Here is a 131,971-nt window from a genome sequence, read left to right as displayed (position 1 = left end):
TGTGTGTGTGTGTGTGTGTGTGTACAGATTCCTTGGAATTTTCTACATAACCACTAATGTCGTCGGTAAATAGGGACAACATTTCCTCCTTTCCAATCTGTAGGCCATGCCTTTTCTTTTTCTTGCCTTACTGAACTGGCTAAAACTTCCTGCTACTTCACTAGGTAGTGAGAATAGACACTCCAGGACATCATAGGGAAAAGCAATTAGGATGGCACCAGTATTTATGACGTTAACTGTAGGTTTTTGTAGATATTCTTTAACAAGTTGAGGAGTACTCCCTTATTCCTAGCTTACTAAGGCTTTTAATCATGAATGGATGTTATCAAATGCCTTTTCTGCAACAATTGATATGTTCATATGATTTTTCTCCTTTAGCCTGTTGATATGATCGATTACATTTTGCTTTTGAACATTGAACCAGCCATGTATTCCTGAAATAAAACCCTCTACATTATGATATATGAATCTTTTTATATATTGCTGGAATCAGTTTATGATTCTGTATTTTTGCAACTAAGTTCATGAGATAGATTGACCCATAGTTTTCTTTTGGCTTACCATCATTATCTGGTTTTGGTGTCAGGGTAAGACTAGCTTCAGAGAATGAATTGGAAAGTAGTCTCTCATATTTTAAACTGGAAGAGACTGTACAGAATTGGTGTTAATTGGTCCTGAAAGGTTTGGCAGAATCTCCAGTCAAACTATGTGAGTCTAGAGATTTCTTTTTTGAGAGCTTCAAAATTATGAATTCAATTTCCTTAATGGCCTTAGGACCTTTCAAATAACCTATTTCATATTGAGCGAGTTATAGTAGTTGGGTGTTTTTTGGGAAACCAGTTCATATAACATGTTGAATTTATATGTATAGAATTGTAGTAGTATTTCCTTGTTATCTTTTTGATGTCTGCAGGGTCTATTGTGATATTCCCTGTTTCATTCCTGGTATTTCTAATTTGTATCTTCTTTTATACTTTGTCAATCTTGATAGAGGTTAATTTTCTTTTACAGATTTTCTCTGTTGTTTTCCTATTTTCAATTTTATTGCTGTCTGCTTTTATATTTATTATTTCTTTACTCTGCTTGCTTTAAGTCTGTTTTGCACTCATTTTCTGAATCTCTTGAGGTGAGACTTTCTCTTTGACCCATGCATTCTTCAGAAATGTGTTGTTTAATTCCAAGTGTTTGGATATTTTCCTATTACCTTTCTGTTATTTATTTCTAGTTTGATTCCATTGTGTTTGGATGACATACTCAGTATGATTTGTTTAAGTGAGGATTGTTTTATGGCTCAGGAAATTATCTATCTTGGTATATGTCCATGAGCACTTGATAAGCATGTGTATTTTGCTGTTATTGGGTCAGGTATTCAATAGATATAGACAAGATCCTGCTGGTTGTTGGCATTGAGCTCTTTTATATCCTTGCTGATTTTTTGGCTAGTTGTTCCATCAGTTGCTGAGAAAGTGGTGTTGAAGTCTCCAACTATTATTGTGGATTTGTTTATTTCTTCTAGTTCTTTCAGTTTTCGTTTCACATTTTGTTTGCAGCTCTCTTGTAGGGTGCATACCTATTTTGAATTGCCATGCCATCTTGGTGGACTGACATTTTTTTCACAATGTGGCCATCTCTATCTTTGATAATTTTCTTTGCTCTTAGATCTTATATATATAAAATTAATATAATATCAGCCACTCATGTTTTCCTTTAATTAATGTTTGTGTGCTAGATCTTCTTAAATCCTTTTCATTGCCTATATCATTATATTTGAAATGAGCTTATTGTAGACATCATATAATTAGGCCATGGTTTTAAATTCATTCTGCCAATTTTAACTTTTAAGTGGCATATTTAGGCTGTTAATATTTTACGTAACTATTGATATGTTACAACTTCAGTGTGCTATTTTATTTATTTTCTCTGTGTACTCTTTGTTTTCCATCTGTAGTTTCTTTTTCCTGCCATCCTGTGAGTTACTTGAAGATTTTTGAAAATTGTTTTGAAAATTCTATTTTATTTATAGTGTTTCCCCCCAACTTTATTGAGATTCAATTGACATATAACATTGTGTAAGTTTAAGGTGTACAATTGTTTGATTTGATACAATTACATATTGCAAAATTGATTACCATTTCTATTTTTTTTAACTTACATATTTTTTTCCATTTTGGTAAAATAAGCATAACATAAAATTTACCATTTTTAAACATTTCTAAGTGTATAATTCAGGAGCATTAAGTGCATTCACAATATTGTGTAAACATCATAGCTATCCATTTCTGGAATCTTTCACCTCAAACAGAAATGCTGTACCACTTAAAGAATAATTCCCCACTTCCCCCTTATCTATGGTACTTTTAAATTTTACCTGTTGTATAGTTTTTTTTTGGTTGCTCTAGGTATTACATTATGTATATATATATCATAGTCTACTACAGTAGTATCATTGTTTTACCAGTGCACATTAAATATAGAAACTTTAACTTCCTTTATGTCTCTCTCCTCCCTGTTTATAGTATAATTGTCTTAAATATTTACACACATTTAGAAAAATATAGTGTTATAATTTTTGCTTCAACTATCATTTTAGAAATTTATAAAACTCAAGAAGAAAAAGAGTCTGTTGTATATACCAATATTTTTGCTTATTGTGTTCTTTCTTTCTTCCTGATGTTCCAAGTTTCCTTTTTTTAATCATTTTCTTTCTGTTTAGAAAATATGCTTGGGGTACCTGTGTGGCTCAGCTGGTTAAGCGTTTCACTCTTGATCTCAGCTCAAGTCTTGATCTCAGGGTTTATGAGTTCAAGCCCCATAGAGTCAACTTAAAAAAAAAAAAAAGCTGGGTGTGGAGTCCACTTAAAAAAAATGCTTTTTGGTGTGACAAATTCCCTTGGTTTTCCCTTCATCTGAGAATTTCTTGATTTCCTTTTTATCATTGAAGAATATTTCACTGGACATAGGATTCTTGGTTGACGATTCTTTTAATACTTGAAAAATATTGTGTTACTTCCTTTTGGTCTACACAGGATATTAGGTGATTCATATTGGTGTTCCCCTATAAGTACTGTCATTTCTCACTGGCTGCTTTCAAAATACTTTCTTTGTGATTAGTTTTCAGAAATTTAATTGTTGCATATTTTGGAGTGGGTTTCTTTAGGCTTGTCTTTTTTGCGATTTAATTTCTTGAATTTGCAGGTGTATGTCTTTTGCCAAGTTAGGGAAGTTTTCAGCTATTATTTCTTTCAATATTTTTTCAGTTCTTCTGTCATTCTCTTCCAGTGACTATAGTGATGTGATTGTTACTTTTTTTTTTTTTTTGATATCCTAGAGTCTCTGAGATTCCATTCATTTTATTTCAGAAAATTTTCTCCAGTTGTTCAGCTTGAGTAAGTTCCACTGTCTATTCCTCAAGTTCAATGATTCTATCATCTGTTATCTTCACTCTATTATTGAGCCCTTAGGGTAAGTTTTTAATTTTACTTATGTATTTTTCAGTTCTATAATTTACATTTGTTTTTTTTGATAATTTCTATTTCTTTCCTGAAGTATTTATTTCCAATTTGTTTCAAGAGTATTTGTAAATGATTGATGAAATGATTTATGATTGCTGCTTTAACACAATTATCAGACAATTCCAACATTTGATTCATCTCATTATTGGAATCTCTTGATTATCTTTTCTCATGCATGTTGTGATTTTCTTGGTTCTTGGATTAGTAATTTTTTGGCATCTTGAACATTTATATATTAGATTATGAAGCTTTGGGTCCTATTTAATCAATCAATCCATCAATCAATCATTTATTTATTTTTAAAGCAGGAAGTCTCCTGTTGAGATTTAGCACATGGGCTGCTGGGTATGTATGTTTAACTTCTCTCTGGGCTCTGCCAACACCACCTGGCAAAAGTGGAGCACTGACTCACCCTGCCTTGTGCAAATGGGTGTGGTGGAAGTCCAGCTCCCCCCTTACTCCACTTACAACTTCACAGTGAAAGTGGGATGCCAACTCCCTCTGTCTTGTTGCATCTGAGTGAGGGTATAAACTCAGTTCCTCTCTCAATCTGCTGATACCACCTGCTGGGGGAACTGGAGCACCACCTGCTTTTACCAGGCAGAAGATAGAAGGTCAGCTCCCTACTCCAGCCCTGCCAAAACCATTCTGCAGGGGAATTGGAATGCTGCCTCTCATGTCCATGGATTAGGGAAGGTTGAATGGAAAATTAACTCCTTGCTCAACTCTGCTGAAACCATGCTGTGATTAGAGGGTGCAGTTTTTCTGTAGTTGGCTGGAGTAGAACAGAATTGCCAATAAGCTTTCCATTGTTGGGTCATTCTTTTTTCCATCCTTTGGGTAGGAAAAGCAGACTTTTCTTTGAGCTTTTATTATCTATGCCTGTTTGTACTGGTGGGTTGGAGGATTTTGCATCGCCCTGAGATATGAGAAGAAATAAGGAAACCTGGAAATTTACCATCATGTCACTCAAGTATCCAGATTCCTATGTAGCCCAACTTCTTTCCTTCTTCCAAAGTATTACTATGCTTGTTTTTTTGTATTATGTCTAGGGCTTTTTAGGGACAATCTAAAAGAATGGGATTACTTCATCTTAGTTGAACTGGAAGTCTCCTTAAAAGGCCATTTTTAAACATTAGTTTAGTTTACTACCTGGAATCTCCCCAGGTTGTCAAAAGTCATGAATCTTGTATTTTAGCAATTTACAACCTAGACTCTGCACTGAACAGATGCACAGAAAGATCCATAAACAGATGACTCAAATGCATACCTAGTAAGAGGAAGTAAGAGCACCCTAAGTTTTTATAGGGCTTAATGGTTTACAGAGCACTTTGCATATATAATGTATATACACAATGCTCTTACATATTTACTAATTAAATATACACATTTGTTATATAAAGTGTATTCATATTACTTTATAAATATATATGTATATATTACTCTCAACAATGTTGCAAGGTAGGTGGATCAGATATTGTTATTTAAAAAAAATAAAGTCTGGGGCACCTGGGTGGCTCAGTGGGTTAAAGCCTCTGCCTTCAGCTCAGGTCATGATCCCAGGGTCCTGGGATCTAGCCCCACATGGGGCTCACTGCTCGGCAGGGAGCCTGCTTCCTCCTCTCTCTCTGCCTGCCTCTCTGCCTACTTGAGATCTCTGTCTGTCAAATAAATAAATAAAATCTTTAAAAAAAAATAAAGTCTGTTTGGTTAAGGTTCTTGCCTAAGGTTGAAAAGCTGGTAAGTAGAAGTGTTATAATTTTTGTGAATCTTAGCCCTGAGCTCCTGATACCAAACCACACTACCTAGGGTAAATAACCTTCTGTTCTAGTAGAAAGCCTATGCTTAACAAGTAATCACAAAGCATAATTTTGCCTTTTTGAGGGTTAGTGGCTTGTGAGTTAGAGAGTCAGATTCAAATTCAAATTCTAGCTCCACCATGCCTTATTTGTGTAATCTTGGAGAAATTACTTAACCCCTCAATACCTCAGCTTCTTCATCTATAAAATGGGAACAACTATTTACTTCAAAACGTTGCTTTGGATAATCACACATTTAAAGCAAAACACCTGGTATATTGTAAGGACTCAATAAATACAAGTAGCTATTATTATAATTAGGGATAAATAATGCAAAACAAAACAAAACAAAACCCCAAACCAAAACAACACTGCATTTCCATGAGGAAATAATGATTCAGACTCAAAGCTTTCAAAAGCAGAGAGGGTGCATCTGTTCATTCCTGTTTGGTTGTGTCACACCTCACATGTTGCTTAATAAACATTGGCATCTCTATCATTTTAAAACTGGAAGGACCTAAAAGATCATCTATTTCAAGCTTCTCATTTTATAGACAAGGAAACTTGGGTTGGGAAGGGTTGAAAGAATTACTTCAGTATTACCACCCTTCTTGCTGCACCTAGTAAAGCATACAAAAGAGTGAGCAGGAAATAAACTATAGGAAGACACCCCAGATTCCAGAAAGGAAAAGATTTGGGTCCATAAAACCTGGGGAGGTGGGGAACAGGTCCAAAAGGTATAAATACTTCCCTACAGGTTGGGTATTATATATGACGGCAATGTCTGCGTATCAGCCTCATAGAAATCTCTAAGGGGGTAGCTTGATGGCCACTTAAATGCAGATTGCACTCTGCATTTAGGTGCAGTCTGCCCCAAACCACACAGGAGACATAAATGAAGGGGAAAACATTCACGACAATATTTCTTGCTTGTAGTTGTACTTTTCCTCATTTGTTAAACCAGTCTTAGTAACAATTTCCAGAAAAGTATGGATATTTTGTTTTGTTTGAAAATGATGAAAACTGACTTTTTTAAGTGATGAGAAGGAATATATTTTGTAATCTAGTATTTCATTACACATTTTTTCAGTTCACTCTTATTTTATATTAGCTGTGAGCTAGAACAGTCATAAATTAATAAGCTCTTTTCCACAAGGTTTTTTTTAATAAAGTCTTTTTTAGTCTTATCAAGAGTATATTTTGCATAAAAGTACATTTTTAAGGCCGTTTTTAAGAATTGACTATCAAATCTGAAAGAAATTTTGAGTTTTTCTATCTTCCCTCTGTGTAGTTTCAGATTTCTAAGAATAAATGAAAGCAAAAAGTATAAATATGCAATATGTTGAATAAGGGTGAGTGCTAAGTTCTAGTAATGTGCAACAGCTATTAAGCATTTCAAAGGATGTCCAAAGCAGTTCTAGGGGTGCCTGGTTGGCTCAGTCAGAAAAGCATGTGCTGGGCGCCTGGGTGGCTCAGTGGGTTAAGCCTCTGCCTTCGGCTCGGGTCATGATCTCAGGGTCCTGGGATCGAGTCCCGCATCGGGCTCTCTGCTCGGCAGGGAGCCTGCTTCCCTCTCTCTCTCTGCCTGCCTCTCTGTCTACTTGTGATCTCTGTCTGTCAAATAAATAAATAAAAAAAAAAATCTTTAAAAAAAAAAAAGAAAAGAAAAGCATGTGCTTCCTGATTTTGGGGTTGTGAGTTCGAGCCCCACACTGGGTGTAGAGATTACTTAAAAAAAAAAAACAACAAACCAGTTCTAAAGACTTTTTATTGTTGTTGTTAGAGAACAAAAACAGTTTATAAAATGTACATAAAAAGAGCTATCTTTTATGAAAATGCACATATGGGTATATGTGTATACACAGGAAAAACTCTGGAAATTCACCCCAAATGTTAAAATCCATTTTTTCTGGCTTCTGGGATTTCATGAGATTTTTACTTCTTTATGTACTGTTCCTTTTTTCTTTTTTTTTTTTTTAAGATTTTATTTATTTATTTGTCAGAGAGAGAGCACAAGCAGGCAGAGTAGCAGGCAGAGGCAGAGAGAGAAGCAGGCTCCCTGCTAGACAAGGAGCCCGATGTGGGACTCCATCCCAGGACCCTGGGATCATGACTTGAGCTGAAGGCAGAGGCTTAACTGACTGAGCCACCCAGGCATCCCTTTTTTCTAATTGTCTTATGATGAATGTGCATTTTAGTCAGAAGACAAAGGGTTTCCTCTTTCCTTTCTTCCAATTAATATTGGTTAAATGTTACAAAGAATCGAACTTAAAGTTAAGGGAAGGACCAGAGCAAAGTCCAGAATGATTACAAATTGAGAGGTTCTCCAGATTGAACAGAATATGGGGGAGTCCATTTGATACTGGAGTGTAGTTCTGTGTTTGTGTGTGAATTTTTTGTTATATAGTGAAAATACAATAATTTGTGGTTGTTCTGAAAACTGATTTTTCCTCCCTTTTGCTTCTAGAGACCCTCCTCTGGGAAATCAAGGTAGGAGCTTAGAGCAATCATGCACTAGATAGGCAGGGCCAATACAAACTAAAGAGGGAACATAAAGATCTCTGCCCTAACAAGCACTAGTTTTCTCTACTCTGTTAAATTGAAAACCTCTTCTCTCTCTCTTTTTAAGATTTTAAGTAATCTCTAAACTCAACATGGGGCTCAAACTCATAACCTTGAGATCAAGAGTCCCCCATTCTAACTACTGAGCCAGTCAGGTGTTCTGAAGTCTCTTCTATTATTATGCTCTTTCCTTTAACAATTACCTACAGCAGTTTTTCTATGCTGGTTAAATCCCCTGAGAGAAAAAGAACAGTCACCCTAGATCTAGGAGCTAACAATCTAATTGAGTAAACAAACTAGAAAAGTTAACCAAGAGAGCACTATGCACTTCGGAATTAAATGACTTAATGCAGAGAAGTCCTATAGCAGGTCAAGGAATGGCTGGTAACTGAACTGTTATTAACTTCTCAGTGATTGTTTAGCATAGTAGCCACTAGTCACATGTGGTTAATGAGTACTTGAAATGTGGTCTGTACAATTGAGGATTTTAATTTTTAATTTTATTTAATTTAAAAGGCTACATAGAGTTGGTGACTTACCATATTGAAGAATGCAGGCCAAGATCTAGAAGGTATCAAAAAAGTAGGACTTGTCTTGTTACTTGAAGAAAGGGGAGGATTTGAATGGCTTTGGACAAAGAAAGGCATTCTAGGAGAGGAAAAAGCACATATGAACTCTGCTCACTTCACCCTGAAAATGTGAGTGTCTGGAGTTTGGATGGGGGATTATGATGGGTTGCTACACTGGGGAGACCATGTAGCTGAGAGTTATGATTTGAAGCTGTTTGTAATGGGGAGTAATTCGTTTTTTCTTAACTGAGGTATAATTGGTATATAACATTACGTTAGTGTCAGACGTACATGATTTGATATTTGCATGATTATTTCTGATCAGTGGATAATAATAGCTCTTACCATGTGTCAGGCATTATGTTGAGTGCTTTAGATGGATTATCTCATTTAATTATAACAATATTTTGAAGGGAATGAAGATTTATTTGGTGCCATGGTAGGAGTAAGAGAAGCAATTATAATCCTGGAAATATCTCAAGGTACTGATGATGAGGATGTAGAAGTTAAAAAGCCTCATTAGGACATGAGGAAGTCAGACTCAATAGAACTTGATGTCTGACTTCATGTGGAGGATGAATGAAAAAGGGACAATACAATCTGCATCCCTAGGGATACTGCTGAGGACAAAATCCTGGGGAACACCAATGATTCTGGGGTGAATGAAGGCAGTTGAATTAGCAAAGGGATCTTAGGAAGGATGTAGATGGGTGGCAATGGAAACAAGTTAGTAGAATTGAGGAATTTGATAAAGGCTTTTTGAGAGTCCTTTAGGTAAGTTAAAGATGAGTATGGAGGAGCATCCAGCTTTAGTTGATGGAGCATGTGATTTTTGATCTTAGGGTTGTGAGTTTGAGCCCCAAGTTGGGTGTAGAGATTACTCAAAAATAAAATCTCAAAAAAGATAAGGATGGAGAAGTGGCAGCTGTAGCTGGGAGTTAAGGTAGTGCTGACAAAAATAAAGGAGTCAAAGGGAGGAAAGTCAATTTTGAAAGGAAATGGGAACTTTTTTTTTGACATGGTCACTAGAGGTAATGATAATGTCTTACTAGTAGGACAGAATGGGAAACTAGAGCTTATGAGGCAGATCAAGGCTGGAGACGGGTGATTGTAAAGTGCTGTCCCAGGACAGCAGGTAAAGGGAAAAGAGAGGTTGAGGATAAAACCTGGAGCAAATGCCCACTCACATAGAGGGCTTAATAAGAAGAGCCAGCAAGGGAGAAGGGGTGGGCTGAACTATACTAGGGCAATGTCAAGGAAGAATTGTACAGATGAAAATGAGTCAGAATTTTCTCCTGTGCAGTGAAGTCAAGGTAAAAAAACAAAACAAAACAAAAAAAAAAACAAAAAAAAAAAAACAAGACTGAGAAAAGAATGAGTTTATCAAGGAGATCAGGTAGGAAAAAATATAAAAAATTTGGGCAGTCTGGCAGTAAAGGGACTGAGAGAAAAGGGGAAACAGCTTGAGAAGGGATAAATAAAGATCTCCCACCCAGGTGGTCTGGAGGGAGGTGACATGAAGCCAGCAAGCCAAGGGTTGGCAACTTAGAAGGGGGAAGAGACTCTTGTTCCTTTAGGTACTTGACAACAGTTCATGGAAATGGATGGTAGGGACAGAAATACTTTAAGAGTGGTGGAGGATGCTGAAACTGGATTTTTTTAATCTTCTCAGTGAAAAAGCAATTAGGGCCATCTGCCGAGGAAGAGGAGAAAGGAGATTTATCACATCAACGGCTAGGGCAGCCCTTGACAATCACGTGAATGAAAGGATTGGGGACTAGACCAACGCGATTCCACTTTAGGCAGCCATCTCTGATTTACTTCTGGGAACAGACAATACTAGCAACAGCCACCACCCTTTATCATGTGACTATTCCCTGCTTACTATGAATGTTAACATATATTATCTCACTTAATTTCCAAAGAATCCAATGAAGTATTATTATTCGCAATTATTTCCAAATTATAAACTTGGAATATATTTCCAAATTATAAAAAAGGAAATTGAGACTCAAAAAGATTTAGCCTTAAAAAAAAAAAAAAAAAAGGCTACTATGTCGCCAAGCACCACTCTCAGGGACGGAATGAGATAGGCAAAGATTTATGGAGATTTACAGAAAAGTAAACGAATAAATGAACCAGATCACTTCAGTTTTTAGTAAATGGTGTGAAAATAAGAAAACTGGTGATATGGTTATTATAGTAAATATGACACGACACTGGAGGAGTGCGGGAAGATAGAGGTTCTGTTAGTGTGGTCAGGGGAGGGCCCTCTGAGGGGACTAGTGAGCTCAGAACTTCAGGATGAGAAAGGTGGATGGGTTTTCCAGGCCCACGTAAGGCTAAGTGCAGAGGCCCTGAGGCAATTATTGATGTGGCCTTTGCAGGAAAGCTAACAGCGCAATTGAAGCTTAGTGAGCAAGGGGATATGGGCCAAGGTTGGAGGCGCCACGGCAGTCCGGAAAGGCAGTCCGGGAAGAGTTTACGCAAAGGAGGTAACTTAATTCGGATCAATGGAATAAGGCTCCCAAGAGCAGGAGGCATGCTGTGCCGCTCTCCCACGCGGGTTTCCATTGCGTGAAGCTGCCCGCACATGGCGCAGAGAGGAGCTACCGGTCGAGAGAGGTTCCAAGCCCCGGAGCCAAGGGGCTTGAGGCCCACGGCCGATGGGGAGTGTGACCTCCCCGCGGCGCCAGCGTCCCGGGGACACGGACCTTCGCACCGGGCCCGTCCCCGCCCGGACCCCGCGCCGCTGGGAGCAGCCCTCTTCCCGCACCCTCCAGGATCTCCCCCGCCTGGAATTCTCGTCAGCGACCCCCTCCCGCTGCACTATCCGCCCCGCCGGGCTTGGTTTTTCGTCTGGGGAGGCGAGTCCGTCTTTCAAAACTTCGGAATGACACTAGTCTCAGGAGTAATGGGGCGATTACATCAGTTATGACCAGGGCGAACTCCTATAGAGAACACACCTTTTAATCTCTGCCTTGTTTTCCCTCACGGCTTTCCAGAAATAACTTGCTTCCCAGTATGCACTCTAAATCACCCCCTCCAACAGCGAGACGGTTGGTTTGGCCCCTAGACTCCGATTGGCTGAAGGTTTACGCCTCGGTCAGGGATTGGAGAACGTTGGTTCCTTACGTATTCCCCGCGCCCATTGGTTCTTTTCCCCCGTTTCTGGGCGGAGTGGTTAGGGACGGTTTCCACCCTCTTGTTTACGGAGAGCGTAGTTGTAGCGCTCTCCGAGCGCCGGGGCTGTCTCTAAAGTTCCCTATTTAGCTCCTCGGACCAATTGGGTTCTTGCTCCACCCTCGCCCTCTCCCTTGCACGCTTCCCGCGTGGTACTGCCCACACCTTTAGAGCGGAGGCGCGCTCGCACGGCGGTCGCGTTCCTCCGCCCGCTCTCGCCAGGCTGCTCCCCCTCGAGGGCGCGCTTGGTACGGCCCGCGCCGCCTCTTTCCCCTGCTGGGGTGGCTGCCCCCCCCCCTCGGGTCGGCGGCGCTTGGTGCCGCCCGGGAGAACCAGGTCATCGGTCGGTTCCCGTGAAAACAAAAACAATCGGCGGCGCCGCCGCGGGCAGCCGAACGTGGCGAGTGAGGACCAGGGGCGCGGGACCGGGTGGGGAGAGCGAGCGGGAGCGGCGGCCAGTGTCCGGGGGACAGGGGGGCATGGGGCAGGCGGGCACGGGCTGCGCGGGGCTCCCCCGGCGCCGCGGCTAGCGCGCCCGCTGTCTCGACCGCCTCAGCCACCCGCGCCGCCCGCCTGGGGGACGAGGAGCAGGACGCGGCCTCGGCCGGGCCCGGGCCGAACGGCTGCGGACACCCGGGCACCAGGCAGCCGAGCGCCGCCGCCGCCGCCGCCTCCGGGATGGATCAGTGCGTGACGGTGGAGCGCGAGCTGGAGAAGGTGCTGCACAAGTTCTCGGGCTACGGGCAGCTGTGCGAGCGCGGCCTGGAGGAGCTCATCGACTATACGGGCGGCCTCAAGCACGAGATCCTGCAGAGCCACGGTAGGGCGGCCCGGGTGGGCGCGCGGGGCAGGGCCCGGCCCCTCGGGCCACGGCGAGCAGCAGGAGTGTCCCCGCGTCTCCGCCGAGGTGCGGAAACCCCCTCCTCCGCCCCAGCCCCCTGTGACTTTTCCCCCTCCCGATTAGCCCCGAACCTGTACCTACTTCGTTGTCGATTAAGAGTGAGCGCGATCCACCCGGAAACCGAGCCCGGAACCACGGGTTCCAGCCGGGTTAAACGTGCGTGGGGGCCGGTCGGTGGCACCTGCAAACTGCCGCCGCCCCGGGGTGGGCGCCCCTCGTCCCCGCCCGGCCCGGTGCTTTCTGGTCCCTGCGGGCTGAAGGTGCGCTGATTGCGTTGGACCGGAGGATCTGGGCGATAAGAGGGTCAGTGCAGGAAGCCCCTTTCTTTCTCCTGCCCCAGATCCTTGGCCCGGGGACTGACTTTCCAAGTCTTTCTTTCTTTTTTCTTCTTTCCGTTCTTTTTTTAAATTAGAAAGTCGAGTGTTATTCTTAGCTGTGGGTTAACAGAACAGCCGCTGCTGCAACTTCACAATTTGACTTCTGTGTGGAAGCAGCTCTTCCTCAACTCCGCAGCCGCACAGACATGATTCCTAGGAAACCAGCTGAATCGAAATGTTCAGCTCTTCTGGTGTAGCCTGAGGAAGAACAGGCAACTTTCCTGAAGCAAATTGTGGCACACGTAATTAGTTACTTGCCTTACCTGGCCAAGTTTTTACTTGTTTTCCTTTCAGGAGACAGATTTTTTTTTATACGAGGTGCATTACCTAGATTATTTCATGATTGCCCGAGGACCTGGGGGCAGATGCTCTGCTGAGGTTATCTTGTGGAAGCTGGTTGGGAAGGGGTTTTGGTTTTGTTTTTTTAGTAACATTTGAAGGTCTGGTATCCTCAGATTAACGTATTCATAGTGGTGGTTCCTCCTGATCAAGAAAGAAAAGACTTTATTTAATGGATTTGTTCAAGTTGGGGAAGACTTATCAAGCTCCTAGGCTGAACAGCAGTTTATGGAAAGGAAAGTTTGGTAGCTGGGGTGAAATGCGGTTACTTGGGCAGGTGAGGTGAAGGCAGGGCCTCATTGGAGCTTCTCCCCTCTTCTCTTTCTCCTCCTACATCTTTCTTTCCAGATGCCTTTCAGTGGGGAATAAGTGCTAGCTGGGAATAAGGGAGTCTTTTTTTTTTTTTTTAGTTTTTTTTTTTTTTTTCTTAATTTATTGACAGATCACAAGTAGGCAGAGAGGCAGGCAGAGAGAGAGAGAGAGAGAGAGAGAGAGGAAGGAGGAAGCAGGCTCCCTGCTGAGCAGAGAGCCGGATGCGGGACTCCATCCCAGGACCCTGGAATCATGACCCCAGCCGAAGGCAGAGGCTTTAACCCACTGAGCCACCCAGGCGTCCCGGAATAAGGGAGTCTTAAAACATACTATTCTGAACATGGCAGTCACTTTTGAGCTCTGGGGAAGAAGCAAGCCTGCAACCGTAGTGGGAATAGGAGTTAGAATATTAATATGGAAAAATAAGCAGACCTGGATGGCTGCCTGTGAAGGGGAAGCGGAGGTAGAGTTGGATGGGAATCCTGGGAACGCTCTGGTGAATTTGGTTTGGGGGCATGCAAGATAAAGCTGAAGGGCTATGTGTACTGGTGGCTAAAGATGCAGTTTGAATTTGGGGGAAAAGTAAGGTCTCAGATGGTTTCCTAGTATAATTTCTACTCAGGAGAGTGAAGGAGATCCCATAGGCTGTAGGGAGGGAACAATGTAGGGTCTAACCACACCTTGAACCTCCTCTTGGAGAGTGGAGGGCCATGGAGGAACCAGCCGAAACAGAAAAGGCAGGAGCTTAGGAAAAGAGAAGTTGGTTAGCTGGTTGGGAGTCAGTGACCCTCTGCTTACAGCTTCATGGAGTTAAAATAAACTCAGTTAGTGGGAATTAAGAAAAATATGCAAACTGAAGTGTAAGGAGGCACAAGGCTGTTTAAGTACAGGGGTAGGAGGTGTGTGTATGTGTGTGGGGAATGTGTGTGTGTGGGTGGGTGGGTGTGTGTCTCTGTCCCTCTGTCTCTTCCTGCCTGTCCACCCACCTTTCCGTTCCAGGAAATCTATATCTTGTTCAAGGCTGAAAGGAAAAGAATGAGTAAAGGGTCTAGACTTGAAGAGGTGGAAGGAGCATATCCTTTTTAGGGACCAGGTCAGAGATTGAGGGGTTGGATAGGCAGAATATGAGAGAAGATGGAAAGTAAAATACCTTCTTATAAGAGAGTAGGGGGTATTAGTTGATGGAGGAAAGTGTGATTGCAAGCCTCATTTTAGGGAATTTGGGGCTCATCTCCGATGGATAAAATAATTGCCAGAAATTGCTGAAGCATGAGTTTGCTTTAGACAAATTGTTTTTGCTCTGTATTAGGGAACTTTGCAAGGAATGTATGGTGTGAGGGTATTAGCCACAGATAATGTCATGCTATTCAAATGATCTGACTTGGTGAATTGCATATGTTTCTTTTTCAGCCTCCTATTTTTTACCTTCTGGTCTACCAGATTGCAGTTCGATATTGGTATTTCTTTGATTTTCTTTAATTCTTAAATAATAGGATTAAGTGACTAAAGGCAGTTATGAAACGTGAAAGAAAAATAAATACCAGAAGTGCCAGGTCTAGTTTCCCAAGTAAATTCTTTTCTCTTACGGGGTTCTTATGTGTGGAGACAAACATCATGGTTTGTTATCTAGGTTATGGTAATTTTCAAAGCAGATAATTTCTAATGTTCTTTGCCAGCAATGTGGTGGGTATTACATTTGTATTTTAAATATACCCTTCCTAAAGTTGTGTCTCCTGAAATCTGAGTTTGGAGCTCCATTTTCAAGTTTGTGCTTGTTTGGGCAGTTGATCTTGTGGGCTCCTATGACTTGAGAGAGGGGCTCCAATTGGGACCATCTGTCAGGGCTTTGGATCTCATTCTCTGGGGTTATTTGTGGTAATAGTCTTGTAAGAATGTGATGTGAATAAAGTAGAATCTTGGGCATCATACTGACGGTGAGTAACTGCCTGATTCAGAAGTATCTTTTTAGCTAGGGTCAGGAGATCAGTTTTGGGGGATGATTTACATTTTCTTATGTTTAAATATCTCTTTTCTATTTTTTTTTTTAGATTTTACTTATTTAGCAGAGGGGCGGGGAGTACACAAGCAGGGGTAGTGGGAGAGGGAGAAGCAGGCTTCCCGCTGAGCCCGATGCGGGGCTCAATCCTAGGACCCTGGGATCATGACCTGAGCTGAAGGCAGTTGCTTAACGACTGAGCAACCCAGGCGCCCGAAATATCTTTTTTCTAAAGCGAGTGAAGGACTATACTAAATGAGGACAGTTAGAATAGTTTGTGGTGGAAACATCATACGTAAATGAAGATTAATTGGTAAACCTGTTGACAACCCATTTCCACTCTAACTACTTTTATTCCAGATTGTGAAAGTGCTCAAAGGGGGCTCGCCTGGCAACTGGCCTGGAAGTAGTCCTGTAGTGAGCCCTAACATTTCTTTCATCTGCTCTGAATTGCCTCTATGTAGCCTGAAATTCTTTCATATAAACTTTCCCTAATTATTTCATTAAAAATGCATTTTTCTTAATTCAAATACCTTTGGGAGAATGCAGGCTTTGACTAAGTCATAGCCAGGCATGGAGTTTTGGTGATAAAGGGGCAGCATAGCAGAGCAAAGGGGCAGTAAAGAATCACAGAAAATACTAAACAGAAGTTCTGTGGGAGCCTGATTCATTCCTTTTCTGGAGACTGACTTAAAGGCTTTCTTCAGATCCGAGGTCTTTAAGGCCTAAGGTTTGCCTGGGAAACCTTAGGGTGGTAGATTGGATGATGGGAGAGTGATCTGGAGCCTGATCTGAGGTAAAAGGGATTGGAGATGACTGTCCACAGTTAATGAAAGGTCTGTGCTCAGGTGTTTGGGCTGGGAAAGGGATACCATTTTTAAGCTTAATTTGCCAGAAATTCAAGGATTGTACCAAGCTCTGAGTTTTACCTTTAGTTACTCTGATTAAATTTCAGGTTCACTTAATTTTCTCAACTCTTAGGAAGGAGGAGAGCACTGTTGTCACTTAGTTGTACCAGCTTTTCAGTGAGTTTCCATGTGCACATGAAGTTTGGTCTGATTTAAGATTCTATATGCTTGATGCTGTTTGGTGATCATTGCTGGTGTGCCCTTGATCAATTTGGGTAAGGCGCTAGTGTTTCTCAGATTTCACTCATGCATGTGTGCTCTTATTTTTTCAGATGGATTCATGATTTCACTTAAGTAGATTTATCCTTATGATAGGCACTGATATCTGTGAAATCGTAAGTTTGGTGTATTAGGTATAATAAACTTTTATAATTAAAAGCAAATTCATAACTATTAAAATATTATTTCACATACAGCTAAAATCACTATTCACATCAGTGTTGTGGGAACCACACCTTGGGTAACCCTCACTTAACAGGCAGATAGTATGGATAAATGTTCCTGATTTGACTTGTGATTGTTTATATGCTTTTTAGCATTTTTTTTTCCTATTGGCAAATATATTTTGTTTCCCATTAGCACCTCTGTGGTGGGAGGGAGAACAGAAAAGAAGTATATATCACGTATTGCTGATATTCTAATTTCACATTTGGTAAATGGAGATTAGACTGAAACAATAGGGTAGCATTTATGACATGTTTGATGAGTCCTGGGAAAATTACAATTTTTGTAGGAGTCAAGGGTATGCAGTATTTTTTAAAAGTGATTTCTCTGAAATCTTGCCATTTGCAACGATGTGGATGGAACTAGAGGATATTAGGTGGAGTGAGAGAAGTCAATCAGAGCAAGACAGTTATCATGTGATTTCGTGATACAAGGAATTTGAGAGGCAGGGTGGGGACTTGGGGGTAGGGAAGGAAAAAATGAAACAAGATGGGATCGGGAGGGAGACAAACCATAATATACTCTTAATCTTACAAAGCAAACTGAGGATTGTAGGCGAAGGGGAGTAGGGAGAGGGTAGTTGGGTTATGGACATGGGGAGGGTATGTGATGTGATAAGTGCTGTGAAATGTGTAAGCCTAACGATTCACAGACCTGTACCCCTGGGGCAAATAATACATTATATGTTAATAAAAATAATTAAAAAAAAAGAAAAAAAATGTGATTTCTAGGCTAAGGGCCCCTGGGTGGCTCAGTTAGTTAAGTATCCAACTCTTGATCTCAGCTCAGGTCTTGATCTCAGGGTGGTGAGTTCAAGGCCCATGCTGGGTATGGAACCTCCTTTTAAAAAATTTATTTTTAGGCTATTATAGGGAGTAGTACTGTATTTTTTTTTTAAGACTTTATTTATTTGAGAGAGAGAGAGTGAGAGAGTGTGCATGCAGGGGGAGGGGCAGGCAGAGGGAGAGGGAGAAGCAGTGCAGGGCTCCCTGATGCGGGGCTTGATCCTAGGACCCTGGGATCATGACCTGAGCCAAAGGCAGTTGCTTAACTGACTGAACCACTCGTTCCCCTGTATTGTAGTTTCTGAAAATGATTCTCAGTGACTTTTTAAAAATGAATTTTGTAAATTTAAATTTTGTTTCGAGTAGATAATTCATTCAGATGGTATAAATTAAAATGACAGAAAAAGGATACCCAGTAAGAAGTCTCCCTTTTACTCTTTCTTATTTATGGGCCACCTAGTTGTTCTCTTCACAAAGATGCTAGCTTCCAGGAAAATTTTTAAGAAAAATCAGGTAAGTAATAATTTCTCACTATTCATTTTTACTTTGAGGCATTGGACATGTAGTTCTACTTAATTCGATTTAGGTTTAGTATTATTGCAATTTACAAGTTGGTAAAGACAGCTTAATTTGTAGGAGTGGTCAACACATGAATTAGCTTCCAAAACTCCGTTTTTTGTGTGTGTTTGTGGTCTGACTGCCAGTCGTAAAACTCATTTAAACCATAATCCTCCATCTTTCTTTGGTGAATCAAGGAGAATTTAGTTACTCGTTGCACAACTGCTTCCAGTTTTTAAAATTTGAAGGTAACAAATGACAAGGTAAATAGGCAATTAAGCATGGAAGAGAAAGCAAATTGTGACCACGTTTTAAATTAATTTCTGTGGTATGGTTTTTATCAGTAGACAGAAAACAGAGATTCACAGTCATATGGTACGTATAACTCTTCATTATAGAATTTGAGTTGTATATATTATATATACTTAGTGAAAAGTATGCTTATTTATATATATGAGTCCTTGTTCTTTTCACAGCCTACCAGGCTTGAATGTCTATTTATCCTTTAATGAATATTAAAGGATCAGGGTTTGGTAGACCAGTGGTTTGCTTATTCGACCTTATTGTTCGGTGTAGTTGGAGTAGGCTTCAATATCTGGTGTCTCAGTTGCCAATGCAACTTTCTGCTAAATATTAACAAAACACTATTGAGAGAGAAAAGAAGGACTTATTTATTTATTTTACTTTTTACTATTATTATAATGTTAGCCACTGGATAGTACATCATTAGTTTTAGAAAGAAGAAAGACTTTAAATGTTGAATTGAATAAAATTTGGTATCTACATTTAACATCTAGTCTGGAAAGTAGCAGATAAGTAGTAGGTCAGAAAAGTTCGGGTGGGTAACAGTAGTCATTGTTGAAATACTCCAAGAGAAGAATAGACAAGTTAGCAAGCTACTTGGGCTGTTTTAGATGGTGAGAATAATAGGTTAGTGTGTGCCTTTCCAGTTAGGTTTAGAAGCTGATTTAACTTTGTCAGCCATTCCTTTCTAGGCTCTTTTAGGAGGCAATTTTTTGTTATTTGGCATCTTATTCATTCAGACGTATATCACTCGGGATTCTTTTGATTGCAGGTGGCAGAATAGTTTTAATTAAAATGGACTTCATTGATTCACTACTAAAAAGGCTGAGGTAAGGCCAGCCGGCTCCAGAAGCAGAGAGGATGTTATAAGGACTGATCTTTTTCTCTTCCTCACTCAACTGTGCTTTCTGTGGTTGGTTCATTCTTGGAGGAGCTTTTTCCACATGGAACTAAGATGGCCAGGGGAGTTCATTATCATTCTTATATTGCTAGTAATCCCAAAGACAGGAACATGCCTTTTTTTCTGCCTTTTCAAACATAAAATTACCAGGGAGTATTCTGTGCTGTCTTGGTTTGGGGTCATAATCCTCTCCCTGAATCAGTAACTGAGGTCAGGGCATGGAGTCCATTGGCTACCTTGGGGCTACATGCTTTGGCCATGTCAGGAGATGTACGGCCATGTGATCATAGAGAGGAGAGAGTTCGAGAAAGGAAAACTTGTACCCAGACGAAAGTGATAGATGTCTATTATAATTGAGCAGCTACAAGTTACACCAAAACAATGTTCTTTGAGGTGTTTTCTTTCTTTCTTTTTTTTTTTTTTAAAGATTCTATTTATTTATTTGACAGAGAGAGGGAGATCACAAGTAGGCAGAAAGGCAGGCAGAGAGAGAGGAGGAAGCAGGCTCCCTGCTGAGCAGAGAGACTGATGCGGGGCTCCATCCCAGGACCCTGGGATCATGACCTGAGCTGAAGGCAGAGGCTTTAACCCACTAAGCCACCCAGTGCCCCTTTGAGATGTTTTCTTGACCATCCCAACCTTTATTTCTCAGTTCTTGCCTAGCCTCCTAACTATAACATTCATACGATTCAAATAATGAGTTGTGAGTGCAACTTGATTTGGAGACTAAAAAAATACAGTTTGGTTCATGTTACCTTTGGGAAGTTACTTGAAGTTGCTTGTGTGCTTGGCATAGTAAAATCATTTTACTAAGGTTATTTTATCTTTTACATAGTTTCTAACTCTGGATAATAATATTGGTGAGGGAGAAACTTGCCAACACTTCTATGATATGATACTAGGGTATTTAAAGAAATTTCCCTCCTTTCCAGTCTAAGTCTCTTAGTTGTTAGGATAGTGAAAATCATGTTTTGGTAAACTATTCACTTGGGATGTTAAAACTGACTTGTTTTATTTGGGGTCCTGCTTCTTCAGCTATAAAATCTTTGAAAGTGACCCAAAATGTGATATAGGGGAGAATTATAGAGGGCTCTGGTCCTGAGCTACATACTGGAGTCCCGTTGTGCTCCAGGTAATCCCTAGAAGTTGATAGGTATCAGGGACATGATGCTCTCTAAACTGGGCATTGTTTTGAAAACTTCAAGAGTTTGTAGAATGGCAGAAATGCCTGGTCTTTTAAATTAGATGCTAGTTTAATCCCTCAGAGAACAGACACCAGAATCTGCAGCTGGACTTGAGACTTTTAGAAATAACACTGTCACCTTATTTGGGTTTGGTGATTTTTATGACTCAGCTCAGAATGGTTCTTAAAGAACATTGTTCTGGAAGTCCATAAAGCTATACTGCCAAGTCTTTAACACTTAAGATTGAGCCTGAATACTTTCTTCTCATTTTGTGTTATAGCATCTGGTTGTGTATTATCTTTGATGAATTTGCTATATCTGTGGGATCCATCTAGATTTAATATCTTATTATCGATTACATGAAGGTATTTAGGAGGAGGTAAGGAATGTCTTAAAAGAAACGTACATGACTTCAGCCCTTCAGGAACATGGAGACTAGTTAGGGAGATAAGAAGGTCAGTCTCCCACTTGGAGAGCAGATCACAAAACTTTGTCCTTGAGCTCAGGAGATCTGAGTTTGAGTCCTTGCTCTGCCACTTTACTTGTTCTATAATCTTGTTTAACCTCTTTCCTCTTCAATAAACTTGGAACTTATATCACAGAATTATGGGAATGAAATCAGTAAGTAGTAGATGGAAACTGGCTTTAAAATCTGAAAACAAGGTATATTTGTTATTTTTAATATCTGTGTCTTTTTTGTTTTTATTGTTTTTAAAAGTCTGTGCCTTTAAGCAGCAGTTAAGCACTATGGAAACACTTTTGACTGTTAGGTATCTTTTATACTGCTGTATGTTAGTTACCATTCTGTGCCCTGTGGTCTGCCTAATACCATAAGGAATATTCCAAAGACATAAATATAGTCTTCAAGAAACTTTAGTTGGATAATGAGACCAGACTTTTATATTTGGGAGGGGGAAAAAGCCATTACCATGGCACAGTATAAATAGCAGTGCTTCTGGTTGGTAAAAATACTAACAGTTCAGGGAAATAGGAAAGAAGAATCCCTTCCTTAGAAAGAACTGCTGAGGGTGTGTGTGTGTGTGTGTGTGTGTGTGTGTGTGTGTGATTTCAATTGAACTTCAGAGCACTTGGTCAATAGTTATTAATTGCCAATTAAATGTAGAACTAGGCAGAATCTTGTGGGAGTTAACAAAGGCAAGCAATCGTTCTCACGCTCTAATAACTTTCTGTCCAGTTAGGGAGATGCTATTGGTGTGTTTTTAAGCAGCGGTGCCTGGTAGTGGAAGGCCCTATAGATAGGGCCAATGCTGACTGAGTGGTACAGGCAAGAAGGGGTAGGATTTGAGACCGAGCCCTCTAACCTGTTATGTTTCAGTAACAGAGATTGAATGTGGGCAGTAGGAAGATAAGATGGGGTGCCAGCAGTGGTGGTTGGCAAGAACAAAGGTGCAGAGGAGTGAGAATACAGGAGGCATTCTGGGAAGAGGGAAGACCAGACCAGAGAGAAGTAGGATGGAAGAATTAAAATTAAATTGGAATCAGGGTTTATAGAGTCACAGGGAAAATAGTAGACTGGGAAGATGTGGAATGACTTGGGTGGGGAGTACATTTTGAACAGGGACTGGACAGGGACATTATCTTGAGACCAGTTAGCAGCATTTAGGTTGATTAGAGTTGGGAGTGTGGTTTGTCTAGAGGCAAGATGACTAGTTAAGTGTCAACTTAGACCTGATGAAAGAGGGACCTGTCTTTGGGTAGTGGTGGTAGAAATGTACAGGGACCCATGCATGGGATCTCCTGAGGGAAGGAGTTAACAGGACGTGGTGTGTGGATGTAGTCTGGCAGGATGGGAGAGAAGCATCAGAAAAATCAAAGCTTAATCTAAGGTTTGAGCATGAGTGACAGGTAGACAATTACAGAACGAGGAAGAAAATAAGTTTATGAGAGGAGAAGGTAGAAATCTGAGTTTGATTTGTAAGTCTGAAATTTACATTTAAAGACTAAAAGAAACCTTAACTGATTCAGCCATTCATTTCAGAGATACAGAAGGAGATAGCTCGAGATTAATTCTCTATATTTTGAATTTGAAGGGAATGAATAGGCTCTCTAAAGTGGGACTGTCTCGCAGACATTCGAAAGCTGGTGCTATGTGTCCTCTTCTTCTTCTGTCATCTCTCTCAGTTCTTGTCTCATCGTGTATTTTTGAAGCCTTCCCTTTCTTCCCTGTGCCAGTCATTTTGGTCTAGCTCTCTGCTCTAGGAGCACTATTAGTCTGTACCATGTAATTTAGCTTTTAAATAGAAACTTTCTTTCTTTTTTCCCCTTATGGTTGGTTTTGCAGCACCCTAGGCTGTGATTTGGTGCAGTGGATCGGAACACACCTGTCTGAATCTGCGTTCTGTTCTGGAAGGTCACGGGTTACCCCCAAAATATTGTGCTTTGTAGATTTAACACCTATTAATATACTGAAAAGAGTTTGTTTTGTTTTCAGTGATTTACTACTGCCCCTAGAAAAAAACGAGTACATTGTATTTGTGCCTTTTGCTTCCTCCTCTAAGTGAATCTCTGTTGAGCAGCTGCTGTGTCCTAGGTGCTGAAGTAGCTCCTAAGAAGCCCCAAACTCCAACAGGCCACAATTTAATTTGCCACTCTCAGTATGAGACAGTCCTTTTATTATTATTTTTTAATACGAACCTTACCTTTTCAAGTTTCAAGTTTTTCTATTTTAATGTTTTGCAGTCTTTTCCGTGTTCACCTTGCCAGTAACTTCTTTAGAATCAGTCTTAGACCCTTTTATTCTTTGTCTTCTTTTATTCCCATCCTGAATTTCTTAATCTAACATACTTGATCTGTACCCTGAACACTGCCGACAGAGGCATTCAGCGCTCAGTAACCTGACTCTAAATCATGGTTCTCCTTTCCTTTTGACTTTAGTCTTTTTGCCCCTGTTTTGTCTTTGTCTAGTCTCATTTTATTTATTTTAAAATAATAAAATTTGGGGCGCCTGGGTGGCTCAGTGGGTTAAGGCCTCTGCCTTCGGCTCAGGTCATGATCTCAGGGTCCTGGGATCAAGCCCCACATCTGGCTGTCTGCTCAGCAGGGAGCCTGCTTCCTCCTCTCTCTGCCTACTTTTAAAATATTAAAAAAAATAAAATAATAAAATTTATAAAAATGTAAGAGTGGGATAAGGGAGCCAGGGTGGCTCAGTCGGTTATGTGTCCGACTCTTGATTTCAGCTCAGGTCCTGATCTCAGCATGGTGAAATTAAGCCCTGTGCCTGGTTAAGGTGGGGGCTGGGGAGCCTGCTTAAGATTCTCTCTCTCCCTCTAGCTCTCCCCCTCTTAGAAAGAGTGGGATAATGTAGAATTCTTTTTCCCCTTACAGCCTTCCTTTGACTTTTTCTATTTTAACTTTTGTTTTGTTTTGTTTTGTTTTTAAGGAATTAATCTAGAATGAATTCTGGATATAGCTGTAGGAGGCCTTGGTTTTCATTTAGGTATAGTTAGGATTATGTTTACTAAATGGATTTTTTTGCTTTCACTTCAAAACTTGCATGCCATTTTGTTTTCTACTTAATTCCAAATTTAAGATCTCTGTCCATTTTATGAAGTGGAGTTAACTTTTAATAATGCAAAAGAACTCAAGTGCAATATGTGTAATATTTGTAAGCTTGGATATTTAAAATTTTTTCTGCCTCCATGATATTAATAAGATTGTTAAGTCAGGTCTTAGTGATTTCTAGGGAATGCTACTCTTTGCTTCTACCAGAATATTCTAGGTCTAGGTGGTGATGTTTTCAGCCAGTTTGGACATCTGAATAATAATTATCATGGTAATCACCTTCCTGTGTTGTGCCTCCCGTTTTTTTATAGGGTTTTCTTAATTATAGGGGTCTCATCTCTCATGTGGTTGACTCTTAGGCAGCGTGTACTCATGGTGTAATTGACATGTTTAAACTGCCTCTTACAGGCCAGGTTAGAACTTTTGATTATCTGTCCATAAGCAGATGTATCAAGCTACACCATTATAGTGCTGCCTACCAACCAGCTGTTTAGTTTGAGCAGTATTATCTTTCTTTAATAGTGCGTACAATTATTTGAGGGTTTTCTTCCCTTCTGATAGCCTAAAAATAAGTGGCAAATGAAATTGCAAATGCGAACACTGAGTAAGGATGAGAACATCGTTTTCAGTCTTAATATCTTTGTCTCGATTATGTTAGATGAGCCAAAATGGTGAGTAGATCTTGTCACATAATTGGACATATGGTTGTCTTAAGCCATGTGATTATGAAGGAAAATAATTGAACGAATGTACAAAATGATACAGCTGTATTGAAAAGTTATTTATAAAACCAAGGTATGATTAGGAATTTTGTAATTTTTTCCCTGTGTGGGAATTGGGCACTCCTTATATTGTGTAAGTTTGTTCCATCTTCTACATTCTGACTTGGGGTATAATTTTATAGAAACACATTATGTACTAAAGTTGAAATGTATTTCATTTTTTTTTTTTACACATCTTGGCATAGTTTTGTTTTACAAACACAGAAAATGCTCAAAACACAAGCCTGTTAATTTTCTTCCCCCAGTCTTTACCTATATATTTAAGGTTTTTGAGGGAAGGAAATGGTCATTATTTGGGAAAGGGAAGTAACTCATAACTGGGGGGACTCTATTCTATGAGTGTGTTTTATTTGGACATTGGTGTGTGTGTGTGTGCGTGTGTGTGTGTGTGTGCGTGTGTGTATTATTTTTTGGTATTTGAAAAATTTAGGCCATAATGCTTTGTGTAGTACACATGGAGATATCCTGGAAGGGCGTAGAAGATCAGTGAGCTGCTGAGTGTGAAACTGCTGGCAGTCAGAGGGTATTGGTTCAGGGTGTTGGTAGTGCCAGAGTTTCCAGTGCTGGGCTTGAAAATGAGAATATGTAATTTACTAGGGACCCTTGGGTGGCTCAGTCAGTAGAGCACGTGACTCTCGATCTGGGGGTCGTGAGGTCAAGCCCCACATTGGGCGTGGAGCCTAAACACTGAAGATTAAATAGTCCTATTGCCTGTCTTCAAGTAATTTCATGAGGGTGATAAGACAAATATTTGTAATCAAGTGTGAAACTCTGATAGAGAAGTCCAGGATGCTATGGAAATAAACGATTTATTGTTTCTTTGAAACTAATGGACATAGATCCTGAAATGGCTAGGCAGCGAAGCTCAAGGGCAGAGCTTGAAGTGTTAGCTGGTCTCTCTAAAAAATGGTTTAGGAGTTAACTCAGATGAAAAAAGCCAATCTGAAAATGCTACATGCTATAGGATTCTGACTATACAGCATTCTGAGGAAGGCAGAACTATGGAGACAAAAGGATCGGTGGTTGTGGGGGGTGAGGTGGAGGAGAAAGATGGATAGAGAGAGCACAGAGGATTTTTAGGGCTGTGACAAGACTCTGTAAGATACTATAGTGATATATGCTGTTACCCATTTGTCAGAATCCATGATGTAGCACCAAGGGTGAACTCTCAGGTAACTACGGACTTTGGGTGATAAATGATGTGTCAGTGTAGGCTCATCCTTGGTTTAAAAAAAAAAAAAAAGTACCATTCTGGGGGGTGATATTGATAATGGGAGAGGCTGTGCTTGTTGTGAGGGGGTAGTAGGTATATGGGGAATCTCTGCATCTCCCTCAATTTTGTTGTAACCTAAAACTACTCTTAAAAAAAAAAAAAAAAAAAAACAAACCCACAATCTTTGGGGCACCTGGGTGTCTCAGTCGGTTAAGCATCTGCCTTTGTCCAGGTCATGATCCTAGAATCCTGGCATTGAACCCTGCAGTGGACTCCCTGCGCAGCGGGAGTCTGCTTCTCCCTCTGCCTCTTCCCCTGACTTGTGTTCTCACTCACGCTCTCTCGCTCTTAAATAAATAAATCAATAAATAATTAAAAAAAAAAACCAACTTGAAAAGTACATGTGGTCACTGTACGGATGAGTACTGCCTCAGAACTATTCCTTTCATGGTCATGTATGATAGGTCATGAGTCTAGGGAGGTTTATTGCATTGAAAGACACAGCTGGGGGTTCCTGGGTGGCTCAGACTCTTAGTTTCAACTCAGGTAATGATCTCAGTCATGATCTCAGGGTTGTGAGATCCAGCCCTATGTTGGGTTCCATGCTGGGCATGGAGCCTGTTTGGGATGCTCCACCACCACCCCACTCTCTTTTGCTCTCTCTCTTCCTCTTAAGGAAAAAAAAAAAAAAAGACACCGTTGGCACAGGACTTCGTCCTGGGTAAAAAGTGACCACCACTGTGGCCAACTAGGATTCTAACATTTACCTCACATCTAGTTTAGTTATGGCAGAGAAGGCTGTTAGTAATTCCCCAGCTTTATTTCTAGGAACTGAATCCATTTAGATTTCTTTCACAGAAAGGTTCTTCTAGAAGCAGGTTTTGTTTTCAGACAGAGAAATCAGAAGAACATTAGAACTCTCCCTTTAGGACTTAGAGGTTTGGTCTCACTCAGTTTGATTGTTATAGTGATTTCTAAACCTGTTTTTACCTTTGGCCGCTTTCCACTAAATCCATTTGAAAATGCATTAGTGGGATCTTTCTCTTTGAACAGGGCTTTCCCAGGGTTCTCTTTCAGATTATTCCATTATACTTTTCTTATACTTCCAAATACATTGTAGAAATTATTTTTCCTTGGGGCATACTGAGAACTCTCAGTGTTAATTAATTGACCTTCCACTACTAGAATCTGTCCTTTATAAACTTGACGACCAAAAAGTGTAGGGTCTTGAAGAATTGACAGCACCACCAAATTTCAGACATTTAAGTTGCTGAGATTTGAAAATACCATGAATTTCAAGGTTGGATTGTAGAAGTTCAGTTAGTAAATTCCAGATGACCTCTGTCCTCCAGCTTGGCCTCTGCTTTTTTGTTCTTTAACCTTGTGTTTACTTTGTTGTCTACTGACTGTAGAAACAAACATGCTAGGATGGATAGGACTTATGGCTTGCATTTTTAAGATTTTTAAAATTGAGAAATTGCTCACATACCATAGAAGTCACCCTTTTAAAGGCTGCGATTCACTAGCTTTTAATATATTCAGAAATGTGCAGCCATAACCATTATCTAATCCCAGAACATTTTCATCACTCCCAAAGAAACAGTCACTCTCAATTCTACCCTTTGCTAGCCTCTGGCCCCTGTGAATCTACTACTGTCTTTGGATTTAGAGATTTCATGTAAGTGAATCATATACTTACGGCCTTTTGTATCTGGCTTATTCTAATCAACACAGTCTTTTCAAGGTTCATCTGTGTTTAGCATGTATCAGTGCTTCGTTCCTTTTTATGGCTGAATAAATATTCCATTATGTGGCTATGCCACATTTATCCAGTCACCATTTGGACATTGGGATTGTTTCCACTTTTTGGCTAGTATGAATAATGCTGCTGTGAACATTCCTATACAAGTTTGTGTCTGGACATATGTTTTCATTTCTCTCAGGTATGTACCTAGCAGTAGAATTCCTGTATCATATGGTTATTATGTTATTATATGTTATTATTAACTTTCTGAGGAACTATCAGATTGTTTTCTTTAGTCACTGCACCATATGACATCCCACCAGCAATGTGTGAGGGTTCTAAATTCTCCGCATCCTCTCCTACTCTTTTTGTTGTCCATCGTTTTCATTATAGCTATCCCAGTGGGTGTGAAGTAGTTTCTCTTTGTAGTTTTGATTTTCATTTTTCTTTTGACTAATAATGTTGAACATCTTCTCCTGTGTTTATTGGTTATTTGTCTTTCCTCTTTGGGGAAAAAAATGTTCAAATTCTTTGTCCATTTTTATTTTTTAAGAATTTATTTGTGCAAATGCACAAGTGAGCAGGCGGAAAAGCACAGAGAGATGGGCAAGCAGATTTCCATGCTGAGTGCAGAGCCCCACATGGGGCTTGATCCCAGGACCCTGAGATCATGACCTGAGCCGAAATCAAAGAGTCAGACAATTAACTGACTGAGTCACCCAGTTGCCCCTGCTCATTTTTAAATGGGGTTGTCTTGTTAGATTGTAACAGTTCTCTGTCATTCTAGGAGTTATTTATTTATCTATCTCTCTACCTATTTATTTATTTTTGTTACTTGTGCTTTTGGTATCATACCTAAGAAACCATTGTCCAATACAAGGTTGAGAATACACCCACGTTCTTCTAAGAATTTGATAGTTTTGGCTCTTACCTTTAGGTGTTCATTCTGTTTTGAGTTAATTTTTTTATATGGTATGATTCTTTTGCATGCGGATATATGCTTATTCCAGCACCATTTGTTAAATATGGCATTCTTTTTAACTGTTCTTTCCTTGCTTTAGTTACTGTCAATCCACATACTTATATTAATAGTGTATGAAACTGTGCAAGGCAGGGCGCCTGGATGGCTCAGTCCTTAAGCATCTGCCTTCGGCTCAGGTCATGATTGCAGGATCCTGAGATTGAGCCCCACATCAGGCTCCCTGCTCAGCTGGAAGCCTGCTTCTCCCTCTCGTACTCCTCCTGCTTGTGTTCCCTCTCTTGTTGTGTCTCTCTGTCAAATAAATAAGTAAAATCTTAAAAAAAAAAAAAAAAAGAAAGAAAGAAAGAAAAAACTGTGCAAGGCATGTGATAAGACTGGAATATTTAGTTTAGAATAAGAACCTGTCTTTCCTCAGGACTTACATATCTAATTGATACTGGTGATGGAATTATACATGATATTGTTGAGTGGGATTCAATTAAGTGCTAGAGGAAAGGTGGAGAGAACAGAATTCATTAGGTATTGAGAAGACTGAGTAAATCTATGATCAGAGAGGTTCATAGAGGAGATGAAGGTATTGAGGTTAGGTAAGGTTTAGATACAGAAATGACCAGAGTAGAGCTACTGAAGCAGTTAGATTCATTTGGCTCAAAGTATGTATGGAATACCTTTTATAGAGATTTTGAACTTTTTCCTGAATAACCAAGTCTTCTCTTAGCCTAAATTATGTTATTAGAAGTTGGAAGCACCTGAAACATACTTTGTGCAATTGTATCTAGAGAAGAGGACAGTTCTTATTTTGGTTACATCATATTGCATTGGGTATCTTATGGTATTTTGTATCTATCTTCTGTTTGCTTATCTTTTTACATCTCCCAGTGGTTGTCACTGAACTAGACTTATATTCCCTCTTCACAGTCCCTACAACTTCCTGTTTTTTTTTTCCCTTCAAACTGTAGAGAAACTGTTCTGTCATGATCACTCATAACTTCCACATTTTAAATCCAGTGGTCTGTTCTCAGTCTATATCTTACTTGACATAGCAGAGCACTTAACACAGTTGGTTACTCCCATCTTTTATCACTTTTTTTTTGTTTGTTTGTACTGACTCTTTTGATGTCTTCATTTAGTCTCATGGCTTTATTATTTTTTTAAATATTTGTTTGTTTTAGAGAGAGTGCAAGACAGTGCAGGGAGGGGGACAAAGGAAGAGGGAGAGAGAATCTCAAGCAGACTCATCACTGAGCTCAAAGCCCAACATGGGTCTTGATCCCAGGACCTATAAGATCATGACCTGAGCCAAAACAAAGACTTGGACGCTCAACTGACTGAGCCACCCAGCCACCTCATGGCTTGAAGCATCACCTACATGCCACTGACTCACAAATTTATATATCCAGCCCTGTGTTTGCTCTTGAACTCCAGGTTTATAAATCTAACACACTCTACATGTGCGCTCAAGTGACTACTTACATATCAAGTTTAACAAGCCCCAAACTGAACTCCTTATCTCTTCTTTCCTCTCATACCTGCTCAGCTTTTAATCTTTATCATTCTAATTTAAGACAATTCCATCTTTCTACTTGACTTAAACTAAAAAAACAAGTTTGGAATCATCTGGGAGTCCTTCTCTTCCTTCATACTCAGTCTGGAAATCCTGTTGGCTTTGCCCTCAGAATATATCCAGAATCTAGACACTTCTCACCACCTCCGCATCTTACACCCTGGGCTGAGCCACTGCCCTCTTACCTGGATTGCTGCCACAGCTTCCTAACTTCTCTTCCTGCTTCTGTTCTTGTATTCCTGTCTTGAGTCAGAAAGACCATACTAAAATGTGTCAGTTTATGTTACCTGCTCTGCTCAAAACCTTGCAGTGGTACCCTTTCATGCAGAATAAAAGCTAAAGTCTTTACAGTGCCAGAAAGGCCCTGCAAGATCAGGACCCCCATTATCTCTTACATTTTTTCTCCTCCTGTTTTTCTTTGCCAGACATCTGCTTTAGCCACACTGGCTTTTTGGCTATTCTTTAAATAATCTTGGTATATTCCTGTAAGGGCTTTTATCCTCTCAGCCTGGGAGGAGAAATACTTTTTCTTTTAATCTTGTGAGTTCTTGACTGAGACCCCTGTAATAAAAGGCAGATTAACAAGAGAAAAACAGTTTATTAACATGTATACTTTATGTATACATGGGAGGTTCTCAGAGAAAAGTGAGTAACTCAAAGAAATGATTTAGAGTTCAAGCTTAAGTACCATCTTTAGCTAAAGATGAAAGAAAGGTGGGGAAGCCAGTTTATCAGGAAATGCACAGTAAACAAAAGTAAGGTTTGTTATGCAGATAAAAGTCTGAACCTTCTTCACTGATAAGTTCCTTATGATTTAGAGCCATTCTTCTCTACGTGGGTAGAGAGGGAGACTTATGAATGGAATTTCCCTCATAATTGTAAATTTCCCTTACAAAAGGGTGACTTCTGCTCTGTTTTTAGAACTTTTCCTGTATCTGCTGTTTCTCATAATAATATGCAAAAAATAATCCTTATGGCAAAGAAGCATATTTTGGAGTGGCCAATTCTGCCACCTTTCATCCCCACAGTAGCCTCATGGCTGCTTCCCTCATTTATTTCAAGTCTCTGCACAGATATCACTTTCTCAGTGAGGTCTATCCTGTCCACTGTGTTTAAGATTGTAATTGTTCAGCTCACATACACTCCCCATCTCTTTTACAGTGCTCCCCCCCAATAGAATATACCCTCTTTTGTTCTACTATATATAATTGACTTATTTTGTGTTGTTCACCGGAAGGTATCTTGCTCAATAAGTATTTGTTGGATGATTGGACATCCTAGGGCTGCTGTCATTTGGGTGGTTCTTACTCAGATTCTTCAGCCCCATCCCAGACCTCTTGAATTAGATACAAGGGATGGAGGTCTAACTCCTTTGTTTTAACTTAGACCTGCAGGTGATTCTGATGTAAATTTGAGTTTAAGAACCACTGCTGTAGTTCAGAAGCCAGACCTGTTGCTCGCAGGTGGGGATATGTAGATATATGGGGTAATTAACAAATGTTCACTCTTCTCCCACCTTCTTCGCCTCTCCTTTTCCTGAGGAGGTAGCGCTGGGAAAGATGATATAAACTGTAGTAACTTTCAGTTGATTTATTGTGTGTATCAAGGTCCCCAAGACCACCTTTATGTTCCATTGATCACTAGGAGGATGCATAGGAATCAGCATGTAGTCACACTCATGGCTAAGATTTACTACAACAAAAAGGACACAAAGCAAAATCGGCCAAGGGGAAAGGCTCATGGGGCAAAGTGCAGAGGAAGCAGGAGAACATTTCCAAGAGTTTTCTCTCAGCGGAGTGTCAGTCGCACAAGCAGGGCACATTTAATTCCTCCAGCATCAAATTGTAACAAGTGTGAAGTGTTGTCTACCAGGGAAGCTCATTAGAGGCATAGTGCTCAGGGTGTTCACTGGGGACTGATCATAGAGGCACCGTCCGCGTAGCACATACTAAAATTCCAGAGTCTCAAAAGGAAAGCAGGAATTCAGCATGAGCCTCATTGTACAGTTTAGGAATAGTGAGCCACTCTTACCAGTTAGGGTGGTGGGGAACCCTGATAAGAATGGCTCACTGTGCCATATAGATGGGGATACGTTAACTCTTTTTCTGCTGTATCCACTCTTTCAACAGGGTATCCACGGAAGTTTGTTGGGTTTTCTTTTCTACTTCTTTATACAGAATATAAAGCATTTAGACTAAATCTCTCTTTCAGGAAATTGAATAACAATGAAAATGTGTTGAGAATGACTTGAACAGCTTAAGTGGTTGGGATAACTGAGTTTATTCAGTAAGACATATTTTCTGAAAAATGCCTTGGCAGTATCATTCACAGTCTGTGCTATTTTGGTAATTACAAAAGTGGCTTATTTCATAGTAAAGTTTTCTTATTTATTCCAAAAAATAAATTAAGATAACTTTCTTAGCATTCACTTGAAAAATGTTATCTATGAATGTGACCATCTGCTTCAAAGCAGATATTTGTTTTTCTTCACTTTTCTTCCAACTTTCATGTTCTAAACGGCCTGTTTGAATTTTGCCATCTTTGGGTTTGCTTTCGTCAGTAACCAGTCTGTCTCTTTATTTCTTTCTTTATTTTTTTATAGGCCAAGATGCTGAATTATCAGGGACACTTTCACTTGTTTTGACACAATGCTGTAAGAGAATAAAGGACACTGTTCAAAAACTGGCCTCAGACCACAAAGACATCCACAGCAGTGTTTCTCGTGTTGGAAAAGCCATTGATAAGGTATGGTGTTGAAGGAAGTGTCTGGGATTTTTTTTAACATCATCTGTCTTCTCCTAGCACTGCTTTGATAGTAATTCTTTTATGCTAGTCCTTTCATCCTGGCTTTAACTTTTTCAGATTTGGTTCTATTATATTACTCTTAAAGTTTTCTTTTGCTATTAAAAAAAACAAAAATAAAAACATTTGTTTATATGACTACAGTTCCTTGTATCAAGGTGAGTAAATTTCCAAAGAAATTTTAACTCCTCTGAGAGAGTATGTTTACAGAAGTAACTTCCTACTTCCTGAATAGTTCATTGGCAGTGACTGTCTCTCTTGTGGGGTTATTAGGATAACACCCTTGCATCATCCTAACTATTGTCTTCCTGTGTACATGCTAGTTGCTTTTCTCCATTGTTGCTTTCTGTGTGAATGAGTGGGTTGGTTGCTAGCTGCAGGGCCAGTCCACTTCTGTTGGGCGATTGTTCTGGTGACATCTCTTGAATCTGTGACTTAGTGGTTTACTTATAAGTGGTTATTTTTAGCGCTGGGCCAGTTTTGCCCCTGGAGTTCATAGTGGGGCTTAAGAGACAGGGCCGAAGGTTACTGTGTGATACCTCTGACTACATCAGCCATTAGAGAATTTGTAATTATTTATGGATTTATTTTTTTATGGATTTTTTTGACACATTGTAAACTTGTGGGAAGGTAGGAAGAACTTTTGGGAGAGCTCTTTGTAAAAGCAAAACCAGTCCTAAGATTTGCTTCTTAGTCTGAATGTAGGAGAACTAGTAGCTATGATGTAAACAGAAACTCATGGAATCCAGGGGGTGACTTTGTCTAACTCATGGGTAAGCTTACCTTTTAGAAATTACCCTGTAGAGCAGTAGTCTTGAAGGGCTAGACTCGAGGCAGTCTAAGGCAGAACTATCTGCTTCTAAGGAGGTTTTGTTAACTGGTCAGGTACAGTGTAGCCAGACTGTGTGTGGCAGGGGCTCTAAGGATTGTTTGGGTAAGCTGTGGTTTACAGAAGTGTTTGTGACCTTTCAGAGAGCTTTCACCATTCCCATAATGCTGAGGGTTTCAACTTGGCAAAAGAGGCCTGAGAAGTAGTCCTCGCAGCAGCAACACCATCTTTGGATTAGTGATGGCATTTGCTAGCAAAGGTTGGAAAAGCATTGCGTATTCTCTGAAAGAACTTTGATGTTGTGCTGCCTGTTTGGTGACCCCAAGAGAGGGCACACAGCTTTGGAAGTGGCTTTGGCATCAGACCTTCTGGGGGCTATGGCATTGGAAGCCTTCAGTTGGTATGTACTAGCTTAAGGGCTCACTGGAATGGTGGTGGGGCACTTTAGAGAGGGTCTTAAGTCACTGTGGCTGAGGGACCTTCAGCTGTTCTAGGTGGTGTCTAGGAAGCTTCAGGTTTTTTTTTTTTTTTAAAGGTTTTATTTATTTATTCAGGCAGGCAAAGAGAGAGGAGGAAGCAGGCTCCCTGCTGAGCAGAGAGCCCGATGTGGGGCTCGATCCCAGGACCCTGGGATCATGACCTGAGCCGAAGGCAGAGGCTTCAAACCACTGAGCCACTCAGGCGCCCCGAAGCTTCAGGTTTTGATGGCTGACAGTGACCAAGGCAATCTGGTGATTCTGATGGTTGAAACCCTCGGAGGTAACAGAAGGCATCTGCTTGACCATCAGGCTGCTTGTAGTTAATGACAGAGGGTGGGGACAGCAAGACCAGAAGATGCCATGATAGTGGGAAGAGCTGAAGTTTTCATGGCAGCTAATCAGAGAAAGTATTGGAGGAGAGATCCCAGATTCCAGAGAGGTGAGGATGGCAGCAGCCATATCTCAAGTGTGTGGACTGCTGGCCACTAGGATCCAGAGCATGGGCGCCAGCAATTCACCAAATTTGTGTTCTGTCACTGATAGGTAACCGTGTGTCCCCATTTCCTAAATTGTGCCTGTTGTCCTGTTAGATTATTAGAACCTTCTTTTTACTCTTATCCACCTAACTAATGGTGACTTGTAAAGCATGTCTTCCTGATCTAGCAAGTCTTTACAAATATTCATAACTGTTGTCAGGTATTTTGGCTAATCTTTGAGACAAAGCATTTAAGTGTATTTGGTGCTAGAAACAGAAGAATCCCTTTGAGAATGGATACCAAGGGAATGCATAGTGAGTAATCTACATTCTGGCTTTTTTGGTGGGGGTATGTTTGAGGTGAATGTTCCTAATTATGTATTTTAATTTACTCATTTCTCTTTTGAGGACATTTTTGTCATGTTAAGTAATAAGGGCTTTTTTAAGTAAAAAGTTTTTTGTGTGTGGTTTTATGTTGCTGTGAAAGTAGTTTAGGTTCTAGGTGACCTGGATTCCAGATTCTTCTGATCCATCCTATGAAACTACATCGTTAAGTTGATACTGGTAAGTGTTTGTTGAATTATGGTTCTGGGACACAGAAGAAAGCCTGGATCTTTTAACTCCGTTCTCTACCATCTTGTGCGTGTTCTCCCTTCCTACCTCCCTCTTTTCTGGGGTAGGAGCATCTCTTTACCCTGAGCTGTAACAGGAAGCTGTTACCCCACTAGAACTACCTAGACACTGTGCTTCTCACATACTTGAGGAATTCTGTGTAGGCTGTTGTCATATAAGACTCCACAGACTTGTAGTCTGGACCTGGAAAATTTGTACAAGCTTCCAGGGCCACCTGTTGTGACAAGGCTGGGTGGACTCCTGTGGGCTGATGTGAGCTGACAGGATGAAGCTGAAGCCATTGTGGCCCAGGCCTTTAAGTCCCACAAACAGACTTGAGTAATAAACTGGAATGCTGTCCAGCAGCCTGTGAGCAGCACCCTGTTGTGGATCTATGTTCCCACCCTGCCAAGAGAAGGGCAAAGACGCTGGTGATTCCTTTATGAGAGGCTGATTTTGAGTGAGGAACCGTAGTGAATTTTTGACACGCTTAATGGTTTTTTTTGTCCTTTAATGTTTTAATGCTTGTTTTAAAGTTCTTTAGTCATCACTTAATGTAAGCAGAAAAGAGGTTTGTGGTGTTAGCCAAGGCACTTTCTGGCTTTTAATTTTGTGAACATAAAAAATTATTGAAGATTTCTGCCTTAATGTGTTGACTGTTTTCAGAGGCCCATAGTATGATCACTATTTAAAATAAATAATATCAGATACTGGGTTCTGTGGCAGATTATTTTTAGTAAAAACAATGTGTTGGCCTATTTTTAATTTCCTCTCCCATGTTAAGAACATCTAGAATTCTCTCCTGCTTAGGGCTTTTACTTCAGTGTTTAAGTCTTTTGAGTTTTCTTGAGTTTACTTCTTCCTAAGTAAGAAAAGTTAATAAAATCATTACTGCTTTAAATACGTATGTGTGTATGTTGAAATAAATAGGGCTAAGATTTTAAACTGTCTAAATTCAGACATTGTTATGGGATAGTTGAAAGCAAAATACATAGCCCATGTTCTTTAGAAGAGTATAGTCTAGTTTGGTCATGTAAGAATGCTACTTGGACACATAAAAGAGCTGGGAAAATTCTGAGGCAGCATAAGATAAATTCGCATGGGATTCACTCTATTTATTTGTGAAATAAAGGGAAGATCATTGTGCTCTTTAAGCGTTGTGGAGTTGGTATCTTAAATTTGACTTCGGGGGCACTGGGGTGGCTCAGTTGGTTAAGTGTCCGACTCTTGCTTTTAGTTCAGGTTGTGATCTTTGGGGTCGTGCTCATTGTGGAATCTGCTTCTCTCTTTCTCTCTTCCTCTCTCTCCCCCTCTGCCCTTTCCCCCGCCCACACACATGCTCTCTCTAAATAAATAAATAAACAAAGTCTTCAAAAAAATTTGACTTGGAACAGGCAAGATTTCAGACAGCAGAGTGACATGTGCTTTTCTGTAGTACTGAGAAAGAGGCTGAACAACTGAGAGATGCTGGCCTCCTGTGAAAGACCCTTGGGGACTGGCTCTTTTGGATTGGCTGCCTTATCAAGAATAGGGTTGATGGAAGGCCTAAGGATTTGATTAAAGGAGGTTAGGGAAAAAGGGAGTGAATGATATAAGCAGCTGAGAATTTGCATGACCTTATTAAATAGGATGAAATTAGACTAAGGAGAAGTCAGAGGAAGGAAGATAATAGCTGGCACTTACTGAGTGTTGACCATGCTCTGACTGTTGAGCTGGGTGCTGTACATATATTTATATTACATGCTGTAGGTACATTATTCCCATTTTAAGACTTAGATATTAAGTAACATACCTCAGGTGAACAGCTTGGAAGTGGTGAATCAGTATTTGGAAAAAGATCTCACTCATGAGTGCTACACTTGGAAATCAGGCCACTGCAGGTCTGGTAGTGCTTTAAGGGGGGAAATAAGTGTTAAAAATAGTTTTTAAAAAACGTCAGCCTAAACTGATCTTCTGCCAGTAGATGGAGCATCTACATGGGTGAGTTAAAATGCTGACTGTTAAAAAATGGAGTAATGCCATAAAAAGCAAAATATAGAATATTTAAGATAGTTCTGGGTGAGCCATCTGGAACTGCCTTTTATGTAGGTATGACTGGGGTATAAGAAGAGAAGAAAATACAAATGGGAGAAAAGGTGTTGGATTTGGCCTTAAATAGTAGCTGAGATACAGAGTTGGTGAGATCAGGTATATACTAGCTCTAAACTTCTGTTATTATGTAATGGATAAATCTTTATATAGTAGAGGATGTTACTGTTAATGAAGGGAAAAGGAAATTGAAATGACTAGAAATAAAAAATACACTCTGATTTAAAAAAAGAGCTAAGTTGAGTTCTGAAATATAGACAGAGAAATTGATAATATTGAATTTTTAAAATTACTGAAAAGGAATGGTTAACAAAGTTATAAAAAAGACAACAATGATTAAAAAGCCAGGAACATATTCCCTAAGACTAAAATAAAACATGTTCAAACTAACTCTTCCCTGTGAACTACTAGCGAGTAATCCAAGAAAATGCAGTAGACTAGGTGTCTAAATTTTTGCAAGGCATTTAGTAAATGTCTCCTATCTTTGAGGTCAAGATGGAAGGTGTTGTTTTAAAATTATGTGATTTGGACTAAGAACAGCTACATTCTCTATACTTACTGGGTTTGGCCACAGTTGCATGGTCTGGGGATGGATCTGACCTACCCAGGCTTGGCCACAGTTGTTTGTTCCAGGGTGAGTACCTCAAAGTCCTCTCTTAGGATCTTTCTCTTCAGAGCTCTTATGGGAAGAAGGGCTGGGAATATGTACGCCTAGAAGTGATTAGTAGCCCCTGAAAGAATGTGGTCTGTTGTGGGAAACAAAATTCTTCAGAGAGAAGTAGAGGCAAGAGGTGGGGAGGGAACATCTTTCGAGGTTCAGCTACCTTCATACCTATCCCTGGTTACCTGAGCCTTTCCTCAAATCCAGGGTTTGGGCAAAGGAAATTACTGTTTGTATGAGCCAAGAGTCCTGACTCATACAAGCAGCTAGATGCTCTCTGGGTCTCTTCACTTTTATCGGGCTCCAGTTTCTGTGAAACAATATTGGTTTTGTCTTTTTCAGTCTAAAGATCATTCTCAAAAGAAAAGATGAGTTAAGTTCTGTTTTCTTTGCCATCTGTTACACAACATGATTAGCTCTAAGCTCTGGGCCTATGCTGTTCTTACTCTGCTCTGAGCAGAAAGAAACGACATTCTTTAGTTGATAATGATAATTGTTTGCATTATAGTCTAGTTCACAGAAGAAAGCTTAGACGTTTGCAATTAGGTCTCATCTTAGGATCAGAGAATCCCACTGGGCCTGGAGGTGGTATGGGCCCACTTTTGCCTGAGACTAGCAGGTGAAATAGCTTACTTGATCTAACATCCAAGTCACGTTTGGTTTGAGAGGGAAAAGGGACTTTATACCCATTAAGTTGTGCCACCTAATACAGTGTGTAATTGTATTCAGGTGATTTTTAAATGAATGAATTTGTTTTTAATGCCCCGTTAATGTTTTTTGTTTAATGTTTTCTAAAATGAAGACTCTTTTCAATGTAGAATCAGAAGATTTGATGGCAAGGCCTGGTTCTCCAGTTCAGCTACTGTTATACTGAAAGCTTACTGTGGCTAAGTCCCAGTAGATATTTTGGTGTACAATGTTTAGTTAGTCTTTAGCAACACTTGTTAAGATAGGCATCATTATCCACAGATACAGATGTGAAAACTTTGATCAAAGAACTAGAAAGCAGATGGAGGAACTGAGTAAATACTTAAGATTTTATGACTTTGAAGAAACTTCCTCAACTGGAGTTCCTTGAGAGAATTAACAACTGGTGAGTGCTCTTGGGCATCCCATGTGTGTATAAATGTCTCTCCTGTGCATCTAGAGTAGGAAGAGGTATGTGCCATCTTTGGGAAAATTAGTAAAGTAGTTCCTCAAATTTCTGCCATCTGTTCAGATAAGGAGGCAGTTGGGACAGCAGATTGACCAGAGCAGAAAGGTATGTGAAATAATATGTAAAATAATTGTGAGGGGTAAGGATGCACATGTGAAAGGTAGTTAGATTACAGCCTGCCTGTCTTTTAACTTTGAAAATCGTCATAAGAGTATGAATATCATACAGAAGACAGAATGGAACATTTTAGAAGGTAGCATCTCCATCTATCTACAAATGCTGATTATCACACACTACTGAATTTATTTTCCAGCCGTAGTTTGCAAGGCACCACTGGCTGGTATATGCCCAAATATGGATTATTTCATTTGAGACCATGTGCCTCATAATCGGCTCTACTAGGTTTGCTAAATTTTTCCCTGAAGGGCTTATAGTAAATTACTGTCCTACCAAACATGTATTAAACAACAGTTCTCTTTTCTCAGTTCTCGCCTACACTTGGTATTATCAGACTTAAAATATTTTGGAATATTTCACAGCCATCTGATTAATTTAGCTAGTTGTGTAAATTTGCCTTTCCATCATCATCTTTGGGGTTGAGCATCTTTCCAAGTATTTTACTCTCAGAATTTCTCCCTTTAGTGAATTTCTTGCTCATTTTTTGTCCATTTTTTTTTTTTTTCAGTTAGGTTGTTTGTCTTTATTACTGTTTGGGAGTAGTTCTGATTATTTTATCCTAATATTGGGAGGAATTTTTTAAAAAACATACTCTTTTGGATGTATGTTAAGTATATATGTATGTATATAAAGTAGGTATCTTTTCCCAGACTGAGTGGAACCAGAATCCAGGTTTCTTAATTCCCTGTTAAGTATCCTTTGTGGTCTATCTCTGTCCCTCACTGCTAAACCAGACTAACTGGATGCTTAGCAGGTGCAACAATAGCACATTTTTGGGTTCATACACAAATTTTCCTTCAAAAGTAGGTGGGGAGTTTTTTTTTTTAAAGAATTGGTACTTAAGAATTAAAAGAAATACTGAATTTTATCATGTATTGTTACCACTGTCTGCTCAAGAATTATAATTTCAGGGGTGCCTCGTCAGTTGATTTCGTCAGTTAAGTGTCCGACTCTTGATCTCAGCTCTGGTCTTGATCTTAGGGTTGTGGGTTTGGGCACCATGCTGGGCATGGAGCCTACTAAAAAAAAAAAAAATTACAATTTCATAAATTATTCCAGAAATGTATTCATTTTGGATGGTGAACTGTCAAAGCCAATCCTCAAACTAACCAGTTTGTCAGTATGTTCATGATGTAGCCAAGGAGATAGGATGATCTGTTTAGATTCCATAGTTTCATGATGTTTTATTAAAGTTATTTACTCCTTCTCTGTCTCACCTTCCAGATTTTATTTATTTGTTTATATATATGTATATTTTTAAAAGGTTGTATTTATTTGTTTGAGAGAGCAGGTGTGTGGGTAGGGGAGATGGGAGAGGCAGAGAATCTCAAGTAGATTCCACACGGAGCAGACAGATGAGGGGCTTGATCTCATGACTCTGAGATCACGACCTGAGCCAAAACCAAGAGTCAGACGCTTAACCAGCTAAACGCCCCCCCCAGGCACCCTTCAGCTTCCAGATTTTTAAACTTAAAATAATCAAAAATATAAATGGCATTGAAAGTACTTACATGAGATAGTGTATGAATTAATGTATTCTCGAATTTCTTTCTAAGCTATAACATCCTTGTCAGGCAGACACACCCTTGAATGGGTGCTCTTTTGCTCTTGATTCTTGCTTGAATCCTGCTTTCACATTTAAGAACATCTTTTCAAGTTTTTTCTTTAAAAATGTTAAAGGAAAAAAGTACAGTAAAACAGAAGGACTAATAATAGGTATTTCTTTTTATTAGCCACTTCTTGGCTTGTTTGCAATACTGCTTATTTCCTGCAGCCATGCAAACGAGTTTGGTCACCTAGCAACAGAAGCTGGAACCGATCCTAGCACTGATGCAACAGTAAGAACATACAGTTTTAACAAAAGGAGTTCTAGCACTATGCTGCATTTCCTCAGCCTCTTTATACAATTTTAACTTTTAATTTTTACTACATGTGAGCAGAAAATAAGCTGTGAAAGTAGTTTATTTTTCTACCCTGGTAGTTTAAACTGGAAATCCAGAATGGTAGAAGGGAACTCAGAAAATTTCATCTAATGCATTGCTTATTCCTGTTTAGTTATATTTTCCAAGACTATCGAATAAGCTATAGAATTTTAACAAAGTAAAGATATCCTGAGCTTAAGGTGGTTGAGTTTTTTCCTTGCCCATGTAGCAGTGGCTTAGGATGTACCTTTTGGAAATTAAGGTACGTGAGGAACATAGTAAGACTGTTTAAATTTTTTAAAATATTACATTTTAACATTTTCAGATAGTCAAAATTAATTTTTTTAATGTATAGTAAGGGAAGAGTTGAAGGAATTCTTTCCTTGAGCAGTTACTATCTGATGGTAGCTATTAAAATTTGGACTTACTCTATACTGCCAAATAAAATAAGTCTCTTTTATCATGGTCTGTCCTTTGAGATGACAACTTCCAAAGTTGTTTCATTTCTTTCCTGCAGAACAGACAACTTATAAATTTGTTGGGAGTTGATGGGATTAGAGAATAATTATTGAACGAGTAAGTGGAAATCTGAAAGCTATGTTTGGATTGAATGAGGTCAATAGAGCAGTGAGGAATCTTTCTTACGTAGTCTGAATGATTCTTGCTTGTTGGGTACACTTAGACATTTAGAGAAATAAGGAAGATTCTGGAGTTTGTTATAAATTGTGTCATCTTCAGATACCCATTCATTTATTCATTTGAGTGGTCATTTGTCTGGGGCAGAAAATATGGTACAGTGTCTATGCCATTGTCACCCTTATGGCCTCTGCTCTAGTCTGGAAGACGAATGGAGTAGCACCATTTCCATTTCCAGTGTTCTAGTGGGCATGGACGGCATAAAGATATAATAATCTGTTCAGAAGCCTTGGTGAACTGTTATAAAGTCATCTCTCAACAGGCAGAATCTGATAATCTGATTTGAAATTAGCCTTATGCAAGCAGTTGTGGCTTTTTCTTCAGGCTAGAGACAGCCTGTTTAGTATGTGTGTAGAAGCTATTGCTTTAGCATCTAGGTACTTTGTGTTATTAATATTCTTTAGCTTAAGTACTAGACCACTAGACCAAGAAAGAGGTCTATAAAAAGCAAGTAAATAAAAATTTAAGACTCTGACAGTAATTTTGCTTGTTCATTTTTGGTTTTTGTCTGAGTAATTCTGAGTCTTACTATATGTGTTTTGTTTTAGACTGTTGGCTTGCCATCCAAAATAAGGGTAGATAGCTCTGTAAAGAAGAATGTGCTCAATTTTGGAGAGGAGAACTCTCCTGCATTATGGTAATTGTAAATGGTGGGTGCTTAGCAGTTTCTGCCTGTTTTTGTATGTGCTATAAAATAATCTTATGTTTCTTGGTTTGAGTTAAGCAGTGATTACCTAGGATTGTAATATCAGTTAAATCTAAACAGTCTAGTCTCATTAAATTTACATGCTTAAAAAATACAAGAAGTTTATTGGGGGTAATGCCTATGTAAGATTTAGGGAGTGAAAGTAAAATTTGTTAGGGAAGGCTTTTATTTTTTATTTTATTTTACTTTATTTTATTTAAATTGTATTAGTTAACATTTGTGCACTATTGATTTCTGGAGTAGAAATCAGTGATTTATCACTTACATATGACACCTGGTGCTCATCACAAGTGACCTCTTTAATACCCATCACCTATCTAGCCCATCACTCACCTTCCTCCATCAACCCTCACTTTGTTCTCTGTCACTAAGAGTCACTAATGACTTGTTTCCCTCTCTCCTTTTTTCTTTTCCCCCTTCCCATATGTTCATCTGTTTTCTTAAAGTCCACATATGAATGAGATCATATGGTATTTATCTTTTTCTGACTGACTGGCTTCACTCTAGCTCCATCCATGTTGTTGCAAATGGCAAGATTTCATTCTTTTTGGTGGCTTAGTAGTAGTCTATTATGTATATATACCACATATTTATCCATTCATCAGTCACACTTGGGCCCTCTTCATAGTTTGGCTATTGTTGATAATGCTGCTCTAAACATCAGGGTGCATGTAACCCCTTTGAATCTGTGTTTTTGTATCCTTTGGGTAAATACCTACTAGTGCAGTTACTGGATTGTAGGGCAGTTCTATTTTTAACTTTTTGAAAAACCTCCAGTGGTTTTCTAGAGTGGCTCCATCAGTTTGTATTCCCGCCAGCAGTGTAAGAGGGTTCCTCTTTCTATGCATCCTCGCCAACACCTTTGTTTCTTGTGGTGTTAATTTTAGCCATTCTGACAGGTGTGATGCGGTATCTGATTGGGGAAAGCTTTTAGACCGCAAGGTAGACTTGTGCTTTCTTCACCCCTGATGTTCAGAATTTGCTTTTGGTATCATTTCCTTCCTGTTTGAAGAATTTAGAACGGTTCTGTGAGAGCATGTCTTCTCGCAACAAATTCAGCTTGCTTTCATCTGAGAATGTTTTTATTTCATCTTCATTTGTACAGAATATTTTTACTTGACATAAAATTCTGGGACCATTCTTTTAGCACTTGAAAAATGTCGAGTAATTTCTTTCTAGTCTCCATGGTGTCTGTGGAGAATTCTATAAGCAATGCATCACTTTTCTCTAGCCACTTGCAAGATTTTTTTTCTTTGTCTTTAGTTTTCAGCAGTTTGCTTGTGAGGTGTCTGGGTGTGGATTTCTTTGAGTTTATCCTTTTACGAGTTTGCTGAGCTTCTTGAATCTGTAGGCTTATGTCTTTTGCTAAGTTCAGGAAATATTCTTTATTTTTTCTCCATTACTCTCTCTTTTCCTTCTGGTACTGGGATGACATGCATGTTAGATGTCTTGTCCTGTGGGTCTATGAGGCTCTGTTCATTTTTTTCAGTCTATTTTATTAATGTTTCGATTAGATAATTTCTGTTGATACTGACTTTTTCACCTCCTTCCTGATACTGAGTCCATTCAACAAGTTTTTTCTTTTGATTACTGTGTCTTCTGTCTTTGCTCAGACTTTCTGTCTTTTGTTTGAAAGTGTTTGCTCTTCCTTTATAAAGCAGTTTTTAAAACTTTAAAGTGTTTAATGGGGGCGCCTGGTGGCTCAGTCAGTTGGGCATCTGCCTTTGGCTCTGGTCATGATCCCAGAGTCCTGGCATTGAGCTCCATGTCAGGCTGCCTGCTCGACGGGGAGTCTGTTTCTCCCTCTCCCACTCCTCCTGCTCATGCTCTTTCTCTCTCACAGTTAAATAAATAAAATCTTAAAAAAATATAATGATTTCAAGTATCTTTGTCATCTTGGCAGTGATGTCTGTTGAACCATCTATTCACATATGAGATTTTCTTGGTTCTTTGACAGATGATTTTGGATTGTATCTTGGACATTTTTAATACAATTTACCCTGGAACAACACCCTGCACAGTTGAAAATCCACATAAAACTTTTGACTCCCCCAAAACTTAACTACTGATAACTTACTGTTGGGTGGAAGCCTTACTGATAACATAAACAGTTGATAAACAGATATTTTGTATATTTGTTATGTACTGTATTCTTAGAATAAAGTAAGCTAGAGAAGAGAAGATGTTGTTATTAAAATCATAAGAGAAAATACATATACAGTGCTATAGTGTGTTCATCAGAAAAATATTCCTGTGGCAGTGGATCTGTGTTCAAACCCAAATTGTTCAAGGGTCACCTGTATTATGTTAGAAGACTCAGGGTCTTGTTTAAATACTATGGAGAATGTTGATATTTTTCTTTTAGCAGACAATTAACCTGGTTGAGTTCAGGCTACAAGTTCTGATCAGTCTTCTGTGAGTTGTGGTTTCAGTGTCCAAGCTATTCAGAAATGTCTTGTTTGTGTGCCAACCAGTGGCCATTCTGGCACCTGGAATCTAGTTCTGTCCCCTAATTCAGTTTTTAGGGTCTGGTGTGTTGCTTAGGGTCAGCCCATGCATGTGCAACTGAAGAGTGAGCCCAGGAGTTCATAAACAACTTTAAGGGGTCACTTTTCTGAATTCTTCCCTCTCTATGATCTCACTGGGACTTTAGGGTTCTCCGGGGCCACTTTTTTTGTCATTTGGCTAGAAAACTGGGGCTTTGTTTACCCTCCTTTTCTGTACATTTACTGTGACTATACCTGTATGTGGGGCTAGGTGGTGGAAGGACAGAAAGCAAAGATGCAGTAGAGGTTTTTTCCCCTTCTTGGGACCACAGCTCCTCTAATTGGAGAGGAAGAACTCCCTGTGCCTGAGTTTTAGGTTGCCTGCTGTAGTAGACTGGTTATTCAAACATTTATCTAGGTACTTTGAAGGGACTTTGCAGGTGTAATTAAGGTTGTTACTAAGCAGTCGATCTTAAAATAGGGACATTATCTAGGTGAGCCTGGAATAATTTACAGGAGCCCTTAAAAACAGTAGAGGTTGATAGAGAAGAAAGCAGATTCAGAGTGTGAGGGATGTCACCTCTGTTGTTGGCTTTTGAAGATAGATGGGGCCATGAGCAAGGGAATGTGAGTGGCTTCTAGAAGCTGAGAACAAACTCCTACAGCCAGTTAGGAAACAAGGACCCTGGTCTTAAAACTGCATGGAACTGCATTCTGCAACAACCTGAACGAGCCTGGAGGCAGATTCATGTTGTAGTCTCCAGATAAGAGCCTAGGTCACTGACACCTTGATTTCAGCTTTTTGGGACTTGGAGCAGAGAAACGGTGTGAGCATGTTGGTCTTTTGATCTGTCAAGCTGTAAGATAAAATTGTGTTGATTTAAGTTGCAGTAAAAAACTTATGTACCATCAGACTGCTTTGAGCTAGAGGTGTAAGAAAATGGAGGGAAAAACCATGTGATTTCCCTTCCTCTCTGGGTGACAGAAGAAATCCATTCCTGTTTCTCATGCTAGAACTAGAGGGCTTCCCTTGGAACTCTCAGTCCATATTCTGGGTGCCTCGTTCTGTGTTTTGGCTGTATTGCATCCAGGCTGAGAGGTATTAGAGGGAGGAAGGTAGTAAACTCACCACTAGTCCTGTGACCCCCCCCTTCCCAATTCACTTAATACTGTAGATGGCCCCTAATTTGGGATGATTGACCTTAAAATTTTCTTTTACTTTATGATGGTGTGAAAGCGATATGCGTTCGGTAGAAACTGAACTTGAAATTTTAAATTTTGATCTTTTTCAGGGCTGGCAATACTGTGTCCGTTACTCTTGGGAATGCTGGGCAGCAGCACTGAGCTGCACCTCCCAGTCAGCCATGTGGTCCTAAGGGTAGACAACCAGTACACTTAGAACCATTTTATATTCGTATTCCATTCTGGTTTTCACTTTCATTACAGTATTGAATAGATTACATGAGATAGTCAATACTTTGTTGTAAAAAGGGTTTTGTGTTAGGTGATTTTACCCACTGTAGGCTAATGTAAGCATTCTGAGCATGTTTAAGATAGGCTAGGCTAAGCTGGGGTGTTCAGTAGGTTAGCTATATTAAATGCATTTTCAGTTTACGTTATTTTCAGTTTACATTATATTTATCAGGATTTAACCCCATCGTAAGTGGAGGAAGATCTATAATCACTTTTTAAGTGTCCTCAAATAGCTGCTGCCTTCATTCTGTCCTGATTTTATAACTGCATTCAGTGGGACAGATAAGGTGAAATGTGCTCACATACTCTACCCAAATTGGAACTCTTTACATAGGTGTTTTTTAAAAAATCTTCTAGTTTATCATAAAAGAAATATTTACTCCTTGTGTGGAAAGTGGTAATCTCCAGTGATAATCTCTGTTAATACTTTAATGTATATTCTTTTGGATTTTCTCCTAACCATTTGCAAGTATTCCCTTTTTAAAAAAAACAAAAATGGGGTCATAATTTTGTAAAACTTACTTTTTTTCACTGAAGATGTCATGGCCATTTTTTCCATATTAGTAGATATATAGTAGTGAACCTCACTTTTTCCTTATGAATACTAATATTAGAATAGTAGCAACTACCATTTCATTTAACCAATAAAGGAGTATATTTATTTGCTAGGGCTGCTATAACAAAATGCCACAGACTGGGTGGCTTAAACAGACCTTTATTTCTCCACAGCTGTGGAGATCAGAAGTTCAAGATCAAGGTGTTGGCAGGGTTGGTTTCTTCTGAAGTCTGTCTTCTTGGCTGGTAGATAGCCATCTTCTGGTATCTTCACATGGGGTCTTAGTCTGTTTGAGCTGCCAAAACAAAATACCATAGGTTGTTTAAACAATAGAAACTTATTTTTTGCACAGTTCTGGAGGTTGGGAAGTCCAAGATCAAGGTGCTGGCCAATTCATTTCCTATTGAGGGCAGACAACCTCCTTCCTGGCTTATAGATGACTGCCTTCTCACTGTGTCCTCACAGGGTAGAGAGACAGAGAACACTCTGGTGTTTTTCTCTTGTCTTGTAAGAGCACAGGCACTACTGGATTAGGGCCGCACCTTTATGACTTCATTTAACCTTTATCTCCTCCTCACAGACCATCTCCAAATATGACCACATTGGTGGTTAGGGCTTCAGTGTAGGAATTTGAAGTGTGTGTATGGGGGGGCGGTGGATTACATATAGATATTCAGTCCATAACACATGGGTCTTTTTTCTGTACTTATTGTGTCCTAATTTTTTCTTTTTATAAGGATACCAGTCCTGTTGGATTAGGGCCCACCATAATGACCTCATCTTAATTTAATGAGGTACTGGGAATTAGGACTTCAACATGGGAATTTTAAGATGCAGCCCATAATAGGAAGGTATTGTTATTTTCTCCACTTAAGATAAGGCAGGTAAGTCTCAAAGACCTTGACTGATTTGGCCAAGATCACAGAGCTAGTTAGAGAACCCAGGATTCAAACCCAGGTAGATTGGCCTCAGAGCCTGCTCTCTTAATTACCTGGCCATTCTCCCACCCCCAACCTCTACCTTGGCACGGCAGTTGTTGGGCTGTGCCTTGATTATTTAATCTATGTTGGACATAGGGGTTTTCTCTCTTTTCCAGTTAGACAATGCTGCATTGAATATGTTTTTATAGGTAGCACTGTACACCTGAAAATATTACTGTATTGTGTAGAAACCAGTTTATTCACAGAAATCATTCAATGTATGTATTTTCCCAAAATACCCTCTGAAAATGTACTCCTTTACTCTTCTAACAATGATCAATCAACGAGAGTGACAAGTTTTAGAAAAGAGCAGTGGAAAAACAACTTCTTTCATAGGCTGCAGATGATTTGAATTGGGTCCTTACTGGGGCTATTTGAGTGGAACGAAGGGCACTCTTTCTGTTAGGTGGGGTGAAAATCATATGAAGTGATATATCCTAGTCAACTCATGAATCATTTTCTTTTTTTTTTTTTCCCAGAATTTTGATTCTGACATTAGCAGTGTGGGAATAGATGGCTGCTGGCAGGCAGACAGTCAGAGGCTTCTCAATGAGGTGATGGTGGAGCACTTCTTTCGACAAGGAATGCTGGATGTAGCTGAAGAGCTCTGCCAGGTAACTGTGTGCCGGCGTGTAAGGAGATGAAACAGAAATGACGGGGCTCCTTGGAGTCTTTGAATCTTCTTCTGGCTGTAGATAGATTTTTAATATTTTAAGTATCCTGACCTCATTTTACTAGGAGGTCTTTTTTTTTTTTTAATTGGTGAAAACGACAGTCCTAAAACTTCTTATTTGAATTGTTTTTTCCTTATTCCTGCCCTATCACATTGATCCCAGCTCATCAACCAAGGGGTCAAAAGTAATACTACTCTCTCTATTTCCTCTTTTAAATAGGGAGAGTAGGATAGCAGAGAAGAAAAGAATCTGGCCCAACTTGTAGCATTTTGGGTATCAAATGAGTTTTAAGCTAAAACTTACTTCAGGTGAGCAGCTTTTGTCTTTTATTGCTAGTAGACATGAGCTTAGGGATCTCAGAATAGTTTACCAGGATCACGTAGTCATAATGGGGGCAGCTGCCGTGTATTGAGTCCACAAGCCAACCCCTGCCTTTATTCCTCACCACAATCCTGTGAGGTAGAAGTTGCTAGTAATTGCTTCCATTCTGTAGATAAGGAAGCTGAGGTCTGGAGAAGTGGCTTTGCCCAAGACCATACGGGTTCCTTAGTGAAGGAACTAGGATTCAGTCCAAAATTGACATCCTCAGACTCTGTTTTAAGCCACCATGAACTATTGTGTTTTCCATTTAGAAGAATGAAGGACTATAAAGATAAAATAGTTTAAACCCAGTCTGTAAACCAAACCTTTAAGCCTTTTCTATTTTATTTTGTTTTTTTAAAATATTTTATTTTTATGTAATCTCTATATAGCCAGTGTGGGTCTCAAACTCACAACCCCAAGATCAAGAGTTGAATGCTCTACCAACTGAGCCAGCCAGACACACCTTCTATTTTAAACAATTCAGAAAAACAGTAACTCAGGTCTTTCTCTGTACCTTACAGGAATTTTGTATGTTTCCTTGTAAATTTCCTGAAGGGAGTTATGTCACTTAGGATTAAGTTTATTTATAAGTAACAAAGACCCAAAATAAATTTTAAAAAATTTAAATTTAAATTAAATTTAAAATTAAATTAAAAAAAAAAAGTTTGTTTCTCTTGCAAAGAAATAGGTGGTGGTGAGCCATTCACAGAATATATAGTAGCTATGCTGCAGGAGGCTTTCAGGGCCCTAGCTTCCTTGTAGCTCTGCTGTTCCTTAGGTGTCCATTGTCCTTATGATCTAGGACAGCAGCCAGAAATCTAGCTGCACCTTTTGGTATTCCAGAAAGGGGCTAAGAGTACGTGTTTATGTTTCACTGGCCAGAATTTACTCTCACAAAGTCATACCTAGCTTTATTCTGTATGGTTACGTACTTGACTTTGTATGGAGTACATAGGGATTCTACTGCTATTGGAAAGAATGATGGTAGGGCTCAGTCATTAGTCTGTACCATAGAAATACATGTTAAAAAATTATTTTTAATGGCTCAACCCATATTTTGTAATTTAGAATATGTTTTTACCATATCTCTCTACCTTATTAATGCTAACAAAAGTTCATTCTATTTTTTTCAGGAATCTGGTCTTTCTGTAGACCCAAGTCAGAAAGAACCATTTGTGGAGTTAAATCGAATATTAGAAGCATTAAAAGTCAGAGTTCTGAGACCTGCTCTGGAGTAAGTTCTGTGTTTTCTTTTGAGTATTTGGGGAGAACTCTCTATAAGAAAACCTAATTAGAAAACACATTTGAGATTTTGAGATACACACATACATGCGTACGTACATACGTACATACATCTATACTGCTCACTTTCAGAGACTTCAGAGAAAAGCAAGGGAGAACTATTTTCTTCCTTTTAACTAAGTAAGAATGGAGGATGTACAAATAGGAGAAAATGGTTTGAGCTTTCTTTGCTTATCAGTTGATCTGAGTTTCCAAGAGAGGAAAGAGTTTTCCTATATCCAAGCTTATTCTACTACTTTAGACTAGCATAATAACAGGAAGTACTATCGTTCGGGTGGTCTGAGTTTGATATTTGAACTTCCGTACTTTGTGGGGTCTATGCTAGCATTTTAAAAAAACAACTTAATTGGTTATTGGAACTAAATGATATGCATGAAGACTGCAAATATTGTTATGAAGGAGTTTTGTGCTAGTTGTCCCTGTAAAATGTAATGGTGCATTATGAACTTGCTATTGTTATGAATTATCTTGAATTACTGAGTAAACTGTGGTACCCTAGAGCAGGATTGGCAGAGTTTTTTGTAAAGGGCCAGAGTAAATATTTTGGGTTTTGTGAGCCACATAGGATCTCTGCCGCATATTCTTCTTTTATCTATTTTGTGGCCCTTTAAAAATGTAAAAAAAAAAAAACAAAACAACAACAAAACCCAAAAAACCCATGTTGGCCATCTGGTGTATAAAATGGGCAGCAAGCCATATTTGGATCTTGGCCATAATTTGCCGACCCCTGTCCTAGAATTTTTTAATGTGAGGATTACCAGGTTTTAAAGAAGAAAGAAAGAAAAGCTCCTAAAATAAAGGAAAGAAACTGGGTGATAGGAACAGTGATACTGGTGTGAGGTTCTAGCGATAGAATTCTGTTATTTTAAAATTAGAAGTATTTGAGATCATTGTTTTCAGGAAAAAAAATAGTTGGGAAGATTCTTGTTGGTTTTTATAAAATGCACCAATTTTTTCTTCTATTAACCGATTTAATTCTTCGTAGCTTAATTTCTTTCTGATCATTTATCAGTTCTTAAAAAGTTTTCAAAGTTCTGAAACTAGCTCAGATGAACATGTAGAGATAGATTCCTGTGTAAGTTTATAAATGATAAATTCCTGTATAAATTATAAAGATGAGACAAGTAAGTACTGTAGCTTTAAAAGATGTCAAATATGTGGATGGAACTAGAGGGTACTATGCTAAACGAAATAAGTTAATCAGAGAAAGATAGTTACCATATGATCTCTCTGATAAGAGGAATTTGAGAGGCAAGGTGGGGAGTTGTGGGGGAAGGGAGGGAAAAAAATGAAACAAGATGGGACCGGAGAGGGAGACAAACCGTAAGAGACTCTTAATCTCAGGAAACAAACAGGGTTGCTGGGGGGAGGGGGGTAGGGATAGGGTGGCTGGGTTATGGACATTGGGGAGGGTATGTGCTGTGGTGAGTGCTGTGAAGTGTGTAAACCTGGTGATTCACAGACCTGTACCCCTGGGGCTAATAATACATTATATATTAATTAAAAAAAAAAACAAACCTCAAATAGTACCATTGTGTATGGCGCACATTACCTTTACAGTTTTTTAATTTAATTTAATTTAATTTTATTTTATTTTATTAGCAGATGTTAGATTTTGACATACTTGGGGATTAAATTCTGCCAAGTACCACTGATAACTCTTAAACAGAATATGGCAACCACTCTTCTATCTATTTTCATATTTCACCTATACGATTAAACATCTATAGAGAAGAGTAAGGGATCCTAAACAGAGAAATGTATGGGTTTCCCAGTAGTTTGTAGTGATTTGGAAATATATTTGAGCTGTTCAAGGTAATAGTCATTTATCCACAATTTCTCAGGCTCATCAAACTTTTATTGAGTACTTATTGTTTGCCAGAGACTGTGCTGAGCATTTAGACCACCTCAGCTCTCAAAGTACTTGAGGCTTTTTCCTTTTGGAATGAAGAAAATTTATAACACCTTTTCACTTTGTGCTTTTTCTGTAAGATCTGTTTCTTACTGATAACTATATCTTATATATCAATTGTTTGTATGAATGTTTTCTGTTATTTGGAGCCTCAAGCAGTGCCTCTCAGGCAAAAGGAGGGCTCATTCTGTCTGCTTGGTATTAACAGTGGAAACTCCTGCAAAGTAAAAATTTTTTTCAAAACTTCATTCTTTCGGGAATATTGGCATATTAAATAGTGTCAGCATGGGGAATGTAGTGACAGTTATAGTCAGCTCTTCTTGAGTGCTTATTATGTACTTAGCATTGTTCTCAGCATTTTACATGTATTGACTTATTAAATCCTCATTATAACCCTATGAAATAAGTACTCATTTTACAGAGGAGGGATCGAGGCCTGGAAGTGCTTTGTGGAAGAAAAGGATATGAAATCAAAAGGTTACATGAAAATGCTTCACATAATGTCCCCTGAATGTTCTTCTCCAAGAGACTTTAGCACATTCCAGGGGTCATCAGCAATCCTAAAGAAACTCATTTAACTTGGCCAAACTCTTGATTCCCATGTGTATTTGACCAAAGAATCCTTATTCTTGTCCCCATCCCCCCCAAAACACTAAAACCCACAAAATTGGAGTTCTACAGAACCAGCGTTTTGAAATGATAGCTTAATAGAAATGTCTCTTACAGCAACTCAGACTTTTCCAGTTCTTGCCCATTACTGGTAGATACAAAGCAGGTATTTCCTCAGTATCCTTAATGTGCAAGGTATAGAGAATTCACTTCACTCAGCTTGTAGCAAAAGTTGAAAAATATGGGACATCAGTTTGGAGAATTCTGGGTCAGATACAAGGCAGAGAGTTTCTTTCAGTTGTTTGGCACCTTCTGCTGGCACATGCTGGGAGGCAGGTCCTGGAACCCTCAGGAGGGGCTGTAGCAGTTCCATAAGGCAGGCTAGGCCGTTAAGGAGGCAGGGGCCAACTATAGAAATTAGTATAGATAGAGGCCATGGAGGAACTTCGGAGAGCATTAACTATCATTTACAAGTGGTAGACAGTGGAAAGAAGGCGGAAAAGAATGGTGTTAAGGCAGAGAGAAGTGGCAGAACAGCTAATTATATACACAGATCTAGTTAGGACACAACCTACTCTTTTGTTCCTGCCCCTTATATTTCTGAGTTTGTGTACAGATTTTTCTTCTCATCCAGATTGCATTATCTATTTTTTCAGTTCTTCTTGGCACCTAGCATGGTACATACTTAGATAGCTTATTCCATACTTCAGTAAATGGTGGAATAGTTTGAAGAAGAACTTGGAACAGACATGACCCCGTCCTTCATGGGTAGATAGAACTGTAAAGCCAAAAGTAACTAGTTCAATGAGGGAATAATGGTAAATTAATACAAAGAGATGGAGAAATATTAGAAGAGTAGAAACTGTCCTTGTAGACATGTGCCAGTTACTGACATTTTGAAAGTGCTCTCTATCTTCAGGAGAAGCCAGTTGGTTGCCTTCCTAAAGGTGTTTCAAAGAGCAGTATTATCTTGGTGGATTTGCCATAGCCCAGGATCTGGCTTGCAGACTTGGAAACGTGGTTTTTCAACACTGAGAAGGAGGCCCAGGGGCCTCCTAGCACTCCTGTTTGGAAAGCCTTGGTAGAATGCTCTGAGGGAATAGAAGATGACTGAATGGTTATGAGAAAGAGAGAGAGTGACGTTAAAATAATTTTTCAGAGGAGATAGAGATAATCTTGTTAGTTTAGGCCACAGAAGGATTTTAGATTAGACAGGCCATGAACAGTATCAGGCAGGCTATTGAAAAATGAGAGGACTCCCATCTCCAAGCCTAGTGATTGGTGTGGGGCGGGGGGGCTAGAAATAAAAACCACAGAGGGATGTGGGATGAGCTTGCCATTGTACTGTGGTCTCTTTGTGGTGTGAATGTTGGATCTTAGGAGAAGAGAATGCTTGCGAGACTTAAAGAAATTGTAGTATCAGCGAAGAAAACACAGTTTATACATGTAGAAAGGTTTTAGAAAATGAAGATGAAGGGAGCAAGCTGTGGTACCTGATCAGAGAGCCTTGACTATCACTGGAAATGAGGGTGACAGTGATTAAGCAGTTTCTGCTGTCTGTTTTCAGTTTTGGCTTCCAGTAGGTGGGCAGTCTTGCTGACTCAGGCATTTTTTTTAATAGCCACATAGAACCACAGAAGAAAGAAGACTCCAATAGATACACTATTGGAGAAAAGTAATCAAAGTTTTGAACAAGTTGGATTATTTCCCAGAGTCTACGTTTTTGTTTTTGTTCATTTTGTTTTGTTTTGCTCAGGGTGGTTGTTAATTCTGAAAAGGCAGAAGAGTTAAGTTGAGGCATACATTTTTAACTCGCTGTGCCCATTCACTAAGTGTGGTGGAGAAGGAGCTCCTGTATTAAAAAGAAGCTGATTAAAAATGGAGAGAGGTACCCGGTGGAAAGGATACAGAAGAAAGCTCAGTGGACTATAAAGGCCAAAAGGGAAGAAATACGTAGGGTGATAACATCATTTTCTGTTATCTATTTTGTGTTTATTTCTAGCAAAAGTTTATGTGCAGTTCTAACACAATAGGTATTCTTCAGGAGGAGTAGGGTTTATCCTGACCAAGGACTTGAGCATATTGAAAATGAGTGGGTGAACCATAACTGTAGAGGAATTGGGAATCTTCTTAAAAAGAAGGGCAAAATTGGGGCTGCCTGGGTGGCTCAGTGGGTTAAGCGTCTGCCTTCAGCTCAGGTCATGATCCCAGGGTCCTGGGATCGAGTCCCACATCAGGCTCTCTGCTAGGCGGGGAGCCTGCTTCCTCCTCTCTCTCTCTCTCTCTCTCTACTTGTGATCTCTCTCTATCAAATAAATAAAATCTTAAAAAAAAAAAAACGGGCAAAATGAAACCAACTGTCCCTGAGGTTAAGTGTTTAAAAGAATAAGGAGCTGAAGTAGGCCAGGAATGAGAACCAAAAGGAAAAAGTCTGGAGTTTGTTTGTAAAATGCTGATCTCTTATTTAGGTTGATTTAGGTTGTAAAACCTTTTGGGTTTGTGGTAGGGAATTGGCGGTAAATAAAGCGTGTCATATTTAAGTACTTTTTTGCAAAAAGATTTATTTATTTTATTTTAGAGTGTGAGTTGGGGGAGTGGGAGAGAGAATCCCAAGCCAACTCTGCACCCAGTGCAGAGCCTGACTTGGGGCTTGATCCCACAACCCTGAGATGGGGACCTGAGCCGATATCAAGAGTCAGATACTTAACTGACTGAGCCCATAGGCGCCCCATATTTAAGTACTTTTTATTAAAAAAAAACAACAACAACACTGATGTGTAGACCTGTGCTGTCCAGTATGGCAGCCCCTTGCCTCATGCAGCTGTTAGAGACTCTTACTGGATGCTGCACTACTGAGACACTCAGGTTAGAAATGCGTATGTGTTGTTTTCTTAAGTAGACCCAAAGGTGTAATACTATAGTTTGTGTTGTTTTTAAAATAGCATGTAAGAAGAACAGAGATTCACACCAGTTCTGAGGTGAGTAAAATGTTTGTAGTTCCAGTGATGGACTCAATCTGTATCTGAGAAACTGCCATTTGAAAATATCTCCGAAATGAAATGTTAGCCATTCTTTTTCGGTCTCTAAAGCAAAGTTACAGGATTCTAACTCTTTTGGCTGAACTTTGATTTTTGTCATTTTTGCCATTCTCTGAATTTTTTAAGCACTTGACTTGGTCACCAGTAACATTCAGCTAAGTCCACATCTTTGGAGTAAAGAAACGTCATTCATTTCCTGGAATTCCCCGTCCCCCCCCCCCATGAATATGCCCCTAAAGGAGACCAGAAAAAAGAATATATTTGTGAGCCTTTTAAAATGCAGTGAAAGGTTGTAGTGTAGTATCTGTGGGCATTGACAAGAGGTATTTTTATTTCATTATTACCAGAAATAGACACCGACCCAGATTGGCAAAATTATGAGAGGAGAGGGGTAAACAGATGAGACTGTCAGCTAGGTTCCTGCGGGACAACAGCTAACTGTGGAGGTGGGATCTTGTTTTAATTATTTTTGGAATAACATGGGAATTCTAAATATGGAGCTAACAATATGCCAAGTCTTTTCAGAGGCCTGGCAGTTAAGATAATTAATGCTTAATGCTTTGTGGGATAATTGTGTGGATGTGGGTTGCTTCTAACTTAGTCACCGAAGTCAGTAGTATTGTTTTGAGGATATTTTATGGAAGAGGCACAAAAGATCTCTTTATTAGAGAATGCAGTGAACAGAGATAATTGTGACATTAGTGACCTTCCTACAGTGTTTCTTTAAACAAGAAATAGTTCTAAAGTTGATGGTGCTCTCATTGGACACATCGGAGATCTGGGAGCAGAATTTAAAAAAAAAAACTGATATTATAATTCATTCGAATGTTTAGTTAACTTGTTGGTTGTGGTATCATGCTAGTTGTTTTCTTTTAAAAATTAAAAATTGGAAGTTTTCTTCTGGAAATGCCATTATCCAGAATACAACACTTTATTCCTTAATATTTTCACTAGTTTTTTATGTGTCTTGGTCATGTGTCTTCTGTTGCTTTATAGACAACGGGTTAAGTTTTGGGGGCCAGTTACATTTCATGCTTTCATAGTTTCCTGTGCTTGTACTATCTGGATTTGGTTAGTACCAGTTTAATTAAGCCTGTGACTGTCTTCTACCCTTTATTCCTGCTCAGCGAATCAAATACCCAAATATTCAGTGTGAACTTCTAGCTACAAAAACTTGACAAATTTTGGGACACCTGGATGGCTCCATTGGTTAGGCATCTGCCTTCAGGTCAGGTCCTAAAGCTCCTGAGCAGGGAGCCTGCTTCTCCCTCTGCCTGCCAATACCCCTGCTTGTGCTCTCTCACTCCCTCTCTGTCAAATAAATAAATAAAACTTGACAATTTTTTGAAGAGGATTAAATGATACATGCATATCATTGTATTCCCACACAGTTGGTCCTATAAAAATCAAAAGAGCACTGAATATTACATGCAAGTGCCCAAATAATTCTTGTATTTTAAGTATAAATTTCTTATTAAAAACAATGACTTTGAAGTACCATTAGAGTTCATCCCTTCAGTAAATACAAATTAAGAAGCTTATTGAGTATCTGTTTGTGCTTGTCCCTGTGCTTAGTGCTTTAAACTAGCACCCTCATTTGATGCCCACAACCCTTTTGACGTCCCTCCATTTTACAGTAAGGAAACAGATTTTAGAGAATTGAGTAACAGATTGCCCAAATTCATACTGCAGAGCTGAGACTGAAGTCCATGCATAGTTGATTCTGCTAACCTGTACTCTTTATTAGTATTCCGCCTTCAAAGGAAGGGGGTGTGCCAAGATGAGCAAGCCTGAGTTCCTGCCATATAGAAAACCAGAAGCTGTCCTACAAAGTAGATTGTGAGATGAGCTGTGTGAGAAGTTCAGATAAAGGACATCTAGAGTTCTGTGGAGGGAGAGATTATTTAGGAATGTTTTAAAAATGTGGTAATTGAGCCTGGACCTTGAAATTTTCAACTCTATTCTCAGCTGCTCACTTTCTGTCTGATTTTGCTTTTGTAAAAATTAACCAGCACTTACACTGGGAGGTAGAATCATGGCTTCTAATATCATAAAGCAAACAGGTCTTCTATCTAGACTAGCTTTAATTCACCTGGACATGTCACTCAGTGGTTATGAAAGTTGCTCGATCAGGTTATCTGTATGTGTTGTGTGTGTTTTTCTTGGCCAGCGCCTCTATCTCCGTTCTATTCTCAGCATGGCTATTTTCCTCCTCTAATTCTTCACACCACATGACAAACGCCTCTAGATCATCCTGTTGGCCAACCATTGCTTTCTCCCTCGACACCCACCCTTTTGTTGCATAACTTCCCCTCTTGGCATAAACCTCTTGGTTTTCCATCCGAGCTCTCCTCCTCTCAGAAAGAAAAGTGGAGGGACAGGGATCTTGGTGAGAAAAAGAAAACTAATCTGGTTTTCTTTCTGATTCTTTAAGAGTGGTGCCATGGACACATGGACTTGCTCAGTTCCTCAGTCATTGCATCTGTCTCTGTTGTGCTGCTCTGGGCCTTCCTGGTGTCTAGAGAGTAACCTTCTCCCTGTGAAATGTTCTTTCTCCCCCTCTGTCTTCTCTCTTGAGCTTATGGATTTTCGTCTCTGTACAATTTCAGTATGCCTGGATTTCATTTACCACATTTGAGGTAAATAATACCAGTTCCCCCCAACAAAAAGGTTCAGATTTCAGTTACCACAGTATATTAACTGTAAGTAATTGCATAAACTACAAAGTGTCCTCCCAGCTTTGGGGTCCACAGGTCACTGCCTAAATAACAGATGTGCATCACGCTCTCAGCCAACCACATCACTTTTTTCCAGGTCTGTCCATGATTGGTCACTGAGCACCTGTTAACCTCAGACAAGTGTGTAGTTGTCTTGCCTGTTCATCTCCGAGAGGTGAACCCACAATATATTATAGAAATGGATAGTTGAAAGAGGAGTTTGGTCAACAAAGATGAATTGTTAGAAGTGAAATTGAATGTGATTAGAAAGATTTGGAAAATGACAGTGGCCGGGTGAAACTAGGATGAGACGTAGGCCTACATGAAGTTATGATATAAGCCATGTTGAAAAAGCCCAATGAATATAAAAACCAAGATAGAGGCACTTTGACATCTTTTAATTTAAATTGCACAAGGAACAGAAAGCTGCCTGTGATTTAAACAGAACATTTACTACTAGTTCGGATTGAAGATTATTTAAGGAAAAAAAAAGCCTCCATCAGTTTGGCTAACATTCAGATTGTGTTGAAGTTAGTTGCCTCCTTGAAAGAAAACAGTGATTACAAGGAGAGTGAAGAACTTTACTGCCAAAGATGGTTTCATCATTTCAGAAGTCATCACGAATTGACTAATGTTTAGCTCCCTGGGGAGGCTGCTAGTGTGAATAAAAATGCTGCTGTGAAGTTTGTACCCAGATTCCAAAGATCAGTTAAGGCAGGTGTTATGATTGTCAAGGAAGGCAACCATTAAGAACTGAAAGAACAAAAGATACAGGATTATGAAGTGATCAGAAAGGATATAAGGGATTGATGAACTTGCTTATAGGCGACAGTTATTTTTTTTTTATTATTTATTTGACAGAGATCACAAGTAGGCAGAGAGGCAGGCAGAGAGAGAGAGGAGGAAACAGGCTCCCCGCTGAGCAGAGAGCTCGATGCAGGGCTCGATCCCAGGACCCTGAGATCATGACGTGAGCCGAAGGCAGAGGCTTAACCCATTGAGCCACCCAGGTGCCCCAAGAGTGTGACTTTAAAATCCATGTTTACCTGGCCAGTTGGCTGTGGCCAACGAATTGGGATCAGAAAAATACAGTTGTGGGTACCTGGGGGTACAGTCTTGGAGTATGAGGGAGAGGTGCCATAACACCAGGTTTTTCTCTTAGTCCTTACTTACATGTGCTTACATGTTTGGGGGGCAGAGATCCTTAGTTTAGAAGATGACACTTTTCCAGAAAGGGAGAAGCTTAGAAATTGTTAATCTAATCCCTTGCTTTGTGAGATTTAGGCTTAGTGTAATATTCAGCAGTTAAATGAAGATAATACGTTGTTTAAGGATAGAAAGTCAAGAAATATGATTTAAGAAACACATGGTAACTTATATTCTTGAATTTGGGTTTTGCAGTCTCCCCATACTCCTCCAGCTCCTTTTTGTGGTGAGATATCTGTTTACTTTCCTAAAATTCTCATGGTGGGGGTGGAGGTCAGGAACTAGCCGTGTTAGTTTTTTCCGATTATTTTGTAGCCTTGTTTATAGCTAAATTTGAAGGTGGGTAAAAATAAGTGATGAATTAGGAACTGCATTGTCTAAGTAAATGCCTCTGCAAGTTAAAGGGGTTACATATGGTTAGAGTTTGCAGAGCTTAAATTCATAATTCTTGGCTTGAATTACTTTTGGGAAATGTAATTTGCAATTACTCAGTAAGCTCTGATGAAAAAAGGAAGAACTTTTGTTTACTTTTGCATTTGCTTAAAAATCATTACCTTCTTAATTATAAAAGTAATATATGTTCATTGTAGAAAATTTAGAAAACAATGGACAGCATAGACTGTATGTTAAGTCACTGTCCTCTGGACGGCTGTTAGCTATTACTCAGCAGTGTGCCCTCCTGTTGTTTCCAGCCTCCTGGTGCTGCTCTGATAGTTGGTGCCCTCTTGGGTTGTAGTAGTCCATGCCATAGCAGTTGGTAAACAATGTGTGCAATCCAACTTCTCTGGAGTCATTACTGTTAAAAATTCTGGCAACTTGAAGTTAATTTTTTCTGTATATCTTAACTTTCCCCCCCTGTAATATCATATCCTGAAAATCTGTCTAGGAAAGGTGAAATAGATTTTCTTCCTCTGTGAATTGCCCACTTAAGGACTTTGCCCTTTCTTTGCTAGCTTTCACTGTTTATTAAAATTTGTAGTAACTCTATAAGCTCCCTCTTTTGCTCTATCTTACACATGTATTTCATATCAAAAACAGAATAAAGAAAAAGCTTGCTGCCTCTCCTTACTTGTTAGTAGGAAAACATACTCATGCTTTTATGAATGAGAGGGAGCAGGATGAACTTTTGGTAAGTAACCTGGTTTAAATGTACTTCTTGCTCCAAGTGTCTGTTGATAGATGAATGGATAAAGAAGATGTGGTATATATTCGTAATGGAATATTATTCAGCCATAAAAAGAATGAATGAAATCTTGCCATGTGTGATGGCATGGATGGAGCTAGAGGGTATAATGCTTTAAGTAAGTCAGAGAAACACAAATATCATGTGTTTTCACTCATGGAATTTAAGAATACAGGCAGAGGAGAAAGAGACAAACCGAAAACAGACTCTTAACTATAGAGAGAGAACTGATGGTTACCATAGGGGGGTGGGTGAACTAAGTGATGGGGATTGAGGAGGGCTCTTGTCAAGATGAGCACCAGGTGATGTGGGATTGCTGAATCATTACATTGTACACATGAAACTAATATAACACTGTATGTTAACTGTACTGGAATTAAATTAAAAATTAATTAATTAATTAAGAATAAATAAATAAATAAATAAGACCAAAATTAAATAAATAAATAAATACATACATACTCCTTGGAACTGGAAGTCAAGAAGTTGCCTGACAAACTAGCACAGTACTTTTGGTACTAATGGTTGGTGTTTGGCATTCATGAAAGGTTGCTGCCAAAAGTACCTTGTTGGTGTCGGCAAGATTTACCCCAGAGTTGGTGTTCCAGCTTGACTGTGTTTGTGTTAGTGCCAGGCAACGATTCAAGGCTTACGTACATTTAAATAAATATTTCCAAAGTCCAGGTGATGAATATTTTTAACAATCACTTTTTTAGGTCGGAAAAGCTTCATGATTGGACTCTAAGATGTGGATACATCCACAAGTTGATCAGAATATTCATGTTGTATGTGCAACCGTTAGGCTAGGATCCTGTAAAAGTACAGCTCTGTGAGGTCCAATCCCAGCTGGCTGATCCATTATGAATAACCTGAGACATTTTACTTTCGTCATTTGTAGAAAGCTACTCCAGGTTTATATTCATACCAAGACAGGTTCTAATGGTCCTTGGTGAAATGGGTTAGGTGGGACTGTTTGTCCAACTAAAGGTCAGATTAAAGGAGAATATGATAATAAGAGCTTCTACATCTTAGTATGTTTACAGAAATAAAGTAATGCTTCCTTACCACTTGGTTACAAAGTTGATTTTAACAGCTGGCCTGGGGTACATTTCTGCTCTAGCGCCCACCTGGAGTGGTAGTCCCAGCTCAAGATTGGTTATCCCAGCTGTTTGTACTATAGATGCCCGAGTTCCTGTACTGTAGATCATTCAGAATGGAACATTGTTCTTTCCCTCATTAGCACTGTTGGTACAAATCATTTTGGCACATATATATGTAGTTTTATGTGCCTGAAAGCAAAAATCTGGGCTGAAAGCACCTTGAGGCAAATACCAGTGTTTGCTGTTTTTAATCTCAAAGTGTAGCACAAAATGTTGCACCCAACAAGAGTCTAAAAATAGATGGTTCCCATTCAGAGTCTTGTGATCCATTTATAACTATGCCAAGTTTAACAGGAAAATAGTGGATATGGGCAATTGAGTAGGTAGTGAATCTCATGGCTAACACCTGCTTCAAAGTGTGCCCTTGTATAGTGCCAGAAATACCATGTGACTCATCAGAGTCAGTTTTGTCTTCGTGTAAAACCTTACTAAATATGTAACTGTCATCTGACTTAATATTTTTTTCTTGATTTTACTGGCTGAAGTGCCTCTTTGGGTGTACTTCTGTTTATTTTCTTTACAAGTCTCTGGGCCGGGGGTTGATAATTACCACTGATTTCCACAAGATGGCACACCAAACTCTTTTATTGTATTGCTAGGTTTCAAAGAATTTTTAACACTTGCCTATGCTCTTAATTGCATTAAAATCTTTTCTGCTTTTTCTTTAGATGGGCAGTTTCAAACCGAGAAATGCTTATAGCCCAAAACAGCTCCTTGGAATTTAAACTACACAGACTGTATTTTATTAGCTTATTAATGGGTGGAACTACAAATCAGCGAGAAGCATTACAATATGCTAAAAATTTTCAGCCATTTGCCCTAAATCATCAGAAAGGTGAGTCTGCAGTCAGATGTTTTTGATATTTGTTTTTGTGTTTGTTTGGACGTAGAGCCCAACCCAGGGCCTGAACTCACAACCCTGAGATCAAGACCTGAGCTGAAATCGAGTCAGACTGAGCCACCCAGGGACCCTGAATGTTTTTGATATTTGGAACAGACCTATAGCCACTACTGGGATTTAGTTTATCTTAAGGAGATGTGATACGTATTTGCTAATGAACTGAAACAATTGTAGATGATAATCACTTTGGAAAAAGGTCTGATGGGACCTAGAACAAAAAAAAAGTAAAACATTGATGCCTCTTGGATAAAAGAGACATTGCATTTTTGGGATTCCATATGTAAAAGATATGAGAAAGATCAGGGTTACCCCCCATGCTGCTGTTACTGCCCCACAAAGTGTCTGAGGGTGCACCAGGATGGCACCAGTGACACTGAGCACCAGTGTGGGAATACTGGTCTTCTGACCAGTTCTATGGCCAGAGATCAGTGTGGCCTCCTTTATGACATCAATTTTACTGCTCTAGACAATGGTAGTTATACTGTGCTCTGTATAAGAATAAAGTAACTTGAGGGGCGCCTGGGTGGCTCGGTTGGTTAAGCGACTGCCTTCAGCTTGGGTTATGATCCCAGGGTCCTGGGACTGAGCTCCACAACGGGCTCCCTGCTCAGTGGGGAGCCTGCTTCTCCCTTTCTCTCTGCTGCTCTGCCTGCTTGTGCTTTCTCACTCTTTGTCAAGTAAATAAATAAAATCTTAAAAAAAAGAAAAAAACAATAAAGTAACTTGAGGTTCATATTTAGTGCTTTGTTTTCTTCCCCTTTCTCTCGTTGAAGGGAGAAACCCAGCTTAAGGACGAGAATTTTAAAAAGACATCATTAATGATTTAGGCTCTGTCAGTTAGCGGAATTTTGCCTTTCTCAGCCTCCTACCCCCCAAGCCAGCCCCCGTTTCAGGTGTGATCATTCGCACTTAAAATTGCTGCTGTTTTTGCGTAGACATTCAGGTTTTGATGGGAAGCCTTGTGTACCTGAGACAAGGGATTGAGAACTCACCGTATGTTCATCTACTTGATGCAAACCAGTGGGCTGACATCTGTGACATCTTCACACGGGATGCCTGCGCCCTCCTGGGGCTCTCGGTGGAGTCCCCGCTCAGCGTCAGGTATGCAGATTGGTCGTGCTCTTGGAATACGCATTGCTTTGTGTTGGTTTTCCTTAATTTCTTGTCTAGTTCTTGATGTTAAACCTGAAGAGAACATTTGTCTTTCTGAGGAAGAGTACAGTTGATATTTCAAGAGATCATCACAGTTGGCAGGGAAACAGTTTCAGAGCAGTGTGATCCATGAACCTCTGGTTGTCCCCGAGATCCTTTTCCACTGTGTTGACATTTGCAAAGATGATGCAGGAATAATAGTAGTTTGAACTGCTTGCGCCTTAGCCAGATCAGTGCAGTGGTCCCAAAGTCCGGAAGGACCCGCTGTATTCCTCATACATTGTACTCTGCCACACACTTGCAGTTGAAGACACACTAGCTTTACTCAACACTGTTCTTTAAAAATGATTGGTTTTATTACATCCTGACCTTTAAGTACACATCTTTTTTTTTTTAAGATTTTATTTATTTATTATAGTCTGTGTTACAAAGTGGGGAGTTCTCATAAAGCCCTTCAAGCCAAAGTATCATGCTTGTCTTAGAAAACACCTGTATGTGGGGCGCCTGGGTGGCTCAGTGGGTTAAAGACTTGGGATCGAGCCCCGCATAGGGCTCTCTGCTCAGCAGGGAGCCTGCTTCCCTGTCTGCCCCCCGCCTGCCTCTCTGCCTACTTGTGATCTCTTTCTATCAAGTGAATAAATAAAATCTTAAAAAAAAAAAAAATCTTTAAAAAAAAGAAAACACTGGTATGTTTTTTTAGTTTTATGAGCCAATAAACTAGTTTTGCCTTTTTTTTTTTTTTTAATGAAAAAGTTCTTACTTGAAAGAATCACTAAAAGATAAACTAGGGTTAATTACATTTGGGTTTTGGGCAGATATTTTTCCACATGTAGGAAGAGAATCATGTCAAGGAAAGCAACAGTCTTTTTGTATCTTTTAAATTCATGAGTTTAAGCTACAAAAGAAATTCTGGGAAACTTGTACCTGCCACTGTGGGCTTGACAGCTTCCCAATACTTTGTTGATGAAATTGGTGATATTATGAATTTGAGTTTTTGGATATTGTATAATGAAATGTGTTAACACTTAGAAGATCTTAATTCACTGAGATCTTACAAAGTCACGCATGAGTACAAGATTCATTCACAGTATGAGACAGCCAACTGGAGTTTTATGTGGCAAGGTACAGAAAGATTCGATGATAAGGATTCAGATTCCACTTTGCAACTAACCTTAAGAAACTTTCCTTGTTGAGTTTTGGTGTGGCATTAAAGGGGAAATATCACAATTATCTGAAAGGCAATTAAATTACCATATATCTGTTTAAAGCTAGATTTTCCTTTCCCGTTTACTTCAATCGAAAGAGCACACTGCAGCAGATTGCAGAAGAGATAGGAATCCATCTGTCTTCTATCAAGCTAGGCATTAAAGAGATTTGTTAAAAATGTAAAGCAGTGCCAGTCTTCTCACCAATTTATTTTTGGTTTGGAAAATATAGAAGTTTTGGGGGGGTAAGAATGTTACTTAAAATGTAACATATTTATTATTTTAAATGAGTTGATATTTTTGAAAATTTCTTGATTATAATTCCTAATATAATAATGGTAGCTATAACCCACAGAAACAAGTGTCTTTTGAAGATTCTTAATATCTAAGCATGTAAGTAGGTCCTGAAGCCATGAAGTTTATGAGCCTGTTTTAAGAAAATAACTTCTTTAGCTCTCTCCTATTTATTTAATTCCTCAAGTGTTTTCAAATCCCTGCTATGTACCAAGTATTTTGTGGGCTCCAGAGATGGGTAAGGTGCAGTCTGCGTCCCACAGGCTGTTCCACCTGAGCACAGGGGACACTGAGGCAGTTAATTACACTGTGTGACCAGCCGCAGGCCAGGTCCCAGGGGGAACATATTGTGACGTGGTGGAGACTGACGTGCAGGGGTTTAGGATCGGCCCCGGTGGGGAAATAAAAGCAGCAGGATTGGGCAGAGGGTAAGTTGAACTGTGATGCCCCCTCCCTGGAGAGCTCTGGAGCTATGGTGGCCTGTGGAATTATCCCCAGTTGGGGCAACAGAGCTGGGCTTGTGTGTTCTCACGCAGAGCAGTCATCACATGTGACCCTGGTCAGGTGGCTTGCTTCAAGTGACGACGGTCCTGAAGAGGGGCTCAGCTGAGAGTTGGCTGCCAGTGCTTCCAGATCTGAGAAATAAGCACTTCTGCCCTGGACAGGGCTATCCTAGTCTGTGTGGAAAAACAGTGTCAGAAAGTCATTCATGACTGATAAGCAGAGCCTGTTGAATCTGGTGGTTTTGTAAAATGTAAAGCTTTTTTTTGGGTGCTAATTCAGCAAAGCAGAGGGCCCTGTGCCCTGTCTAATGGCCAGGGCCCTCGGCACATGGAGTCTGGAGGGACTGACATTTCCTGGGACCAGGGTGTCTGCTACCTAGCCTGGCACTGACACGTCCTCTTCTGCTCTCCCAGTTTCTCAGCAGGTTGTGTGGCGCTGCCGGCTTTAATTAATATCAAAGCTGTGATTGAACAGAGGCAGTGCACTGGAGTTTGGAACCAGAAAGATGAATTGCCCGTGAGTTACACTTCCTATCGATTGTTTATTTTCTCCTGCCATTAGAAGGACTTGGATGTTAAGTAAGGGTTTAAAATGCTTGTTTTGCCTTTTAACCAGAGAGCAGCATTGTAGCTGGTCAGCCAGGATTCCTTTACGTGTAGACATGATTAAACAATACAAATGGGAAGCCAGTACATTTTGGAAGCACTGAGTTTGCATTTTTTTTTATTCTGACTTGGGAAAATAATAATAAAATGTTGACTTAGAGTGGCAGTGCACGCCCATGAAGGAAGACCTCCCGGGTGTGTGGGGGGTGTACACTGTAGCTTGCAAATGTGTTCTCCAGTGTAGTGGACAGACCACTCACACTGGGCTTCTCTTAAAATATAAAAGCAGTGAAGTCAGTTGATTAAATTCAGTTTTGTCTTAGGCATTGATATTTGTGAGATTATGGATTTGTACTTATTAAAATAGCACATAACTGTTAAAGGTTATCCGTGGGACACCTGCAGTCGTTATTGGCCTTCCTGTGCTGTGTGTCCACTGCTGCTCATGGAACAGACCATGATTAAACATCAGCTCGGATCAGTTGCCAACTCTACTACTTCTCTAAACAGTAGTTGGTCCATCTTTAAAATGGGGACCATCCTTCTCTTTATGGGACTATTAAAGACTAGAAATAACATTGATATGCTTAGGATAACATGGGACACATAGTAGGTACTCCAGTTTTGCTGCCGTAGTAGTCATGACACGGAGTGACAAAGGTCACTGCATGTGAGTTTCCACCAGACCTCTGACAGAAGGCACTGAAACTCTGCCTAGAATTCTCATGCCTGTCGTGGTTATGTCAGAGATCCTAATAGGCTATATGTGCATTGGGTTTTTTGCTTCTTTTCTGCCACACCTGTGCACAGGTTTATCTGCAGTTACCTTCTAGCTGGTAACTGTCATTTGGTTGCCCCAGCTTCTCGTTGAAGATCTGGTTTGATTGAAGACACAGGTGCATTCCCAGTGCTGGGTGTGGGCAGGATACTGGCAGCACCCCTGCTTCATGGCTGCTCATTTGAACAAGTGAAAAGAACTTGAGCCTTCACTTGCTTTGCTGAAGCAGGTGCCTGCAAGTCTGGCAGTTTCGCAGCTACATTACGGGCATCTCTGACATTTGGCACTGGCATGGAGCATGCTAAAATCTGAATTCGCTTATAAAGCCTGTGTCAGGGTAGTAAGGCAATGGGAGGTGATGATCTGGCCATTTTTTCTCAGGATTATTCTGTTACACTTTGTCAGCTTTCTTGAAAGAGTCTGGGTAATAGACTTTATATTGATACAACCATTTTAGAAGGAAAGGAAACAAAGAACTGACATTAATAGAGCTTTTGTTTGTTTTGTTCACTGTGAAGGGTAATAATTGATACACCTGCCATGGCTCTGAAGGACAGATTGTGAAAGGTCTTCCTAAACTTGAGCTTCAAGTTCTTATTTCAGCTGGTTTCTCTGGACCATTAAACACAAAACATTAGAAACTCAGGTCTGAAAGTTTACACAAAAGTAAACCTTGTCTAGTCTGCCTTTAAAGGAATTACTATTACACTGAATTTTTATCACCTAGCTAAGTGTGCTACAAAACAGGGTTTCTGGTGGGTTTTGCTCTTAGGGTATATCCTGACACGTTTTCAAGAGTGTTTGACTTCTAGAGCATTGTCTTCCCTTTGACTCCTCAAACATGAGCATTTGGTTTGAAAAGTAGTGTTATATATAATTTTGAAGGTTAATTAAGATTATGAAGTAAATGGATCCCTAAGACTTGGATCCCTAAGACTACCCTTCTTTGAGGTAAGTGTGCTTAAAAAGTTAAATTCAGATGAGTAGACCGATGTTTTTGCTGCCCAGTGCATATTAACATGTTTTCTGAAATATAACTTGAGGCTTTTTACTGTTTTTAAGATTGAAGTGGACCTTGGTAAAAAGTGCTGGTATCACTCTATATTTGCCTGTCCCATTCTTCGTCAGCAAACAACAGATAACAATCCACCCATGAAATTGGTCTGTGGTCATATTATATCAAGAGATGCCCTGAATAAAATGTTTAATGGTAGCAAGTAAGTGTCTGACTTTTTAAATGTTGGTTTAAAACATTTTTCTTCTGGAACTTAGTGGGAGGGTTGTATCTGATTTTTTTTTTTGTCAGTCTTTTTACTTGTTCATAAATTTGATGATTAGATTTACAAGCATGTTTTTTAATCTTAACTTTTGGGGTAGGCAGTACATTGTCATTGTTCCCCCTGCCTTTACACGAAATGTAACACACTATATATGGGTCTGAACTTTGCTTTTTCTACTTGATGGTATATCTTGGAGGTCTTTTACATGCTACAGAGAGAGCCCCCATTCTTTTTTAAACCTGCAGAGTAGTCTACTGTATGGGAATGTGATAATTCCTTATCAATGAACCTTTAACTTCTGTTGTTATAAAGTGAAATATTTTATCTACATGTGATATGTAAACTGTAGAATTGGAATTGCTAATTCGAAGAGTATATACATTTATAAGTTTTGTACCCATAATGGGCACACCTTATTAAAAAAAATAAAAAGTCTCAAAAGCCTATTTCTAGCTTAGGTAGTTTGAACGTTTTTTCATTGGAGTTCATTTCAGACCTGGTATGGTAAGGTCTTTTTTTTTTGAAAGAAGGTCCTGGCATGTAACGAAGCTCCCTGTGCCCTTCCCAGACCGTGTAGCAGCCCTGCTGGTGCAGCCGGATGGGCCTGGAGTATGCCACTCTGTACACGCCCTCCACAGGCCCCGTGCCTTGTTGACGCCACAACTTGGGTCACATTTGTTGCACTTGACTGCTTTGTGTCACCAGTACATTTGAAATTCCTGTAAAGACAGGAAAAAACTGAACTTTGGAGGGGAAGAATTGGATTGACTTTTAAAACCACAAAAGCAGTTTTCAAGACCATTGTCTTTGTCTTGTTTACAAAACAGTTTTCACTAATTTCTACAAAAGAGGAGCCTTCAGTTTAGTGTCTGGCTTGATTGGAGTTTATTTGTGACCCTTCAGAGTTTGGCTGTTATATTAGGGGAAAACATAGTTAACCCTCAAAACAAAATACAGATCTGTGTGTGTGTGTTTAAGTAATTGTTAGAGATATTCTATAGATGAAAATTGAATGCTCAGTACTGATCCTGTTCCTTGACTCAGTATTTTCTTTCTTGTCTTTAGATTAAAATGTCCATATTGTCCGATGGAACAGAGTCCAGGAGATGCCAAACAGATATTTTTCTGAAGAAATAACTTTAATTTGCAATTTGTAAGTGAAACTGAATTGTGGCGCATTTCAGAAGAGAACGTTCCATTTAATGCAGCTAACTGAGGACTCCCGTGTTTATATAAGCTAATGCTCCAGAAACTTTGCCAACATTTTAGTGTACACACACTGAGGGGAGTGCTCCAGATGAATATTATCATAGGGCTTTATTATATTCTTGGTCTTCATTTTTGATCAAGTAAATACACCAGCAGTTGTCATTCAATGCAGGTTTTTGTACTTAATTATATTGTGATTTTTTTACTTTTTAAGAGCAGAAACAGAAATCAACCTCCCTGCCATGTGTTTAATATTTCTCCAGCTTTTACTTTTGTCATTTCTTGATAATTGTAAGGTTTGAGAATGTTTGTGAAAAAGTTTTACTTCCTGTTATGTATACATAATTAAATGAAAATTCTTCAGAAAAAGTTTGAAAAACTGAATTGTGGTTATAAAACTAATTTGCATTTTTTTTGCTTAAGGAAGAAAGCTGTGATAGATTCCCAATTTGCTTTTTGATGTTTTCCTCTGCTCCAGCTCTCACCGAGAAGTCAGCAGACCTGCATTTGAGCTCTGCTTGTAGCCCCAGCGGGCTGCCTGTTTCAAATTCCATCGTGAATTTAGCAGGTTGGTGTGAGAAGTCTTCCACTAGAACAGAGTGGAAGGAGTACTATTGTTTCTTTGCTTTTATTGCCAAGAGGTGCTTGTTTTAAAAGTGTGTTCAATAAAATGAAATTCTGAAGTTAGAGGTGTTCTTAAGTTAATATTTACTCTCTTGGTCTTGGTAGCCCTATTCTCTGAAATCTGCCTTCAGGACTTGGCTGTCTGTTTCATTTGTATATCATCGCAGACACAGTGTTGTTTGTGTGTGTATATATGTGCACCAGCATCAAACATTGTGTATCTGGAAGGGAAGAAGCATGTTCCAGTCCTAAAATCCAGTTACCAGACTCATTACTTTAAATCCTTAAAGTTAGAAGTTAGCATATTTTCTGTAGTGCAGAATATGTTTATTGCTGTTTTTGTATTTGAATAGTATACTGTTCAATGCCTCTCTTCTGCAAAGTGTATCATCTCATTGGCTGTGAATCTGTATATTACTCTAACGGATACAGATGATGATCTTTTCTCTTGTGAGGTATCTTCATTTAATGCACTGTCCAGAAATAGCCACGTGTAAGAGTCTTTCTCTGTATGATGAACGAACTACATGGAAAGGACTTCTGACTTACACCAGTTAAGTCACTTCGTTATGAGAAGAACGTTATATGAAAATCACCAAATATTTTGCAACTTTATTTCATCTGACTTGGAACTGAACATCACTGTAGGAAAACTTTGATGAGAAAACAAAGAAAGAAGAAAATGCAGAAGGAAAGAGGACCGTGACACTTTGCATTTTAAACTGCAGATTGATTTCTTTTGCAGGGAGGGAGAAAACAGGTTTGGTGCTGAGTTCCCTCGAAAGTGTCAGCATGTGCAGTCATACACCAGCCTGCATGGTTTGTCCTGAAATGTTTATCTGGGAGAACAGGGATTTGTCTCAAAGGAAAGGGGTGCTGCAGGAAGCCCTGCTTGACTGCTCTGTGTGGTCAGACTCCCTCCGAGTGCTACCGTGTGCGGGGTTGGTTGGCCGGGAATGGCGGCTGGCCTGCTCAGAGTGTTGCTCTGTCTGACCTCTGTCTTGTTGGCCCCACCAGGACTCTAGCTCTGTGTTTCGGCTTTCCTGTTGGAACCCTCCCTAAACCTGCTCTCTCCATTAAAGCAGTGTAGGCAGAGAGCAGAGAGAAGCTCCTTGGACTCTGTAAGAGAAGGTAGAGAATTCAGGCAACTCTGGCTGAGGATGTAAACCTGGTTTATGACCTATATTTCCCTTTGAGTTACAATCCAGAGTACCTTTTTTTTTTTTTTAACTACTTTTTTTCTCACTAGGCCAGATTTAGCTTTACTCACAACTTATTCTCACCTTTCCACCTCTAACACTTATGAAACATTTAGGCTTCACGTAAGATTTGTACAACATAGATGTCACACAAGAGGCTGGTGGTAAATATTTTGGGGGCCAGACACTTCACATGGTCGGCTCAGGCCACTTTGAAGGACAAAAGCCAGAACTCTGCTTTGTCCGTCTCCCAGTATTGGGAATCCTATTGACGGTTTTCTGTGCAGCTCCTGAAACTTTAAAAAGAGCATGCTTTTAACTGAAGCGTTTGATTTTAGAGTTTCTTATGTAAGGTCCTTGTAGTCTACTCGGCAGGATAGGGCCGGAAATTTGAAACTCTTGATTTGACAACTTAACATGAAAATTATGTCTTGTGACCTTTAGCTGAATGCATGGACTTAAAACATTGGTGGGAAAATGTGAAGGAAAGGTGGGTTTGAATAGGCCAGACCTTAACCAAAGATGCCGAAATACAACATGTCCTTTCTGCTCTAGAAACACCTTCAGGAGTGGTGTCAGGACCTTGTCGCTGAGGCTGTGTGTGTCCGCGGTGCGGGAGGGTGCTCCTTGTCATGCCCTGCCTCCGTTTGCAAAAGGTCATGATAGAGCCAAGGTTTTTTTAGAGTCAGACTCATTATAATAATACACATTGCAAACAGAGTTTCAGAGTGGTTTCCTCAGCTTCCTTAGGAACCATTCCATTTATCAGTCGTGGACGAAGGCCATGTGACTATGCTAAACCAATAATACCTTATTAGAACCTTACATTCTGATTTAGCCAGAGCGCCTGTGCTTTCAAGTACAACCTGAAGGACAGTGGCTAAGTTTGTCTTTTGATCTTTTTTCTCCTTCGTGTGATCATCACAAATACCATTTCTGTTGTTTTGGTGGTGATTATGTGAGACTTCTAATACATAAATGAACGGGTATTGGTGCCTCTTGATTTTAAAAAATGTTGAAGAGAAGAGCCACCTCATATTCATAGGGTGTGTGAGTATTTTATGAGTGTATGAGCATTTAATTGAAAATAAGAAAGGTATGAAGTTAATCTTTTGATTTTTCTGTAGCAGCTGATGTATACAGAGACACTAAACCCCACACCAAATTATGTGGGGAATGAGGATCCTTTTTCTCTCCAGGTAGTCCCACAGGCCTGTAGTTTCGTTCAGTATTCTTTATGCTGTGAGTTATTTCCACCTCAGTGGTTCAGCCTTTGGGACAACAGATACTGCAGAAACCAAGGACTCTTGGTTATTCGCACAAGACAAGCTGCTGGTAGACATTAGCCCTCTGGTTTTCCAGCTCAACTTCTGATTAGCGGACTGACGGTCAAGCTGGTCAGTTTGCTTAGTCAGCAGACTCAGGTTATTTTCAGGGAAGGCATGGTTTGGTTAATTTCGTCACTAGGATATGTAAGGTGAAGACGCAAACCAAATACCTTTCATTACTTAACTCTACGTACATTATCCTTGGTAACACTAGAATGCTGTGGTCTTGAGGGAATGTTGGCAAGGAACGCATACTTGGAAGGCCTGGGGCTCCATACGCCTGTCTGGCTGGGGTGGGCTTTATGGTGGTACAATAGTGTTTACCATAAGCAGGTACAAACTGCATGAACTGTTCTTACTGAGCTATAATTGAATAGATACCAAAAATAGAATGACAAATGTATTTTAATAGCAGATGAGGCGATTAGTTTTAGGGTGAATTTTCCGCTGTTGATTTTACTTCAAGAGATAGGGAGAGAAAACAAAGATTTGTTTTCAAGACGTTTCCCTCTACAGTGCTAAGCTGTAGTGAGCATATGCTTCGTTTACTTCCAAAGAGGCAGCAGCAGCTGGAATGGGCTTACAGCACATGCTTTGTTTCATGTTGTGGGCGAGGACTTAACACTCTTACTTCAGCAGTCACTTCACGTTCTCCAGCAAGGCAGATGTGGGGTTCACTAGGATTTAGTGCCTGATCTTTTCTTTTGGGAAGGGGTGGGAGTGAATGTAGGGGGGATGGGAGGAAGCAGAAGAAAACGGGCGTGTGAGTGAGCATGCATGTGTCCAAGACTCACCGTTCCCCCACACCACCTGTGTCCAGCAAGGAACAGGCATTTAGTGTATTTTGCTCACGACTGCAGCGTGCATGTATTTTTTTTCCCCTCGTCCGTGTTTTCTAAACTTACACTAAAAGGATTCATCAAATCATCTTGTTCAGATGGCTCAGGATTGTATTTCTTTTGCTTACGCTGTGCTCTTGGGTTCTATAGTATTTCTATAATTATGTAACAAGAATAGTGTTGCACTGTAATCTATCATATAGAGCTATATGTATGGAAAATTTTGATCAGTTTTTTAAGAAATGTATCCTGTTTGCAAAGGCACAATAAAGTTGCATCTTATAGACTATAGGCAATAAAGCTAACAATAAACCTTATTTAACACAAACCATATTCATATTCTCTGTTCATTTGATTTTGGACAAAGTCCACCGTATCAAGTAGTTTTCAGGGACTTCATTTTGACTTAAAAAGTTCTGATATACCTAATTTATAAATTTCAGACTGATATAATAGAGTTTTTGGAAAACTATAACAAATGCTTTGTTAATGTGTGTATTCCTATGTAAAACACATGGCTTCTCCTGTGTATATTTTTAAAAATTAAAGAAATGCACATTTAAAAAGTGTTTTGTGGAACCAGTCTGTGTAAACATGACAGGTCACAGAGGTACGAGGGAGGGAGTCTGGAGGTATCAGTGGTAAGAAGAGAACATTGCTGCCTGTATTTGCTAAGACTCTGAGTGTCAAGAATTTAAAAAACATCTTTGTCTCCATCCTATCCTGTTTCTGTGCCACCAGCAGTGGAAGGAGAGGTGGGGGAGGGGGAGCACCATCCCTGGTCGCTAGGAGGGGATGGCATTCGTGCAGACAGGCTCCTGCACCCTGTGCGTGCTGCATCCTCTGGCTGGCTGGGACCCTCGGGCTGGGGTGCCAGTGTATGACTGGGAAGAGGAGACCTGGGGCCACTGTCCTTGGGCTGCTGGTGGAGTGGGACACCTGTGTTCGGCATTGGCTGGGAGAACGCCAGACTGAGTTGTCGATCCGTTTAGTGACAAGCTAACGTGGTGGAGACCCAGGATCTGTTTGTGCTGCTTTTCTATATATATTTTTAGACTCATTCTTATCTGACATTTTAGAGTGTTTCCTACTTGGGAACAAGCGTGGGAACCACCCAGTTGCATTTGGCGCCAGTGGCTCCAGTGGTAGATGTGAGGCCTGGCCGGCCTGGCCAAAGACCTCACCAGCTATCCCTGCAGCATTTGGGACTCTCTAGGACTCAAAAGTGTGATCTCTAGCAGCAGCAGCAGCATCACCCGAGAGCTTGCGAGAAATGCAGAACCTCGGGCCTCAGCCCAGATCTGCTGAATCCGAATCTGCATGCTTGTGAGAAAACTGGCTTCCCTTACAAGGGGCCTCTTGGATTTTGTGAAGTATCCTCCCTCTTCAGGGACAGGTGAGGATCACATCTACTGAACAAAATTTACCCTTGATGACTAAGTCCTGAGTCATAAAGAAAAGTTAAATTTAGTGTGCTTTGAACTCTGTTTTAGGACTGTGATTTTTAACACCAGTGCATTTCTTTAGGCATCCAGGCGTTTGAAGGGGTGCTGTATTTGCAGCATGGCAAAATTCGTTTCCCATCCCCTCCCCACCAAAATGGGCAAGGACGATCACCAAGGATATAAAATAATGAATTTTTGTAATGGCAAGATAAAGACTGCAAATGCACATTTAGACCGAACAGTAGCCACCCGTGGTAGAGGCTTTGGTGATAGTATCCTAGTGGACAGAAAGGTCACTTCACAGAGGACCTACCTGTCTTTGTTTTCTGGCAACCAGTAAGAAACTCTCATAACCGTTTACACGAAGTTTATAGTTCTGAAGCACATTTTACAAAATGAATGCTTCTAATGTGTCATAACACTAATGTTTTCAATTTATTAATGTTCATCAAGACTCTAATTTTATGACCTGCTAATGAGTCGAGAGCCACAGTTTAAAAAAACCTTGCATTGGGACACCCGGGTGGCTCAGTCTGTTAAGCATCTGCCTTAGGCTCAGGTCATGATCCCAGGGTGCTGGGATGGAGTCCCACAGCAGGCTTCTTGCTCAGCGGGAAGCCTGCTTCTTCCACTGCCTGTCACGCCCCCTGTTTGTGCTCTCTCTCTCTCTGACAAAGTATTATAAGAAATAAAATATCAATGAATGAAATTAAAAAACTTTGCATTAGGGGACAATGGTAAATCCATTTACAAAGCTACTTTGAAGTCTCTGTCAAGATATGTTTGATAGAAAGTATTTTATTCATTCTTTTAAAAAAAATACTTCCCAAAAAAACCTTATGGTGGAGAGTTTCTTACACTCCTATGAGTCCCCTATACTAACAAATATACCTAAACATTAAGTATTGTCTAAGCAAGAGCTCCTGTGCGTCAGCATTTTGAGTTTCCTTGGGAAAGTCAAGGTGCTCGTGCTAAATACTGCTTAGAATCCTTTCATTTAATAGCTCAGATGTGTGTATGTTAAATGCAGAAAACATTTAACATACCATGGTATGGCACCTTTAGTCATTCAACGTGGGATTTTTTGTTGTTGTTGTTGTTTTTAAGTGCCAGGCACTGAGAGAGAACAAGGTACTTGGTATCCTGGAGCTTAGGAATTGCTGATAGATAGAGAAAAGTGGAGCACAAGCACCAAGGCCCTTGTAGTGAGGTTAGTTTCCGTTGGTATCCTAACTACCAGAGGATGATGGGAGGGAAGAGAAGGGAGATAAGAATAAGTTGGGTATTTTTAAGGTCCACTCTTGCTATAGTAGCAGATGTGGTTGGGGAGGGGATGAGGTTAGAGCAGAGGAGGCCAAGACAGTAGGTAAAGTGAATGTTGAATATCATAGGTCCTGAACAGTATTCTGAACAAGACAGACTTGGTCTCTACTCAGTAAGGACCAAGATAATGTAGGAGTGAGAAATACAATGGAAATCTAGCAAGAGAAGTTTTTATCATAAAATGTCAGTGCTCTGAACCCTTCTGCAATTCAGAGAAGGAATAGGGTGGGGTCTCGAGTGATGAGCTTCCTTGATCTGATGTTCTAAAATATATTCCCAAGTCTTCTGTTGTCTCCATTTTCTAGAACGGTGACTTTTTTTTTCCTTTTTTTTTTTTTTTTAAAGATTTTATTTGAGAACATGCGTGCACAAGAACACAAGTGGTGGGGGAGAGGCAGACCCAGCACTGAGCAGGGAGCCCAATGCAGGCTCTATCCCAGGACCCTGGGGTCATGACCTGAGCTGGAGGCAGACGCTTAACCGACTGAGCCACCCCGGTGCCCCCAGAAGGGTGAATTTCTAACCTCACACTCTCCTCCCGTTGATTTCTATACCATGTGGGTTGTGTGATTTTCTGCCAATTTCTAGTCAGGAGGGGTCTTTTTAACTCCATTTGAGGACTGCATTCAGCCACTGTGCAAGGGCTGCTGTGCAAGTAAAGGGCTTTGATGTTTTTTCCCCTCTAAAAAGTGTTCTTCAAAAGGAAGCCTGTTATTTGTCAGTGTTCAGGACTAATCATTTCGGGAGCTTTCTCCCCTTCTGAACAGGCTAGAAACACATTTCAGGTTTCTGTTCATTTTTAAGACCATGCTGCTTTTAGTTGTTTTAGATCAGTGAGCTAATCAGCCCTAAAGAGGAATTTCACAGGAATTTATTAAATTATCCTGCAAGCTTTGAGAAGGAGATCAGGATATCTGGGCGGATGGCCTTTGACTTTACTAGTGGATAGCAGTCAGCCGCCTGTGAGGGCTAGGCAGTCCAGGGTTTGTAGGGTGGCTTCGTGCTGTCAGGGGCCCGGGCTCCTGTCTGTTTGCACAGCCTTCACATGTGGCCTGTTGCACCTCTTTGTTAGTTGTAACCATGATCCAGGCAGCGGGGAGGAGGAGGAAGGGAGTGGGGAAAGAAGCAGCTTCCCATTGAGTTAGCTCTTTTGAACAGTCTTTCCCGGAAGCTCCATCCAATGACTTACTAGCCACACTTGGCGGCAGGGAAGTCTGGAAAATGTCTGGGCACAGTGCCACCTGTAGTACTGTGAGGGTTCTGCTGGTAAGGAAGAATGGGAGAACAGTTGGAAAAACAACCTGCAGTCTCTACCATGCTTGCCAGTGCCTTGGAGCCAGGAGACAGATGAAATTTCGCTCACGTAAAGGAATTAAGCCACTGGCATCGCCATTGGTGCAGCCTTCCACCTCCCTGAGACATGATGCAAATGAGGAGGTAACAGTCATGGAACCACCTCCTTGAGCTGCATTTCTTGGCCCCTCGTGGTGTTCGCGTTAGAAGCAGGGCCCTCACCCTGACTTCAGACAGGATCCCATTTGTTTGATTTCACAGCAGATGGTGACTTTTGTTTTGTACCTTGGGCTGCATAGGTGTAAAAACTGGTTTTGGGTGCTTACAGTTGTGGCGGTGCAGCGTAACGCACAACGTTGTCAAATCCCTATGTTGTACCGTTGTGTGTCCCGTTGTGTGTCCGCTGTGCTTCGGTTAAAGAGCAGAGCGGCTAGGCATTTGGGCTAGAGCTCCAATCTTGATCAAGAGCTCCAATCTTGATCGCATCACCAGGCTCTAGAGTGATCTTGGGCAAACATTCAGAGTTTCCGATGCCTTAGTTTTCTCATCTGTAAAGAAGAATGGTAATCGTTCCTACTTCAGGGTTCTGCTGAAGCCCACATGAGGTGCCGGGCCCATGATGAGTGCTAAATAACTGGTACCTGGTATTTTATTTAAGTCACTAAAACATAAGAACAAATGACACCTACAGATCACAACCATCTAAGGGAGAGCGGAAGAGGGGGGTTAGAAACTGACATGCAGAAGGGAGGTTGTCCAAAGGGATGGGGACCTCAGGAGGTGCTGAGAGGACAGATAGTAGAGCTTATGCTTCTATTCTGCAAGCCTTATCCGGCCGCTCTGAGGATGGTAGAGATCTCTTGCAGGAGGGCAGGGAGGGACCTGGGGGGCTGGCCCTCAGCATGTGAGGCTGACGGGAGCTTCAGTGACAGAGCCAAGGCTGTGTGTATCTGGGACTGAGCTCTCTCAAGGTGAGATGGGTGTGAAGGGTTGTCTTTCTTAGCACTGGGAGGCCGAGATCCCTGGGTGTATGCATAATGTGTTTCTGTCAGAAATGGTTACCCTTTCTGAGAATAGAAATTGGGGGAATCAGACAGAATTGGCTGCATTCTGAGTGTAATGGGTTCTATGCTGGTTTTGAAAAATGCAGTACGTTGTTTTCAGTATACATTTGGTTACTGTGTTCCAGGAGCTCTTCTAGGCACTTAAAAAGACATATAAACTCATATATTCTTCCCAACAACCCTTTGAGGTTGGGATTATCATTTACCCCATGTTACAAGTGGGGAAACCAAGGTTTTGAGACGTGAAGTCACTTGCTAGAGAATACAGGGCCAGGAAGCTGCTTTCAGAACTCTGCATTCAACCTAATCGTAGGCATTTGTGGCCTCCGTCAGTTCCTTTGGTGGAGAAACATAGCTCAAGCCTGCCTTTAGAAGCAGAATAAGTGTTGCCTGCCCCTGGTGGTCACAATATTAGGGTGGCGATGGTGGGGGGATGTGGGAGGTATTTACACATAGCCCTGGGCTGGACGGAGGGGCGGCTTCTTGCTGGTGGAAAAGAGAGACTTCTCCCCGTGCCACTGGTTGAAGAGTCATGGGGGATGTTCAAGTGTGGCATGGGTTCTCCGAAGGGCAGTGTCGCAACCAGAGAAACAAATGACAATGTTCTCCGGTTTCTTTCTTCCGCAAAGGGAATATGTTTTTTGTTGAATGAATGAATATTTATTCACTGAACCACCAAGCTAACTGCATGATAGAGAAGTCATTTCTCTACTTCCTGTTTCTCAGGGTCCAAAAAATGTATCATGGGCATCTTGCCCATGGGGAAATTTGTAGAGTCAGTGCTCGGGCTAGAAGCCGGCAAGTGAAATATGACTTGGACTTGTGTCTGCCAGCTTTGAACTGTCAGGTGCTCTTTCCGCGTGTGCAGAATGAACAGTTGGATGTTTGTGGTCACCGGCAAGCCCTGAGCCTAAATTCACAGCCACCTTTCATGTTTTCAGCCTCAGCCTGCAGCTTGTTTTTCTGTTTTCTCCCTGGATCTGAGGGCCAACTCTGATGAATTCCTTTCTCTATGTTGTTGTTGTTTTTTGTTTTGTTTTTTTTAAGTAGCCTCCATGTCAGCATGGAGCCCAGCACAGGGCTTGAACTCACGACCCTGAGCTGAGATCAAGAGTCGGACACCCAACCGACTGAGCCACCCAGGCACCCCCCACCATCTTGATATTTTTAATCTCCAAAATAGTGTTTACCTTTTTAGTTATGGCAAGTGAAACTTCTTTGGGGGTATGAGAAAATCAGTAAGTATTCAACCCTTTCCGAGCCTCCCCAGGGTGGCTTCCCAGCCACTCATTAGCTGTGTTGCAAGTTAAAGAGGAAAAGCTCTTTTCCTCTTTTCATGCTAGCCTGGGTTCTTTAAGATTGGCCTTCCACGGCCATCCTCTCAAGTGTCTCGCATAAGGAAGCAAGATGTTCCTTGTCCCCCCTCCCAGGGAACCCAGGGACAGGCAGCCTCAGAGCCCTGGAGCCTGCTCTAAACTGGGTCTCAGTCCCTGCAGTGGCTCCTGGTTCTGTCGCTGGATTGGTTTGGGGAGGAAGGGGACAAGGGCAAGACTTTGTCTCATGGGAACTTTCTTAGCTTTCACTTCTGATTTTTCGCACTTGAGGCACTTTTTCCTCTTAACTTCTGTTCTTTAAAAGTGTCTTGTTTTTTAAAAGTTAAGGTTGCAAAAGGCAGTTTCAGGGCAGGGAAAGTTCCCTCTTGACCTGGTGCTGGCTATGTGAGTGTGTTCGCTTGATGATGTCTTGGAGCTGCTGTACACTTAGGATTTGGGGACTTTTCAGTATGTATATTTTACCTCAACAAGGGTGAAGATTTTGTGATTTATTACGAGAGAAGTATCAGCTTATCCGTTACCACGAAAGAACAAAAGACAAGGTGATGTCAGGAGAGGCTAACCAGTTCTAGCTGATGGGAAAATGGGGAGTCCACAGTGAAAGTAGTGACTGACCTAATAATTTTACATTTAGGGTTTTATCCTAAAGACACAAACACACGTGCCAAAGTTTTGGCAGTGGTATTAGAGTAGTGAAACACTGGAAACTGGAAAATTAAATGCTGAGTAATAAATAAAAGTTGGCACACTAAAAAATGGCATGCTATTTTGTCATTAAAAACGATGCCATCCTAAAATTAACAAGTCAGGAAATGACAGATGCTGGCGAGGATGTGGAGAAAGGGGAATCCTCCTCCACTGTTGGTGGGAATGCAAGCTGGTACAGCCACTTTGGAAAACAGCATGGAGGTTCCTCAAAAAGTTGAAAATAGAGCTACCCTACGACCCAGCAATTGCACTACTGGGTATTTACCCTAAAGATACAAATGTAGTGATCCGAAGGGGCACGTGCACCCGAATGTTTATAGTAGCAATGTCCACAATAGCCAAACTATGGAAAGAACCTAGATGTCCATCAACAGATGAATGGGTAAAGATGTGGTATATATACACAATGGAATACTATGCAGCCATCAAGAGAAATGAAATCTTGCCATTTGCGGCGACGTGGATGGAACTAGAGGGTATCATGCTTAGCGAAATAAGTCAATCGGAGAAAGACAACTATCATATGATCTCCCTGATATGAGGAAGTGGAGATGCAACGTGGATGGTTTGGGGAGTAGGAAAGAATAAATGAAACAAGATGGGATCCGGAAGGAGACAAACCATAAGAGACTCTTAATCTCACAAAACAAACTGAGGGTTGCCAGGGGTAGGGAGGTAGGGAGAGGGTGGTGGGGTTATGGACATTGGGGAGGGTGTGTGCTATGGTGAGTGCTGTGAAGTGTGTAAACCTGGCGATTCACAGACCTGTACCCCTGTGGCTAACAATACACTATATGTTTATTAAAAAAAACAACCCACAAAAACAAAACCGATGCCATCAATGTTTTTTTATTAAAGCCATTTATAAAAAGCAGAGCAATTGCATTTTTTAAAAGTCAGAAGTATATACTTCACATATATGCACAGAAAATCATCAGGAAGAATGTACACCACGCTATTAACAATGGATTACACCTGAAGTAAAGAATTATGGGTGATTCTTACTTCCTCATTTGAGTTTTTTCTTGTTCAACTCGGACGAGAGGAAACACGCGTGTGGAGGGCAGCCGGTTTGGCTGTCCGCCTCCTCACCAGAGTGTCTTCCATCCCAGTCCCTCATCTGCCGGTTGAGGGGAGGCCAGGGCCGGTGCTGGCAGCTCTGTAACCATTCTGCACCATCAGAAGTCATGATGTTCCAGGAGCACGAGCGGATACGGTGTCTCAAGTTCAGAGGCTCAAGAGGCCCGCCGTTCCACTGTGCTGATGCTCAGATCATACTTGTCATAGGGTGGTTTCTCCTCTTTCATGGGCCCCTCTGCACTGCGGGGGGCTGGGAGAGCCATTCGGCCTCCACTGGGGGAGTTCCCACAGATTGTCTTTAGAGGTGGAGTTTCTCATTTTCCAGGATTCAGCTTACCCCTTCCACTTTAGTTGAGGATTTCCCACTCCATGGAGTTCCACATGTCGTTATAAAAAAAAAAAGTCTGATAGGATTCAACCACCTTAGAGAACTCTGTGAAAGGCAGAAGTTCTCCTAGAACCCTCTTAGGGCTGTGGGTGCAGTCATGGGCCTAGGGCTGCTGCTCAAGAAATCACCTGTGCTCCTAGGGTTTGAGACACAGCACCCCCACACTGAGACAGAAACCTCCAGAAGAAAGACCTGAATGGCTGGAGAAAGAGCCCTGAGACATGCTGTGACTCTGCTCAAGCTCCTCCCCATCCCTGAATGTCAACGAAAAGGATTTGGACCGTGTCATGCTGAGAAAATCCCCCCAACCCACCCAGCTCAAACCACCAGATTCTGAGAACACGGCTTGTGGTAGCTCTGGCCTGCCCACCCTTCACCCCAGTGCGAGCACACAATGGTATCAGAGCCCTTGTGGTGTACTGTAGACGTACAGTCTTGTTTTGTGTCAACTAAGGAAAACACATGAAGAAGTCACCCTTCCCACCCCACCCCCACAAAAATAATAATGAGAATGGATATATAAGGATGGAAGGACTGTTGCTGTTCTCATAGAATTCTGTTCGGTCTTGTAGTGGCTGTCGCACAGGGCCCATCTCCATGTTAGACGTATTTCTCTGAAGGGCTGGGCTTGCCTCCTGGTCTGGGCATTGGCCTGAAAGAGGCAGACGGTAAACCGTGATTGCAGCAAGAGCCCCCACAGTGTGCTAACTGCCTCCATCCACATCTGTCCTGCCCGCCCCAGCCTCCCAGCCCTTGCAGGGTCTGCGAACTTGTCCCTGGAATACCATCTTGGGACTGAGTGAATGACGTCAGAAAGTGTCAAGTGCTTCACGTTTGCCATCTTGCTGTCACAGCAACCTGAGGGAAGGCCACTGGGAAATAGATGAGAGAACTTGCCCAAGTTCTAACATAACTAGGAGGTGATGGAGCCAGGATCGGAGCCCAGTTAGTCTGGCTTCCGGGAGCCTTTGTCAGGTGCCCGTGGAGGTGAGAGAGGGAGGCTGATGACCGAAGTTACCAGTTGAGCTGATTCTCAGTCCCCCGGGAGGATGTGAGGAAATGACCACCATCAGCCAAGCAGAGCTACTTTATCGCACACAGACGACTCAAATTTGATATCCCACTAAAAATGTGTGTTAATTCAGGACTGGGCTAACACCTCCTGAATGGGCTGATTCATCATGAATGTCAGGTCTACGCACACCGTCCTCCAAACCTCTCCAGAAGCTGAGCTGCCCTCAGTCATCCCTGAGTGTGTGAACGCAGGCACGTGGGTCCCTCGGATATGTTCACTCTGCGTAGCTTTGTATTCCAAGGGCAGGGTTTTGTTCTCGGTTCATTTCAAAATGAGAATTTTCAGAGAACTTAAAGATAAGGGGTGATTCTCCTGCCAAAGCTCCCAACTGCACCCCAAGTACTTGCAAATGCTAAAAATCTTTGTTTTTAAAGGGTCTTTGTCCCCCTTGTTATACCATTCATAATACAGGCATTAGAATACATTATTACAATTCATTACAATATATTCATTACATTTCCATTAAAAATACTGACACATATTTTTAAAAATAACATTGTATGAGATATTGGAATTGGCTTCCTGCAGAGAGATACCAAGGAGTGGGAAATGCAAACCCTAGGTATAAAATTTGAAGTATTTTCATCCACTGAAAGGAACTGAATATCCTTAAACATCCCCATCCCCCACGCAGGAAGGAGCCTGAGCTTGGATAAAGAAGTCTGAGCTCTGCTATTTGGCATCAGTGTGGCCTTAGACGAGTCATTAAATGTCCTAACTGCCATTTTCCTCATCTGAAAAAGTGGTGGTCATGGCAACTACTTGAAAGATTGTTATGAAACTTGATATTTAAAAAGACATATATAGGGGTGCCTGGGTGGCTCAGTGGGTTAAAGCCTCTGCCTTTGGCTTGGGTCATGATCTCAGGGTCCTGGGATCAAGCCCCACATTGGGCTCTCGGCTCAGCAGGGAACGTGCTTCTCCCCCCCTCTCTCTCTCTCTGCCTGCCTCTCTGCCTACTTGCAATCTCTGTCGAATAAATAAAACATTTAAATAAATAAATAATAAAAATATATGTAAAACAAGGAACTGGTACTCTGTAGGCTTTTATTAAATGTAGTATTATTTTGATAATCTGAGAGTCATCATGTCTCTGCAGGTTTGGGTAGATTTCCTGATCTGAGCTGCTCAGCTGTGAGATGGGACTGTGGCATCTATCACATGGGATTCCTGGAGAAGAGAGAACCTGCGTGTAACCCCCATCATGGTGCAGGGCCAGAGTGGGGTCAATTAGATGTTAGCACAGACTGCCTCAGCCTAAGTTCAAAGGACAAAAAAGATTGAGACTTCTCTTCCACGCACTGGTCTTTGTTTTTGTTTGTTTTTTTTCCTGATCATCTCAGAATGATCACGGGTTGGAATTGGATCGGGGAGTCACTTGGGCTGTCAGATAGCTAACTGCTCCTGCCTCTGTTTCCCTTCTAGTCCTTGGTGGTAAATCAAGGCACTACACTGACACAGGGAAATTAGGAGCCTAGGCCATTGCTTATTTGGTTCTCTAATGAAATACTGGCTCTTAAAAACACTAATCACTCAAAAATCTAGAACAAACAATAGAAAAAAAAAGTTTTCTTAAGAAAACAATAAAACTCAATTGGAATCATCCAGGTAAAGAGACCTCAAGGCTGTGGAGAACTAGGACTAATAGGGGGAATCCTATTTGGGATTTTTGGAGCCAGGTCAGAGAAAATGGAGACTTACAGAAGTCATACTGCTCTCCCCATGAGCCCAAACCGTGCCTCCCATTTCCTCACCTTGCCAGCCTTGTGCCGCTCTTTGCTCAAAAACTGTGCTGACTCCCTGCCCCCAGGATTCTCCATGGCCTCTCTCTGGGAAAGGTTCCCACCAAAGGCTGCTTGGGAAGCTAGGACCTGTGCAGAGGGCTGGCCAGTGTTAGCAGCCCTAGGGGTTATAAGACTCACCTGGGACATTTGCAAACCCGTCTTCTGTTCCCTGGATAAGAAAAAGAAGAAGTAAAATGACTGCCTCCCCACCACCAATAGTCTCCAAATAGATTTATTTCCTCCTTCCCTTTTCCTATTTCTTTAGAACTATAACTCTTGAAAACCAAGTAAGAGCTGCTTTTCCATCCCTCTTCTCATCAATTTTAAAAGCATTGCAAATACACATGTGGGCTAAGATGGGTTAGTACAGTCACCTACAGTGGGACCCAAAGTAGTAGGGGGTTCACCGGGAGGTGGCCGATGGTAAATCTCAACAAGTCATGGTTTTGATCCAGTCTTCCTGAGCACTAGTCCGAGGGCCACAGGGGCACACTCTCTGCGAGGGGCGGGTACGGGGGTGGGGGGGTTGTAATAAGCCAGAAACTGCACTCTCTACTGCCTTCTCCGCTGCCAATGGAACACAATGCTCCTGCCCATCCTGGAATAAGGGCTCTGTCTCCCTAAGAACGTCCCAGAGAGTGGAAAGAGGAGTGGGAAGGGGTTTCACGAGTTCTGTCTCCAGGAAAGAAATGGGCTGTGCCTGACCCTACAGTACAGCTCAGGGTCCAGAAACCTCCAACCTACCTCCGGGCAAGCTGCCTGGAGCAAGCCGCGCAGGAGGGGGAAGTAGAGCAAACCTCCCCCCCCTTCCCCTGCCACTCCGAGCGGCCCTAGAACTTACTATGGTTGCAGATGACGGTGATGACCAGTGACAGTAGAAGGACCGCGCAGGTCCCAGCCAGCGGAGCCCAGATGTAGATTTCACAGGCAAAGGCAAGCACACCTTTTTCCACTGAAGACACCGAAGACGCCGGCGTTTAGGAACTGGCCGGGATTCTCTAACCCACACCACCAGGTCGGGCCTGTCCCTGGGGTCCGGTCTCGGTTTCCCCACCACTTGGACAGGTTTTGGCTCTATCTCCACGATCAGGGCTGAGCCTGGCGGGGGCTCTCCCCCACCCCCGCGCCCCCTGCCCGCACCGCCCCTGGCGGGTCCCGGTCCCGGGACCCCTGCGCGGGTCTCACCTGGCTTGCCCGCCGTCGGCCGGCAGATCCCGGGGCGCTGAGACACCGGCTGCGACCTGTTGGTGGGCGCCCTCGTGGGTGGTCGCGGCGCGGGCGTAGGGGTAGGCTTGACTGCGGGAGAAACAGAGCGTGGTTGGCGTCGGACAGGGGACATCGACACTAACCTTCCGCACGGCTTCGCGCGCCTTTGCCCGACGCGGCGCCTCCTTCGCCCGCGCCGACCTCTGCACTCAAGAGAGAGGAGATGGATTGGGGACCTCCAGGATTTGCACTCTCCCCTTCTCGGCGCGCGCGGTAGCCTGCTGCGTCCCGGGCGGGGCCGAGCGCACCTGGCGCCTCGGACAGGAACGCAGCAGCCCTCTCCCGGTCTCCCAGCCTCTCTTCAGGGCTCAACCTGCTGGCTTGAGGGCTTGGGTTGGTAGCCAAACGCAGGCTCACAGAATTTAAGGAACTGTCCAGCGGCAAACAAGTACCCGAACTCGAGCCCAGATCCGCGGGACCTAAGAAGCCATCTTCAGCCCCGACCCAGCCGCACCTTTGCCTCAGTTCCCTTGTCTGTGAAATGGAAGCAGTATTAAGTAGCCCCCACGCCCACAAGGACGCTAAGAGGCTCAAAAGCGGGGCTCCGTATGAAAAACAAAACAAAACAAAACAACGGGTTCATAGGTGAGCCCTAAACCCCACACCGAGAGGTGCCGCGCCCCGGGCGCTCGGACCTGGCAGGAAGACCGGCACGAAGGAGCTGAAGTACAGCACGGAGTTGCTCAGGACAGAGCAGAAATAGTAGCCTTCGTCCTCCTCGCGGAAGCGGTGCAGGGTGAGGCTGTAGTGGGTCTCAGCGATCTTCTTGCCCGAAATCTGTTTGGGGTCCAGTCCGTCGGCCGCCTTGCTCCGGGTTTGGGAGATGTACATGAGGAAGACGGGGCGGGCGGCAGGTTCGTTCTTCTGGAAGAGCCAGGAACAGCCCGGCGCCGCAGGGGACAGCAGCACTTCGCACTGCAGCTCCACCTTCCCTCCCGGCTGTCCGACCACCTTCGCCGGCGACATGCGGAACCCGCTCCGCCCCGCGGCCACGGCGGCATCTGCGGGCGGCAGGCATCGAGGCTGAGCTGGGAACCCCGCGCTCCTCGTCTGCCCCGTCCCACGCCCTCCCCGAGGGTCGCTAACTCACGGAGCAGCAGGGCCAGCGGCAGGAGCAGGGGGGTCACCCAGGAGGCCATGGCGCGCTCTGCGCTGCGCGACGCGTGCCGACGCGCGCTGGTGCGGGTGGGACGAGGAGGAGGGGAAGTCGCGCCCTTCGGCCAGCAGAGGAGCCAGATTTTGAGTTCGGAGGATGTGATGTCATCCGAAGCCCCGCAGGGGAGAGTCGCCCTCTTTTTCGCAGTTACCACCTTCCAGCCCAGGGAGCAGGCTGGGGTCCATGATCTGGGCCTGGGCCGTCGAAGCGGGCTTGCAGGGCAGCTGGGGACGGTTAAAACTGCGGGCTTGAGGATGAAGACAGAGGCTCGCAAATGACCTTTGGAATAGGCTCTCCTGTGGGGGCTGCAGAGACATAGGGTAAGGAGAGTTTACAAGAGGTGAAGAAGGTGAGAGTAAGCAGGAAAGCAGAGTGTCCACTTCCTTTGTTGTCACTCATAATGGCTCTAGCAATACGGGCGCTGAGGGCTGAGGAGGGAGAAGCGTTGGTGACTTGCACACCACTCCGCAGGGTAATCTGGGTGCTCAGCAGGAAGGAGAAGACCATGGGGCAGCAGCCACCTGCCTTGTGTGGGACTGAAGGTCCTCTGGCGACCACACCCAGTCCTCCCCACTGCCACACATCACCCTACAGCGTCAAGATTTTTTCTTGGGGCTGCTGCAACAGCCTTCACGTGAGTCCCTTTCTTGGCCACACCTTCAGCCACCCTGCCATGATCATTATTCTCCTAAAGGGGATCTGACAGTGTCACTTTTGCAGACTTCTATGACTTGCAAGACAGGATGGAAGCTGAAACAGGGCTTGGCTCAGAGCTTTTGGGTGCTAGCTCCTCCTAGCCTCCGCCCAGGCCCCTGGCCCTACATTCTCACTGAACTTGAAGCTGTCTAAACTCTGAGCTCCTGTCCTTGCTGTTCCCTTTGCCTGAAATTCTGTTCTATTTAAGCCTGGCGGCCAGCTTCTGTGCTGTAGAACACGGACCTCATTCCTCTTTATCCTTGGCTTTAGGCACTGGCCGGGGACCTGTGTGAAGCCTGGGTGAATGCCTGGGAGCATTCTTCACTCTTCTCTCTCAGGCTCTGGAGCATCATATCCCCTTCCTTCTTGCCGGTTGCTATACTGAAGCCTTCCAGTCCCAGTGGATACCCGCCTCTCATTACTTCAGGGTGCCCTAGCCTTTCCGCTTTGAATCCCAGAACAAATACACCTCACACTGTTGCTACCTGAGTCTAGAGTCAAGCCACGTGGCATTATCTGTTCCATGTGTCTGCCCCACCCATGGATTTTGCCTGGTGAGGACTGTGTTGCAGACACCCCTGTCATAACATAACTTGGGCTGAGCTGTGTTGGTAGAACTTAAGTGGTGGATGGACTTTAAAAAAATTACTACTATTACTTTGATTTTAATGTGTGCTCCCCAGTCTTCTCAAATCATCTGAGGTACTTACCCCTAGGTGGAACATTTAACATATTTTATTTTAGTTCCAGTGTAGTTAACATATAGTGTTATATTAATTTTCAGTGCACAGTTCAGCCCTTCCATCCATCATCCAGTGTTCATCACATCCTTCATCCCCATCCCCTATTTTGTCCATTACCCTCACCCACCTCCCCTCCAGTAACCACTAATGTATTCTCTATAAAGGAGTCTGTTTCTTGGTTTCTCTCTCTCTCTCTCTTCCTCTCTCTTTTTCCTTTGCTTATTTGTTTTGTTTCTTAAATTCCACATATGAGTGAAATCATATGGTATTTGTCTTTCTCTGATTTATTTCCCTCAGCATTATACTCTCTAGCTCCATCCATGTCATTGCAAATGGTAAGATTTCGTTCCTTTTTGTGATTGAATAATAATCCATGTATAAATGTACCACATCTTCTTTTTCCATTCATCTATCGACGGACATTGGGCTGCTTCCATAATTTGGCTATTGTTAATAAAGTTGCTATAAACATAGGAGTGCATGTATCCCTTTGAATTAGTGGTTTTGTATTTTTTAAAAAGATTTATTTACTTATTTGACAGACAGAGATCACAGGTAGGCAGAAAGGCAGGCAGAGAGAGAGAGGAAGGGAAGCAGGCTCCCCGCTGAGCAGAGAGCCCAATGTGGGGTGCAATCCCATGACCCTGGGATCACGACCTGAGCCGAAGGCAGAAGCTTTAACCCGCTGAGCCACCCAGGTGCCCCAGTGTTTTTTTATTTTTTATAAAGATTTTGCTTATTTATTTTAGAGAGAAAGAAAGCATGACTGGGGGGAGGGTCTGAAGGAAAAGGAGAGACAGAATCCCAAGCAGACTCCCCACTGAGCCTGAAGCCCAACATGGGGCTCGATCCCAGGACCCCAAGACCATCACCTGAGCTGGAAATCAAGAGTCAGAGGCTCAACTGACTGAACCACCCAGGTGCCTCTCTTTTTGTAATTTTTTTGGTAAATACTCAACTCAATAGTTTGATTACTGGAACATAGGATAATTCTATTTTTAACTTTTTGAGGCACCTTCATACTGTTTTCCACTGTGACTATGCCAGGAATCTCCAGCAGACTCCCTGCTGAGTGCGGAGCCTGAGGCAGGGCTCCATCTCACAACCCTGAGATCATGATGTGAACTGAGAGCAAGAGTCGGTTGCTCAATCAACTGACACGAGGTTGTATGACGCCTGCATTTTTTGCAACCTCCCTTTCTTAGCTAATAGTAGAAGAAGGAAAGCTCTTCCTATCAGCACATGTAAATCTATCTCATTCTTCTCAATGGGTGCAATCTCTATGGGTGTTCCAGAATTTAGTTTTCCTGTTAATGGACATTTAAGTGGGCTGCAGTAGATACAATATGTGTACAGCATTGGGGACTTGCTCACTACATGTTAGATTTTCAGATGGAAGATGAGGGAGACTGGGGAAGGAAAACACTTTGTAATGATGGTTATGACTGTGACTTACAGCAGTGCATCCCTGGCATGTAGATGTACACATGTACGATGTGTCCCTGGCTGTGTAGACACAGGGCTGTCCCTTAACCCACATGACTGAACGTGACAAGGAAACAGTCAAGTCCAGGCCGGCCATCTTGGTCACCTGAAAGAGAGCTGCAGCTGGCTTGGAGGCCTTCCAGCCTTGCAGCTAAGAAAAGTGTCAACCATGGGGGTGGCAGCCCCTTTGTACAGAGCATGACAGAGGGTGGGGGGTATGCCAAGGCAACATGTGAAACCTACCAAGGAGGCTTTGTGACCCCAGTGATATTTTTTACAGAATGTGGTGGATTCTCAATGCAACCACAACGACTTCCGCCTTGCAGCAGGTGGGAGAGCAGATGCAATTTGCGAGAATTCTGGGGATGCTTGCTTGCAGTAGGGCCAGGTATGCAGAGGGCTGGGCGGGGCCCACTCGTCACTGCCAGGTGAGCTCCTGTACCCCAAGCTGCTGCACTCACGTGGGATGGCATGAAGGCATTATGGGAACAACAGCAATGACTTGCACGCGGTCAAGCAAGTCCCTTATTTTTAAAAGCATCCAGAGAGAGATAAGGTAAGAGAGTCACCATATCTGTGCCAAATTTAAGTAAGTCTTTGTTTCTCTCAAAGGTGTTTGTTCTTAAAACATGGAAATAAAGTAATTTTAATTTACATGAATTGAAGGCATTCGAAGCACATTAACTGGACTGGGCATTGGTAAGAAATTCATCAGGGCTCGGTACCATGGCTCATAAGACACTGACTGCAGGGGCGACTTGGAATCAATGGCCTGCTGCCTCCTCTTGCCAATCCTGAACTGTGGAGAAGATACTGTCCCCTTGGAAGGGGTTAGCTTGTCTGGGGCTAGAAAGGCCTTTCTTTGAGCTCTAGAGTTAAACAGGGCCTTGCTTTATCTCCATGCAAATACCTGTCAATTCCACCCACCTGTGCCACTCCCACTTTTTCTGGAAAATGTTTCAATGTATAGAAACATTGTCATACCATATGTCCTTGAGTTGTGTTGATACATAGAGATTTAGTTTTTTATTTTAAATGCTGTGTAGTAGGATTGTGAATATTCCACAGTTCAGTGGTTCTCCAACCAGAGGATTCACACCCTGGGGGGACAAGGAGGCTGGCTGTCTTTGGGGATACATGTTATTTTTAGGGGCTCATTCCCAGATCTTCAGCTCCCATTGGTTCTCTTTTCTAAGACAGATCTGCCCAGGAGCAAATGTCTGTGTCTAGTCTTTGTGCTGATTCGCTTTCCCTGCCTCCCCTTTCATAATCTCTCTTTTCTTGCTCTAAAACAAAAAGGCAGACAGGCAGTCCTGTAGGTTACTGTGGTGCAATGCCCAGGGGGGGTCAAAACTCTATGGGGCAATAATCAAAGGGAAACACCCAGATAGTTTTCATTTTGCATCCATACCCTTAGCTGTGGATAAGCATTTCTCCTGGGGAAAGTTCCCAAGATCCTGGCAAAGAGGGTGTCTGGGAGAAATGCTGGAGCTAGACCACCTTATGGCCAACTCCTGGCCCTCATCACTTTACTCACCTCTCTCTGTAGAGCTAGAATGCAGAAGCCAGAGAGGTATTATGGGATCTATGCTCATTCCTAGCGTGCTCAGCAGCATTGCAAAAGGAACCACACTTCCTTTTTTGACACAAAGTCTGATTTTCTAATTGTTTTGACATTGACGACTGACTGCCAAAGTGGTTAGCTGGAAGCCTTTTTATTTGCAATGAATCAAATGAGGTAAAACCTTAGCTCCAAAGTTTTGATGAAAAAGTTTAGGGTGCCTGCGTGGCTCAGTTGTTAAGCATCTGCCTTTGGCTCAGGTCATGATTCCAGGGTTGTGGGATCAAGTCCTGCATCAGGATCCCTGCTCCATGGGAAGCCTGCTTCTCCCTCTCCCACTCCCCTTTTTGTGTTCCCTCTTTCACTGTCTCTTTCTCTGTCAAATAAATAAAATCTTTAGGGGTGCCTAAAGGCTTAGTAGGTTAAGCCTCTGCCTTTGGCTCAGGTCATGAGCTCAGGGTGTTGGGATTGAGCCCCACATCGGGCTCTCTGATTGGTGGGGAGCCTGCTTCCCCCACCCCTGACCCTGACTGCCTCTCTGCCTACTTGTGATCTGTCAAATAAATAAATAAAATCTTTTAAAAAATTAAAAAAAAATCTTAAATAAAAACCCCACAAAGTTTAAAGTCTGATAAAATGAAAACATTAAATTAAAATATTGTTTTGGCAAATTTGTTTTGAAATTAAAAATATTTCTATTTCCCCAACCCCTTCTAAGTTCATCAGTGAAGGCAGTTGCTTCTAGGTGAGGTAAGAATGGTACAGTTCATAGCTACCCAATAGACAGTGGTAAAGCCTATTTGAATCTGCTTCCAGCAACTGAGCAGTGAATAATTCTCACGATGATAATCAATCCACTTACAGGTTAGTGGTTCCCAAGTCTTTGCTTTCAACACAATTGAAAGAAGACCTACTCTAGTTGGCAACTGTTATGGGTTGAGTTGTTTGTGTCCTCCTGAAAATCCTATGTTGAAGTCCTAACCCCCAGTACTTCAGAGAGTAACCTTATTTGGAGATTGGGTTCTATCGGAGGTAAAGTCAAGTTAAGATGAGGTCATTAGGACCTTATTATGGTGGGTTGTAATCCGGTATAACTGGTGTCCTTATAAAAAAGGGAAATGTGGACACAGAGACATACCTTGGGGGAGGGTCATGCAGAAATAAAGACAGACATCAGGGTGGTGCTTCCGCAAGCCAAGAATCCCAAAGATGGCTGGCAACCTGCTGGAAGCTAGGGGAGAGGGATGGCGCAGATTCTTCCTCACGGTCCTCAGAGGGAACTAACTCAGCCTTTGTCTCTGACTTCTAGCTTCCACACTGTGAGACCATACATTTCTCTTGTTACAGCAGCCCTAGCAAACTAATACAGTAACTAATAGATCACGAAGATGAATTTCTTTTTTTTTTTTTTTAAGATTTTATTTATTTGTCAGAAAGAAAGACAGCACGAACAAGCAGGAGGAGCAGCAGGCAGAGGGAGAAGCAGCTTCCCTGCTGAGTAAGGAGCCTGACACGGAGCTCGATCCCAGGACCCTGGCATCATGACCTGAGTAGAAGGCAGACGCTTCACTGACTGAGCCATCCGGGCACCCCTAAGGTGAACTTCTGGTGGTAGTTCACCATTGTGGTTTTCTGTTTGGAAAAAAAAAAAAGAAATATATATATTAGTTAAAAGATTTAGCGACTCTGCTATAACAAAACCAACTATTTATAGGGACAAAATTTCTCAGTGCTTACATTGTATTTAAAAAAAGGGGGGGCACCTGGGTGGCTCAGTGGTTTAAAGCCTCTGCCTTCGGCTCAGGCCATGATCTCAGGGTCCTGGGATCAAGCCCCGCATCGGGCTCTCTGCTCGGCAGGGAGCCTGCTTCCTCCCCTCTCTCTGTCTGCCTCTCTGCCTACTTGTGATTTCTGTCTGTCAAAAAAGGGGGGGGCTGGCATCTGGGTGGCTCATTCGTTAAGCATCTGCCTTCGGCTCAGGTCATGATCCCAGGGTCCTGGGATCGAGCCCTGCATTGGGTTGCTTCTCCCTGTCCTAGTCCCCCTGCTTGTGTTCCTTCTCTTGCTGTGTATCTCTCCGTTAAAAAATAAATAAAATCTTTAAAAACTAAAAAAATAAAAGTAGGAAAGTAATTGGTGTTGTACCTTTTTTAGCAATACGAAATAATTTCCTGTGAGTTCATTAACTGGGCACTCTCCATCTCATTAAGAGCTAAAATTTCCCTCTAAGTTATTTTTTTACAAAAATTCTTATTTTGAGATAATTAGAGGTTGATACTGCAGTTATAAGAAGTAATACAGAGCTCTCATACACTCTACCCAGTACCCCCCCAATGGTAACATCTTGCAACTCTAGTACAATATCACCAATGACTATTTTATGTTTAACTCTTAATTTTCAATGTTCATAATTTATGTTCTCTTTGAACCATCTACACTACTCATAGCTGTAATAATGGCATAATCTAAACAAATTTTTAATACTTAGAAATTAATGGTTACAGGAAGTTAAAATTTCAATTTATGTGTTTTTCTGGCAGAGAAGTATGATCAATCAAAGATCTTCAAGCATGAAAACATATTACATTAGAATAAAATTCTAGGCAGGAAGATGGATAGAATTTATAAATTAGAGGGGAGAAAGAAATGATGAAAAATTTCCAAAAGTTAAAGAACTTGTTTTTGCTTTTAAAAACAGGTGATGGCTGAAATAAAAATCAATATATTATTTATTTACATTCTATCAGAAACAATTAAGAAGAGTGATGGAAAGGTCTTACCTTTAAACATCAATATTTACAACACATTGGAAACTATATATTTTATAACTATTTATGATGAAAAATGCTTGACGTCAAGTTAAAATGGAGGGAAGGAGTACACTGATGTTCATAGCAACCCAGCTGTCCTCCCCTCCTCCCCCACAGATGAAAGGATAAGGAAATGTGGTATATCCACACAATGGAATATTATTCAACTTTAAAAAAGGAAGGAAGGACATTTTGACCCATACCACAACATGGATAAACCCTGAGAACCTTATGTTGAGTGAGTTAAGCCAATGACAAAAAGACAAGTCCTGTGTGATGCCATTGACATGAGGTACATTGTGTATTCGATTCACTGGACAGAAAGTAGATTGGCAGTTGCTGGAAGCTGAGGGCCACGTAGGTGGAGAGTTATTATTTAATAGGTGCAGAGTTTCAGTTTTGCAAAATAAGAGTTCTGGAGATGGAGGGTGGTGTTTGTACAACAATGTGAATGTACTTAATACCACTGAACTCTACACTTAGAAGTGGTTAAGATGGTAGATGTTATATGTGTTTTAACACAATAAAAACTTTAAAAAAAAATGAGTGGAGCACATAGTCTTTCATATTTGTGGGGGATACAAGAGCAATGAGATGTGATGAGAACTGCCACTGTTTATCCATTCCTTTGTTAATGGATCTTTAGGCTGTTTCTAGTCTTTGCTCTTAAAAACAACGCTACAGTGAACACCCTGGTAAGTATTTCCTACGGTCCATGTGCAAGATCTTCCCTAGGGTGTCAGCTTGGAAGGAACAGCTTCAAGAGGATATTGACCTTGAGAGCAGTGACTTACTTGGAACATGAGCTTGTCTTCAACCTCCATAGCTATTGGCAAATTTTTCTCCAAAGCGATGGTACCAGTTTATCCTCACACCAGCTCTGCGTGAGTTTCCTCTACCCACATGCTTTATGATTCTTAGTTTTGTCAGTCTTTTTGATTCTGTCACTCTGAATGTCATTTTGTTGGTGCTTAGAGAACTGGATTTATTTCTGACCAGTTGTCCGGTACTAATTTCCACAATAAATGAGGCTTTAGCTCCTTTTTTTGTTTCTGGACTGTCCTGGGTCCTGCTGTACTCACAGTTAAGGCTCTGACAAAAAATACCCAGTCACAAAATAAACCTAAAAAAGGCTCACTTCTCCTTGTTTCCTTCCTCCCTCCCCCGCTTTCTTCCCTTCTCCCTTTTTCTTCCTTCCTTCCTTTCTCTTTCTCTCCCCCTCTCTCTCATTCTTTCTTTTCCTGCCTTCCTACCTACCTTCCTTCCCTTCTTTCTACAACTTGTTGTCTTGATACGGTGTATCCATAATAGAAACTTTAGGTTTTTTTGAAGATTCTAAAAACTTTATTTCAAAGAGAGAGTGAGCGCATGAGCAGGGTGGGGGGCAGAGGGAGGAGCTGGGAGCAAAAAGGGGAAATTTTTCTTTTCACAAAGACGGTTCATTCTTTCTTTGGGCGCTGGTGGAGGATCCATGAAGTATCCTCAACTCAACCGTAAAGCTTTCACTCCCACGTTCTATAAACTGTGACCTTCCGGTGGGAAGCCCCCCGTGCAAGTGTCTGAGGGATCTTAGCGGTTCTCTTCATGTCCCTGCGGGGTGAGCCGTAGAAGCGGGAGGACGCAGCAATGGAAACAGTGCGAGAGAAGAGGGCGGTTGTTTCCACAGCTCGCCACCAACGCCCGAGCGAGCGCCGGCGGAAAGGGCCCCAGATCGACCTGCAGCCCGCTGACCCAGTTAGAAGAGTTTTTTCCTCCGGGAAGAGGAGGGCCGGATTAGTGAAGGCAGAAAAGGCAAAGCTTGGGAAGGGGAGAAAAGACGGAGAAACCCAAGGCTTTGCTTTCCCTCCTCCTCCAGTCCTCCAGCTCCTCCTCCCTCTGTCTGTTTCGGTGGGGGCGGGATGAAGGGGGTTAGAGGGCTTTCCAGGATGGTTTGCACCTTCTCAGTTCAGCAGGAATGAGAGAAATGAGCTGCCTCTCCACACACACCTCAAACACCAGCTGAACTGTCCGTCAGGAATGTTCCTACATGTGCCCAGAGGCAGAACCTGGAGAGAGGATTCCCCGCACCCCACCCCCGCCCCGGCCTCAGCTTCTCCCTTGGACTGGGGAGAATGTGTCCATGGCGGTGGAGAGGAGCTACATGGAGCTGGGGTGTGGGTGGGGTGTGCAGTTGGTGTCCTGCTTCAGGGGACCTCTTCCAGTTCTGAGGGTCCCCATGCTGAGAGACACACCAGCAGTGGGGAAAGGCAAGGAAACACGTGACTCCTGATGACGGGGGTGGGGGGTGGGGAGTGGGGGTGGGGTGGGTGGTGCCAGGATGTGGTGGGTGCAGTGAGGACAGGAGCCTAGCCCAAGTCGCCACCCTTAGCAGGGGGTGGAGGGAGGCTGGGGGAGGGCGACCAGGGAGACCTGCGCTGCTGCTGTGCCTGAACCCAGCTTAAAGGAGGCCAGGTGCAGAGCTGGGGAGCCAGGCTGAAGGCACACATTGTTGCAAAGGCACCGTGGCTAGAAGTGGAGCAATGTGTTTGGGGAACCCGCAACAGCCAGGTCCCTGGAGGCAGAGTTGATGGAGAGGAGGTGGGGTCATTGTAAGGACTGCAAATGGTCCACTCTCCCTGCCCACCCCTACTCCCTTCTCAGTTGCTCATTCAGCACCATTTCTGGGTTAACCCTGGCAGAAGTCTAAAATATCCATCCTGGTTGATCCAGAGACTGAAACCCTCCCACCATCTCCCACAGAATTCATTTTTCTGTGCATAGCAAGCCCCTTAACAGGGTAGCCAGCACACTTGCCACTCTTACACCAAGAAACAGTGGGCCCTAAAGAAGGTCAGGGCCTCATTTTCTTAGACCACACACAAAAATAAACTCAAAATGGATGAAAGACCTCTCAATGTGAGACAGGAATCCATCAAAATCCTGGAGAAGAACACAGGCAGCAACGTCTGTGACCTCAGCCATAGCAACTTCTTGCTAGACACGTCTCCAAAGACAAGGGACACAAAAGTGAAAATGAACTATTGGGACTTCATCAAGATAAAATGTTTTTGCACAGCAAAGGAAACAGTCGACAAAACCAACAGACAACCGACACAATGGGAGAAGATATTTGTAAATGTCATATCAGATAAAGGGTTAGTATCCAAGATCTATAAGGAACTTACCAAACTCAACACCCCAAAACCCCAAATAATCCAGTCCAGAAATGGGCAGACAACATGAGCAGACATTTCTCCAAAGAAGACATCCAAATGGCCAATAGACACATAAAAAATGTGCTGAACATCACTTATCATCAGGGAAATACAAATCAAAACCACAATGAGATACCACCTCACACCAGTCAGAATGGCTAAAATTAACAAGTCAGGAAATGACAAATGCTTTCAAGGATGTGGAGAAAGGGGAACCCTCATACACTGTTGGTGGGAATGCAAGCTGGTACAGCCACTCTGAAAAACAGCATGGAGTTTCCTCAAAAAGTTGAAAATAGAGCTACCCTGTGACCCACCAATTGCTCCACTGGGTTTTTACCCCAAAGATACAGATGTAGTGATCCGAAGGGACCCCCACACTCCAATGTTTATAGCAGCAATGTTCACAATAACCAAACTATGGAAAGTGCCCAGATGTCCATCGACAAATGAATGGATAAAGAAGATGTGGTATATATATACATATATACACAATGGAATATTATTCGGCCATCAAAAAAGGAATCTTGCCATTTACAATGATGTGGCTGGAACTAGAGGGTATTATGCTAAGCAAAATAAGTCAGTTAAAGTAAGACAAGTACCATATGATTTCACTCATATGTGGAATTTAAGAAACAAAACAGATGAGCATAGGGGAAGGAAGGGAAAAATAAAATAAGATGAAAATCAAGAGGGAGGCAAACCGTTAAGTAAGAGATTCTGAACTCCAGGAAGCAAACTGAGAGTTCTTGGAAGGGAGGTAGGTGGAGGAGTGGGGTAACTGGGTGGTGGGCATTAAGGAAGGCACATGATGTAATGAGCACTGGGTGTTCTATACAACTGATGAATCACTAAATTCTACATCTGAAACTAATAATATATGTTAATTAATTGAATTAAAAAAAAATAATGGTCGTGTCCTGGCCTCATGCCCCTACCCCTGTAGGGCACAGAGCTCAGCGCAGCACAGAAGCTGAAACTGGGGTGCCATAGTGGGGTGGATAGGACCACGAGGTGGGGGTGGGAAGAGGAAGGAGCGCGCTCAGGGCCTTCGGACAGGGGAAGCAGAGAAGAAGGACCTAGAAGGTAGAGTTGGAGATGAACTCAGAAAAGACCCAGTCGAAAGCATTTATGTTATAGAAGTTCCAGAAGGGTGCGCATTTTACTCCAAGTCCCTCAGGGAGGCCCTCCCTGAGCGGGGATTAACCTGCGGCTCACTCCCCGCTAGGCCTACAGCTTGTCCACCTTGAATGAAAGCTCACGGTCACTGGGTCCAGCAGGGGGCGATGTTGCTCTAGTTTCCACCCGGTTGGGGGGGTTGGGGTGGGGGTGAGGTGGGGTGGGGGTGAGGCTGGGGGGAGGGGGGTAATCCGAAATCAGTCGGCGCTGGACCACTAGCAAAACTGAAGCAGGTGCCAAGTTCCTGTCCAGCCACGCGGTGTCCGGGCCCGTTGAACCTCGCCACCCAGCCCCAGTATCCCGCGGCAGTAGCTCCCGCCCCTGCCTTTCTCAAGATCGCCACCCCGACTCCCAAGTCCTCTTACAGGCTCCTTCCAGCCCCACTTTTCTTTGGTGACCCGTATTACTACATGGGAGCCGGGTGGGGTGGAGGGCGGGATCTGCCTTTTTACAGTGGACCAAATGACTAGTTAAAGATGGAATTTCTGGCCTTTTGTTGGGCGGGGAGATACCTGGGTAGACTCTTAATCGCCCCCAGTGCTTGCCACCTTTAGTCTTAAGCCTTCTGTGCAATGCCTCGTCCCTAGAAATAGCTAGAATGTCAACGTTTCAAAGGAGGGTAGGAATCCCCAATTTGAGAACCCCTCTTCTTTGGGCCAGGCTAGGATTTCTCCCCATTCTCCATCCTGAAAAGGGACCGACTGAAGATCGTGGTGGGCCGGACCGGAGATACTGGTCCCTTCCAGGAGCCGGGAGTGTCGGCCGGGGGATGGTGGCAGGTCGCGGCCCGGGGTTCTCCCGGAGGGGACGGCATGGCCGAGGCTCGGAGAAGCCGCGGGCGGGGATCCTCTCGCTCTCTCCTTGGGACAGGCAGCCCAGAGAGGGGGTCTGGACCGGTGGGTGGGGGGAAGAGTAGGAAGAGGGCAGCATAGGGCAGGAAGTGGATGGGGTCGGTGGAGCGGGGAGGCATGTGTGTAGGAGGGGGGCTCAGGGAGTCCTGGGGCAGGTGGAGCATCCGGCCCCCGGCGTCCCGTGCGGGACGCAGAGGTCGCTGTGCGGAGATGGGACCCCGCAGCGGGTGCAGGCTGGCGCGCGCCTGGCTCGGGCGGGTGTGGGAGAGCGGGAAACCTCGGAGCACTAAGGCGGCAGGTTCCTTTGGCCTTTCCATTGATTTCATTCCGCGTTCGGTTTTAGTTTACTTGGAAGGCGGTGCTTGGAGCCCAGCCCCATGGTCAAAATGCGTCATGCTGTCAGCCACAAACACTTCACTAGGCCCAGTCTGTTTCTTCTGGTGACAGGAATCCTCGTTTTTTGTTATTCGCGTGGATCCAGAGCTTATTAGACCCGGGGGGCAGGGGCTGCAGTGTGTCTGTGGTGGACGGAGCGGGGGGGTGTCTTGCTGCACGGAATTTGTGGTTTGGCAGATCCCTAAATCTCTCTCTGCCACAGATGTATACAATCAATATTTAACCTAAAAAGTTTTGCCTTCTTTTCCAGGATAAAAATATTTTGCAAAATATAAAATAGAAAAGGGAAGGAAAAATAATCACCCATCGTGCCAATACGGAACTATAATCACTCTCAATAGTTCTTCTTCTTCTTCTTCTTTTTTTTTTGGTATTATTTTTTGTCCTTTTGTGTTCTAAGCCTGTACTGATGTGTCTTTTAAATTTTTTCCCCATCATTGTCACCATATTTTCTATTCAGATTTCTAGCCTGCTTTAAAAAATCTTATGCCATACACTTTTCTTTTTTAACATGTTTGTCATGAATCTCACCTGATACCTGCATGAAAGTCTGCTCATATTTTGCCCAATTAGTCCCCAATTAGTTGGACGTTTAGGGTGTCTATATTTGTTCATTATGATACAGTGATTTCTAAATAGCATGTAACTTCTTTTTTTAATTCTTTCTTTTTTCTAAATAGTATGTAATCTCAATTTTTATTTCTTAATTACCCCGAGAATTCTTAAAAAGGGTTAACAATTTTTTAAGTGGATAGATTCGTTTTTTATTTTATTTTTAAATTTATTTTTATTTACTTATTTTTAATTTTAAGTGGTCAGAGAATGTGGCCCATATTTAAGTTTCCTGGAATTTTTTGAGCTTTTGATTGGTGACTGATTTTGTAAATTACTTTAAGCATGGTATTGAATGAATGATTGGGTACAAAATTCTTATACATTAGGTGAAGCTTCATCAAATATGTTATCCATAACTACTATGTCCTTTATTTTTATCTATTTGATCTGCTACTTTCTGAAAGAACTATAAGTTGTCAAACTATGTGGATTTAATATTTCCTTTTTATATTTCTGATAGTTTGTGCTTTATATATTTTACTTATTTATTAAAAAGTTTTCCAGCTTTATTGAGATATAATTGACATGTAACATTGTGTAAGTTTAAGGTGTCCAATATGATGATTTGATATGTGTATTGTGAAATGATTATCACAGTAAGAAGAGTTAACACACCCATCACTTCACATAGTTACATTTTCTTTCTTCTGTGGGAGTTGAGAACATTTAAGATTTATTCTTAGCAACTTTCAAACCTACAACAGTATTGTTGATTATAGTCGCCATGCTGTATATTACATTGCCCAGAACTTATTTATCTGATAACTGGATGTTTATATCTTTTAATCATTTTATTTCCATATTTTAAAGTGATGCTATGTAGTGTGAAAACCACATGGCTGTTACAATGGGAAACAGACAAATTGGCATATGTATCTTTCTTTTGGCTTTTAAATTATTTTCCTTGGTGGGGGGCACCTGGGTGGCTCAGTGGGTTAAAGCCTCTGCCTTCGGCTCAGGTCATGATCCCAGGGTCCTGGGATCTAGCCCTGCATCAGGCTCTCTGCTCAGCAGGGAGCCTGAACCTCTCTCCCTGCCTGCCTCTCTGTCTACTTGTGATCTCTGTCAAATAAATTTTTAAAAATCTTAAAAAAAAAAATTATTTTCCTGGGGTATTGGGTGGCTCAGTAGGGGGAGCGTCTGCCTTCAGCTCAGTCATGATCTCCTGGTCCTGGGATCGAGCCCCGAGTCAGGCTTCCTGCTGAGTGTGGAGTCTGCTTGAGGTTCTCTCTCTCCCTCTGTCCCTCCCCACCACTTGTTTCCCACCCCCCCTCAAATGAATAAAGTCTTTAAAAAAATAAAAGAAGAATAAATTATTTTCTTGGTCTGAATTTTGGAGGGAAATGGCGTCAAAAGCCAAATTGGCCTCTAAAGGACTTGACAAACACTCATGGTTGGCTGCCACATGGGAGTGCTTGCTTCACTGAACTTCACTGAACTCCACAGCAGGTGTCAAATTAACAAAGCCAAAAGCAGGACAGGTTTATTTTTGAGATAAGAAATGGGATACTGCAGGGGTGCCTGGGTGGCTCAGTGGGTTAAGCCTCTGCCCTTGGCTCAGGTCATGATCTCAGGGTCTCACATCAGCAGGGAGCCTGCTTCCCTGCCCCCCCATCCCCACCCTCCTGCCTCTCTGCCTACTTGTATCTCTGTCAAATAAATAAATAAATAAATATCTTAAAAAAAAAAAGCAGGATACTGTGAAAAAATTTGCTTTGATTTTTATTGAAGTTGCTTTTCCACCTGCAACTATGATGATTATTGTCTTTGTTGTATGTGGGTTGTTTGTTCTTGTCCTTTTGTACTTCTGTTTTCTGACTTGTAACTTGAGGAGGTTAATCTCTTTCAAGTCTTACATTCTAGGAATTATACTTATGTTTATGCTACAGGAAAACACCTTGTTGAAAAAGAAAAAAAATCCAGCCCATCAAACCAGATACCACGAATTCTCCCTCTCCCTCTGCTGCCCGTGGTCCTGAGCAGAACTTTCAATGTGGCACACAAAGCAGGTAGAGGTACTGTGGAGGTACTGAGGGGTGTGTGTGTGTGTGTGTGTGTGTGTTGCTTAAAAAGCATTTTTTAGAGTGGTGAGATCTTAGGGTATTTGGGCTGAAATATGGGGGAAAGTGATGCCCAGTGAGATTACATGATTTTCCTGGAATTGATAGATTCTTCTTTCATTGTCCTTAAGGTAAAGAAAGTTTAGTGGAGATAGAGGTGAAGTAAGGTATAGGAAGCTGGAGTCTTTTGCTTTTTCTGGGATTATTAAGAGGATGAGGAACGGTCCAGTCTGTCACACACAAGTGGACCCATCCATTTATAATATACCTTCAGTATCTTTTATGGTCCACGTGATCAGTAGAGATGACCCTTCTTTCATTTCTGGTATTAGTAATCAGTGTCTTCTCCCTTTCTTTCTTGATTAGCCTGGCTAGCGATTTATCAATTTTATTGATCTTTCCTAAGGACCAGCTTTTAGCTTTATTGATTTTCTCTATTGTTTCCCTGTTTTCCATTTCATTGATTTCTGCTCTCCTTTTTCTTTTCTTCTGCTTGTTTTAGGCTTAAATTGCTCTTCTTTCTTTCATTTCTTAAGGTGGAAGCTTAAATTATTGATTTTAGATCTTCCTTCCTTTTTAATACCCGCATTTAATGCTGTAAATTTCCCTCAAAGCACAGCTTTTGCTCCATCCCACACATTTTGATAAGCTGTATTTTCATTTTCATTTCATTCAAAATTATTTTTAAATTTCTTTTGAGATTTATTCTTTGACTCATGTGTTTGTTGCTTAATCTCCAAATATTTAGGGATTTTCCAGTTATCTTTCTGTTACTGATTTCTAGCTTAATTTCATTATAGTCTGAGACCATGCTTTGTATTATTTCTATTTTTTTAAATTTGTTAAATGTGCATTATGGCTCAGAATGTGGTCTGTTTTGGGAAATATTCTGTGTGAACTTGGGAAAAATTTGTATTCTGCTATTGTTTGATGGGGTATTCTATAAATGTCAGCTAAATCAAGTTTGTTAATAGTACTGTTCATGTTGATTAACTCATTACTGATTTTCCCCCTGCTGGACTTATCAGCTGCTTAGCAAAGATTTGAAATGTCCAAAAATGGTGAATTTTTCTCTTTGCCATCAGATCAGTTTTTATCTCACAGGTTTTGACAATCTGTTGTTAGGTGCATACATGTTAGAATTTTAAGTCTTCGACATTATGTAATGCCCGTTTTTAATCCTGAGACTTTTTCTTATTCTGAAGTCTGCCCTATCTGAAGTTAATATAACTCTAAAAGAAACAGCTTTCTTTTGATAAGTATTAGCATTATACAGCTTTTCCCATCCTTTTGCAACCTATCTGAGACTTTACCTTTAGGCTTCTTGTAGATAGTATATGCTTGGATCTTGTTTTTTATATCCTGACAATCTGTCTTTTAGTTGGTGTATTTAGACCATTCCCACTGAAAGTGATTACTGATGTGGTTGGATTAATATCTATCATATATGTAACTGTTTTTATTTGTTGCCCCGTGGCATCCAGTAACTATTTCTCAATGTTTTTCCAGCATGTGCCTGAGTAACATTGAAGTGAGTGAACCATACCTTTGGTGATTCACAGCGATCCTGGGGTCAGAGATGCCAGAACAGCTGTGTCTCTGAGCACTTTCCAGTTCCAGCGCTGCCCTTTCCCCCAGCCTCTAGGACTTTGGGAAAATTTACTAAAGGTGGACAATCTGTAGGTCACAGGGACAGGGGACACTGCTCACCGGGGCAGAGCTAGAGTCTCCTACCTAGAACCTGATTCACCTAGAGTCAGAGCCAGGACTTGGGAGGGGGGCAAGGAGCCGGAACACACTGATGGGGGGTGGGAGGGATTCTGGTAAAAATGGGAAAGATCCACTTATGTGGACCTGCATATCTTGCTGCTGATTCTCAGGGACCCTGGGGCCAAGCAGCTGTGGTGAGTCACAGCGTGGCTGTACTTTGCAGGTGGGCATCATGAGGCGGGGATTACTGAAATGCCTTCCCTTTGGGGCCCTGCACAGGACAGGAGGGCCCAGTACATGCCCTGAATTGGCAACAGGCTGTGAGTTACTTGCTAAGAACGATGGATGATTTACTCTGTGACTCAGTCAACTTACAGAGTTCGATGTTGTGTCAACTTACAGAGAAGGAGCCAGGACTGTAGCACTCCACAAGCCTAGGGGCACCTAAGAGGATCCACCCTCAACTAATTTAGGAGCCCAAAGCCAGAAGAGGCAGTTTCTGTTTCTTCTGAATTCTCCTCAAAAGGAGGAAATCACACACACTGAATCACTTATTGTAATTATGCCGCCAAAGTAAGCAAGTTCATCTCGTTTGGGAAAGGAGGCGTCATTGTGAGTTTCATCCTGTGGTTAGTCAAGGTGAATTTCAGTAGCGTGTGACTTGCAGTTTAGTTCCCTGATATTTGGGATCAAGTGTGCAAGGGTGTGTACGTGCAAGAGACATCCTCATCCCTTTTTTTAAAAAAAATTTTTAAAGGTCTTATTTATTTATTTGACAGAGAGAGAGAGAGAGAGAGAGAGAGAAAGGAGCATAAGTGGAGGAGGGGTAGAGGGAGAAGCAGGCTTCCCACGGAGCAAGGAGCCCGATGTGGGACTTGATCCCAGGACTCAAGGATCATGACCTGAGCCAAAGGCAGACGCTTAGCCAACTGAACCACCCAGGTTGTCCCAAGACTTCATCATGCTTTTAAAATTTCTCCCACCTGAGTTGTGAGGTGGGTTGGTCTTGTCATCTCAGGTTGGAAGACAAGCCAGTCTGTCCCTGACATCAGTGAACTTGTTCTGACAAAAACGTCCTCTCAGAGATAAACCATATTAGACATGAAGACACAGCTTCAAGATATCAGTGTTTCCAGCTAATATGCAGAGTCTGTGTACTCTGAAAGTCTACTAGATATTCTTAGCAGACTGATTATAAACATCCAGTGGAAGTCTAAAGGGGCAAAAAAAGCTAAGGTAATTTCGATGAAGGGTAAGGGGAGAAGTTGCTTTTCCAAATATCAGGATTTATAAACTGTAGTAATTTTAATAGTAATAAAGTGATAGAAGAGAGTAGAGGACCCAGAAAAAAATATATATGAGAATGTTCGAGTTGGTTGTACACATCAGTAGTCATGTTGCTGTGACATATTTGGGAAAAATAAAAAATTTGACCTCTATCTCCAATCATTCGCAAAAGTATATCCCTGATGGAGCGAGGCAAAATGTGAAAATAAGTGCTTTAAAATTTTTGAAGAAAAATATTTTTTATGACATAGGATAAGGGCAAGATTTGCTGGTCAAGACATAAAAACAAAAACCATAAAGGTCTGATAATATATTATCACATTAAAATTTAAAAAAAAGAATATAGGACAAAAACTAGTAAGTACAAAGTTCAAGGACAGATCTCAGATTAAGGAAAGATAATTGCAATGCATAGAAGCAACAGAGGATCATGATCCATTATATATAAGACGATTACAAACTGAAAAGAGAAAGACACGTGGCTCAATTAAAAATGAACTAAGTACATGAGCCAACCGGTATCCATATAAAAAGACACTAAACCTTAAGTGAATAAGGAAAATGCAAATTAAAACAACTGATATCACTTTATATCCAGATTAGCAAAAATTAACAAGACTATTCATATCCATTATGAGGAGAGGGCCAAAGAGCTCATAGGCAGTGTTGATGGGAATGTGAATTGGTACATCCACTTTGGAGTCGATTCGGCAAAATCTAGCAAAAATGAAGCTTCTCACGATTTTCCCCCAACCCACCCTCCCTCTCCGACCCCAGCACCTGTGCTTTCAGCTTCATTCCTCAGAGAAACTGTCAAGTATAAGAATGTTCACAGAAATAACAAAGAACAGAAACTGGAAATTTATAATAAAAAAATTGGAATTAATTTAAATATTGAATAATAAAGGAATGGACAAATAAATCGTGATAAGTTAAATAACAAAGTGAGCAAACTGGGTCCACAGACATCAGCACAGATAAATCTCGAAACGCGCCCTTTAAACGAAAGAAGCGAATTTTCAAAGTGTACGTACAATATGGCATCATTTATAAACCATAAAATCACATGCCAAATAATGGTCTGCATTATTTCTTCTCAATATTGTTTATAAATAGATACTTATAGAAGGAAGGTATTGTGGGTATAAAAATACAAAAGCCTGAGTGGGGTCAGGTGAGCCCACAAACTTGGGATGAGGATTGCTTCGGTGATGAGTGGTAATGGAGGGTGGAAGGGGGTAAAGTATTAACATTTTACATCTTGAGATAAAAAACTGAAGAAAATTTGGCGAAATGTTAAACTGTGTAAATCTGACAGTGGGTATCCTGGGCATCTACTATAGGACTTTCAGTGCTTTTCTTTATATTCGAAATATTTAATAATTTAAAAACAAAGTATTTGAAATTTCTGTCCTCTTTAGAAGGTTAATAGACTAATCATGTAATGAGCATCTGCTATGTCCGAGGCACTGTTTAAAGTACTAGAATTTCCAGAAAATAAAAAATAAATAAAATAAAGTACTAGAATTTCCAAGGTTAATGAAACAGACTTTGCTGGCCTTGAGTGAGGGTAAACTTTAGGCGATTCGAAATCAGCCAGACAAACCATCTATCTGAGAAGAGGCTAATATCCAGAAAATATAAAGAACTCACACAACTCAATAGTGAAAAAACAAATAATCCTGTTTAAAAATGGGCAGAGAATGGAATAAACATTTTCCCAAAGAAGACATTTGGATGGCCAATAGTTACATGAAAAGGTGCTCAACGTCACTAATCCTTAGGGAAATGCAGATCAAAAATGAAATATCACCTCGCACTTTTTAGAATGGTGCTGATCAAAAAAACAAAGATAAAAATGCTACTGAAGATGTGGAGAAGGGGAGCCCTTGTGTACTGTTGGTGGGAATATAAATTGGTGAAGTCAGTATGGATAACAATATAATGATTCCTCAAAAAATTAAAAATAGAACTACCATATGACCCAGCAATTCCACTTCTGGGTATACATATATATGTTTGGTATATATATTTATATTTAGCATCTACTTCTGGATACACACACACACACACACACACGCATATATGTATGTATATATACACCAAAGGAAATTAAATCACTATCTTGAAATGGTATCGACATTCCCACATTCAATGCAGCATTGTTTAAAATAGCCAAGATATGGAAACAATCTAAGTGTCAATGGGTGAATGGAGATATATCTATATATATATATATATATAGATATAGATATCTATATCTATAGATATATCACAGTGAAATATTCAGCCATTTAAAAGAAGAAAATCCTGCCATTTGTGACAACATGGATCGACCTTGAAGGCATTATACTAAGTGAAGTAGGTCAAATGTAGAAAGACAAATACTGTATGAGGTGGGTGAAATGGGTTGGAGGTATTCTTTCTATTTATTCACAAGGGTATAAACCCATATATCAAAAAGCACAAACTTCCAGTTGTAAGATAAATAAGTTCCGGGGATACAATGTACACGAGGGCAGCTATAATTGACAATACGGTTTTATATGTTTGAAAGTTGTTAAGAGAATAGATCTTAAAAGTTCTTATCACAAGAAAATAATTTATAATTATGTGAGATGATAGGTGCTAACTAGAGTTACCGTGCTGCTCATTTCATGATACATACAAATATCAAATCATTATGTCGTACCCCTGGAATTAATAGAATGTTGTATATCAATTATATCTCAGCAACACGGGGAAAAACAGTAGACAGGGTCACTTGCCTGGGATCAGGTAGGATCCCAGGATGCCAGGCTTTGCCCTAAGCATCGAACCAGGCTGTCTGTCCCCAGGACTCTGGATTCCACCCTCCAGCCTCACCCCTTCCCCTGAAACATTCTGTATAGCTGGGTTTACCTGATTTGAAAGGGCCAGCTTAACTTTTTTTTTCCTCAAATAATCCAAAAACTCAGACTTTTTATCAGGTTACACACATTTTCCCCCAAGTGTTTCTCCAAACAGATGGGCTCGCTGTTCCTCAATGTCTAGAGGAACAGCTCCGTGATGCCCAGCAAGCTTGGGGAGTAGGTAAGGCATTGGAGTCAGGCTGCCCCAGGGGTTGAATCCTAGCTCTGTGATTTAGTAAATGCTGTGTGACTTCCATCGTGCTGCTAAGCCTCTCTGGGCCTCAGTTTCCTAACCTGTTAGAGGGGTCAGTTACTACCATTCACCCTGTTAGCCTGTCAGGAAAGTAAGCCAGAAAGGGAATGCACCTCTCACGTCCCAGTGCCGGTGCCTGGAAGCCCTCAGCTTGGGGCAGCATTATTATTCTTGCTTGTCTTGTGCTGAGGCAGCAGATGGAGTCTCGTCCTTCAGGCACGCTTGAGTTAAGACATAAGGGGTCCTCGCATCCTGGCCCAGGCTGGGACACTGGACATGTTGGGGCCATTGCAGCAGGACCTTCGTTGCAGAAAGCAGGTAGGGGTATTATTTTTAAGCCAATGTGGACCTTCAAGTGGAACATCTTCCCTCCCAGGGCAAACCCCTTCAGAACCCTTGGAAAATTACAGTTTCACTTTTAGCAAGACCCCGCCACAGTGTGGGGAGGCCCCCACAGCACCCAGTCCTCTCCGAAAGGGGGTCCTCCTGGCAGGGCTGCACACTGCTCTCTTGCCTTCCCACCACCTAGTTCCCTAGCTCCATCCTGTCCTGCCTTCTTTATCCTTTTGGGTTTTCCAGCCCCGTTCCTCTCTCACTTTGGAGGGCTGGTGGAGCCTTGGCACTCCTCGTGGATTCTGGACAGTCTGTGTGCCATGGCCTTGATGAGGAGCCTCTCCCCAGTAGCCTCATGTGCCCCTACACAGCTCCGTGTTGAATTTGGCTTAGGTTACCACTTCTGAGCAGTCTGCCCTGATTTGCCCCCAAGCACAGGTGGAAATGAACCAGGTACCCTGTCTAGGGTTTGGAGATCCTGCCCTGTTTACAGCATAAGCTCTCTACTTTAGCTCTGTCACACAGCAGGCAGGCCTGCACACTACAAGGAAAGATGTTCCACTTGGGAAACACAGAGTTTTAAAATGCAACATTCTTCTAAGTCGTGACCCATGAAAGAAAGAATTGATAAGCTGGATTTCATTATGATTAAACACCTCTGCTCAGCTAAGACAACGCCAAGAGAATGAGTGATTAGACAAAGACACGGTCTGGGAGAAAATATTTGCAAAAGGCATAACTGAGAAAAGGCTGTTACAAAACACTCTTAAAATTCAACAATAAGAAGACAAACGACTCAGAAAATGGGCCCAAATCTTAGCTAACACCTCACCAAAGAACATATCCAGATGGCAAGGAAGCAAAAGAAACAACACTCTGCATCCTATGTCATCAGGGACATATGCATATTAAAACAAGACACCGCTACACACCAACTAGAATGTCCAAAGTCCAGAACACCGACAACACCAAATGCTGATGAGGGTGTGGGACAGAGAAACTCTCAAGCATTGTTGGTGGGAACGCAAGATGGCATGGCCACTTTGGAAGACAATTCAACAGGGTCCTATAAAACTAAACACATTCTCATGCCTTGGTATTTGCCCAAAGAAGTTGAAAACTCATGTCTACACAAACACCTGCATAGATATTTACAGGAGCTTTGCCAGAACTCGGAGGCAACCAAGATGTCTTTCAGTTGGCTAACGGATCAATAACTGTCGGTACATGTGGGCACATATCAAGCCATGGAAAGGCATGCAGGAACCTTAGAGGCACACTACCAAGTGAAAGCAGCCCACCTGGAAAGGCCACATACTCCCTGATTCCAATTATGGAACATTCAGAAAAGGTGAACCTATGAAGATGGTCAAGGGTAATGGTTGCCAGGGTCTAAGGGGAGGAAGGAATGAACAGCACTGGGGTTCTGAGGGTAACAAACTACTCTGCAGGACGCTGTAATGCTGGAGACATGTCATCACACATTTGTCCAAACCCAGAGCATGCACACCAAGAGTGAACCTGAACATAGACCGTGGACTCCGAGTGATAACCGTATGCCTGTGGTGGTCAATCAGTTGTACCAAGTGTAGCCTCTGGTGGGGATGTTGATCATGGGGGGCTGTGCACATGTGGGGGCAGGAGGTGTATGGGAAATCCCTGGACCTTCCTTTCAATATTGCTGTGAACCCAAAACCACTCTAAAGAAGAAAGTCTTAAAAAAAATGTAGTAATCTTCCAATACAAGGTTACCATACAATGCTGAAAAAATATTTCCCACCTATAGCCTGGCAGGAAAAAAAAAAGGTGATACATGTTGTGGGTGAACGTGGGGTAAAACTGGGACATGCTGGTGGTCTGGGAAAAAAAAATTTAAAGCTATAAAATGTTTATACCCACGTACTCAGTATCTGGAACATTTCTCCAGTAGATATCAATCTTTGATTCAGTACAATAGGGTATGAACAGAGATGTTAAATGTTGGAAACAATTGAAATCCTTAAAGTAACAGATTATTTAAGTAGAGTATGATAATCCACTTAAAGCAATTTTAAACATTAAAGATTTGAAGTATTATAATTATGAGAACTCTATAGGAGAAAGAAAAATGGCTTATAGGAGACTTTATGAGAACATTCATTCTACGTGATTAAAACTATGTAAGTAATATCTAAAAAACATTAGAAGAAAATGCATCAAGATTCCTTTCCTTTGCTCTTTTTGCTAATGTTTAATTCTTGTAATGTGTAGGACCGCAGTTCTATTACTTTTACAAATGGAAGGCTTAAAAATAACTCACTTCCCTTCTGGGGGACTGATGCTCAGGGCAAAGCACACCACTTTTTTTTTTTTTTTAAGATTTTTTCTTTATTTATTTGACAGACAGAGATCACAAGTAGGCAGACAGGCAGGCAGAGAGAGAGGAAGGGAAGCAGGCTCCCCGCTGAGCAAAGAGCCCGATGTGGGACTTGATCCCAGAACCCTGGGATCATGACCTGAGCCGAAGGCAGAGGCTTTAACCCACTTAGCCACCCAGCCGCCCAGCACAACCACTTTTTAAAGCTCTCTGAGGATAAGGACCAAGGCCCTGAATCATTCTCATTTCAGACGTACTGTTTATTTGCTCATTTATTTAGTTTGTATTGTGCTGGGGGGTGCTTAAGCAATGCTCAAGAGACACGTGTATTCTCTGAGGCTGACAGCGTGGTGGGACAGAGGTAACAGGGCAGAGAGGAAGGAACAGCAGAGTGTGAGGACTGGGGACTGGGAACCCCTTGGGGTCTTCTGAATGAGTGGGGGAATGATCTGGGAGGAACTGCTAGGAGGAGCCCTGGGGGTCCAGACAGAAAGAAGGGGAGGGGCCTTCCGCAGTGTGTGTGTGTGTGTGTGTGTGTGCGCGCGCGCGCGCGCACGCGCGCACGCATGCCTGGGCTCAGGGGCCTGTGGTGACTGGGAAGCCAGCCGGAGTGCATTCTAGGTGTGGTGGGGAGCTGGAAGGGATCCCCCACACCCTGAGAAGAGGAAGGGAGCACGCAGCCGACATGCCAATACCTCACACTAGCCACTGACGGCCACACTCTTTACCCACATGACCTCCTGGGCCTGGGGACCCTGAGAAGCCCCGTTCCTCCAACACCGCGCTCAGTGGAGCCTCTCTCAGGGCTATGGCAGCTGAATGGGCACAGCCCGCGTCTACCACTCGGGTCTGTGTCTTTGTTCACGGCTGCCATAGAGCTGTGTGTACAGTGTCTGCTGAACGGCAGGAGGGCAATTGTCATTTCCAGTTTGCAGAAGTGGAGACTGAGGCCTGGGAGCAAGAAGCCATGGGCCCAAGGTCTCGGAGGAAGGAAGAGAATGAGGAGTGAGCCTGTCACTGAATGAACAAACAGGAAGAGAGAAATGTCTGACTCCATCCCTCCCTCCCCCAAATTCCCTCGCAGGGGCCTGAAGAAGGGGCCCAGAAGGAAGAGAGAGGCCTGTGGGTGTTGGCAAGAGCAAAGTGGGGAGCAGAGGCCCCCACAGAAGATGACAAGAAGATTCTGGTCTCTCCAGAGCATGCTCGAAAGTGCTTTCTTGTGCTTCTTTCCCGACCCTTGTGTTGACCTGACTTCCTGCAAATGCAATGTTACGTCCTGTTTTTCCTTGATTATTTGCATAAACAGTCTGAGTCTTTTACGAAATCTTTATAAGCTCCATTTCTGAGCTTGGAATAATCAACTGCCAAGTAAACGAACCACAATTTACGAAAATTGCCTCTTACTGTCAATCATTTAGGTTGCTTTCGGTATTTCTGAAATACATAAATAATATTATTGAATAGTGTGGATAACATGAGCATCCTATTTCCTGAAGATTAATCTGCAGCCTGGGTTTCCAAGGTCTGAGAAGTTTCTTTGGGTCCTGTTGGTGTTGACCTTCCGCAGGGCCTAAGGCGGCTGTGGGCAGGTGGAGGAGGCCAGGGACAGAGCCGGGATGACACTGCATCTGTGTTTGTAAATGAACTTGCTCTTTCAGGCCCAAACAGTGGGGTGGGGAGAAGCAGGGGCTCAGGGGGCACTGCTGGAGCCGAGAGGGGCTGACCTACATAGCATCCCCACATAAAAGGGCAGGTGTGCAGGTGGGACCTGGGGTGATGCCAGTTCTGCCTGACTCCCCAACAGAGCTTGTTGGGGGGGGGATCACCCACATCACCTCCTCTCAGGCCCTTCCTTGGTCTATTCCCTTTAACTCCCTCGGGAAACAGTCCCACATTCCGGGATTCTCTGTGCATTTCAACCTGACCCCGTTTGAAGCAGAGCCCCGGTGTCTGTAACTGTCACAGCAAACCCCAGGCACGCACAAACAGAGGCCTGTGGCTGGCTTGCGGTTGCTGTGATCACACCAGACTCAGAGAACCCCTCCTCGGGCAGGTGTCACCCAGCACATCCCAAGTGGGAAGAGCCCCGCGCCGGGTGGGTGTCCCAAGGATGTCTCTGAGAGAGACCCCAGCCCTGGGAGCCTGGGCTTCAGCCAACTTGGCCTCCTATTGGTTGATTCCTTGGGGGCCAAACACCTCTAGGAGGAAACCAATGAAATTCATGCAGAAGCAACGTGGGAGAAGAAAAGTGCTGTGTCCCGCTCTTGCCTGCCTCCTCCAAGTCTGCATGGTCAGCAGACCAGACCATAACCAGAGGGGCGGGAGCGTCCCCGAGAAGGCCTCTCCCTTCCTAGAGGCTTACCTCCAGCCCATCCATCCCTGCCCTTTATCACCATTACCTGACTCTATCAGGCTGGGTGACTCAGCATGTGTGTGCCAGCCAGCCCCAAAGACACACACACCGTGGAGAGCAGCTGCAGCCTCTGTCCTCAAGGAAGGGACACCAGACACAATTCAGTCACGAATAGGAGCCACGTACCTGAATGTATGGATACTGATGGTTGGAGTTTTGGGAGAAAAACATCCAAGACAGCTCCTCCAAGCTTTGATAACTCTGTAGGCCAAGCCGACTCAGACACCTGCGTTTTTAGGTGGTTTTTTTTTAGAAAGTCTCATTTATGTTATATTATTGTACCCCTGAAAGACTGAAAGGAAGTGTGGTCTTGTGGGGGAGCGCTGTGCAGGCAGCACCAGGCAGCAAGACCTGTTGTCTTCTTAGCTCTGCCCCTTGTTGTCAGAGGAGTCCATCTGCGCCTTGGGAATGAAGGCAGGTCACACCTGCCCCTTTGGTTAGCCAGCGACACCTCCCCAGTTGGGGAGCAGGGTGATGGAGTTAGAAAGCCAAATTGCTCCTTCCAATAAACAAAGTAAGACAAGACAAGGAGCAGTTCTAGAATAGTGACTTTCTTGCAAACAATGAAATATTCTGAGAATCTGTGATATCTGTGGGTTTGTAAATGAAGAGGAAACAGGAACCGCTGATCGTTAATGATACCATTAAAAGCGGCACTGGTTCTGGGCCAGCGGGCACCAACAGACATTCTGGGAAAGCAGATGACCCAGGAAGAGAGGCATTCCCTGTCACCCAGAAAGAACCCAGCTTACCTTCTTAAACTTCTCTGTATGGATATGTTACTTCGTCACTGCTGGCTGTGAAGAGTAACAATTAGAAATACCCACTTCCCTAAAATAAGTAGAGTGGGTTCAAGGCTAAAGACACTAAAATAGAGTGTCACCTGCTTACTTGTATCTGGTAGGTTTCCTCAAGTGGGCTAGAAAGGGATGGAGTGACAGTTGGGAACTGGCCACGGAAATAGTCACACGTGGACATCCTTGTGAATTTTGTGGCAGCAAAAGGCTCATCTTGGTGCACTAGTGACTCGAAAACTGCAGTCATGTAAGCCATTGAGTAGATTTGCTTTAGGAAGGGTTCTTGGAAGCCTTCAGGGACTTCCTTTGAGAAAAACACTTCCTGGTAGAATTAGAGAATGTGAGTTTCATTAATTTAAATGTGGGGAGGACGAGCCCGTGGCAGGGCTGTCCTAGAGGGTCTTCAACTATTATTTTGGAAGCTGAATGAGACTAAGTTCTTTTCCCAATATAGAGATCTGAATTCTAAAGGATCAGATTTTACCAGTCACGAAGAATTGTTTGAATTTTTCATTTCGGTTGCAGTTTGCTGCTGCTTCTGCTACAACCAGAGTAGAGAAAGAGCCCACAGCATGGCTATTTTGTAGCAATCATGAGCTCTGGGGCTTCATATGGTGGTAAGACTAGTTGAGCTTCTGCAGGACCTAGGATTAAATTGCCCTTTCTTTTGTCCCCACAGCTTCGGGTGTGGTCACAGGACATCTCACTAGGTATCACTGGGTGGTGGGACTCAGAAGAGTCTTATCCCTTGCCATTTGCTTTATAGCCTGGTGGCTTGGTGATGCTTAGACTTGGCATCCTGCTTGTACCATGGCAAGAGTGCACGCGTGCATAAGGGCTTAACTGAGAGAAGGCAAGTAAAACCATATATTAACGAGCACTTAGCAAGCGTTTGAGAAATAGCGGTGGTGGCTTGGCAAGTGAGGGCAAATGTCAATGAACAATATGTGAAGATATGGATCATCTGGTCACTTAAAACTTCTGGTGAGACTGGATGTGGGCTACCTTCCTCTGGGAACAAGTAGAAATGTGTGCAACATGGGTGCGTGTGTGGTCAGACCCATAGACAACTTTTGACAATAGATAAACGAAGTAGATCATCTCATCTATATTTTGGAAATTTAAAATTTATGTTTATCGTTTGTTATTTGAGGATTGTTTTGCTCACCTCATTGGAGATTTTGCAGCCTCAGGAGATGCTCTGGATGAGCTCGCCTCTGAAGGTTAAGATGCCTTTTGAAGGGTCCTGAACTCACAGTGAGAGCCCCAGAGCAGCCGGAGATGATGAGCCTGTGATATTCGGCAGGTCATAGATGACTTTTACTTTCGTGTTCATGCATGTGGATTACTCACATCTGTGTGTTACATGTACAGCCAGAGAAAACTATAAAGCAGTTTCAATTTTGAAAAAAAAAATATATATATATATATATATGAGGAGAACGTGACAAGGAAGAAATTACTGTTTTAAAAAAGTTATGGGTGGGGCACCTGGGTGGCTCAGTGGGTTAAGCCTCTGCCTTCAGCTCAGGTCATGGTCTCGGGGTCCTGGGATTGAGCCCCACACTGGGCTCTCTGCTCAGCAGGGAATGTGCTTCCTCCTCTCTCTCTGCTTCCCTCTCTGCCTACTTGTGTTCTCTCTCTCTCTCTCTCTGTGTCAAATAAATAAATAAAATCTTTTTAAAAATGTTAAAAAAGTTATGGGCGCCTGGGTGCCCCAGTTGGTTATGCTTCCAACTCTTGACTTAGGCTCAGGTCATCATCTTGGGGTCATGAGATCGAGCCCCGAATTTTTGTCGCTTTAATTCTGTTGCACAATCATAGTAACCTTTCCATAATAGATTGATAGAAGAGGATTTACTGGGTCAAAAAATAGACATAACTCTAAGGCTTTTGATACCTGTTACCAAATTGCCCTTTGCAATGGTGGCACCATTTATCAGTGCTCTCATCTATCTGAAATATTGTATTTGGGATAATCTATCTGGTAGATTGCCTTTTAAAAAATGTATTCCTTTTTAAAATTTGTTGTTTAAACAACTCTGATTTGTATTAGAAACAAGTTCATATTTAATTTTTATTAGTTTATTATTCACTCAATTACTGACCTCCTAGTATCTTGCTTTCAGTATATTTTTTAAAGTATTCACTTATTTAAGACACCTAGACTCTCTTTCCATGTAAGATGTGAAGGGTGAAAACTTAATTTTTTTTTCAAATAGCTAACCAGTAATTGCTTTATTATGTAAATCCTTTATTATATAATCCATTATTTCCTCTTGTATGTGAATGCTACTGGTGTCATGCACTCCAAATATTCTAATGGGTTCTATTCTCCTTTTAATTATTGGAATCAGTGATTGTAAATTGGTCCGTATGTGTCTAGTAGCTGATAACCTTATTGGGAGGAAGAGGCTTTTGCCTTTGAGAAAGAAAACCTTGATTCCAAAAAGCTGGATCAGTTACATTCCTCTATTTCTGCATTTTTTCCCTCTGCTAGGACCTAAGGATGGAAAACACAGGACATCACTGTGAGGACAGAGGAATCCAGAATTCAAAACCTTGGTGACCAGTAACAAAGCCTGTGGGAAAACAGCAGCTTCCCTTCCCTCGCTGGGTGGGGTGGGGGGGAGGGGTTGGGGCGGAAGGGAGGGGTGTGGGGGGAGGAGAAGAGAGCAGCAGGAGGGGGTCACAGTAAAAACTGAAAATCAGCTTCTGGGATTCTGACGCTTTGAGAAACCAGCCAAGTTCTAGGACCCTGAGAAAAAATTAAAAACCAAGAGTTTGGGGAGAAGAAGGAAGTATTATCTCGTGCTTTTCAAGAAATTAGTTAAATAACAAACAAATAAATAAAATGATCCACAGGGTCATGCCCAAGTAAATCGATGACCTTGTACCTATGCTTGAAATGCCATTTTTTTGAAGTGTAGGAACGGACAATAGGTCTAGCTACTGTACAAATTCTACCTCTGTGAAAAAAAAAAAAAAAGTCTGAACGAGTGGAAATTGCATGCTCTCATGTAACCAACCGTCCAGGCAGCCAGGTGGTGACACCACGAACCCACAGCCAGAGCAGCACAGTGGCTCTGGGGTGGTGAGTGGCAATTTTAGGCAAATAGAGAGGAGAAAATAAATTACCTGGAGTGACTGGAAAACTAAAACTAGAAAGAGGTGATAACACATCAAGCAAGATGAAGGACATGGTACCATCAAGTCTTCGTGTCGTGTAGTGTCTACCAATGGCTCAGCTAGAGAAGGAAATGTGTATTGAACGCTGACAGGTGCTGTCGCCACCCGGATGCCACCGCTTTGTCCCCACTCCCCCATTCCATTGCTGCTTTGTCTTCTTGTACTGTTCCCTTTGTGTCACGTGCCCCAAATCCCTTTTGAAATTAGGGAGTGCGTGAATGAATAAAAATATTGATTCTTAGGTGTTTTTCAGAGTATTATAACATTGAACTTTAACAATCAAGTTAACTAATAGGAAAAAAAAGAGGAATTCTTTAGTTTCGATATATCCTTACTTCAGGAAAACTGGTTCCTTTTCCAGGGGAATATTTGCTTCCCAGCGCTCATGCCCAGTATTGGCGGTGAGACGTGTCTCCTTCTATGGTGACATCTGCATGGTCATAGGCTCGTGTATCCTCAGCCCGAGGCATGTACATGGTTTTCCGCGGGTGATCACTTGCTTTACAAAAAATAGGATCATGTTTCAAATTCTCCTTTGAAGGAGAATTTTCCTCCTTTTCCTCCCTTTTCCACCTTTTCCTCCCTAGGGATTCCTGGCAATCTCACGAAATCATTACCTTGAGTCATTCTTTTGATGGCCACGTGATGTTATTTTAGGGCATGTACAGATCACATTTTATTTGGTAATTGCATATTGATGAACTGAGGGTTGTTTCCAGTTTTTATTTGTCTCAAGAGAAATGTATAAGTATATAAACGTATAAGTATACTTACTCTTTTGCAATAATTACTTTATGTGGGCATATTCCCTGGATTGTTGGGGTAGAGTATGTGATTTATATTAGACGTTACTAGATACTACCAAACCATTTTTCCGAAAGGGAAACAGCTGTAGTGTCCCGTGATACCACCAGCAACCCCTGTGAGTGCCCTTGTCCACGTCCTCTCCGCACTGAGGGCTGTCACTCTTACTGTTTTCACCTACTCAGGGACATCTGGATGCAAATGACAGATTTCCATTTTCCTGGAAAATGTATTCTTAACCTTGACCTAGTCACCACCCATTCTCTGGAGATGAAACTGGCGTAGAGGTCATGGCAGGAGAGATGAGACCGTGTGAATCATCCGTCCTCTCTTGAACACACAGACGCACTCAGAGGGCTTCATTTATCTCAGGGCAGGGAGGAGGGTGGGGAGGTTTGGAGTTAACATCAGCCGCGGCTGTCCAGGCTCAACTGTGGGACAGCTGTCCCCTGAAAGGCCCTGTGGGGCACAATAATCAGGAACCGTCTACGAGGCAAACACACAGGGGCCCACTCCTTCTGAAGATTAAATCCCAACAGTGTCACCCTTTTCCACTGCTAAGCTCCACAGCTGCCCGAGAAGATGTGGAGAACGGTTAGCAAGCTCTGGCTCCCATCAGAGCCCCAGTGAGCCTTCCTTCTCTCCTCCTTCAACCCCAACGCCTCAAGGTAGGCCATGAAAGAAGGGAGGCTGAGTTTCTGGCCAGGTGGGCTCTGAGTGTGGTCTAGGGAAGGGTTTCCACGAAGGCCTGCTTGCCTTGTGAAAGTTGTCCTCTGTCCCCTTCCCAAACAGGAAGTGTTAGCGTGGCGGTGGGGAAAACGGTGGGGTAGAAGGAAGGCACATCTCACCTCCAACTTGTCCTGCCCTGCTTACCCAGAGGCTTGGGCCAGTCCTCTCATTTGTGCTGAGTGAGCCTCCCATGGCTCTCTGCTCCCTAGGCCTCCCTGGCTCCCCAGGCATGGCAGAACCCCAGGGTGGAGTGAGGGTAGAGGGTAGAGGAACAGGAGTCACGGCCTCCCTTTGGCCTGGCCTGGCCCCTTCAGCATCCTGTGGGCCAAAAGCTGGCCCGAGGCTAGACCTAGACAGCAAGTCTAGCCAAGCAACCAGCTTTTGGCCCACAGGATGCTGACAGGGGGGCTGGGGAGAGCTGTGTTGGGGAAGATGGGCCTCCGCCTCCCCACCAACACTTCAAATCTTCCCCTCTCTTAACTTTGTCCCCACCCAACCGCAGAGACCTCCACAAAATCTACTGTGAAAGGCCTCATACTCTTCCCCCAGCCGAGCACTTTTTGTCGGGTGGCAACTCGTGTTCTGCTTGTGTTAACATCACCTGGGTATTTGCCTGTTCACCTGTTTACCATCTGTCCAGGACTGGCACAAGGTTGGGTCGCCGAGGGCACTCGCTCTTGGAGTCACACAAGTGCGGGGCCTGTGTCTATGTCCCCCACGATGCTGTGAGCCTATGGAGTTAGGGATAACATCTGCTGAATGCATCATTGGTGCCAAGAACTCTATAGGTGTTCAGTTAGTAACTAGTTTGTTGGGCATATGGTCTCCAAGGGGTTGGTTGACTGTACCTGTCAAAGCAAACACTGAGAAGTGTGGCTAAGTCTAGTCCTCACAATCTCAGGGCCCAGATAGGCTGGGTGGGGGAGCTGGGGGAGAGGGCTGAGGGGGTGCCAAGGGTAGGCTGTGCTCCTAGCTCAGCAAGTGGGCTTCTTGCTTCCTCTTTTATTCATCTAGATTCTGGTTTCGAGGCTCAGGAATGCTGACTGTGTATGTGGGAGGCAGAACAGGGCCAGAGGGCTCCCACAGGCCTTGGTCCCCCCAGGAGATCAGGGACTGGCCAGTAAGAAGGGATCCAGGAGGCCAGGCTGTGTCTGTTCTGGTTCCCCCAGTCCCAGCACAGGGCCCGCAGGACACACAGAAAGTGCCCAGAATAAATACCTTCGAATTGTCATGGAGAAGCCTGAAGAAGACGAGGACTAACCTCGGAGAGCGGGCAGGTGATGAGCTCGCTTGTCAAAGGGGACAGGGCGGGAGACAGTCTGCAATTAAAAATATATGAAAAGGGACACCTGGATGGCTCAGTCAGTTAAGCATCTTCCTTTGGCTCAGGTCATGATTCTGGGTCCTGGGATCGAGTCCCACATCGGACTTTTTGCTCAGCCAGGAGTCTGCCTCTCCCTTTGCCCCTGTCCACTGCGTGTGCTCACAATCGCAAATAAATAAATAAAATCTAAAAAATATATATATATATATGAAAGGAAACATAGACTTTTTTGTTCAAATTCTGAAGCCCAAGCTAAGCTCAAGATGGGTACTTGCACATAAAAGGCATTTAACGATGGGGAGAAAACAGGATCCAGGAAAGCTTACGAAACTGTGCAGGAATAGAGTCCTTTTTCAGCCCTTAAGCGTTCAGCATAACAAGAACCACCCCCCCGGGGGGGGCAGGCATGTGTCTGTGAATCTCAAACTGATTTGGTGTTGGGGGACGTGGCTTCCTTCTGTTTGGCCTGAGGCACCCAGTTAGATAGCCCGCGGGTCTCCAGGAACCCGTGAGTCACAGTCAGCTAGGAGTGTGAGTGACGCATCTGGGGAGGTTTCCCAAGAAGTGGTGGAGGAAATCTCTTTGGTCCTCCACACCTGGAAAGGCCTCTGAAGACAGGGCTCTTTCTCTCTTTTCCTTTGACTGGGCGGTAGATTCGATCAGCTCTGCAGCCCACACAGGACCGGGGATCACTTTGTGAAAACAAGTTGCCCACTTCCTACAGGTAGAGAGACACGAGCTGCGGGGGCAGGGGTGGGGATGAGTAAGGATGAAAGGGAGGGGGTGGTGGAGGAGCCCCCTCTTCCTTTGAACTTGTGCTGCTGGGTGCTGCACCTGCAGGCTGGCACCCAGAATTGGCTACCTTTGCTTCCCGCTGAGAAGAGGGCCGGCTGGGGGAAGCAGCACTGGTCTCAGACCCTCCTATCTGCATGCCCCACAGTAAAGCAGAGAGACCGAGACTGCTGCTGCACAGGAGGGAACTGAGGCCCGCAGATGTTACAGGAGCTTGCTCACGTTTGCACGACTGGAGTCTTAGGCCCTGCTGTCCGGCAGCTCCCACACGCGTCACCTGATTTCCATTGCTCAGATTTTTAAAAAATCATGACTTATGAACAAATCTCTCATTGATGGCTACTGGAGCGGATTCCAATTTTTTAATATTACGACGATCAGAGCCTCTTTTTAAAAAGAGACTGTTTCTTTTTTTCCAAATTATTTTTACCCCCAATTATAAAAGTCACACGATTGCTGTAAAAATTCACACAACACAGAAATGTACAAGGCAGAAGTGGAAATTCCCCAGAGTGACTACCATTAACAGCTTGGAGTATACCCTTCCGGACCTTCTTCTATGCATACACAAATATGTCTAGAGGCATTGATATATTATTAGAGAAAAAAAAATCAAATTTGCAGAATAATAAGATTTGATTTTTTTATATTCTATATCTTAAGTATTACATATTACATTTTATAAGATTTCGACTTCTGTTTAAAAGAACACATGCAGGAAAAATCTGGAAGGACAAGAAAATTTTAATGCCAATTTTGCATATTTCCGCAATGTTCTGTACTTAGATATACAAAACATGTCTTTGTTGGAGTTTAATCTCTATTTCCATTCGTACATATGAGAGTTGGCATATCATGAGCATACAGCTCAGTGATTTCCACAAACTGAACACACGCGTGGAAGCAGCCCCCAGAGAGGGGACAGGACACAGCACCCCCCAAACTTCATACTCCCTCCTACTGAGCAACCCTGCAATAAGGGTAACCGTATCCTGACTTTAATGTGTATTTGCTTTGCCTGTTTTTACTGTGCTTAAATTTAATGGTGGCCATATATTGCATTTAAAATGAGGATAATCAATACAGATGTTCAAGCATATGCAGGTGTAGTGACCATCATGGGAAGCCAGGATGCATGGGTCTCACTCATTCCCTAACAGCTGCATGGATTCCCTTGTATCACAACTGATCTTTTTCTTTCTTTCTTTCTTTTTCTTTTATTGATCTTTTTCTGATGGACATTTGGATTACTTCCAATTTTTGGCTAATAAGTAGGACGACAAAAACCAATCTGATGGGTATTTGTCCATGTAACTTTGAGATGTGTGTGTGTGTGTGTGTGTGTGTGTGTTAAAGATAATTGCCTAGAGGTGAAATTACTAGTCAAAAAATAGCTAGGTTTAAAAATTCTTTAAAAAAATATTTTGCCATGATGGACCTCCAGAAAGTAGTAGATGCTCAGTTCCTTCTTCAAAACAAAAGTCAGGTGCCGGGTGCAGACCTCTTCACCGCAGCCCCTGTTGCTGGCAGCCAAGCCTGCTCCAGCTCTCTGGGCAGACCAAGCTGTAGCAGGTGCCTGCGGCACAGAAAAGAGACGGAGGTGCGCCCCCCTTGCCCCCCTTCCCCGGCCCTGGTCTCCCAACCTTACCCCCATGTGAATCTGCAAACAACTAAACACGATCGCAAAGACAGCAATGGGGAGATGCTGCTATATAGCTGAGACAGAAGTGGGGAAAGGGGCCTGGATACCTGTTCTTACTTCCGCTGTGGCCTGGGTGTGAGCCTGTAGGGAAGGCAGGCTGCACCTCTGGGCTTAGTTTTTATTTTTATTTTATTTATTTATATTAAATAAATGTGTGTGGGACAGAGAGAGGAAGCCAGCATGAGCAGGGGGAGGGGCAGGAACAGGGGCAGGGAGAAGCCGACTCCCTGCTGAGCAGGGGGTGGGCTCTTGGGCTCCATCCTAGGACTCAGGATCATGACCTGAGTTGAAGGCAGATGCTTAACCGACTGAGCCGCCCAGACACCCGGGGGCTTTAGTCTCTTATCACTAAATGGGATGTCTCAGAGCAAGAAGCCCACCTTAAACATGAACCTGAGAGGAGTCTGGCCCGGGCCGCCTGGGCTCCTTCCCCTCTCCCTGGGAACCTGGCAGTCAGCTTGTCCGGTCGTCCTCAGAGCTGATGGGCAGAGAGCATTTGCTTTTCTCAAGAACCTCTTACACCAACACCTTCTAACTCCCACCCACCACGCCTAGTTCTGCACCCTTCACTCCACAGACAGCATCTCAGATGCCCCCTCCCCTCGACCCATCCTTCCTTTCCTGTTTTCTGTGTCTGCCAGAGCTTCTGAGCAGAGCTTGGTTTGCCACTGCCCTTCATCAAGGGCCCCTCCCAGCAGACCAGGAAAAGCAGGTGGGGCTCTGTTCTCCCTTGGCCCAGTGCTTCTGTTAACTCAGCCTAAGGCTGCACTCATTTTTGGCTCAGTAGCTTTTATACTGTGAAAGCCCAGGGTGGGGAACTAAGATCAGGTCCCCACCCCAGGCTTTTTCAGAAGGCACGAGATCCTCGTCTCAACTTCCTCTTCCAGCTCAGCATTTTCCCCTAGCATTTGCTTTCCCCATCAAAGCTGAGAGAGAGACCCTATGCCTCTCACCTTTTCTTTAGTACAAGGTCAGCAGTCTGTGGCTAGGACTCCCTGGGGTTCCACTCAGTAGAGCCAAACAGGTATAGTGAAGGTGGCTTGGAACGGCCAGAAGTCAGCTCTGGGGCCCCTACTGCTTGGCGCTGGGTGCTGGGGTGCTTCCCAACCTGTGAGACTCTCCCTGAGCCTACAACACAGATGACAGCATGTTGCAGGGGCAAATGAGGACAGGCACATTTTATCCTTGTTATTTCTTTTCAGCTGAGCATCAACATCTTTACCGTACAGATGGGCTTTGTGCTTTTCCATCACAGGACCCATTTGCATCTTTTATTCAGGGCTTTATTTTTACAACCAAGACATTTTCATAAAAAGAACAGAAAGTGACAGAGAAAGTTACAAGCCATGGGAAGGCAGAAGTGAAAGCGGGGTAAATTCCCAATAGGAGATAAAGTGACTTCCCATTCTCAGAGCCACAAGTCCTCAGACCCAAAAGGATGTCCCTGGAGGCTGAAGTAACCGCAGGAGTCAGGCCTGCCTTTCACAGAAAGCTGGTTTCCAAGCTGGGGCTGGTCTCTGGGGCTCTCCATGAGGACAGTCAGCTCCAGCCTGGGAAGACCAAGGAGGAGCCATCCTGGGCCATCCCATGAGAGACTCAGGACTCCATGTCACTGCCCTTTCGGGGCAAAGCAACTGGCGAGAAGGGGGCTGGACGGCCAACACAAAGGTCCCAGCCTAACCCAGGGGAGTTCGGGAGCTGGAAGTGGTGTCATGGCGGCATTTTCTACTCCATCCTCCAGTGTGCACCCCCCTCCGAGTTGCAGGAAGCTTTTGGGGGGCTCTGAAGCCTTCTCTCTGTGACTCCCGATGACCAACTAACAAGTTGCTCCCATGTGTGAGGCCCAGAGAGAGCACTTGGAATAGTTAAAAGCAGGCAACTTCAGCAGGTCAGTGAAATTTCCACAGTGGAGTGAGTTGAACGTGGCCCTTCTCTCTCATTTTTCTAGATCTTGCTTCTTATTGACCAATGCATTTTTGTAGCAGGACCCCAAAAGCGTATTTTTTGCTCATTTATAAAACCTGAAAACAAGAGCAAGTTGAGACACCACTTATTTTTAGGGAAATGATATGCATTTCCTGTAACAAAGACAAATGACAGGTGAGGATCCAGGGCTGTATTTCCAGTAAGGAGCCCGGGCCAGGAGTTTTCCATTAGTCTGCTCTTAGGGTCCTACTTAGTCATTAAAAAAAATTTTAAGAAGTTCAAAAAACAAAGCCCAAAGCCCTCTAGCTTTGAATAGTGTTACTTCCTGCAGGACCTTCTAAGAGAAGCTAGTCACAAATGTACACTAAGGGGCCAGAAGAAGATGGCTTGCTGATGGGAAGATTTTCCAGACTCAGCTTCGGGCTGGGGAGCGTCTGCCCCAAATCGAAGTTTGAGTTCAAAAGAGCTGATCTGTGGGGCCCATGGACCCTTTCTCCCACACCTGGATCATGGTAACAAAACTATACGTGGTTTCCAAACTTTATTTTAGCCACAAACCCTTTTGTTCAAATGATTTCTCTTAGGCAAGTGTAACTACAGGTGGCCCATGCGGCAGTACTGTGAGCAGAGGGTGAGGGAGCTTGCAGCCCCCCATGACCACCCCCAGCTCCTTCCCCACCTCGGCGGATCCTCAGCACCCCTGGGTTTGCCAGAGCATGAGATCCCATAAAACTGGCATCAAATCACCAGGGAACAAGTTAAAATAAAGGGCTGAGCAGGGGCAGTACCCTGATGGGGATTCATTCTCCATTAGACGTCGCCATGGGGAAGATGCTGAACAGAATATTCTGCAGATCCAGGCTCAGACAAATACACTCAGGTTACCGTCTCTTAGGTAGGGGATTCTAAGTCCAGCACATCAAATTGTGGGAAGGGTGCACCATCAAAGTTATCATTGAAAATTGCCCATAAAAGACAGCAGGCATGTTTCAGTGACTATCTCTAGTCAAGCAAATATATAGACAAGTAATAATGTATATAATAATGCAGAGAATATAATACAGAGTTTATATGGAGTTTAAGTTTTAAGTAATTAGGAAGACATTTTTGTTCCTTGGTAGAACTGACTTTCATCAGAGACATGAGTTTTGTGCTCTGACTTCACGGGACCAGGGCTGGGCGCAGGTACAGTTATCCTGTTTTACAGGTGAGGAATCTGAGGCTCAGATGGCTTAAGCCACTCGCCCACGGTCCCATGGTTGGTGAGTGACAGATAGGATTCGAACCCCCAAGCCCAAGCCAGAGCTCATGAGCACCAGGCCTTGTTGCCTTCTTCAATCTAGAGGCATGATGGGCTTTCTTTTTTTCCTTCCGAACACCTCTAGATGGAAGGGACTGTCATTAATGAGAGAGGTAGATGTGAAACAGTCTTTTGAGGAAGAAAATGTAATCCAAGAATAGTGCCCATGGCTGGGCTGAGGCCTGGCAGTCCCTTAGGCTGGGAGCAGCCTCTGGCCATCGGCCTCTCAAGGTGTCAGCCTCTGGGGGCTCTGCCTGCACTCACACAGCTCAGGGACCTGAAGAACTAGTGCTTTTTAGCTCCCATGTCTGTGTGACTCAGCTTTTCATTCTGCCAACTCTGGGGACCCAGGCTGCCCGACGCCCCACACCAGTAAGGAAGGAAGCAGTGAACTGCCTTGGCCTCCAATCCAGTCCTGCTCTTTCCTAACCCAAATGCTCTGAGCAAGTCGTTCAACTGGTCTGTAACAGTAACCCTCCTATGTCCTTGCAGGACCAAGTCAAATAAAATGCTGGGTGGGCAAGGGTTTGGGGTATCCTCCTGCATTCTATGCTTGCAAGAGTTGACTGTGATCATTTCTAAGAGCTAAGTCCATGCTTGAAATACCCAGTATGTTCATTTGTTTAGATGATCTCTCCTCCTGAACTCTATGGCTCCCTCTATTTATACAGTCTAAGATTTTTTGCAGGGGGGGGTCTCTCTTTGGCTCCTGCAGGTAGAGGCTGTGGCAGCAGCAGGGGCCGATACCATACCCAGGGCCGCATCATTGGCACTTTTCTGGGGCCCTAAGCACTTACTGTTTCAGGAGACGAAGCCGGGCTCTCCTCCGCAGGCCTGGAAGAAGAAGAAAACAAGGACGCAGGTTGGTGTGGGCTGTGGGGTGCTGACACCCAGCCTCAGAGAGCGAGGAGGGAGATGAGGGGGGAAAACAGCACCTCAGACCTCTTTCCTGGCGTCAGGCTCACAGCAAACCCGTGACGATTCCTCTTAGTATCTCCATTGGGTATACGGGGAAACTGAGTCCCAGAGCATGCATGGCACAGAGTTGTGCAGCTAGTAAGCAGTAAAGCTAGAATTCGAACTCAGTGAATCTACTCTGGTCTGTGTGCCCTTAAACATGCCAGTTTGTCCTTCGCAGCAGGTCGGGAATGGAGAGCTGTGCAGACAGGTGGTCTCGAGCTAGAGGAATCACAACGTTTCCCACAGGGATGCGGGAAAGAAGTGTGGGCATGTCTATCTACAGGTCTATCTCATCTTTTATTACTTTTCAGTTATGAAACACATTTAATAACATACTTACTATATGAAATAAATGCACCTATTTGCAGTTAGAGTTTAAGAGTTACCTTTCGATCTATCTGCAGCTGGGGTTCATAATTTAACAAGTTTTTATTAACAAGATCCTTGATGGGAAAGGTTTGCAGACCACTGAACTTTAATGGGGACAAATGGATCCTTCCGTGAATGGCAATGTTATGTAAAAATGTTCACGTGACACATTTCTTTGGGGAGAGGGTCTGTAATTGCTATCACAAGTTTAAAGGGGTCTATGACCTATAAAAGAGTCACTGATCAAGTCCATGCCCCTGCGAGCCACCCTCCCCTATTTTATAGAAGCCCAGAGAGGGTCAGTGAGGTGCTCATGGTGACACAGTTGAGCAGAAAGGCCAGGGGTAGGGTCCGGGGCTCTTGGGCTGCCGTGTGGGCTTTCCCTGCAGCTCCCCACTTTTCTGCTAAAGCCTGGGAGCCCAGAGCAGGAGATGATCTCGTCTTCAGAGTGGCTGAGAGACAGTCATCTTCAGTCTCCCGGCAGTCTCACAAAGGAGGAAGAGTTCGAGCTTCTGGGAACATAACCCAAACCCCAGTGCCATGTCTTCTGTGTTCTGATTCCATCCAGAGTGCTCATGGGAGTTCCCACTGACTGAGCTCATACCCCAGGTTCGGACCTCTGGGCAGGACTTTACCAACAGCAACCCTGGGAGATGGGTAACATTGTTACTCCTGAATGGAGTGGCCGAGGCTGAGAGGCCAAGGCACGCGCCCAAGGCCCCTAGATCGGCAAATAGTGGGGTTAGCTTCAAGCCCAGGTCTGACTCTAGACCTTCAAGCCCAGGTCTGACTGCATGGTCTCTGGTCCCTGCAGCGTGGCATCAGGCCACAAATCACCTCCGTGGCTTCCATGGGTTGGGGGTGAGTATAAACTTCTGCCACCTGTCCTGCTTCCCTAGAGAAGGACGGACGCTCAGGGACTCAAAAGCAGCCACCACGGTGGTCCAAGAGGGCACAACTTACGGTGTAGGTGGATGGCCACTCCCAAGGACACCAGCAGAAGCAGGACTCCGGCCACCAAGAGGCCGAGGGTGACGGGGCCACAGGATGGGCCTGGAAAAGACACACTTACTGAACATCTGAGGCAACACATAAAAATACAAAGAGGGAAAATCAACCGGAAATCCCACCTCCCAGGGAATGCCACTGTTTGCATATTTTTCTCGTCTTTCTTTCTAGGTACTTGAAACACAGAGATAATTTTACACGGAAAATGTTATGTCCCACATCACCCTTTTAAAAATTAATTAAGCTCAGGAGCTACTTACGTTCAAAGGAGATAATTTTCATGCCTGGTAAAGAGATTTTCCTATTTATTTTTAAAGCTCTTATTTTAACTACACAAGAGACAGCTGAATATATTTTCATTGTAAAGGATTCGAGTATATGGTTAGAGAGCTCCTTGGCAAACTAGCCCCCTCACAGGAAAAAAAAAAATGTTATGGTTAATTTGGTACCTTTCTCTTTGTGTTTACACATGCATAATTTACACAGACACATACAGGTTTTTTTTAAAGCACACAGTGGCTTATATTGTACAAACTGTTTGGCAAACCATTTTTTTCTTCACTTAAATAGATTGGGGGCCCCCCGGGTGGGGCAGTCAGTTGAGTGTCTGACTCTTGGTTTCGGCTCAAGTTGCGGTCATGACAATGAGCCCCGCAGCAGGCTCTATGCTCAGCGCAGAGCCTGCTGGAGACGCTCTCTCCCTCTTGCTCTGCCCCTCCCCCCCCTTGATCTGCCCCTCCCCCCACCTCTCTCTAAAATAAATAAGGAAAATCTTTTTAAATAATACCTCAGCACACACTTTTTCTAGCAGAGTAACCTTTGCAGTTTGGACGTATCACGGATTACTTGGCCCTCGGATGGGCATTTTGTTTGCTTCCTATGTTTTGCTTTTACAAATAACCCCAGAGAAGCTCCTGGTACATTCTTCCTAAAGTAGGAGCCTGCCCGAGGCAGATACTGAAAACAGGAATGGCCAAACCATTGCTTATGTCCACCTATAAGTTGCCAGACCCTGTGAAGTGCCTTCCAAAAAGCCAGCACTGATTTGCCCTCCTAACCACCAGCTGTCCACCTGGCCGACCCTCGATATTATCAAAGTGTTTGGTTTTTGCTAGTGTCATGGATTAACATGATGCGTAACTTCCAGTCCTTGACGATTCATCAGCGTCACCCTATTTTCATGTACTGGCCACTTGTAGGATCTGGCCTGGCCTTTCTTGCCTTGCTCGGTTTTCACAGTCCCCTGAAGCCTAGAGGTCACCAGCTGTTCCTCTCCGTGTCATCTCAAGGGACAGCCCGAAGCCTTCTGGAGCAGGGTCTTCTCCAGTGTGGCCATATGGTTTCATTCATTATGACAAACTTTGAGCTCCAGCTGGGTGCCCCCCTCAAGATGAGTGCCTTACGTACAACACCTCATTCAATCATGCCAGGCAAACATCCTGATGAGGAAAGAGGTTCAGAGAGGCTGAGTCACCTGCCCAAGAGCACACAGTACAGACAGTGGCAGACAGGGACTCACACCTAAGTCTGGTTGACTTACCACTGGGGTACCCTGTCCCACGGCCCCCATCCCCAAAAGCAACCCCCACCTACTTCTCTCCCAGCCCCCCCTTGGCCACCTTCACACTCATCCTGGTTATTCTTAATAACCTACTAATGCTGGACTTGCATATTTGCCCTGGGACTTAACTGAGGATCC

The 131,971-nt window shown here is 42.5% G+C and overlaps 3 protein-coding genes across 5 annotated transcripts in view; 1 reads left to right on the top strand and 2 right to left on the bottom strand.

The window, feature by feature from the left end:
• The first annotated feature begins 12,130 nt into the window (after positions 1-12,130).
• On the top strand, positions 12,131-75,186 carry RMND5A (required for meiotic nuclear division 5 homolog A). 2 transcript variants are annotated; one of them, XM_032880618.1, is made up of 10 exons: positions 12,131-12,445; positions 33,043-33,185; positions 49,018-49,152; positions 50,709-50,809; positions 63,371-63,537; positions 64,539-64,704; positions 67,172-67,274; positions 69,204-69,358; positions 70,487-70,574; positions 71,058-75,186. In XM_032880618.1, the coding sequence occupies exons 1-9, from the start codon at positions 12,304-12,306 to the stop codon at positions 70,548-70,550; spliced, it is 1,176 nt and encodes a 391-aa protein (XP_032736509.1). In that variant the 5' UTR covers positions 12,131-12,303; the 3' UTR covers positions 70,551-70,574; positions 71,058-75,186. The 2 variants fall into 2 exon arrangements, with proteins under 2 accessions (XP_032736509.1, XP_032736508.1); XM_032880617.1 differs by having other exon boundaries at positions 71,054-75,186.
• An 8,371-nt stretch (positions 75,187-83,557) lies between these two features.
• CD8A (CD8a molecule) lies at positions 83,558-115,562 on the bottom strand. Of its 2 annotated transcripts, XM_032880620.1 has the most exons (7): positions 115,499-115,562; positions 88,471-88,841; positions 88,016-88,381; positions 87,300-87,410; positions 86,956-87,066; positions 86,253-86,283; positions 83,558-83,907 (listed from the first exon to the last, which is right to left on the bottom strand). In XM_032880620.1, the coding sequence occupies exons 2-7, from the start codon at positions 88,517-88,519 to the stop codon at positions 83,856-83,858; spliced, it is 720 nt and encodes a 239-aa protein (XP_032736511.1). In that variant the 5' UTR covers positions 88,520-88,841; positions 115,499-115,562; the 3' UTR covers positions 83,558-83,855. The 2 variants fall into 2 exon arrangements, with proteins under 2 accessions (XP_032736511.1, XP_032736510.1); XM_032880619.1 differs by lacking the exons at positions 83,558-83,907; positions 88,471-88,841; positions 115,499-115,562 and adding an exon at positions 85,279-85,500 and having other exon boundaries at positions 88,016-88,358.
• A 10,631-nt stretch (positions 115,563-126,193) lies between these two features.
• Positions 126,194-131,971, bottom strand: part of CD8B (CD8b molecule) — a 15,019-nt gene continuing 9,241 nt past the window's right edge. The window contains exons 4-6 of the mRNA XM_032880616.1: positions 130,228-130,317; positions 128,733-128,769; positions 126,194-126,730 (exon numbers count right to left, since the gene is read on the bottom strand). Coding sequence (XP_032736507.1) covers positions 126,718-126,730; positions 128,733-128,769; positions 130,228-130,317 — 140 coding nt within the window. The 3' untranslated portion in view covers positions 126,194-126,717. The remainder of the gene's footprint in view (positions 126,731-128,732; positions 128,770-130,227; positions 130,318-131,971) is intronic.

The sequence above is a fragment of the Lontra canadensis genome, unplaced genomic scaffold (genome assembly GCF_010015895.1).
Source record: "Lontra canadensis isolate GAN:19392208 unplaced genomic scaffold, GSC_riverotter_1.0 scaffold71, whole genome shotgun sequence".
Taxonomy (NCBI): domain Eukaryota; kingdom Metazoa; phylum Chordata; class Mammalia; order Carnivora; family Mustelidae; genus Lontra; species Lontra canadensis.
The sequence above is the reverse complement of the archived record's forward strand: the minus strand, read 5'-3'. Positions and strand labels throughout refer to the sequence as shown.

What these genes read in the sequence shown, in the direction of transcription:
- CD8A (XM_032880620.1), bottom strand. Translation starts at nt 88,519, where the DNA reads ATGGCCTCCTGGGTGACCCCCCTGCTCCTGCCGCTGGCCCTGCTGCTC. An exon ending in GCCGCTGGCCCTGCTGCTCC is followed by an intron (nt 88,382 to 88,470) that starts GTGAGTTAGCGA and finishes TGCCGCCCGCAG; the next exon opens with ATGCCGCCGTGGCCGCGGGG. An exon ending in GCCGACGGCGGGCAAGCCAG is followed by an intron (nt 87,067 to 87,299) that starts GTGAGACCCGCG and finishes CGGTGTCTTCAG; the next exon opens with TGGAAAAAGGTGTGCTTGCC.
- RMND5A (XM_032880618.1), top strand. Translation starts at nt 12,304, where the DNA reads ATGGATCAGTGCGTGACGGTGGAGCGCGAGCTGGAGAAGGTGCTGCAC. An exon ending in GAGTCCCCGCTCAGCGTCAG is followed by an intron (nt 64,705 to 67,171) that starts GTATGCAGATTG and finishes CTGCTCTCCCAG; the next exon opens with TTTCTCAGCAGGTTGTGTGG. An exon ending in AAAATGTTTAATGGTAGCAA is followed by an intron (nt 69,359 to 70,486) that starts GTAAGTGTCTGA and finishes TCTTGTCTTTAG; the next exon opens with ATTAAAATGTCCATATTGTC.